A 129,698-nucleotide genomic window follows, 5' to 3' on the forward strand; every position below is an offset into this window, starting at 1 on the left:
ACGGGCGGTCGGCCGAGAGTGCCTACCCAGCTCGCGGCGTCGGACGGCGGACGAGCTCAATAGATCGGGCTACGTCCGTTCGCCTCGCTCGCCCACGAGCCGGGATCCTCGGGAAGCCGACCCCCAATCGGAAAAAAACCAAGACCGCCCGAGCGGGGACCTACCGTGGCTTCAAAGCGGACAAGGAGCGGCGGCGGATCGTGGGTTTTACTTCGGAAGTGGCAGTCAACGCCCCGTTTATAGGCCAAGGAGGCCGATCGACGGAGGTGGTCCGGCTGCCGGTCCTCGGCGCGCCGACCGGCCTCCCCCTCGGCTGAACCGGTGTCCTATCTCGGCATTGAAGGCGGGCACTGAAGGCGTCCGCCCAGACGTCCCCTTCGTCCGGGTTTCTCGCCACATCTTGTGCTGCTCCATTTGGCGGCATTAATGACGCCTGCTAAGCCGCCCCCTCCATCGCCGGCTACTCTACTTTGCTCTGTTAGATCGTCCTCGCACGCGTGAGGTGCAGAGGAGGGAAGAGGAAGGAGGGAAGATGGAGGGGAAGAGAGGCCGAGCCGGGCCGGGCCGAGCCGGGGGGAAGCTGGGGCGACCTGGGCCTGGGCCCTCGGGGGTGGAGGGAGAAGGAGAAGAGGGGCTGGGCGAAAAGGCCCAGCCCCCTGGGCCCCCTTTTCTTTTTGAATTTTTTTATTATATTTATCCGAAATGCAGTAATATAAAAAAATAAAATTTAGTTGATGCAAATAATATTAATGCCTATGTGATGTGATGTGATGGAAATATTCTTGGGTAGGGCCAAATTTGGTCCCTAATTTTCTATGCACTTAAATCTTAAATATTTAGTCAAAATTTAGATGTTAACATATCTCAATTTATATTCTAGCTTGAGTAGGAAGTTTAATAGTCAATGTGCCGCTCGAGTCAAGTTTTGTCGTCAGTGCTCAAGACTCGAAGAAAAAACTTGTTTTCTTTCTAAACAAAACTCTCCCTTTCTGCCTAGACGAAGCAGTAAAGCTAAAGAGTGTATACGTTAAGAAAAGGAAAGTGTGTAGAAAATCTTTATTATAAATGAAATGTTTCCCTTTTCCCTTTTCACAATCTTTTTATTTTAATTGCAGGAGTGGAGAAAACCACATAAGATCTAATGTAATCTTCCGCAATCGAGTCATTTAATCTTATTTACATTTTTAAGAGATAATCCCAAAATTATTTCATCAGGGCTATGATTGTTTCTTTGTCACTATACTGATGGTTTAATGAGCATGAACGAAGGTATTTATAGTTTTGATTGGCCAATTTCAGGCACCGGATCATCGTTTAGTCTCTTAAATGGTCCGTGGTGTCAATCTGTCCATACATATATATTTCAATTGAAAAGAAAGATAGGTTGGTTTTAATTGTGAAATTGATTGAGCAATCCAATTTTAAAAAAAAATTAAGTGTTTTTTCCCTCCAACGTCATCTTTCTGTACTCTCGGAACATACCTGACTTATCATTTGATATGAGAGTTCCTTGTTGACTTGTCATTTTGTAGAAGATGAAACGATTTGAAAAGAGAAACATACACTCATGGATAAATCATTTCATGAACTCATTATCTGGATTGTTGGTGCAGGCTCGGTTGTGCTTCAATGTCTTCTATTGTAGTCACTTCACTGGCTTCCGTTATCTCAACTCCGGAACTTCCCAAGACCAAACGATTCAATCCTAAACTCTTTTTGGCGGAACCTTCTTAGTTTTTAGAGAAAAACCAGGCTTAATTTTTGCAAAATTTTGAAGCAGTTTGTTTCATCAAAGCGATGAAACCTTGAGATACTTTCTTCTGCAAGTCTAAAACCTTACTCCAGACAGATCCTTCACTTGAATCCGTCCGGTTGGACTCCTCCGGTGAGTTCGGCTCCTTTCTATTATCAATCATCACCAAAATCGAGGTCACGATCTCTTTTTCTTCCTCTTCATCCGATACGTACTTCTCCAAATGGCTCTTAATCTTACGTATTTTGTTCTGCTTGTCCACTTGCTTCTTATTCAAATGCATCTTAATTTCATCGAGACAAATATAAAGAATAGGGCATCTTCAATTCCATGATTTGAACTCAGAGAGAAAAAGAAACTGCCAAATCTTGAGTGCATAATAGGTAGTAACTTCAACTAACCTGTGATTTTATAATCGCGTAGAGTGGTAATATTCTGGTGCTGCACACAGTCTGGATGATCACTCTGAGGGCCAAAAAATACCACGGAAGAAGCCAAATTGATGGTTAGGCCTCAACACACAGATTATAGAGCAATGATAGAATTGACATGAGCAATAAGCCATACCCCATTACTATTCGGGGGACAACAAAACCAACCTTTCCCATAATGCACGAGTGAAAACCATACTGGAACTGCATACAGATGCAATGGTGCGTTAGTTGGCATTTTCCCGATATGCAACAGACATTGCTTAACATTGTAAATGATGATGACGATATGAGTTATTGTGCTCGCCATTATAAAGAAGAAGAAAGCAAGCTCCAAAGAGTTCACAAACAGCAGGAAGTGAAGCAGGTCGCCGATCAATTTTGCCTTAGCAAACCAGAAATAGTCTTCTGAAAATTTAAAGGCCAAGTGCCCTTCACTATTTTCGCTACACTCGTCTTTGTCTTGTTTATGCTTTTTGGCAACTTCTTTTGCGAGTTGCATTATCATTCTCTCCAATTTGATGCCAATAATGACCATAAGCTGCGCAGAATTAGCGAGCACGCCTAATTAGATACAAAAATAGGCTCATCTTCTTCTTTTTTTCCATCAAGATTCACTTGGAATTGCAAAGGAGAGTTTTTATCACTACTTACAGTAAATGGAATGAAAGATATCCAAAAGTGCGCATTCCATCTTGCAAGAAATGCACAACGAAATGGATTGCTACAACGAAGTCTTTCTTGTCAGAGGCAAATAAAAAGAGAGATATACAATCGAGCTTAATCGGGAATAATAGGGATTTTATTCGGTAAGTCGAACTTTGATTACGGAAAAACGTCACTGCTTTTCTGCTAACACTCAGAAGACACCAGTTTGACATGCACATTTCTGGTTTCCAGTAGGAAGACTCGCTGTCCAATGTGTTCATTTGATTTATAATACAGTAACATTATGATCCAAAACAATATTTTCAGCCACTAATAATGATTTGCTAATCCTTAATGGAAATTTCCTTGTACTAGAAAAACACTGTTTCACGCAATTCATTTTTCCTTTAATTCCTTAATGATATATCACAAAGCGCGTTGGGCTAATTTTAGGCATCGTAAGAATCAATCATTTTAGTACCAAAATGTTTATTTACCTAAGTCACCGCTATGGGGGGCCTTGGCGGTTGTTGTAGGCGATAGTGCCTTCAAATTGCCAAAGGCCTTTTATAGTAATTTGGGCCCTTATTTAATTGTTAGTTTGGACTTAATCCCATGAATAGCTACTGAGTGGCCTAGGGCTTTCTCGACCCCTAGGGTTTTTCTTGCGCCGCCTATATATAGTCTCTTTTTCTTATAATTGAGAGTTGACATGGAGAGGTAGAGGTGTTAATTGTAGTGAAATCCTCTACCAAATGTAGTCTAGTTTAAGAATGAATTAGAATAAACCTTGTGCCTCGATTTCTCTTTCTTGCCTTTACTCTCTATTTCGTTGTGTTTGTGCACTTAATCTTAACATTTGGTATTAAAGTAAGGTTTGAGGTTAGGTTTTTTGGTGAAGAGAGACCTGAAAAATTGAATCTTAGGAAGATGTTAGTTGGTCAATCACAAATTGAAGTAGAGAAGTTCAAAAGAAAGGGTTTTAAGTTATGAAAATTGAAGATAGAGGCCTTGCTCGTGAACAGAGATTTGTGGCATGTGATAAAAGATGATAAACCCGAGGAGAATCCCAAGGAGAAGTCGAAAGAGTTTATGTTCACTTAATAGGAATGAATTAGCAGCGTTCAGAAGGTGAGAAACCTAATCTGGCTATGTCTTGCTACAATGTCCTCATGAGTGTGACCTCTAAGAGGACGGCAAAGGATCTCTAGACGAAGCTAGGAAGCTTGTGAATAGGCTATTTCTGTAGAACCAAGTGCACGACCTTTAAGTGGGTGAAGGTGATTTTTTTTTTCTGCACACTTACCCAAATTTAATACTATTTGTAGGCAACTCGCATCTATTTGGATGATGAAGATAAAGCACGTACATTACTGTGTTCACTTTCGAATTCATGAGAACATATAATTATTTCGATTGGCACTAGTGTTAGTGAACTATCTTATGAGAGCGTCATAGTTGCTTTATCATATGAGTAAGTGAGGGGAGTAGGTTTCGATAGTGCAATGAATGAAGGCTTTTTCATAAGAGGAAGGAATAGTGACCGATCCAAACCTCGATTTGGTAATAGGATTAAGTCTAAAGGAAGATCTAAAAGTTGAGATAGATCAGAAATAAAGTGTTGAAAGTGCAAAAAGGCTAGACACTTAAAGAAGGAATGCATAAGCAAAAGTGTAGGTTTAGAGAAGCAAGATAAGCCACCATCCTCTAGTACAAAGAAGGATAATGACAGCAGCATGGAGACATGTATCTCATTCGCAACTCATTTCAAGGAAACAGTTGTGCATGGATAACCGATACCGGAGCATTTTTTTACATGACACCTCATAGAGATTAATTCTATTGTAATGAGCAACATAAGAGAGGTACGGTGCAAATGGAAGATGACACGATGCTTGATATTGTTGGTCGCAGATTGGTGAAGCTAAAGATGAATATGGGACAATAAAAAATCTTCTAGATGTGATGCACGTTCTTGGTCATACTAGAAATCTTCTTTTGGTGGGAATTATGGTAGATGCTAACAATACTTTTATCAGTGACAAATATTCATGTAAGCTAACTCATGGATCTATAGTGATCACTAGAAGCAAATGGTATGGAAAACTGTGGAAGCTACTAAGAAGCACAATGATTAGTTGTGAGAGTTAAATCTCAAAGTAGATGGAAGAAGATCCTTCAATGCTATAGCATATGAGGTTGGGCCATATTGATGAAAAAGGACTGGTGACCCTTACCGCAAAGAAGATGATGGATAGAATCTCAAATTGTTCTGTGGGTTTCGAATTTTGTTAACATTGTCAAACATAGAAATAGAATCGAGTATTTTTTAAATCCATAGGAGGGAGAGCAGAAGGGATTTGGATTTGACCCATACTGACATCATTGGTTCTATACTTGTAGCATTGATTGAAAAATCAATATACTATGTTTCTTTTACTGATGATTTTTCTAGATATATGTGGATATATATCCTATAGAGGAAAGATGATGTGTTTGAAGAGTTTCATGATTTCAAAACTATAGTGGAAAATCAGTTTGATAAGAAAATCAAAGTTTTGCAAACTAACAACAGAGGAGAATTTTGTTTAGTGAATTTTGATCAATTATGTGTGATCAATGACATTGCAAGGCAAAAGACAATGCCCTATTCACCTCAGTAGAATGGGGTGGCAGAAAGGCTTAATTGGTCTCCCATGAAAAAGCAAGGAGTATGTTAAGTGATGTAGGCGTAGTGGTTGAATTTTGAGCAGAAGATGTGGCTACCACGTGCTATATGAAGAGTAGGTCTCCCACATTAGCTTTGAAGAGTCAAACAACATATGAGACACTATTTGGGAAGTAGCTAGACATATCCCATGTTAGAGTGTGTAGCTATGAAGCGTATGTACACATCTCAAAGCAAAAGACGAACAAGCTTGAGAGCAAGTCGGAGAAATGCATCTTCACCGAATACAAGGGTAGTGTTAAAGGGTATAAGTTGTAGATTCCTAATACTTAAATATATCACACTTATAGCAAGGATGTAGTGTTCAGAGAATCAAGCTTCTAAAAAACCACAAACAGTGGAGTTAGATATTGCTTTGAAGAAAGAAATAGAGGCCACATAAGCTGAAACAAAAATTCAAATTATGAAATTGATGAGCCTAACAAGGTAGATGACACAGTAGATTACAAAATTGAGTTTGAAGCTGAAGCACCACTAGAACCAATCTTAAGAAGCTCTACACAACTAAAAAGACCACTTGAGAGGTATACTTTATTTAGCAATAATGAGACTTGTGTTGAGACTGTTACAAGTAATGATCCAACTACTGCCAAGGAAGCAAGAAGCGCAAAGATGCTAAAAAGTGGGAAAAAAGCCATGAAATATGAGATGGACTTATTGGATAAAAACATAATAGTGGAGTTTGGTAAAACTACCTACATAGTGCAAGGCAATTGGTTCCAAGTGGGTGTTCAAAAAGAAGACGTATAAAACTGGAGAGATAGAATAGTAAAAGGCTCATTCAGTTATGAAAGGATACTCGCAAACAAAGGGAGTCGATTATGATGGGGTTTTTTCTGCCATTGTTAAATTGAATTTCATAAGACTTGTATCATCCGTAGTAGCTGTATATAATCTAGAAGTCGAGTAGCTTGATGTGAAGACAGTTTTCCTCCATAGTTATATGAAACAACCAACAAGGTTTTTGGTCATAGGAATAGAAGATTTTTTTTACAAACTGAACAAGTTATTATTTGGCTTGAAGCAATCTCCAATAATGTGGTACCAGAAGCTTGACTCGTATGTCCTAAAGTTGGCTTTATTTGTTGTGATACTAATCATTGTGTCTATGTGAAAAGGTTAGGTGATGGTTTTGTTATATTAACCTTGTATAATGATGATATGCTACTAGTTGGGAACATTTTGAGAATGATCGGTACTGTGAAATGACTGTTAACAAAATAATTTGAGATTAAAGATCTAGGCCCAACAAACTTTATCTTGAGCATGCAGATAAAAAGGAAACGTGAAAATGGGAAAAGAAATATGGTAGAAGTATGTTAAAGAAGTTCAACCTGGTAGACTATAAACCAATGAAGACCCCCATGTCCACAAGTTCCAATTTATCAATGCTCTAGTGTCCTAAGACTGCAGATGAAGGCAAAGAGATGGCAATAGTCCAATATGCAAGCATAATTGGGAGCTTGATATATGCCATGGGGATGTACCTATCCAAATATTGCTCTAGTAGTGGGAGTATGGAGCAAATGTATGTTAAATCCGAGGGAAAAACATTAGATTGCAGTAAAGTGGGTGCTTTGTTATCTTCGTGATACATATAACTTTGAGCTATGTTATGAAGGCATGAAAAGCTCAAAAAGACAGCAAGTGTTAGAACTAAAGTGATTTGTGGATGCTGATTGGGAATGTAACATTGATAACAAGAGGGCAACCAATGAATACATGGTTTTCATTCAGCGGAGCTGTGAGTTAAAAGGGCAAGAGGCAAAGTGCAGTTGCTTTATCTACTACTGAGGCAGAGTATATGGCCATCACTCATGCTACTAAGGAAGTGATTTGGCTATGTAGATTGAGTAAAAAGCTTGGTTTTACACAATAAGTGAAAATTGGGTGTGATAGCCAAAGTGTTATATTCTTGGCTAAGAATCGTGGATTTCATGCAAGAACAAAGTGCATCAACATATAATATCATTTAATCGAGAGAAAGTGGGACAAAATGTTATAGTGCTGGAGAAAGTTGACATATTGGTGAATGGTGCATTTTTTTTTTCCAAGGCAGTGAGTGCATAAAAGTTTGAATGGTCACGCTTATGAAATATTGTCGAAGTTAATGGATCTTGCAGTTCGTGTTTAATAAGAGAGGAAGAAATTAGCAAAGAAATAAACAAGAAACACTAGAATATCTTACCCGTGGGGAGAGTTGATTGCAAATAAATCCACTATGAATCTGAAAAGTGTATAGTTTATAATCGCTCAACTAATCAAGCATTTCCTAACTCTAGTTACATCTAAAGTAAAACCCATAAGTGTGATCTCACGATTACTCATGGAAAACTCATCACAAAACTTATAGATAGAAGAACCCTAACACTCAACTTGTTCGCTATGGTGGGTAATAAGAATTTCATTTTTATATGTTCTTATGTGAGTTGCCCACTCAAACTAGAAAACTAACTCAAACTACGAATTCAACTTCAATGTGGAAAGTATTTCGGTAGTTTCTTGCTTGTTTGGACATCACACTACAAGTCCAATTTGAATTTGTAAATACTATTTAGATCATGTTTTCTTTATGAGCTCAAACTTGAGACATAATTTAAGAGTAACAAATCTTGAAATAGTTACAAAGCAAAATAAGTATGCATATATGCGCTTACCGGCTACATTCACAAGCAAATAAATCACAGGGAATAACCACGAGTACCATCTGCAATAATGATAAAACTTCAAATTAGTATGCCCGAAGAAGTACTAAATATTCTTTGATATTTTAAGTATTATTTTCGTGAAAATGTTGTATTGTATTGCTTTTCATGATTTAGTACTGTCAGAGAACAATTGGTTGATATGATAACATTTTTGACCGAAAATGAGGCGAAATAATTAACATATATAATAGCCTCTTTAGATTAGGATGAGTAATTTGACAAAGTCGAATGAAATAGTTCTTTCTTGTAAAGGAAAAAGGAAAATCTTCCTTTCTCTTAGCTCATCCTTTTCTTTTCCTCTTATTGCACACCAAGGGCACACAAGGCAATGTTTATATTCTTTTGCTCTCCGAAATAGAGAAAAACATAAATTTGTTTGATAACGTCAATTAATTTTTTTATTCCGCATAATAGAATAGTGGTCACTAAATAGATTTGGGATAGAAGTAACAAGTACCAAAAAAAAAAAAAAAAAATAGCTTCTTCTTCTCGAAAACAATTTCTAGAAATAAGTTATTTTTTCCTTTTTTTTTAAATTTTCTTTTTGTTCCTCACCTCTCGCAGTGGCGACAAGAAAGAAAAAAGAAAAAAAATCTTAAAAAATTAAAATAAATTCTGCATTACAAAAAATCCGTGAACCATAACAAACATATTTCTATTTTTTTCTATTTCTTTCTATTTCGAGAATAGAAATTTTGTGTAGTTACTAAACACGTTCTTTTGTTCAAAAATTATTTTAAGAAATAGAAATAAATAAAAAAACTATTTCTAAAAGAAAATTATTTTCAAAAAATATAAATATTATCAAGCACATCCCAAACCTGCTCAAATAGCTTTGTATGAAGGGGTATTGTGTTACCTTATAGCCATCATTTTCTCAAAATCCTTTTGCAAAGTCCTCGTTATGTACTTTTGAAAATCTTTTTCTGGATTCTTGGGATGACGTGCCTGTGGACACGGCAGAAATGACAAATAAATTAACCATTTCAAGACATATTATATTACGAGGATCCAAATAAAATTTCAGCATAAGAACGTCCTCTACGTACCTCGATGAAGTTCGCACGAAGAGCAATGTACTCACGCTCGGTCAAAGAAGTAAACGATTTCTGCAGAGTCGACACGAGCTGAAGAGGAAAATGCAAGACCATGTTGGGCCTCTCGTCAAACAATTCTTCCTTCCAGGTAAATCATAAATATCGCATTCCATAACAATTGTAGAAAATATATTGCTCATTCCACATTTCCAAATATCATGTGGAAGAATAATTGTGACCCACGTGATATTATTAATAATTTAATAATTATTTAAATGCTAAAAATTTATTGGCTATGAGATGTAACTTTTATAAAGATAGAATGTATTTAATAGAATGCACCTATTAATAACCTATATAAAAGAGTCTGGTTTTTTCTCCACCCAATACAATAAATTGTATTCTATCCTTCATCAGATAAAATACTTTAAGACTAAAGTGGATTAAGGAAGAGATATCAAATTTCTTTATTTCTCCTATTTCTGCAACAATCATTTTTTTTTTTCACAGTTATTGTTATGGATAAGGTATATTTTCATCCTTCTTGTTGTGAATAAATAATGAGGATCGAAGATTATTTAACTTAGAATTTCCACATAAAGAATTACATTATTGCTTACACCTTAACTTGATATGTTTAAACATACTACGTCCGCGAACAAAGATTCGAAAAGAGAAAATCATAAAAATCCATATAACTAACGTTGAAGTTTAGTATGATCCAGTGAAATTATAATGCGGAACAATTTGAAGATTGCACGATTTAGTTAAGGTTGTAAGGATATGCTTGAATACACAAGAACCTCCAAACTCTCTCATTTTGCAGTCGTGGGGTGCTTCAAGATACTCAATGACTTACCAGATACCTGAACGAGCCAAGTGGGCTTTTATAACCTTCCATAATCTCTGTGAATACTGCAGATATAAATAGAATAGAAATACCTCAATCAAATTAGGAAATTCTTTGGGAGACTGTACGAGAATTTTGAGCAGAGCGAGATCGCTCATCTTCTCCTCCCTTTTAGCACATTGCTTGAGGAGGATGAAGTCGACGACATTACCTTCTCGCCCTCGCTGTTTACTTCTGATCCCTCTATCATATATCTCCAAACGCCTCCATTGGATTATCTAACATCATGCAGATGAAAATAACGTCACTAAATTGATATAAGAGATAGCCCCAATTTTTTTTTACTGATTTTTCTAATTCGGACTAGTTTTACTTTTCACTCATGACTTTTTGTAAAAATTGGGACACTCACTAACAAAAGTACTCGAGGCACTTGAAAATTTTTGAAAGATCAAACAATGTACACGTGCAATCACATATAAATATGTTCGTGTTTTTTCAGAACTTCAGCACATTTTTTTTTTTGGGCAATATTGGAGGGAATGTAGTAACAGAAAGTCACAGAAAAATATAGTTGAAGTGATAAGGATGTCGTAGCACACCATAGATAGTACTTTCAGCACACAGAGGACCACGTGAAAGGTAGCTAGCACAAATATGAAAATGTCCAGCTGATGTAGTGCTTCAACAGACAACAATGCCACCTTCCCCTGTAAAATAGAAAAAGAAAAGAAACAGTTGCACCAAATATTCGCTTCATACCACTTCAACACTGAACACGGAGAAAATTGTTTTAAAAGTTTTAAATCTATTGCACTTTTGCCAATTCATACATAAAACTTTTCAATTTTACTAATCGAGTCTTAAACCTTTCATTTTTTACCAATTAAGTCATCTAGCCAATTTTTACTGGAAATTGTTGATACGAACGACCGGTGCTAATGATCTTACCCAAAAAAAAAAAAAAAAAATGACCGGTGCTAATGTAGAATTTTTAAAAATAATTTTTTAATAATGTTTTTTGAAATTTTTATGATTTTTTCTTCTTCTTTTTTTTTATCCTCTTTGACTTTTTTTTTTTTTTTTTTTTTCAGTGTTTGGACTTAAGACAACAAGGGTTGTTGCTTGACCCTTGCTGGCTCTAAGCGAGGGCCACCAACTCACTCGAGGCCGACGAGGGCCACTAAGCCCTCACTTAGCCAAATATGGTGAGGGGGTCGTGGCCCTCCTTTAGAGCCGGTGAGGGTCGGCCGGCCCTCCCCTGTAGCCAGCAGCCTCGCCAGCCCTAACTCCAATCGAAAAAAAAATGCCATAAAAATTTCAAAATATTATTTAAAATTAAAATATCTATGACTGAATTAGTAAAAGTGTCTGTCGTGCCACATAGGACGGTCAGCGTCTACGCTAGCAAGTTCCAGCTAATGGACTCAATTGGTAAAATTAAAATAGCTATGACTAAATTAGTAAAAGTGCAATAGTTTTAGAATTTTTTTGACAAATTTTCCCCGAGATGTACATAGAGTTGTATAGATAGTTAGTGTAAAAAATGATTAGTCAATTCTTAATCATTCACAAAACACTATTGAACTTATTTAATATCTGTTTGCAGTTTATCATATAATTGTGTTTATCGATCTTTTAAACTTGCATTTGTTTTTGTAAGATCTCTATAATTATAGAAGAAGAAGCAGCAGCTGTGGTAAAGTTACTTTTTTACTGCAGTAATCTGTGGTATGAGAAGCCACGGAGTGGAGGCGGCGTCCTCGTGTTGCATCGGAAGCAAAGGAACTAGTGTTGAAATTGGCGACAACGAAAGAAGAGTTGGGCTTCTTGCAAGGAAGCAAGATGTTGTCAAGTCGCTCCGATATGCAAATCTTCCCTATTCCAGTTTGGAACACCGTCAAGAGAAGCGATATGAGACCCAGTAGCATCAACTCTGCCATTGTTGAAGTAACCGGGAAAACCCAAAATAAAAAATAAAAATAATAATAATAATAAAGAAGAGATCATTCATGTGCGTGCACATTAGTATTTTGAAATAGTGAGATAAAGGAAAAAAAAAAACAAAAACAAAGAGAGATCCCTCACCATCTTTCATCTTCCGTGAGCCACCGACGAGCGGCCACCATTCGCGATCCTTCAAACGCTGCATTCGACAAGGAAACTTGTGTTAAAAAATTGCTGGCATCGCAATTGACATGCGCGAGTTAGACTTAGGAGAGGTCCGTACTCTCGGACCTTAGGAAGCAAGAGTAATCACCTGGCCGGCGCAGCGAATGAATCTATCAACAGCGATAGAAATGAACAATATGCTGAAGCACACTAGAGCCACCACCCACGTCGGCGTGTACTCTAAAGAATTCTCGTCTACTCCCGCAACCGCCATTCTCTCTCTCTCTCTCTCTCTCTCTCTCTCTCTCTCTCTCTCGTGTATGCTCGTGTTTATTATGCCTCTCATTTGAATTCTCATAGGTATGTTTTATTAGAATTTGCGGCTGCAATCGAATAATATCGAGTTTCCACCTCTATAATTTCCAACTGCAATTATTGAAAGGATGACATCAGAAATTCCCGTAAAGGCATAAAACTACACTAGCAGAATTAAAGTATTTAAGACTTAATTGACATCCATAAGTAAGTTTAGGACTGTTTGGGTAATTATCCTATATATTTTCTTAATGAAATGATCCCTTGCTTGTTTATCAAAAAGTTCTCATTCCAAAAGCCAAGAAAATAAAAGAAATGAACGAAGACAATTAAGGTATCTTATGCATCGAAATGCAGAAGAAAAGTATTTCATGCATGGATGATGCTTATTGCTTTGTGTCGGGTTAATGTTTAATCATCAAATCGGTACTATTTAAGTCTATTTGCACATCCATCTATGAAACTTTACTATGCACAATTAGTTTAGTGAAGTGTTTCGTGATACCGCATTTTACAAGACACTTGATATTATTGATGAATATGAAATTATCTAGCAACTAAAATGAGTGTGCTTGTATCGGATAAGTAGGTTATCCTCCATATCTAGAAAAGTCATTTTTTAAAAACTTAAAATTGAGAAAAGCAGTTACCCAGATTTGTAAATATTAATGGGTTACATCCATATGAAGGAGGTAATTACGCCAGTTGCATCTCGTCACCCTGTCAAGTATTAAGAAAATTGACTAATTAATGGTTCAAATTTATAATTATATAGAAGTTACTCTCTTTATATATCCAATGAATTTACATCAATTCAAGATAGATCAACCTAGTCAAAGAATTCAATAATTCTGCAAAATGCCAAATAAATATTCAAGTTGAGAATTAACAAAATCATTGAACACTTGACAAATTTGCTTAATAGTTACTTCTGTAAAGATACAGCGGAATCATATCCAAACCCGAGTGTCTCTCACTGGGAATAATATAAGGACTGTGCTCACCCTTTTATAGGACTCTTATACGATGCTACATAATTAATACACACAAATAGGGTAGTTTGCACACATTCATAGTAGTATATTGATCCAAAAAATAAAAAATCCATGTTATCTAACAAAAAATAATATATTTGCTAAAGAGTGGGCCGGAATTGTCTAATCAGATTAGTCATGATATATTATATAAGGGTTAATTCCTCGCTTGCAAAACCATATAAAAAAATTGATTCGAATCATAGAACACAAGGATTAATTTGACCAAAATTAAATTTAAGACCATATTGAACATTGATTAAAGTTACAGAACTAAATGTTGGTATTGTCTCTTCCTTTTATTAATAATAGAACTTTAAAACTAGTTTTTTAAACCAAGTTGTGAACAATATGATACATCTTTATTGAATATTTAAACATTACTCACTTATTCAAGTAGCTAATCAAAGTTTGCTGCGTCATTTCTCCTATAAATCAGTGTATCATTTTTTTGTTCAATTTTGTAAACTGGCATTACATTGATAGACTGAGTCCTTTTCTTCTAGGCAAAAAACCAAAAACATATCTTACTATTTATCCAATGATTACTTATGATCTCTATTTAGGCAGGTACCATTCACATGCCTTTAAGCAAAACCCTACATTAGAAAGACTAAATTGTCCCTCCTTGCACACTCATTTTAGCATATTTCTAAGGATTTGGGTGGTTTGGGGTTTAGGTCTGAATATTTTTGGATGGGTGAGTACTTAGGATTTGGGCTTGGATTTTCGTTATTTAAGGAACGCAAGGAAAATTGACATGAAAGCACAAAGTGGCCTTCGAAGGTTTACTTAACTAGGTGTTTAGTATATTCTAATGTAGATGTGTATAATTGGTAAATGGGTAAAATAAAAGGTGTGATTTTCATATTCATCCATTTTTTTTCAACTCGAACAGTAGATAATGTTCCTCTTTCACGTTGTCTTCTTACAAAGACCCCATAAAATGTTCTTAACTTGCACATGACTCGTGAATTGCTTTTTCTCCTTTCAATTTTTGCTACAATTTGTAAGTCACGTTGGAGCGATACTTGTATAAATTGAGTGCACGTGAGCCTAGTCAATCTCAGCCATAGAATCATGTGGGCCTCATTTGAAACCATAGGCTCATAAACACCCAAATCATCCAAAAACTTTTCATCACATCAATTGGCTATATTATGTGTTGACAGCTAAATTTTTGCTAGTAAACTATTATTGCATTTCGTAAGAAAATTGGGAATTGAATTTGTGGATATGATATAATTTGACCATATATATATATAGGCATAATCTTGCATTCACATTCTTTATTGCATTATCGGCATTTAGACATTAGGCACATCTTTCTATTACGTGACCTGACCCGGAGTTTTTCATGAATTTAAACAAGAGTTTTTATGAAGGTTTTGGATAATGGCCTAACATCTGGGCGAAGAGATGACCGATAATGGTCTCATGAATTATTTCATTGGCATCGAAGTGAAGCAAAGTGCCAATAGGATTTTTATTTCCCAAAAAGATTATATAAAAAATATCCTTGAAAAACTCAACATGAAGAATTGTACATCGATCAATACACCAATGGAGTATGGAACTAAGCTTTCAAAGTTTGATGATGGTGTCGATGTTGATTCAATATATTATAGAAGCTTGATTGGGAGTTTGAGATATTATAGCCTTGTAATCATTCTTGTAAAAGTAAAATAAACGAAAAGTCTAATTATCTCATTATCTTCTTTGTATGAGTTGCGACTATTTCACCTTCATTTTCTCCCATTAGTCTCCTTTCTGGTTTCGAAAAGGGAGACTCGCTGTCAAATCCGTTCATATGATTTTCTAATGCAGTAACATTAAGATACAAAACACTATCTTCAGTGTCACTAATAATGATTTGCCCATCCTTAATGGCAATTTTTCTTGTATTAGAAAAACAGTTTTTTTTTTTTTTTTAAGGAAAACATTGTTCAAGAAATTTCTTTTTCCTTTTCCTCAATGCGTATTAGGCTAGTAACAATCAATCATTTTTGTATTAGACTGTTTATTTACCAAAATGACTGTTGTTGACACCTAAATTTTGGTGACCCTTTTAATTATTAATTGCATTAAAAAAATTAGGGATTAATTTTAACCCTTAAAAAAATATTAGTTAATTAATTTTAGATGCATTTATTTTAATTTGCATTTACATTGGGCCGGTGACAATTAGGTTCAGATTGATGGTTCAGAATATTAATTTGGTGAATTGGACTAAGCCCACGAATGGAGTAAATTGGCCCAAGCTCGTATCCTCGAAAAGATTTTATGAATTGATTTATGCGAGATTTCAAATTTTAGAATAATCCTCTTGCAATCCTAAATCATATCAAAAGCAAATATTGCATTTGAAAAAAGGAATTTTCGTGAATACGAATTTGAAAAAATTAAAACCCTAACCGTGGCTTATAAATAAATTAACTGCGTAAGGTTTGAGGAGGAGGCCACACACATTGAATATCCGGCCGATGGGGAGTCTCTTCTTCCTTTTGTTCCTAAGGCCTCATTTGGTTTTTTTGGGGGGTGCCTCATTTGGTTTTTTTTTTTGGGGGGGGGGGTGGTTTCCTTTGGTGAAAAAAAAAAAAAAAAAAAAAAAGAGAACAGAAAAAGTGAAAAGTGAGGAAAAGCGTGCGGAGAAGCATAGGGAAAGAGAGAGAGAGAGAGAGAGAGTGCAGGGAAAAGTCAAAAAAAAAGGGGGAGAAAAGAGAAAGTGACGTGAGAGGGGACAGAGAGAGAAAGTAACGTGAGAGGAGACAGGAGGAGAGAGAAAGAAATTAAAAAAAAAAAAGAAAAAAGGAAGAAGAACTGTTCTTCTTCCCCGGTGGGCTCGACCGCTGCCCGCGCTCGCTGCCCTCCGGACGCCGCCACCTCGCCCCACCGACGCCGCCCGGAACCGAAGCCCACCGCGACCGCCGTCCATTGCCCACTGCCGCAGCAACGACGCCCTTGCCGCCTTGCTACCGTCGCTCCCTCGCCCGCAAGCTCGTGCTGTAGCTGCTGTCCAGAGGCCAAGATTTGCTCACCGCCGTGCTCCACTTGTTCCCGTTCGCCATTGCCGCCCCGATCTCACATTGCCGCCATACCAGCGCTGCTGTCACTCCAGATCCAGACGCCCGAGCGCCAGTGCCCCTCGCCGTGCCTCCTTCGCGAGCAACCTGCTCGCTGCCGCCCGAACCGCCCCCTGACGAACCCACTCCAGTCGCAGCGCTCGTCTCCTCACGACGACCCCGGTGCCTTCCGGCGAGCCATCTCCACCAGTCGCTGCTGCAGATCCGGTGGTCTGCCCGACGCCAACAACGCCGAGACGTCCCCCTTCGTCGATGCCCGAGCGCCGGTTGCTTCGCCCGTGCCGTCCCTGTCCCGTCTGACCCGCGATCAACGATGCCTTCCCTTCGCCGGAGCTACCCCTGCCTGACAGTTGCTGTAGGTGACTTGCCACGAGCAATCCGTGCTTGGGAAGGGAAAAGGAAAACAGAAAAACGAAAAGAAAAAAGGAAAATCAATTAGGTAGTTTTTCTTTTTTATTTACTTATTTTATCTTTTTATGTTGGTTTCATTTATTTACTTTTTTTTTCTTTAGTAGGATTATTCCTAAATATATGATTGATGTTCCAACATGAAAGTGCCCTCAAGTGAGGGATTGATAATCCGATTTTCACGCCCAAAATCCGACTCGCAATCCCTTATAAAAATCAACAATCCGATCTCAAGCCCGAGATTTGATTCGCGATTTAATTTTAAAATTGGTCAATCCGATCTCATGCGCGAGATATGGTTCGCCAATTTTTGGATATCAATATTATCTTGTTTGATTTGATGTCGTGTGTCTGGATCAATTTTATTTTCATAAGAGAAAAATAAAATAAAAAATTCAAATTAGGGTTAAGTATGTTTTAGAATATTCTTAGTCTTAGGGTTAAAATCGCAATCTGATTTCGAATTTTTAAATAAAAAAATCAAAAAAAGAAAAATCTGAATAAGAATAAGTTTGTTTTTGTTATCTTGCATGTTAGGATTGCAATCTTATTATGAATTTTTAAATAAAAATATCCAAAAGAAAGTGCATTCATTTAGGTTGTTAGTTTTTTATTTGAATTGCATGTTTAATTATGTGTTAGTTTTAATTTCGAATTTCTTAAAGAAAAACACAAAAAAGATCATTGTGCATATTAGATTAGAATTGCACGTTTCATTTTAAATTTAGATCATCTTTTTAGATAAATTGCATTTTAAATTTAGATAATGTCTTAGTTTAAATTAGGATTTAATATGACTTAATCCCTAGTTTAAATTAGATAGAATCTTAATCTAGCTAGATCATTTCAAATTTCATAAAATTTGTCTTAGGATAAATTAGTTGCAATTTTTAGGATAGATTGCATTTTTAAAATAAAAAATGTCATTTGCATGTCATATAGATCTAGGTTCATGAAATGCATGTCATTTTAGTGATTATTGTTAGGTTCATTTCTAATTAGAAATTGTCCATCATTAGATTAGGTCATTTGATGAATGTTGCGTGACATATAGTTTGCATATTAAATTATATGTCGCATGTCATTTTAGTTGAAATAATTTTGTACGTCATTGCATTACATTGCACGTCATTAGAATTAAGTCACTTTGGTTAATTTAGATTGCATATTTAACAATTGCATGTTCATTAATAGATCATAGAATTTTTATTCATATGTTTAGGACATGTTGCCATGTCATATCATTTCATATTAGATTAAAAGCATTGCATTGTATATGGATTATAGTCTCGTTTAATAAGTGAAAACAAAAATAAATAAATTGCTTGTTAATTAGAAACCATATCTAGGGTTGTTGATGTGAATTTTAATTTAACAATGCAGATGATTTCGTTGCTTTGAGATAAGTTCTACATTATTTAATTGTTTTCTTGAATGTTAAATTAATGGTTTGCGCACCTGCATGAACACCTCACATGTTAGGGAAATAAATTTAAAATCAATCCAAATTGCTTGCCAAACATTTTTCAAAAATAAAAAGAAAGGTACTGAAAGGGCGTTAGAGAAATCTAACGTAACCAAGTCTCCGTACCTTTAGTCTCTGGTTCGTAGGAGTAAAATAAATCTTCCGTTGCTTTACTAAAGTTTTTAATCGACCCATCAAAAATAGATTAGTGACGACTTTTAGTTAAAATTCAATTGCATGTTAACAATTCAAACCTAAGTCGTGAATTGGTATGGGCTTGGGAGAGCTCGAGTTAAATCTAGGCTTAACAATCCATTAGTCAAACCCTAGGTGGTCCAAACCCTGAAAATTTTGGTCGCGACAACTGTAGATGGAATGTTGGTATGAAGGATTGCGGATCTGAAAGTCCTATAAATTGCAGGTAAAATAGCATGTATCATCAAATTATTTTGACAGGAGAACTATAGTCAAATGAAAAAGTTGTCTTCCTTGACTTTTCTCCGATCATATCCTTTAGATTTTTTTTTTTTTAATTTAAAAGTTTATTAGCCAACAAAAATAAAGGATAAGAAGTAAGAGCAAGGCTACCTTAGGATGAAACCGATTCAAATTATTCATGAGTATCTCTAGCCCGGCTTTGTGATACTCTTGATTAACTCGTTCAGTTTCAAGCTCGAGCTCGAGTTAACATTACTAAACATGATTAAGTTCAAATTCAACTAAACTCAAGCTCAAGTTCATGTACCACTTTATTGTGACTAAGTTGAATACGTAAATTACTTGAGTATCTTGTCGCAACCTCCCTTTAGGCAGCCCTTACGTGCGGGTGTGTGTAGAGGCTAATGGTTAGCTAAGCGTTAAGTTTAGCATGAGCTCTCCCAAACCCACTAATTCACCACTTGTTATTCGAGTTTTTAACCCGCAAGTCAATTTCATTTATGAGGCATCACTAATCGATTTGAGGTAAATCGATTAGGAACTCAAGTAAAATATTGGCATAAATGTTTTAGTCTTGTGCAACTAAAGAAATTAGAATCGATAACTTGATTACACTAGTTAATCAAGTAATGCTTTTTTGGTATCTAATCTTGTTTGAATTCTAAGATTTTTTTTTGGATTTTTCATGTATTAAAAAAGATACTAAAAAAACATTTTAGGCCGTTCCCTAATTTCAGAAATTTTCAAAGGATTTTTCAATCATTTTTAAGAGAAAAATGCTCAAAATCAATTTTAAGCCTTTACTTGAAAAAGAGAATTTTTTTCGATTTTTTAATTAAAAATATCTAAAATAATAATAATATGCTAAACTGACCCGGGTCGGCCAGACCCGTGCGCTGGGCCGATTTGGGTCTTGCCTGACTGACCCGGGTCTCACGCGAGCCCCCTTTGTTTTAAACATTTCTCCCTCTCTCCCTCTCTTTTTGTCTTTTTCTTTATTTTGTCCTCCTACCCCCGGCCCACGGATGGGAACGAAGGTCCACAAACATGTCAAATGATCAACAAGCGCTCAGAACCAAACCAAAATCACAGGAAATCCATACAAGCTTGGTTCGGGCATTTTAGCGAACACATGGAGGGGCGTCGGCTAAAGGGAAGCTTTAGACTTGCTCGGCATTGAATTCGGACCAAAATCAACAACAACAGACCAGCAAAACTTGACTTCAACACGGAGACGATTCGTTTGCGTCCAATATAAATATGAGAGTCAGCAAGCTTCGGCCATAAGTGAAGGACACAAACGGACGCCTAACTCGAGCATTTCAGCAAACAATTAATATTCGCAAACCATGGAGTGAAAAAGGGGGACCACCGAGCCCGAGCTCGAGCCGGACAACGGCTGCCCAGCCCGGTGAGCCCAAAACAGAGCATGGCCATGAAGAAAAAGGGCGGTCGGCCGAGAATGCCTACCCAGCTCGCGGCGTCGGACGGCGGACGAGCTCAATAGATCGGGCTACGTCCGTTCGCCTTGCTCGCCCACGAGGCGGGATCCTCGGGAAGCCGACCCCGAATCGGAAAAAACCAAGACCACCCGAGCGGGGACCTACCGTGGCTTCAAAGCGGAAAAGGAGCGGCGAAAAGGCCCAGCCCCGTGGGCCCCCTTTTCTTTTTGAATTTTTTATAATATATTTATCCGAAATGCAGTAATAAAAAAATAAAATTTAGTTGATGTAGATAATATTAATGCCTATATGATGTGATGTGATGGAAATATTCTTGGGTAGGGCCAAATTTGGTCCTTAATTTTCTATACACTTAAATCCTAGATATTTAGTCAAAATTTAGGTGTTAACATATCTTAATTTATATTTTAGCTTGAGTAGGAAATTTAATAGTCGATGTGCCGCTCGAGTCAAGTTTTGTTCTTTCTAAACAAAACTCTCCCTTTCTGCTTGGACGAAGCAGTAAAGCTAAAGAGTGTAGAAAATCTTTATAATAAACGAAATGTTTCCCTTTTCCCTTTTCACAATCTTTTTATTTTAATTGCAGGAGTGGAGAAAACCACGTAAAATCTAATGTAATCTTCCACAATTCAGTCATTTGATCTTATTTACATTTTTAAGAGATAATCCCAAAACTATTTCCTCAGAGCTATGATTGTTTCTTTGTCATTATGCTGATGGTTAAATGAGCATGAACGAAGGTATTAACACTTTTGATTGGCCAATTACAGACACCGGATCATCGTTTAGTCTCTTAAATGGTCCGTGGTGTCAATCTATCCATACATATATATTTCAATTGAAAAGATAAATAGGTTGGTTTTAATTGTGAAATTGATAGAGCAATCCAATTAATTAAAAAAAAAATAAGTGTTTTTTCCCTCCAATGTCAAGCTTTCTGTACTCTCAGAACATACTTGACTTATCATTCGATATGAGAGTTCCTTGTTGACTTGTGATTTTGTAGAAGATGAAACGATTTGAAAAGATAAACATACACTCATGGATAAATCAATTCATGAACTCATTATCTGGATTGTTGGTGCAGGCTTGGTTGTGCTTCAATGTCTTCTATTGTGGTTGAAGAAAATAGGAGGATTCAAGAAAACAACGATTCAAAGATAAATTTCTCGGAAGAAGAATGTTCTTCACTGAAAGCCATAATACACTATGTTATTCTACTAAGAAGATAATTAGATTTCCTATTCTATATTCTGAAAGAAGATAATTAGATTTCCTATTCTATATTCCGAATATCTAATCTGACAGATTGACCGAAATCAAATCATATCTACCACTCTAATTTAATATTTCAATAGTAGAATCAAATCATACTCTAATCTAATCTTCCCATAGTTTACCAATAATATTATCAATCTTATCAATAGTCACTTCACTGGCTTCCGTTATCTCAACTCCGGAACTTCCCAAAGACCAAACGATTCAATCCCAAACTCTTTCTGGCAGAACCTTCTGAGTTTTTAGAGAAAAACCAGGCTTAATTTTTGCGAAATTTTGAAACAATTTGTTTCATCAAAGCGATGAAACCTTGGGACACTTTCTTCTGCGAGTCCGAGACCTTACTCTTGACAGATCCTTCCCTCGAATCTGTCGAGGCCAGTTCAATATCTGGGGACTTCTCCGGTGAGTTCGGCTCCTTTCTATTATCAATCAACTCCGAAATCCAGGTCACGATCTCTTTTTCTTCCTCTTCATCCGATGCGTACTTCTCCAAATGCCTCCTAATCTTACGTATTTTCTTCTGCTTGTCCGATTGCTTCTTCTCCAAATGCATCTTAATTTCATCGAGACAAATATGAAGAATAGGGCATCTTCAATTCCGTGATTTGAACTCAAAGAGAGCAAAGGGAAACTGCCAAATCTTGAGTGCATAATAGGTAGTAAGTTCAACTAACCTGTGATTGTATAATCGCGTGCAGTGGTAATATTCTGGAGCTGCACACAATCTGGACGATCACTCTGAGAGCGCAATAAATACCACAGAAGCCAAATTGATGGTTAGGCCTCAACGCACGGACTATAAAGCAATGATATAATAGACATGAGCAATAGGCCATACCCCATTACTATTCGGGGGACAACAAAACCAACCTTTCCCACAATGCAGGAGTGAAAACCATACTGGAACTGCATAGAGATGCAATAGCGTGTTGGCATTTTCCCGATATGCAAGAGACATTGCTTAACATTATAAATGATGATGACGATATGAGTTATTTGCGCTCACCATTATAAAGAAGAAGAAAGCAAGCTCCAAAGAGTTCACAAACAGCACGATGTGAAGCAGCCTGCCGACCATTTTTAGCCCAGCGAACCAGAAATCGTCTTCTGAAAATTTAAAAACCAAGTCCTTTGCACTATTTTCGCTAGACTTGTCTTCGTCGTGTTTATGCTTTTTGGCAACTTCTTTTGCGAGTTTCATTATCATTCTCTCCAATTTGATGCTGATAATGACCATAAGCTGCGCAGAATTAGCGAGCACGCCTAATTAGATACAAAAAAAGGCTCATCTGTTTTTTCCCCATCAAGATTCACTTGGAATTGCAAGACATAATGACTCAAAGGAGAGTTTTTATCACTACTTACAGTAAATGGAATGAAAGATACCCAAAAATGCGCATTCCATCCTGCAAGAAATGCATAAAGAAATGGATTGCCACAATGAAGTCTTTCTTGTCAAAGGCAAATAAAGAAAGAGATATACAATTGAGCTTAATCAGGATTAATAGGGATTTTATTCGGTAAGTTGAACTTTGATTGCGGAAAAACGTCACTGCTTTTCTGCTGACACTCAGACGAAACCAGTTTGATATGCATATTTCTGGTTTCCAGTAGGAAGACTCGCTGTCGATTGTGTTCATATCATTTATATACACCAATATTAAGATCCAAAGCAATATTTTCAATTTCACTAATAATGATTTGCTCATCCTTAATGGCAATTTTCCTTGCATTAGATAAACACTGTTTCACGCAGTTCACTTTTCGTGCACCTAATCCTAATAAACCCTAGTTGTTTTACCAAACATTTGCTCTATAATAGTTGCTCTTATGAAATGATGTCGAAGCTAATGAATCTTGCAATCTGTGTTTAATGAGAGAGGAAGAAACTAGCAAAGAAATCAACAAGAAACACTATAATATCTAACCCATGGGGAGAGGTAATTACAAAGAAATGCACTATGAATCTGAAAAGCATGGAGTTTAAAATTGCTAAACTAATCAAGTGTTTCCTAACTCTAGTTACATCTAAAGTAAAACCTATAAGTAGACCCATCAAACGGGTGGATCGGGTCGGGTCGGGTTTGGGTCAGTTTATAAATGGTCCAACCCAAATTGGCCCATTTAACATGTTTATGGCCCATTTATTGTAATGCAACATTTTTTACCGATATCCAACCCAACCTATACTCGACCCATACTTGACCCATATAACTAAACTTAAGAAAGCTTATTTCTTTATATATATTTTAAAAAAATAGTATTGCTAAAATAGTTTTATACAACACAAATTTAATGGACAATTTTTATAATTTTAAAAATAATTATTTAAAAAAATCAAATTTTAAATTATTTAAAAAAATTAAAATTAAAATTAAAATTATTTTTTAAGAATATAATTTTTCCTTTTCTTTTCTTTTTCTCTTTTATTTATTTTATTATTATTATTTTTTTGTTCTTCTTCTTCTTTGGCTAGCCGCTAGCCACGACATAGTCAGCGCTCGGCCACAAGCGAGCCTAAAGCTTGCCAAAGATCGGACAAGCTCAAGCTCGTTGGATCGGCGAGCCTTGAGCTCTCCCCTCGCCGGATCTAGCGTGGCTCAAGCCTCACTTGACACCGGCGAGTTCGAGTCTCGCCAAATTGACGAGGTTCAAGCCTCACCAAACGTCGGCAAGGCCTTCGCCTCGATAGATCCAACAAGCTCGAGGCTTGCCTGGCCGTGCCAACCATCACCATGTCGGCCACTGGAAGGAGGAAGAAGAAAGAAAAAAATTTAAAAAAAATTCTAAATTCAGTTTTTATAATATATATATATATATATATATATATATATATTTTTAAGTCAAAGAGGGAAAAGAGAGATTGTAAGGTTTTGGTTGAAAATGGGTTCTAAATCCAACCCACTTAAGACCCGCTTAAGACCCACCTAAAACTCACATATCTTAAGTCTTTAATTGCTAAATTTATGTAACTACTTTTTGTCAAAAAATAATTGACCCATATATGACCAATTTATGATTTAAATGGGTTATATATGGGTCTAAGACTCATTTTGCCACCTCTACCCATAAGTGTGATCTCATAATTACTCATTGAGAACTCATTAGAAAACTTATAGAGAGAAAAACCCTAACACTCAACTTGTTTGTTAAAGTGGGTTATAAGAATTTCGTTTTTATATGTTCTTACATGACTTGTTCACTCAAACTAGAAAACTAATTCTAAGTACGAATTCAACTCCAATGTGGAAAGTAATTTCAGTAATTTCTCGCTTGTTTGAATATCATACCACAAGTCCAATTTGGATGGGTAAGTACTATTTGGATAATTTTTCCTTCATGGACACAAACGTGAAACATAATTTAAGAGTAACAAATTTAGAAATAGATATAAAGAATAATAAGTATGCATATATGTGCTTACCGGCTACATTCACGAGTAAATAAATCACAGCGCATAACCACAAGTACCATCTGCGATAATGGTAAAAGTGCAAATCAGTATGTCTGAAGAAGTGCTAAATATTCTCTCCTATTTTAAGTATTATTTCCATGGAAAAGTCATATTGTATAGTTTTTTCATGAATTTAATACTGTCAGAGAACGATTGATTGATCTGATAACATTTTCAGCCAAAAATAGGGCAAATTAATTAACTTATGCAATAGGACCTTTAGATGAGGATGAGTAATTTGACATGTTCGAGTGAAATAGTTATTTCTTGTAAAGGAAAAAGGAAAATCTTCCTTTCTCTTAGCTCATCCTTTTCTTTTCCATTTATTGCTCATCAAGCCTACTTAAATAGCTTCGTATGAGGGGGTATCGTTTTACCTGATTCCCATCATTTTCTCAAAATCCTTTTGCAAAGTCCTCATTATGTACTTCTGAAAATCTTTCCCTGGTTCCTTGGGATTTCGTGCCTGTGGACACGACAGAATTGACAAGTAAATTAACCATTTCAAGGCAAACTATATTACAACGAAGACCAAAACTAAATTTCAGCTGAAGGATGTCCTCTACGTACCGCGATGAAGTTCTGACGAAGAGCGATGTACTCATGCTCGGTCAAAGAAGTAAACGTCTTCTGCAGGATCGACACGAGCTGAAGAGGAAAATGCAAGACAACGTCGGGCCTCTCGTCAAACATCTCTTCCTTCCAGGTAAATCATAAATATCGCATTCCACAACAATTGCAGAAAATTTATTGCTCATTCCACATTTCTAAACACCCTTCACAGGAATAATTGCAACCCACATGATATTATTAATTAATAATTTAATAATTATTAAAATGCTAAAAACTTATTAGTCATGAGAAGGTACAACTCTTATGAAAAGGTACAACTCTTATGAAAAGATGTTACTTTTATGAAGATAGAATGTACTTTGATGAAGTACACTTATTGATAGCCTATATTAAAAGTATGGTCCTCTCTCCACCCTACACAACGAGAGGTTGTATTCTATCCGTAATAAATTAAAGAAGAGAAATTGAATTTCTTCATTTATCTTATTTTTGCAATAATCATTTTTTTTAAAGTTATCATTATGGTTAAAGGTACTTCATCAAAGTATGTTTAAATATATCTAACGTTGAAGTGTAGAATGATCCAATGAAATTATAATGCGGAACATTTTGAAAATTGTATGATAGTTAAGGTCGCAAAGATATGCTCGATTTCGCAAGAGCCTCCAAACTCTCCCGTTTTGCGGTGGCGGGGAGCTTCAAGAGATTCAATGACTTACCATATATCTGAACGAGCCAAGTGGGTTTTTATAACGTTCCAGAATTTTTGTGAGTACTGCGGATAAAAACATAATAGAAACACCTCAATCAAATTAAGAACTTCCTTTGGAGACTGTACAAGAATTTTGAGGAGTGAGATCACTCATCTTCTCCTCCCTTTAACCATATTTGCTGGAGGAGGATGAATTCAACAATGTTACCATTTTGGATGTCATCTTTTTTGCTCCATTCGTCGTATATCTCCAGCATGCTCCATTGAATTATCTAACAGCATGGAAGGACGAAAATAACTAACGTTAAAAAATTGATGCAAGAGAAACCTCTAATTTTTTTAGTGATTTTTCTAATCTGGACAAATTTTACTTTCCAATTATAACCTTTTGTAAATATTGGAAAACTCGCAAAAATAAATACTCAAACACTCGAAGCCTTTTGAAATATCAACCAATGTACAATTGGAATCACATACAAATTCCTTCGTGTTCTTTCGGAACTTAAATCCGATATATGTTTCTACAATATTGGAGGGAAAGTCGCAAGCATAAATAATAGAAAGTAACAGAAAGATGGAGTTGAAGTGACAAGGATGTCGTAGCGCACCATAGATAGTACTTTAGGGCGCGTTTGGTAACGTTTCGTTTAAAAATTGTTTCGGGAACGAAATAGAAAAAGTATTTCTGTTCCGGGAACAATTTTTGAACAAAAATACGCGTTTGGTAAACTTGTTCCGGGAATAAAAATAAACAGAAACATGTTTGGTAAATTTGGATAATTTTTTTATTTCTTTTATTTTTTTCTATTTTTTTCTATTTTTTCCTTTTTTTTCTTTTTTCTTTTTCATTTTTTCTTTTTTCTTCTTTTGGCCGGTCGCCGGCCAAGGCCTTGGCCGGCGACCGGCCGGCGAGGGCCGAGCTCGCCAGCGGCGGGCGAGGCACGGCCTCGCCGGGCCACCGCGGGCGAGGCCGAGGCTCGCCGCCGCCGGGCGAGCTCGGCCTCGCCGGCCGGGCGAGCTCGAGGCCGGATCGGGCGAGATCGAGCTCGCCTGGCCGGCGCGAGGTCGGCCTCGCCTTGATCCGGCGAGGCCGAGCTCGCCGGCGGCGGGCGAGGCGCGGCCTCGCCGGCCACCGCGGGCGAGGCCGAGGCTCGCCGGCCGCCGGGCGAGCTCGGCCTCGCCGGATCTCGGGCGAGATCGAGCTCGCCGGCCGGCGGCGCGAGGTCGGCTCGCCGGGGACGGCGAGCGTCGGCCTCGCCGTCGTCGGCCTCGCCGGGGCCGGCGAGCCTCGCCGTGGCGGGCGAGGCCGCCGGCCCTCGTCGGGGTCGGCCGCCGGCCATGGCCAAGGCCGGCGACCGGCCAAAAGAAAGAAGAACAAAAAATAAGAGAAAAAGAAAAAGAAAAAAAGTGTTTCGATTTGTGTTCTTAAACAAGAAACAAGTTTTTTTGTTTCTTTTTCTGTTTCTTTTGTGTTCTGGGAACAAAAGAACAAAAAGGAACAAACGCACACAAACGCGTTTTGTTCCTTTTGTTCCCAGTGAACAAAAGAACAGAAATTTCTGTTCCTGGGAACAGAAACATTTCCAACCATGCAGGCCCTTAAGCACACAGAGGATCACGTGAAAGGTAGCTAGCACAAAGATGAAAACGTCCAGCTGGTGGACTGCTTCAACAGGCAGCAATGCCACCTTCCCCTGAAAAGAAAAGAAAAGAAAACAGTCGCACCAAATATTCACTTCGTACCAATTCGCTGTAGTCAAGCAGCAGCAGCAACAGGTCTGGTAAAGTTACTTTTTGGCTACAGTAATCTGCGGTATGAGAAGCCATGGCGAGGAGATGGCGTCCTTGTGTTGCACTGGAAGCGGAGGAACTAGTAATGAAATTGGCGACGGCAGAAGAAGAGTCGGGCTTCTTGCAAGGCAGCAAGACGTTGTTGAGTCGCTTTGATATGCAAATCTTCGCTATTCTAGGTTGGAACACCGTCAGGAGAAGCGATATGACACCAAATAGCATCAATTCTTCCATTTTCATCGTAACCCAAACAGGCAAAAAAATAAAACAGAAGAAGAAGAAGAAGAAGAAAAAGAGAGAATTTATGTGCATGCGCATTAGTATTGTGAAATAGTCACAAAAAAGAAAAAAAAAAAAAGCACCAAAGAGAGAGATCCCTCACCATCTTTGATCTTCCTTGAGCCGCCGACAAGCGGCCACCATTTGCTTTCCTCCAAATACTGCATGGGAACTCGAGTTAAAGAATTGCCGGCATCGTAATTGACATGCTTAGGAGAGGTCCGTACTCTCGGACCTTAGGAAGCAAGAGTAGTCACCTGGCCGGCGCAGCGAATGAATCTATCAACAACGATAGAAATGAACAATATGCTGAAGCAAACTAGAGCCACCACCCACGTCGGCGTGTACTCTAAAGAATTCTCGTCTACTCCCGCAACCGCCATTCTCTCTCTCTCTCTCTCTCTCTCTCTCTATTATGCCTCTCCTTTGAATTCTCATATGGTATGTTTTCGTGCACTCGTATATATAGAATGATGCACCGACGGAAATGTTCACACACGCGGCAACGATTTCTTTTTTGTTTTATTAGACTAGACACAAGCTGCTCAAGTCGAGCAATCTCGAGTTTCCAAAAGATGGGCCAGAACAAAAATTCACGCAGCACTTGAGGAATGAGCATTATGATGTTTAGGACTATATTAGAATTTGCAGCGGCAATTGAAGAATATCGAGTTTCCACGTCTATAATTTCCGATTGCAATCAGTCGAAAGGATGACATCAAAAATTCCTGCAAAAGCATAAAACTACATTGGCAGAATTAAAGTATTCAGGACCTAATTGGCATCCAAGACTATTTGGGTAATCATCCTATATATGTTCATATTGAAATGATCCCTTGCTTGTTTATCAAAAAGTTTTATTCCAAAAGCCAAGAAAGCAAAAGAATTGTGAACCAATTATTCTACTAACGAAGACAACTAAGGTATCTTATGCATTGAAAGATAGAAGAAAAGTATCTCATGCATGGATGATGTTTATTGCTTTGTGTCGGGTTAATGTTTTATCATCAAATTGATACTATCTTAAGTCTGTTTGCACATCCATCTATGAAACTTTAGTATGCTGAAATGTTTGGTGATACCATAGTTTTCAAGGCACTATGTTATTGATGAATATGATATTATCTAGCAAGTCAAATTAGCGTGCTCGTATAGGATAAGTAGGTTATCCTCCATATCTAGAAAAGTCATTTTTCAGAAAACTTAAATTGAGAACCCCAATTTAGCCAAATTTGTAATTATGTATGGGTTACATCCATACGAAGGAGGTAATCACGCTAGTTGCATCTCCTCAGCCTATCAAGCATTAAAAAAATTGACTAATTAATGGTTCAAATTTATAATTATATATGGGTTACTCTCTTTATATATCCAATGACTTCACGTCAATCCAAGATAGATCAACCTTGTCAAAGAATTCAATAGTTCTGCAAAATGCCAAATAAATATTTAAGTTGAGAATTAACAAAATCATTCAATACTTGACAAATTTGCTTAATAGTTACTTTTGTAAAGATACAACGGAATCATATCCAAACCCGAGTGTTTCTCACTTGGAATAATCTAAGGACTGTTCTCGCCATTTTATAAAAGGACCCTTATATGATGCTATATAATTAATACACACTAATAGGGTAGTTTGCACGCATTCATAATAGTATATTGATCCGAAAAATAAAAAAATCCATGTTATCTAAAAAAAAAAAATTATATGTTTGCTAAAGAGTGGGCCGGAATTGTTTAATCAGATTTGTCATAATTTATTATATAAGGATTAATTCCTCGCTTGCAAAACCATATAAAAAGAATTATTCGAATCATAGAACACAAGGCTTAATTTGACCAATATTAAATTTAAGACCAAATTGAACATTGATTAAGAGGTACAGAACTATATGTTGGTATTGTCTCTTCTTTTTATTAATAATAGAAATTTAAAACTAGTTTTTTAAACCAAGCTGTGAACAATGTGATACATCTTTATTGAATATTTAAACATTACTCACTTATTCAAGTAGCTAATCAAAGTTTGTTGCGTCATTTCTCCTATAAATCAGTGTGTCATTTTGTTGTTCAATTTTGTAAAGCGGGCATTACATTGATATTAGATTGAGTCCTTTTCTTCTGTGTGTCGCAACCTACCCCTTGGGGAAGATAATAGGTTAAGGGGTATTGCTTGCCTATGACCCATGATCAGACATGAACTCTTCTAAGCCTATATTTATAAGAATTTTATAATAAAGAGTCGCCATTAACTTATTGGGGTTGGCTAGAAACCAAAACTTTATACGCAACTAGAGAATTTATGATCGGGGACTTGATTACACTAATTAACTATTTAGTGCCCTTTTGGTATCTAATTTTATTCATTTTAGAAAGAAATTTTGTCAAGCGGTTTGAATTAATTTTAGACCAATCCACTAACATGCGATGTGATCATATGAGTACGCAATAATTATAATAACAGTTAGTAGCCATGAAAAACGTTTAAATAAATTGCGTGGGAAAGCAAATATTTAACATTAAGGAAAAGATAAATACTAATATTAACTAGACTAAAGGGATCAAAACAACAAAAGCATGCAAATAAGAGCAATTGTCTTTGAAGACAATTGAAACCCTAAAGTGGAGCCCTAAAGGCTTACTCAATATTTTTAGCACACTTTAAATTTAAGAAAATTCCATTTTTCAAGAAAATAGCTCAGAAAATTTGTTTTTAAAAATTTTCAAATGAAATTTTGAATTTTCTGACATTTTTTTAATTTTTTAATTTTTCTAATTTTTATTTGTTATTTTTTGAAAAAAATAGAATTTTCAATATTTTCTAAAATTTTTTGAATTTTTTATTTTCTCTGAAAGTTCTTGAATTTTCGGAAATTTTTTTGAATTTTATTATTTTTCTAAAATTTTGTAATTATTTTGAAAATTTTTAAATATATATTTAATATTTAATATTATATTCGGGAAAAGGGGGTCCCGACTGAAAAAAGAATAATTTTAATTTTATTAAATTTTTTTAATGATTTTCGTTATTTTTTTTATTCTCCACCATTTTGTCTTCTTCCCTATTTTGTCTTTTCCACTGTACCTTTTCTCCGCACTCCTCCTTCCCGAAGCAAATTTTCGCTGTCTTTTTCCATATTTTGTTTTACTTTTTACTTTTTCTGTACTTTTCTTTTTCTTTTGTTTTTTCTTATATTTTTTATTTGTCTCTTCCCCTGTGGTCTTCTTCTCTCCGACGCCTCCTTGCACGTCTTCCCCCCAAAACTTCATCCAGACAGCAACACCGGCATAGCAACCAGCGACCCTTCCACCGCCGAACCACCACTGTCTATCGGTTATCTACCCCGACCGGCGATGACCACCGTCGGCCATGAACTCCGGCGGCCAACCAATTTCGGCCACAAAAATTCCCCCGGCTCAAGAATACACGATTGCTCCACGAAAATCGCATGAAATTGCAATGGAAAAATAAAAAGACGGGCACGGTCCGACGTATATAAGAGCAAGCACGAATCAAACCAAGTTTCAAACCAGGTTGCTTCTCGGTTCTCTCTGGGACATTTCGTCAAACACATGAGGTGCGTTAATTTATCACTACTTACAGTCAACGGAATGAAAGATATCCAAAAGTACGCATGCCATCCTGCAAAAGTATAAAAAAAACTTGTCAAGACATAAATTGAAATATGATATGAGAGCTTCATGAAGGAATTTTTGCTCACCAAGATCTGCTACTGGAAAATCTTTGGTTAATGAACATTTGGAACAATATGTGTTGACCTTTCATCATCCTTCTTATGATGAATTATTTTCAGATGTCACTTTTTATTTAGAGATGTCACTTTTCAGATGTTCTGGGGAGAGGAAGAAAGCGGTGAGCGACTGAACCCCGATGACCACCATGCCTTCGCCGAAGTCGATAGACTGCGGACGTTCCCCCCTCTTTCCTCTCGCCGAGCCTTGGTAGGTTCCGATCTCGAGTCTTCGCCGGCTTTAGATTTGTCCGAGTTTGGGGATTGGTTTCCCGAGGATCCCGGCTCGGAGACGAGCGAGGCGGACGAACGTTGCCCGATCTATCGAGCTCGTCCAACGTCCGACGCTGCAAGCCGGGTAGGGACCCCCTAGCTGACCTTTCATTTTTTTGCGCCCTGTCCGGTCTCGCCTGATTGGGTTGCCGTTGCCCGGTTCGAGCGAATCTCCCGACCCTGTTCGTGTGTATAGGCTGCAATTTTTAGATGTTACTCGTCCACTGCCACGAATTCCGGCGTGAGCTCGGATCGGTCGGGCCGATCCCTTCCTCCTTTTGCCTTTGCGTCTTAGGTGCTCGACAGAATGCCCGAGCGTGTTGCGTTTTCTTTCTCTCGGGAATAGTCCGTTCTGGGTGTTGGTTGGCCTCTCGACCGGCAACGTTGGGGTTGACGAGAGCTGTCGCTGCCGTGGCTGACCCCAGGAGAGATAGTTTATTCCCCTCCTCGCGTCCGGGGAGCAGAGACCGCGGCCGCCGTGAGGGCGGCAAGGAAACGTCGAGGGCAGGAGCGGTGGTGATGGGAAACCTCCGTCTGAGTTGGCCGAACCGACGCCGACAAGGGAACACGGCTAAGTCGAGGCGACAAGCGGCGCCGCCGTCTCGGCCGACCAAATCGTGAAAAAACAGAGGCCGGCGAGAGGTCGAGAGGGAGTCGAGGAAGGAGAGGCGCTCGGGTTGCATAAGGAAAAAGAAAAGTAGAATAATAAATAAATAAATAAAAGGATAAAAAGATTTTTTAAAAAAAAAAGTTGCTCTATTCTCTAGTCTGACGGCGCGCAGGATGGGAAAGAAGAGAGAAGTGAGCAAAAAGACAAAAAGAGAGAAAAGACAAAAGAGAGAGAGAGAGAGAGAGAGGGATAGAATAGTTTAAAATGGGGGAAGTCGCGCGGCCTGGCAAAGCCAACCTGGGTCGGTTCTGACCCGGTTGTTTATATATAATAATATATATTTTTAATTTAAAAAACATTTTAATAATAAAAATTCAAAAAATATTTTTCATTCCAAAAAATATAAGAAAAACATAGAAATAGTCTTTGAATTTTTTAAAATGTGTGAAAATACCCAACAGAAAATCCAAAAAAAAAAAAAAAAATCTTTTAAGTTCTTGGGAGCAAATATTGACTTATTCTAATCACGTCTTTATGATGCATGGATTTTTAATTTCTTAATCTAGTTAGGAATTTCCCTAAAATTTGTGATTGGTATAAAATGCTGTATAAATATTTTACTTGATGTTTAAACAAAAATTAGGTGTCGAAATAGCATCAGTGATTAACTATTGCAATCAAGTCCTCGATTCTAGTTTTTCTGATTGTGCAGAAATGAGTATTTCTCTCGATATTTCACTTAGGTTTCTAATCGATCCACCACAAAATGATTAGTAGCAGCTCCTATTTGAAATTGACTTTTATGTTAAAATTTTTAACTATAAGTCATAAATTGGTGGACTTGGGAGAGCCCAGACTAAGCCCAATACTTAGTCGAGCCATTAGCCTCCGTACATGCTCGTGCATATGTGGGCATCGAAAAGGGAGGTCACAATAGCGTGAATGTATATTATTAAAAAAAAATCAGACGTACAAAATCATTATAGGTCCTGCTAAGGCTCCATTGTCTCTTGACAGGCTATATGTGTTTTGATTTTGGCTTTGGGAATGCGTCTATGTCTCTTATTTAAGCATGTTGGTGTTTGATGGCTGCTTCCAGTCTGGAACATTTCTCACAATGTTTTAGTTTAACTGCAGAAGTGGAGAAAGATCATGTAAGATCTAATGAATCTTCAGCAATCCAGTCATTGGTCTTATTTATCTTTTTAGGCGATAATCCTGAAACATTGCCTCCTAAATATGATTGTTTCTGTGTCATCATGGTCTAATTTACCTTTTTAATGGGCATGAACGAAGGTATTTACAGTGTTGGATTGACCAATTTGAGACGCTGGATCATCGTTTAGTCTCATAACAGGTCCTTTTGCCTGTCTCTTTCATTCTAGAAAGTGACATCTATACATGTCCTATTGAGTAGAAAATGCAATATTGCCAAGAAAGACAGGTGGGTCTTCCTGTTGAAATTGATCGAGCGTGGCGACTACTGGAACAAATCTGAAGTGTTTTTCCCATCCAACTTCAGCTGTCCATACACTGGGAAAATACCTGACCTTTCTTACTGTGTAGCTTCAGTTCTTTTGCCTACTGTAACTAGAGAATTATATGGAGTGAGAGTTCCTTATTTACTCGCATTTGCCTAAGATAGCTATGCAACCTGTGATAGTTACATTTCGTCCAGATAATAGTAGTTGCCTAGAGACAGAAGAATTAACTCGCGATTCCATGGATAAATCAACCCATGATCTCATTTATTTAAAACGTCGGTGTAGGCTTGGTTGTCAATTCTGTGCTTCGATATCCCCTGCTCCACTCCGTCCAGCCAGTTCAGTATTTGTGGACTCCTCCGGTGAGTTTGGCTGCTCTCTTCGGTTCTTTCTATGATCGATCAACTCTGAAATCCAGGTCGGGATCTGCATCTCTTCCTCTTCGTCCATCTGCTTCTCCTTCAACTGCGTCTTAATTTCATCGAGTTCATCGAGACGCTTTTTTACATGTTCGTTAGACAGGTACTCCTCCAAATAAATCTTAATCTCACGTATTTTGTTGTGTTTGTCCAATTGCTGCTGCTGCTCCAAACGCATCTGAATTTCATCGAGACAAATAAAAAGAATCTGGCATCTTCAGTTCCATGATTTGAACCCAAATCTTGAGTGCATAATAGGTTGTAAGTTCAACTCACCTGTGATGTCATAATTGCATACAGTGGTAATATTCTGGACATGCACACGATCTGCAAGCACCCTCTGAGAGCGTGACGGATGCAATTGATCGTCAGGCCCAAAAGTCATTGATCATGTACAGCACTCAGATTATAGAACAATGATATAATTTACATCAGCAATAGGTCTTACCCCATTACTATTCTTGAAACAACAAAGCCAACTTTTTCCATGATGCAGGAGTGAAAACCATATTGGATCTGCATCGAGATACCACAGCACAATGTTTGGAATTTCGCCATGTAAATGATAATGTAGTTGATAACTTGAGTTATTCAGGCTCACCAACATAAAGAAGAAGAAAGCAAGCTCCAGAGAGTTCAGAAATAGCATGATGTGAATCAGGATGTCGATGAAACGAAAGCAGCAATAATTGTTTGTAATTTTATAAACCGTCCCCTTTGCACCATTTTCGCTAGATGCATTTTCGTTTTTTCTATGGTTTTCGGCGACCCATTTTATGAGTTGCGATATCATAAACTCCAATCTGAGGCCAACTATGAGCAAAATCTGCGCAGAATTAAGGAGAATGTCTAGTTAGATAAAATAATAGACTCAACTTCTTTCTTTCTTTCTTTCTTTTCAATCGAGATTCATTTGGAATTTACAAGACATAATGACTTTAAAGGCGAGTTTTTATTAGTTCTTACTGTAAATGGGATGAAAGATATCCAAAAGTACGCATTCCATCCTGCAGGAAATGTACCAAGAAATGGATTGGAACAATGATGAATTTCTTGTCAAAGGCAAATAAAAAAAGAGAGATTTCTTGTCTTTCTTGACGCGGGTGAGGTCCACGACCCCGTCAAAACTTGGGTGAGGGCCGCGTCAGCCTCGCCCTAATAGGTCAGGGCCGTCCCTCGCCCAGCTCTCTCCAGCCATTGCATGAGATCAGCCACCGGCAAAAAGGAAAGAAAAACCTACTCAAACTATGAATCCAATTTCACGTATTTAGAAGTTTCTTCTTTGTTCGGGCATCATATATTGGATCATGTTCTTTTCATGGGCCAAAACTCGAGACATAATTTAAGAGTAACAAATTTTGAAATTGTTGCAATGCCAAATAGGTATGCATATACGTGCTTACCGGCTACATTCATGAGCATATAAATCACTGTGAGAAACCACGAGTACCAGCTGTGATATTGGTAAAAATGCAAATCAGTATGCCTGAAGAAGAGCTAAACATCGATGCATATTTATATCTTCTATAACATCCTGTGTCGAGCAGAGTGGGGCGAGTAAAAGCCGCAACTCGTTATGTCATCCTAGCAAACTGAAATTGTTCTTTCTTGTAAACGAGAAGAGGAAAATTAATCTTTTCTGTTTCATCCTAGCAAACTGAAATAACCTAATTAAATAGTTTTGCATAAAGGGGTATCGGTTTACCTGATTTCAATCATTTTCTCAAATTCCTTTTCCAAAATCCAAAGTATGTACTTCTGAAAATCTTTCCCTGCATCTTTCGGATCACGTGCCTGTGGACACAACAGAAATGCGAGATAATTTAACCATTTCAAAGGCAAATTATATCACAACGAGGAGCGAAACTAAAAAAATTGAGCAATAAGAATATGTGCTGGACGTACCGCGATGAAGTTCAGACGAAGAGCGATGTACTCCTCTTTGGTCAAAGAATAAATCGATTTCTCCATATTAGACACGACCTGTAGAGGAAAATGCAAGACAATGTTGGGCCTCCTAACTTAGGTATATGATATATCTAAACATGCTGTGTTCAGAACAGAGATGGATAATAGAAAAAAACAAAAGAGAGAAAATCATGTAAAATAAATAAATGACTAACGTAGAAGTTTGGTAAGAAGATGCATGATATAATTAGGGTCAGCAAAAAGATCTACTCAATTTTGCAAAAAGCCTCTAAACTCTCGTTTTGTAATCGTGGGGAGTTTCAAGAGACCGATGAAATTACACTGAGGAACGTTTTGAAGATTGCACGATATAATTAGGGTCAGTAAAGATCTACTCAATTTTGCAAAAAGCCTCTAAACTCTCGTTTTGTAATCGTGGGGAGTTTCAAGAGACTCAATGACTTACCATATAACTGAAGAATCGGGATGGCTTTTTCTTACGTTCCAGAATCTTTGCAAGTTCTGCAGATAATACACAGAATATAAATACCTCAATCAAATTAGAAAATTCTTTTGGAGACTGTAGGAGAATTTCGAGCAGAGTCTCCTCCCTTTTATCACACTGCTTGAGGAGGATGAATTCGAGGAAATTACCTTCTCGCTGTTTCTGTTTATCAGCACTTCCGATCTCTTTATCATATGTCTCCAAACGCCCCCACTGGATTCTCTAACATCATGCGGACGAAAATAACCTTACGAAATTGATTCAAGAGATATCTCTGATTTTTTACTGATTTTTCTAATTCGGACGAGTTTTACTTTTCCCTCGTGACTATTTGTAAAAAAAATTAGAAAATTCGCTAACAGAAACTCTCGAGGCAGTTGAAAATGTTCAAAATATCAAACAATGTACACGTGCAATCACATATAAAAATGTTCATGTTTTCAAAACTTCGGTACGGTACGGTACTTTTTTTTTTTAGCCGCCCGGGGGGGGGCGATATTGGAGGGAAGGTCAGTAACTGAAGTAACAGAAAGTAACATAAAGATATAGTTGAAGTGACAAGGATGTCGTAGCACACCATAAATAGTACTCTAAGCACACAGATGACCACGTGAAAGGTGGCTAGCACAAAGATGAAAATGTCCAGCTGATGGACTGCTTCAACAGGCAACAATGCCACCTTCCCCTGTAAAAAGAAAAAGGAAAGGAAACAGTTGTACTAAATATTCGTTTCGTACCAATTCGCTGTAGTCTTCAGATCTCTCTTAACACTGGATATGTGCAAAGACTTGCATAGACAAATGGTGTAATGAATGATGTGGTCGACTCTTAATCAGTTACAAAACACTATTGAACTAATTTAATTCCCGTTTGCAGTTTCATATAATTTTGTATATCAATCTCTTAAACTTACCTTTGTATTTTTAAGAGGAGGAGCAGAAGAAGAAGAAGAAGAAGAAGAAGAAGAAGCTCTAGTAAAGTTACTTTTTTACTGCAGTAATCTATAGTATCAGAAGCCACAGCGAGGAGGCGGCGTCCTCGTGTTGCACTAGAGGCGAAGGAACTAGTATTGAAATTGGCGACGGCAGAAGAAGAGTTGGGCTTCTTGCAAGGAAGCAAGATGTTGTCGAGTCGCTCCGGTATGCAAATCTTCCTTATAGTAGTTTGGAACACCGTCAAGAGAAGCGATATGAGACCCAATAGCATTAACTCTGCCATTGTCATCGTAACCCAGAAAACCAAAAAAAATAAAGAAAGAAAGAAAGAAAGAAGAAGAGAGAATTCATGCGAATACACATCAGTATTATGAAATAGTCCAAAAAAGAAAAAGAAAAAGAAAAAACCAAAGAGAGGTCACCATCCTTGATCTTCCGTGAGCCGCCAACGAGCGGCCACCATTTGCTCTTCTTCTTCTTCAAATACTGCATTCGACAAGGAAACTTGAGTTAAAGAATTGGCGGCATCGCAATTGACATGCCCGAGTTACAGTTAGGAGAGGTCCGTACTACTCGGACCTTAGGAAGCACGAGTAATCACCTGGCCGGCACAATGAAAGAGTTCCTCAACAGTGATAGAAATGAACACTATGCCGAAGCACACTACAGCCACCACCCACGTCGGCGTGTACTCCAACGAATTCTCGTCTACTTCCGTAACCGCCATTCTCTCTCTCTCTCTCTCGCTTCCCCGTGTATGCGTGTGTTTATTATGCCTCTCCTTCGAATTCTCATCGCACATATATATAGAATGATCCATCAACGAAAATGTTCACACACATGATGTTCACCCGCACGTGGACGATTTCCTTGTTGTTCAACGAGACAAAACACAAGCGAACCCACGAGGAACATGACTTGCTTTGCCGATGCCTAAAAAAAACTACATTTCTCAAGTAAACATCCGGTGGAGTGGGTTTAGCCTTGCTAAACGCCAATAGTCAATGTTACTTTAGGAATGTGAGGACATAGTTTAAACTTCATAGTGGAAACTAATGCCTATTCCACCAATTACACGAATTGATATTTAACTGTGATTGTCCGAGGAGGAGAGAATAGAGTAAATGGAAAATGAAAACGTGGCCTAATAAATTGAAGCTACTCAAGTTGAGCAATATCAGGTTTCCAAAAGAAGGGCGAGAACAAAAATTCGCCCTACACTTGAGGAATGAGCATTATGATGTTTAGCACTATATTAAAATTTGCGGGGACAATTGAATAATATTCAGTTTCTATGTTTGTAATTTTCGGCAGCAATTGGCCAAAAGGACTATATTGGAATTTCCCGTAAGCATTAAATATTTAGAACTTAATTGACATCCATAAATAAGTTTAGGACTGATTGACTAATAATCCTATATATGTTCATATTGAAATGATCCCTTGCTTGTTTATCAAAAGAAAGTATTTATTCCAAAAGCCAAAAACAAAAAAACAAAAAAACAAAACAAAACAATTGTGAATTGATTATTCTGCTAACAAATACAACTAAGGTATCTCATACATTGAATGGCAAAAGAAAAGTATCTCATGCATGGATGATGCTTATTGTTTTGTGTTGAGTTAATGTTTCACGGTCAAATCAGTAATATCTTAATGTTTTATTTTCAGAATAAAATATTTTCCAAATCATTTATTTTTCACAAAATAAATAGAGCCAGTAGTTTTTTCCCACATAATCTTTGCTCAAAATATTGATAATAGAAAATGTATCCATGTGGTTAATTAGGTTTCAGTGGTCAGGAGTGTGTTGCATTAACTTTAATGTCCGTTTGTTTTGTAGAAAATTCACATTTTGAAAAATATTCTTAAAAATAATTAGTTATATTGCTTGGAAAAATTTGCTAACAAAAATATATTCATTACCAACAATAATTAATACTGACATACTTTCGTGGGCGATAAAAATATTTATCGTTCATTCATTATGAGCAATATAAACAATCGTTTTTAGGAAAATATTTTCTAAAACTTGAATTTTCTACGAAACAGATAGACCTTTAGTTTCTGAACTTTTCCTACGGTGAAATTATAGGTAAATATCAAGCAGTTGACCATTTTTTGATAAGAATTTCAATAAGTCAACTTTTGTAGCTTTTTTTTTCATACAAACAAAAACACCGTAAAGAAAATATCACCCAAATATCTTTATATACTCTCCTCAATCTAAGGAACAGATATTACAAAGATTCACTCTAAGTAGACCAAAATCGTCATAGCCATCGAAAGTGCGGGATCCAGATTTTGGTCTACCTAGATCGAATCCATCTTAATAATTTTCTCACTAGCCTTCAACTCAAGGGTGACTAAAATCACTTGTGTGAAGTTATCTTCGCATTGATAGCATCCGCTAGAATTATTCCCAAAAAAATAATTACTAGCTGTCCATTTTTACGGCCTAAAGAATGACTTGCTATCGACTTCTGGAATCTCTGTGACCGCGTCGTTTTTCAGAAAGCAAGAGCTGATGTCAGCCTTTGTCTCAATGCATGATGCACGCAGGGGACAAGCTTGTTAGCTGGAACGCGAGAACGGTGAGAGAAGGAAAAGCAAAATCTGGAAGGAGGACTTCATCTCTTTATGAACGAATCGGAAGCCATTACTTTTCCTTTCCCTTTCCCTTGTTTGATCCCCGAGTTCGATGCTTATCAATTTATTTTTCTATTAGTATGAGGAATTCAAGCTTTACTTGACTAGTCCTAAATAAATTATTGAAACTGTCTCGTATGAGTATGATGAAACCTCTTTCTGGCATGAACAGTAGGAGTTGTTCATAGTCCCTTATGAATCCGGGGTCTTCCATCTATATTTTAGTAATCGATTTAAGAAGAGAGAGCCAGATAAAGCCAAACAAGATCGGCCAAGCTTGTCAGCTGGATCATGAGGAGGACTTCTTCTCTTTATGAATGAATCGGAAGCCATTGTGTTTCCTTTCCCTTGCGCGAGGGGTCATTATCGCCCTTCCTTCTTTTGAGATTCAAAGCTCTTCTTTAAGGAGAGTTCGATTCATAATTAAGTTTGAGCCCTAATTTTGATGCTTATCAATTTCTATTTCTATTAGTACGAGGAATCCAAGCTTTTGACTCGACTAGTCCTTAATAAACTATTAAAATTCTCTGGTACAAGGATGTTGAAACCTCTTTCCATATCGAATGTTGAGTGGGAAGCAACAAGTCAAGCAAGCATCGAGTGGCAAGCAGCAAGCGGCACATATGATCCAAAGTGAGCGAGGCGAGTGTTGAGTGGTGAGCGAAGTAGTTATTTCTTTCGATTTTGGCAAATTGAAGACTAAGAGGACAAATAAGACAAAAGAAAACGAATACTAAAGAATGATGCCATAAGGAATTGTTTATGCCTTTTTGGACGCCGTGAGAACTCATTACAAAAACATTTTTTTCCTTCATAAATCATGACCATTAACATTGTAAAAAATATTAAAAATCTAAATTATCAAAGAATAATATAAAATTACTTGAACTCCTCACTAAAGAACTATTTAATGTCGTTGATGCTATTTATTTTAAGATTTTCTATATAAATATAGTGAGGGCTAACTTGGATTGGACCGATTCGGAACTTTCACGACTGAAAATCGACCTGTATAGTGCTGGTCCAGGAATTCTATGATCAATGACGGACTCAGTTTTCCTAGGAACCAGACTAGGACCGGTAGGGTTGGGCCAGTCCAGGATCAATCCAAGGTTGACCTTGGACCGATGCTCACTCCTACACCCCATGACTCGTAGAGGTCTTCCTAGCACAAACGCACGCTTCCTTCTCCATTGTGGCAAACAAACGGCCATGAGCCAGCTAGCCTCCGACCCTCGCTCAACTGTACAACCATCCGCCAACCTTGTGCACCAAGCCAACACTGTTGGCCACATCCGACCCCCGCTTTCGTCATCGCCTGCTGCAACACACACGATATGCACAGAAACCGCGTGCTACTCCACGGATGGGAACAAAGGTCCACAAACATGTCAAATGATCAACAAGCGCTCAGAACCAACCAAAATCACAGGAAATCCATACAAGCTTGGTTCGGGCATTTTAGCAAACACATGGAGGGGCGCCGGCTAAAGGGAAGCTTTAGACTTGCTCCGGCATTGAATTCGGACCAAAATCAACAACAACGGACCAGCAAAACTTGACTTCAAGACGGGGACGATTCGTTTACGCCCAATATAAATATGAGAGTCAGCAAGCTTCGGCCATAAGCGAAGGACACAAACGGACGCCTAACTCGAGCATTTCAGCAAACAAACAATATTCGCAAACCAAGGAGTGAAAAACGGGGACCACCGAGGCCGAGCTCTAACATGCTAAGCCCCGAGACCACAGTACGTACACAAATAAAGCAGGAAACTCGCACGAACCGGACAATGGCGTCCCGGTCCGGCGAGCCCAAAACAGAGCATGGCCGTGAAGAAAAAGGGTGGTCGGCCGAGAGTGCCTACCCAGGTCGCGGCGTCCGACGGTGGACGAGCTCAATGGATCAGGCTACGTCCGTTCGCTACGCTCGCCCACGAGCCGGGATCCTCTGGAAGCCGACCCCGAATCGGAAAAAACCAAGACCGCCCGAGCGGGGACCTACCGTGGCTTCAAAGCGGACAAGGAGCGGCGGCGGATCGTCGGTTTTCGTTCGGAAGTGGCAGCCAACGGCCGCCCTCTCAGTTGCGTTCTCTCTCTTTCACAGCGGGATCTCTCTCAGATATCGCTTACTCTCTCGGGCTTCTTGGATGTCTCTCCGAAGAATACCCCTCAGATCTCTCTCTTCGTATGTGTTTTTCCTTGGCTCGCGAACGCCCCATTTATAGGCCAAGGAGGCCGATCGACGGCCGCGGTCCGGCTGCCGGTCCTTGGCGCGCCGACCGGCCTCCCCCTCGGCTGAACCGGTGTCCTATCTCGGCATTGAAGGCGGCCACTGAAGGCGTCCCCCCAGACGTCCCCTCCGTCCGGCTTTCTCGCCAGCTATGATTGTTTCTTTGTCATTATACTGATGGTTTAATGAGCATGAACGAAGGTATTCACAGTTTTGATTGGCCAATTTCAGACACCGGATCTTCGTTTAGCCTCTTAAATGGTCCGTGGTGTCAATCTGTCCATACGTATATATTTCAACTGAAAAGAAAGATAGGTGGGTTTTAATGGAGAAATTGATCGAGCAATCCAATTAATAAAAAAAAAAAATTAAGTGTGTTTTTCCCTCCGATGTCAGCTTTCTGTACTCTCGGAACATACCTGACTTATCATTGACTTGTGATTTTGTAGAAGATGAAATGATTTGAAAAGAGAAACATACTATCATGGATAAATCAATTCATGAACTCATTTATTTGGATTGTGGGTGCAGGCTTGGTTGTGCTTCAATGTCTTCTATTGTAGTCACTTCACCGGCTTCCGTTATCTCAACTCCGGAACTTCCCAAGACCAAACGATTCAATCCCAAACTCTTTCTGGTGGAACCTTCTGAGTTTTTAGAGAAAAATCAGGCTTAATTTTTGCGAAATTTTGAAACAATTTGTTTCATCAAAGCGGTGAAACCTCGAGATACTTTCTTCCGCGAGCCTGAGACCTCACTCCAGACAGATCCTTCACTTGAATCCATCCGGGCCAGTTCAATATTTGAGGACTCCTCCGGTGAGTTTGGCTCATTTCTATTATCAATCATCACCAAAATCGAGTTCATGATCTCCATTTCTTCCTCTTCATCCGATAGGTACTTCTCCAAATGCCTCTTGATCTCATGTATTTTGTTCCGCTTGTCCGATTGCTTCTTCTTCAAATGCATCTTAATTTCATCGAGACAAATATAAAGAATAGACTTCAATTCCATGATTTGAACTCAGAGAGAAAACGAAAACTGCCAAATCTTGAGTGCATAATAGGTAGTACGTTCAACTAACCTGTGATTGTATAACCGCGTGCAGTGGTAATATTCTGGAGCTGCACACAATCTGGACGATCACTCTAAGAACACAATAAATACCACAGAGGCCAAATTGATGGTTAGGCCTCAACGCACGGATTATAGAGCAATGATATAATTGACATGAGCAATAGGCCATACCCCATTACCATTCGGGGGACAACAAAACCAACCTTTCCCACAATGCAGGAGTGAAAACCATACTGGAACTGCATAGAGATGCAATAGCGTGTTAGTTGGCATTTTCCCGATATGCAAGAGACATTGCTTAACATTGTAAATGATGATGATGATATAAGTCATTTGTGCTCACCATTATAAAGAAGAAGAAAGCAAGCTCCAAAGAGTTCACAAACAGCACGATATGAAGCAGGTTGCCGACCAATGTTAGGCCAGCGAACCAGAAATCGTCTTCTGAAAATTTATAAACCAAGTCCTTTTCTCTATTTTCACTAGACTTGTTTATGTCTTGTGTATGCTTTTTGGCAACTTCTTTTGCGAGTTGCATTATCATTCTCTCCAATTTGATGCTGATAATGAACATAAGCTGCGCAGAATTAGCGAGTGCGCCAAATTAGAAACAAAAATAGGCTCATCTTTTTTCTTTTTCTTTTTTTTCCCATCAGGATTCACTTGGAATTGCAAGCCATAATGACTCAAAGGAGAGTTTTTATCACTACTTACAGTAAATGGAATGAAAGATATCCAAAAGTGCGCATTCCATCCTGCAAGAAATGCATAAAGAAATGGATTGCTACAATGAAGTCTTTCTTGTCAAAGGCGAATAAAGAGAGAGATATACAATCGAGCTTAATCAGGATTAATGGGGATTTTATTCTGTAAGTTGAACTTTGATTGCGGAAAAACATCACTGCTTTTCCGCTTACACTCAGACGAAACCAGTTTGACATGCATTATTCTGGTTTCCAGTAGGAAGACCCGCTGTCGACTGTGTTCATATGATTTATAATATAGTAATATTAAGATCCAAAACAAAATTTTCTGTCAATAATAATGATTTGCTCATCCTTAATGGCAATTTTCCTTGTATTAGATAAACATTGTTTCACACAGTTCATTTTTCATGCACCTAATCCTAATAAACCATAGTTGTTTTACCAAACATCTTTTGCTCTATAATAGTTACCATTATGAAATGATGTCAAAGCTAACGAATCTTGCAGTCTGTGTTTAATAAGATAGGAAGAGATTAGCAAAGAAATCAACAAGAGACACTAGAATATCTAACCTATGGGGAGAGTTAATTGCAATAAAATCCACTATGAATCCGAAAAGTATGGTTTTTACAATCACTCAACTAATCAAGTGTTTCTTAAACTCTAGTTACATCTAAAGTAAAACCTCTACGTGTGATCTCACAATTACTCATTGAGAACTCATTAGAAAACTTATAGAGAGAAAAACCCTAACACTCAACTTGTTTGCTAAAGTGGGTAAATAAGAATTTGTTTTTATACGTTCTTACGTGACATGCTCACTCAATTATATGTTCTTACGTGACTTGCTCACTCAAACTAGAAAAGTAACTCATAGTATGAGTTCAACTCCGATGTGGAAAGTATTTCAATAGTTTCTTGCTAGTTTGAATATCATACCACAAGTCCAATTTGGATGTGTAAATACTATGTGGATCATGTTTCCTTCATGAGCTCAAACACGAGACATAATTTAAGAGTACAAATTTAAAAGTATTTATAAAGTAGAATAAGTATGCATATATGTGCTTACCGGCTACATTCACAAGCAAATAAATCACAGCGCATAACCAAAAGTACCATCTGCGATAATGATAAAAGTGTAAGTCAGTATGCCTGAAGAAGTGCTAAATATTCTCTCATAGTTTAAGTATTATTTCTGTGAAAAAGTCATATTGTATAGTTCTTCATGAATTTAGTACTGCCGAAGAACGATCGGTTGATCCAATAACATTTTCGGCCAAAAATGGGGCGAATTAATTAACATCTGTAATAGGGCCTTTAGATGAGGATCAGTGATTTGACATATTCGAATGAAATAGTTCTTTCTTGTAAAGGAAAAAGGAAAATCTTCCTTCGTCTTAGCTCACCCTTTTCTTTTCAACTTATTGCTCACCAAGCCTACTCAAATAGCCTTGTATGAAGGGGTATCGTTTTACCTGATTCTCATCATTTTCTCAAAATCCTTTTGCAAAGTCCTCATTATGTACTTCTGAAAATCTTTCCCTGGATTCTCGGGATGACGTGCCTGTGGACACGACAGAAATGAGAAGTAAATTAATCATTTCAAGGCAAATTATATTACAACGCGGACCAAAACTAAATTTCAGCAGAAGAATGTCCTGTCCGTACCGCGATGAAGTTCTGGCGAAGAGCGACGTATTCACGCTCGCTCAAAGAAGTAAACGTTTTCTGCATAGTCGACACGAGCTGAAGAGGAAAATGCAAGACAATGTTGGGCCTCTCGTCAAACAACTCTTCCTTCCAGGTAAAACGTAAATATCGCATTCCATAACAATTATAGATAATATAGTGCTCATTCCACGTTTCTGAACACCCGCAGGAAGAATAATTATGATCCACGTGATATTAATAATTAAAAACTTAATAATTATTGAAATGCTAAAAACTTATTGGTTATGAGAAGGTGCAACTCTCAATAAAAGATGCGACTCTTATGATAATAGAATGTATTTTGATAAAATGCATGTATTGATAGTCTGTATAAACAATCCTGTCCTCTCTCCACCCAACACAACAAAAGGTTGCATTCTATTTTTCATCAGATAAAATACTTTAAAACAAAAGTGGATTGACGAAGACAAATCGAATTTCTTCATTTCTCCTATTTTTGTAGCAATCATTTTTTCAAAGTTATTATTGTGAATAAAGGTATACCTTCATCTCTCTTGTCATGAATAAATCATGAAAATTAAAGATTATTTAATCTAGAATCTCTGCATAAATAATTACATTATTGCTTACTCTTTGAATTGATATCCGTGAGCAAAGACGGATAGTTAAAATATTTGAAAAGAGAAAAATCATAAAAATCTATATAACTAACCTGAAGTTTAGTATGATCCAAGGAAATTATAATGCAGAACATTTTGAAAATTTTATGATAGTTAAGTTCACAAAGATATGCTCGATTTCGCAAGAGCCTGCAAACTGTCACTTTTTGCAGTCGCGGGAAGCTTCAAGAGACTCAACAACTTACCAAAGATCTGAACGGGCGAAGTGGGTTTTCATAATGTTCCAGAATATCCATGAGTGCTGCAGATAATACACAGAATAGAAATACCTCAATCGAATTAGAAAATTCTTTTGGAGACTGTACAAGAATTTTGAGGGAGTGGGATCACGAGGGAGTGAGATCACTCATCTTCTCCTCCCTTTTACTATATTGCTAGAGGAGGATAAATTCAAACACGTTACCAGTTTGGATGTCATCTTTTTCGCTCCATTTGTCATATATCTCCAGCATGCTCCATTGAAATATCTAACAACATGGAAGGACGAAAATAACTAACTTTAAAAAATTGATCCAAGAGATACCTCTAATTTTTTTTTTTTAGTGATTTTTCTAATCTGGTCAAATTTTATTTTTCATGTTTTTATGTGTAAATATGTGAATATCATTAATCAGATGAGGTACAAAAACTTAAGAGAATCCCCTGACATTTCAAAAAGACTAATTATGTGAGAAGATGGAGGAAGGAAGCCTCTATACTTTTCATTTTTAACTTTTTTTAAAAGTTGGAAAACTCGTAGAAAGAAATACTCAAACACTTGAAGCTTTTTGAAATACCAACCAATGTAGAAGCGGAATCACATACAAATTCTTTCATGTTTTTTCGAAACTTAAATACCATATATTGTTCTACACTATAGGAGGGAAAGTCGTAAGCAGAAGTAATAGAAAGCAAAAGAAAGATAGAGCAGAAGTGACAAGGATGTCGTAGCACACCATAGATAGTACTTTGAGCACACAGAGGACCACGTGAAAGGCAGCTAGCACAAAGATGAAAACGTCCAGCTGATGGACCGCTTCAACAGACAACAATGCCACCTTCCCCTGTTAAAGAGAGAGAGAGAGAGAGAGAGAGAGAAGAAAACACTGGAGATGTGCAATGACTTGTATAGATAATAAGTGTAATAAATGATGTGGTCGATTCTTAATCAGTCACAGAACACCATTTAATTTCTGTTTGCGGATTATCATATAATTTTGTATATCAATCTTTTAAACTTGCCTTTGTATTTTTAATAGAAGAAGAAGAAGAAGAAGAAGCAGCTGTGGCAAAGTTACTTTTTGACTGCAGTAATCTGTCGTATCATAAGCCATGGGGAGGAGGCGGCGTCCCCATGTTGCACTAGAAGTGAAGGAACTAGTAGTGACATTGGCGACGGCGGAAGAAGAGTTGGGCTTCTTGCAAGGAAGCAAGATGTTGTTGAGTCGCTCTGAAATGCAAATCTTCCCTATTCTAGTTTGGAACACCGTCAAGAGAAGCGATATGAGACCCAGTAGCATCAACTCTGCCATTGTCGTCATAACCCAAAAAATCAATAAATAAATAAATAAATAAGAAGAGAGAATTCGTGCGCATGCACATTAGTATTATGAAATAGTCCAAAAAAGAAAAAGAAAAAACCAAAGAGAGGTCACCATCTTTGATCTTCCGTGAGCCGCCAACGAGCGGCCACCATTCGCTTTTCTTCTTCAAATGCTACATTCGACAAGGAAACTTGAATTAAAGAATTGGCGGCATCGCAATTGACATGCCCGAGTTATGCTTAGAAGAGGTCCGTACTCTCGGACCCTAGGAAGCAAGAATAACCACCTGGCCGGCGCGACGAAGGGATCTATCAACAACGACAGAAATGGACACTATGCTGAAGCACACTACAGCCACCACCCACGTCGGCGTGTATTCCAAAGAATTCTCGTCTACTTCCGTAACCGCCATTTCTCTCTCTCTCTCTCTCTCTCTCTCTCTCTCTTCCCCCTTCTCTTCCCCGTGTATGTTTGTGTTTATTATGCCTCTCCTTCGATTCTCATATGGCATGTCTTCGCGCCCACATATATATAGAACGATGCACCAACGAAGATGTTCACACACATGATGATCACACACACGTCGACGATTACCTTCTTTCGTTTATTAGACAAAAGCCAAGCGAACCTATGAGGAACATGACTTGCTTTTCCGATGTCTTAAAAAAACTATAATCCTCAGATAAAGTCATCTGGTGGAGTGAGTTTTGCCTCGCTAGACGCCAATAGTCAATTTTATTTTAGGAATGTGAGGAACTAGTTTATACTTTATAGTGGAAACTGATGCCTATGCCACCAATTACACGAATTGATATTTAACTGTGATTGTCCGAGAAAGAGAGAATAGACTAAATGGAACATGAAAACGTGGCCTAATAAATTGAAGCTGCTCAAGTTGAGCAATATCGAGTTTCCAAAAGATGGGCGAGAGCAAAAATTCGCACTACACTTGAGGAATGAGCATTATGATGTCAAGCACATAATGGAATTTGCAGGGCCAATTGAATAATATCGAGTTTCTACATCCGTAATTTCTAGTGGCAATTGGCTAAAATGACTATATTGAAATTTCCCGCAAAGGCATTAAACTACCTTGGCAAAATTAAAGTGTTTAGAACTTAATTAACATCCATAAATAAGTTTAGGACTAATTGGGTAATAATCCTATATATGTTCCTATTGAAATGATCCCTTGCTTTTTTATCACAATAAAGTATTTATTCCAAAGGGCCAAAAAGGTAAAAGAATTGTGAATTGATTATTCCGCTAACAAACACAATTAAGGTATCTCATGCATTGAATGGCAGAAGAAAAGTATCTCATGCATGAATGATGCTTATTGCTTTGTGTTGAGTTAATGTTTTATTGTCAAATTGGTACTATCTTAATTATGTTTGTACATCCATCTATGAAACTTTAGTATCCCCAATTAATTTAGTGAAATGTTTGGTGATACCACATCTTACAATGCACTTTATATTATTGATGAAGATGATATTATCTAGCAAGTCAAATTAATTTGTGCTTGTATAGGATAAGTAGGTTATCCTCCATATTTAGAAAAGCCAATCTTAAAAACACTTGAAATTGAGAATGCCGGATAAGCCAAATTGGTAATTATGTATGGGTTATGTCCATACAAAGGAGGTAATTACGCTAGTTGCGTCTCCTCACCCTATCAACTATTAAAAATTTGACTAATAAATGGTTCAAATCTATAATTATTTATAGGTTACTTTCTTTATATATCTAGTGATTTCACATCAATCCAAGATAGATCAACGTAGTCAAAGAATTCAATAGTTCTACAAAATGCCAAATAAATATTCAAGTTGAGAATTAACAAAATCATTCACCACAAATTGGCTTAATAGTTACTTTTGTAAAGATACGACGGAGTCATATCCAAACCCAAGTGTTTCTCACTTGGAGTAATCTAAGAACCATGCTCACCATTTTATACGTGGAGTCTCATACGATGCTATATAATTTATACACATGAATAGGGTAGTTTGCATGCATTCATAATGTGACATCTCAAAATTTCAATCCTGTTTTCTACTGAATAAATCCGTCATTTCATTAACGCGCCTATATGGTTGTTCTCAAAGCTGATCACTCTCGAGATAATTAAACTATTTGGGGAAGTTATTAAAGACTTTAAGGCAAATAGACTTGAGAATTCGACCAGGAATCAGCTATTCGACCATACTCATCTTTAGACACCATTACGGCATAGTTAAAAATCAATTTGAGATCAAAGATATGTCTATACAACTGAGATATGTGGCTAATCGTGGGCCACTAAATTGAAAAATTCCCATCGGCCGACCCTAGACTGATTCTTTTGTCGTTTTGGTACCCTGTGTTCGTATTTGAATCCTTGAGATTTTCACGACAACCAAGAGTCGCCAATGTGTCAAGTGAGTTCATTATGGCTCAAAGAAGATCGACCACGGGTCATTTACACTAAAAATCTCTAAAAACTACCTGGTAGCCTAGGTCATACTAACAACGCGTTTAAGTGGAAATTAACCGTGTATTTAAGTCTAATTTTAGAAATTGAAAATTCTGTCACTCACAATAAATTCTAGGAGCATCGACTCAGTCTTTGAAGATTTTTCTAAGACCCGATACTTTTTGGGAAAAAGTCGGCATAGGATCGTTTTTGTTCAGAAAAAGGTCGGGATCGTTTTTTATCATGCAATTGGGATGCAAGATGGATCAATTGGTGAAGAAAAATACCAATTTGATAATTGAGGTGCCGATTGAATTTATTGAGGCCGAATTAGGTTGAATCAAGAAAGATCAAGTGTCCAATTGAAGCCAAGGTTATTGAAATTCATAGCTTCCCCCCTTGCCTAGCCAAAGTGGACAATTTCAAAGGTTGTGGGTGGGCATTGGTGGCTCAAGGAGAGCCAAGGAACCATACTTGGCCATGGATGGTCAAAGGCGACAAGGAATTGGAAAAACTTGGCCATGGTGGCCCCCTCTTGCCCTCTTCTTGCTCCTCAAGCCAACCGGCTAGCCATCCTCTCTCCTCCCAGCTTGTTCAACCACCAATAGATCAGAGGAAGCGCCGGAGCAATCCCTCGCATTGGAGCAGTCCCTCACGCCATCGCACTCAGCCGCCTTCACCGGAATGCTGCCCTTTCGTTCGCGCGAATGCCGTGCACGTCCGCCAGCTGTTGCCCCTTTCGCCGTCGTTCCAACTTGTCCATCAATCCAACAGGCTATTTTGCAGCCCAACAGGCCGCCATGAGCCCTTCTAATCACCGTGAGTCCATGTTGTTGGCCATTCAGCCTCACGTTGCCTTCACCAGCCTTGCTTACTTTGTTCAGCCTTTGTTCTCATTATTTGCAGCCAAGAACAAAGGAGGAACCATAGGGGTTTCTAGCAAATTCTAGGCCCGTTTTGAGGTAATCCCGAGCCTCAATTGCTAGGCCCGCCTTAAGGAAAGTTGAGCCCCGCGACGACCTTGTCGTTTTGCACCGAACCGCTCGTTAAACAGGTGAGTTTAGCTCACTAATCCTCTATTAGTCAGTTAATTATGCTTAGGGGTTGTGTGACATCCCGATTTTTCTCAATTTTATTTTCAGTCAATTGAGTCGGGCAATTCATCCGTGCATGTAGTTCGTCTCTTAGAGTTGGCCACTCACGAGGGAACTAGTTTATTGAGTGAAGTAATTAAGGAATTTTACCGCGTCGACTTGGGGACCGATCACCCTCGGGTTGGATGCAAGAAAATTTCCCCAAAAGCTACTAAATGGATTAGGCGAGCTGAAATCGCACCGGATTGAATTCAACCGTAAAAATTGGGATTGAACTTAGAAGTTGGAAGCCGGTCATGTCACATACCTTATTAGGATCATTGGATTAATTTATGGATTTTAATTTAGACTCAATTAGAAGAGAATTGATGGAAATTGAGATAATTAAATGTGCAAGAACTTGGACCCCGGCGGAAAATGAATTGGACCTATTGGAAGATGTTGTGAAGATTTGAGTTAGTGGAGAGTGACATCAGCAGGTGATGTCATGGTGGAGGCCAAAATTAAGGAGAGCTTGACAAGTGTCACAAGCCAATTGGCTCACCAAAAGTGGGGGTGTCCCATCCACTTCATCTTCAACCTCTAGCACCTTGGGAAGGGAAATTCGAAAATTGAGGGGGAGAGAGAGAGAGAATCCGGCGAGAGAGTTGCAGCTGGTCCGTCCGCCCCTTCGTCGCGTCTCCGCCGCCGCCGTCTCGCCCGCCGTCGCACGCCGTCGCCGTTCGCCGCTCGTTCGCGTGTGAGGCCCCGGGTGCGAGCTCGTCGCGTCTCCGTCGCCGCCGTCTCCTCGCCCGAGCTGCTGGTAGCCGACCTCCGAAGCTTCCCTCGCCGCCGACCGTTCGCTCAAGTCCCCGCCGGTTGTTGCACAAGCTGTCGCCGGTTCTCCTCCGCCGTTCTCCGCTCGTTCGTCGCCGTTCGTCGCCTTTCAAGCCCGGTTAGTTGCTGGAAAGAAAACCAGCAAGATCTAGCATCTTCCGAGCTCGTTTTGGTTCCCTTCTAGTGCTCATTTGGTCTTGATCCGTGTAGGTTTGTCGTCGGCGTCGTCGTGCTCTTCGCCGAAACCCGTCGGAAAGCGATTCCGGTGAGTTTACCTCACTAATCCGCGATTAGCGAGATAATGATGCCCTAAGTATGTTTAGCTTAAGTTGATTGAGATTAGGTGGATAGATTGGCTTAATTAGTTGTGGATTATATTAAGGTGATTATTTAAGGTAAATGATGTTTAGTTTAATGGTTAAGTATATTTATTTTTAAAATAAACCTTGATGTGACTTAAAGGAGTTTATTTATGATTTAAATAAATGCCTCGAAATTGTTGGATTATTTAATAATATATCTTATTCGAAATTCATTAAAATATTATTTTATAAAAAAAAAAACTCGAAAATTTATTTTGACCCTAGTTGCTCAGAATTTCGTGCCGATCGTTCTTTGTGCTAGTAGAATTTGAAATTGATGATTGGTTGTGATGAATTGAGTGTGATTGTGATTTATAGGGATTCCTTATGAAATCCTAAGTGTAGAAATTGATGGGAGATTGGCTGTGAAATACCACATATTAGAGGTCGTGCCCAAAGAGGCCGTGATAAACCACCTTGGAAAGGTCGTGCCCGATGAGGCCGTGAAAAACCACCTACAAGAGGTCGTGCCCGATGAGGCCGTGAAATACCACCTATTAGAGGTCGTGCCTGAGAGGCCGTGATAAACCACCGTGAAAGGTCGTGCCTGCAGAGAGGCCGTGATAAACCACCTATGAAAGGTCGTGCCCAGAGGCCGTGATAAACCACCTATTAGAGGTCGTGCCCGATGAGGCCGTGATATGCCACCTATTAGAGGTCGCGCCCAATGGGGCCGTGAATTGCCACTGTTAAAGGTCGCGCCGAGTGGGGCCGTGATGCCACTGATTCAAATTTGCCGAGTAGGGCCGTAGTTGAGAGCAATGATTGATTTGCTAGAATGACATGTAATCGGCCGAGTCGATTGATCGCTGAGACGATCCAAGTGGTTGAATGGTTTGATAATGTGATGGTGCCATGGTTGTTTGGTTATCATAATGGCACGTGGTTGAATTATATAAATTGTGCTAACATGCAGATGAGGGCTAAGCCGAGGTAAGTTTTCTATGTGTTGTGGCTAAGCTACTTCGGGGCGTATTTACTTTCTAATAGGGGTTTAGGAGGGTGAACTTGCTGAGACAAAGTCTCATCCCGGTTTGGGGAAAATATTACAGACCGTAGATGGCGGTATCTCGGAGATGGATGGCATGCCGACGGAGGTGGACCAGATGATAGAGAGTGCTCTTGACCCTTTTTGATGCACATAAACCCTGACCCATTTTTGGTGCATAGTCTCTGGATCCCGTTGATGTTTGTAAACCTTGTAATGATGATGATGTTTGAAAGTATGTTGTTTGATTTTGAGTTGATGTTCCTGCTGTCCTATCCCGTATGCTTTTGTAAGGGGTTTCTTAGTACGTTCCGCTTGCGCATAAAAAAAAGATTAAATTGGGGTCGGCGACACTACCTGGGAATGTCGCATTTCCATGACCATGGCGGGTTGTTCACGTGTCTCGGGGTTCGGGGCGTGACAGGTTGATTAGATTTAATTAAGTGCAATTATGTGGATAGATTAGAGTAGAGAAATTGGATGAGTGCCTTATCAATGCAAGTTAGGCAAATGGTTAGTGACATTAGCTAGTAGACTCATGTTATTATTTATTGAACGAACCTTAGAATTTTTCCAGGTCCATTTTGGCTTCCAATTAGGCATTACGGGACTAAATTGGATTTATTGCATTCATTTAATAATTTTTGTAATTATTTATTTATTTATTTATTTTCCGAAAATTAGGCTAGGATAGTCGACGACCTGAATTTTATGTTGATCATGATGATGTGATATGTTTATTTGTTTGAGCCTTAATTCATGCTGAATTGATTTAATGGTAATTTTAGGATTTTATTCCTAAATTAATTAATTATGGTAATTAATTGGAAAATCACTGGACATCGGTTTACAGCACCAAAAATATGTTACGGGCTGTTGAAACTAGTGTAATATTTGAAAAGTGAAATTATGATATTTTGACTAAGGCCGACCGTGTACGCATACACGGCTATTTTATCAAGAATGATAAAAAGATGAAGTTGATTATATGATTGGGAAGGTATACTATATCAGCCTATGGGTGATATATCAGCTTAGTAGAGAGCAGTATACCGATATACTATATTAGCCTACGGGAGATATGTCAGCTTAGCAGAGAGCAGTATACTTTATCAGCTTAAATTGAGCATTGTTAGTATACTATATCAACCTATAGACGATATGGCAGCTTAGTAGAGAACAATATACCCGAACATCTCAGAAGCGAGCTATACTACTTATCTATCAGCTTAGTAGTGAGCAGTCCTATCATAGCGGATTTTATAGATAGTATGAGATGAGCCGACCAAGAAAAGATCGTGGTGACATGTAATCGACTAGGTCGATTGATCAATGATTTGATCCGATATTATGAATTGATGTGATTTGGGATATCTATAAACAGTATTGATTTGCAGGATGAAACTGAGATCAAGGTAAGTTCTTTAACTTGTGTGGTGCATAGGCAGCCCTTAAGGTGTATTGGCTTACTAATTGGTTTTAGTGGGGTAGAACTTGCTAAGACGTAGTCTCACCCCGTTGTGGGACAACATTTCAGATCCCTAGATGGCAATACGTACACAAATAAAGTAGGAAACTCGCATGAGTCGGACAACGGCTGCTGAGTCCAGCGCCCAAAACAAAGCATGGCCATGAAGAAAAAGGGCGATCGGCCGAGAGTGCCTACCCAGCTCACAGCGTCAGACTGCAGACGAGCTCAATAGATTGGGCTACGTCCGTTCGCCTCGCTCGCCCACGAGCCGGGATCCTCATGAAGCCGACCCCGAATCGGAAAAAACTAAGACCGCCTGAGCAGGGACCTACCGTTCAAAGCGGACAAGGAGTGGCGGAGGATCGTCGGTTTTGGTTCGGAAGTGGCAGCCAACAACGGCCCTCTCAATTGCGTTCTCTCTCTTTCACAGCGGGATCTCTCTCAGATCTCGCTTAGTCTCTCGGCCTCTCTCACCAAATCTCGATTCCTCTCCCCTCTACCTTGCTCACAGATCTCTCCCGGGCTTCTTGGATGTCTCTCCGAAGAAAACCCCTCAGATCTCTCTCTCCGTATGTGTTTTTCCTTGGCTCGCGAACGCCCCATTTATAGGCCAAGGAGGCTGATCAACGGAGGTGGTCCAGCTACCGATCCTCAGCGCGCCGACTGGCCTCCCCCTCGGCTAAACCGGTGTCCTATCTCAGCATTGAAGGCGGTCACTAAAGGAGTTCGCCCAGACGTCCCCGCTGTCCGAGTTTCTCGCCAAATCTTGTGCTGCTCCATTTGGTGGCATTAATGACGCCTGCTAACCCGCCCCCTCCATCGCCGACTACTCTACTTTGCTCTAGTAGATCGTCCTCACACGCGTGAGGTGTAGAGGAGGGAAGAGGAAGGAGGGAAGAAGGAGGGGAAGAGAGGCCCAGCCCTCGTGGGCCCCTTTTCTTTTTGAATTTTTTTTTATATATATTTATCCAAAATGCAGTAATATAAAAAAAATAAAATTTAGTTGATGCAAATAATATTAATGTCTATATGATGTGATGTGATGGAAAAAAATTTGGCTAGCGCCAAATTTGGTCCCTAATTTTCTATGCATTTAAATTCAAGATATTTAATCAAAATTTAAGTTTCAACATATCTCAATTTATATTCTAGCTTGAGTAGGAAATTTAATAGTCGATGTGCCGCTCGAGTCAAGTTTCGTCGTCGAAGAAAAAACTGTTTTATTTCTAAACAAAACTCTCCCTTTTTGCCTGGACGAAGCAGTAAAGCTAAAGAGTGTATATGTTAAGAAAAGGAAAGTGTGTAGAAAATCTTTATTATAAATGAAATGTTTCCCTTTTCCCTTTTCACAATCTTTTTATTTTAATTGCAGGAGAGGAGAAAACCACGTAAAATCTAATGTACTTCCGCAATCGAGTCATTTGATCTTATTTACATTTTAAGAGATAATCCCAAAACTATTTCCTCAGAGCTATGATTGTTTCTTTGTCATTATACAGATGGTTTGATGAGCATGAACGAAGGTATTAACAGTTTTGATTGGCTAATTTCAGATACCGGATCATTGTTTAGTCTCTTGAATGGTCCGTGGTGTCAATCTGTCCATACATATATATTTCAATTGAAAAGAAAGATAGGTTGGTTTTAATTGTGAAATTGATCGAGCAATCCAATTAATAAAAAAAATATAAGTGTTTTTTCCCTCCAATGTCAGCTTTCTGTACTCTCGGAACATACCTGACTTATCATTTGATATGAGAGTTCCTTGTTGACTTATGATTTTGTAGAAGATGAAACGAGTTGAAAAGAGAAACATACACTCATGGATAAATCAATTCATGAACTCATTATCTGGATTGTTGGTGCAGGCTTGGTTGTGCTTCAATGTCTTCTATTGTAGTCACTTCACTGGCTTCCGTTATCTCAACTCCGGAACTTCCTAGGACCAAACGATTCAATCCCAAACTCTTTCTGGCGGAACCTTCTGAGTTTTTAGAGAAAAACCAGGCTTAATTTTTGCGAAATTTTGAAACAATTTGTTTCATCAAAGCGATGAAACCTCGAGATACTTTCTTCTGCAAGTCTAAGACCTTACTCCAGACAGATCCTTCACTTGAATCCGTCCGGGCCAGTTCAATATTTGTGGACTCCTCCGGTGAGTCCGGCTCCTTTCTATTATCAATCATCACCAAAATCGAGGTCACGATCTCTTTTTCTTCCTCTTCATCCGATGCGTACTTCTCCAAATGCCTCCTAATCTTACGTATTTTCTTCTGCTTGTCCGATTGCTTCTTCTCCAAATGCATCTTAATTTCATCGAGACAAATATAAAGAATAGGGCATCTTCAATTCCGTGATTTGAACTCCAAGAGAGAAAAGGAAAACTGCCAAATCTTGAGTGCGTAATAGGCAGTAAGTTCAACTAACCTGTGATTGTATAATCGCGTGCAGTGGTAATATTCTGGAGCTGCACACAATCTGGACGATCACTCTGAGAGCGCAATAAATACCACAGAAGCCAAATTGAAGGTTAGGCCTCAACGCACGGATTATAGAGTAATGATATAATAGACATGAGCAATAGGCCATACCCCATTACTATTCGGGGGACAACAAAACCAACCTTTCCCACAATGCAGGAGTGAAAACCATACTGGAACTGCATAGAGATGCAATAGCGTGTTACTTGGCATTTTCCCGATATGCAAGAGACATTGCTTAACATTATAAATGATGATGACGGTATGAGTTATTTGCGCTCACCATTATAAAGAAGAAGAAAGCAAGCTCCAAAGAGTTCACAAACAGCACGATGTGAAGCAGCCTGCCGACCATTTTTAGCCCAGCGAACCAGAAATCGTCTTCTGAAAATTAATAAACCAAGTCCTTTGCACTATTTTCGCTAGACTTGTCTTTGTCGTGTTTATGCTTTTTGGCAACTTCTTTTGCGAGTTGCATTATCATTCTCTCCAATTTGATGCTGATAATGACCATAAGCTGCGCAGAATTAGCGAGCACGCCTAATTAGATACAAAAAAAGGCTCATCTGTTTTTTTCCCCATCAAGATTCACTTGGAATTGCAAGACATAATGACTCAAAGGAGAGTTTTTATCACTACTTACAGTAAATGGAATGAAAGATATCCAAAAGTGCGCATTCCATCCTGTAAGAAATGCATTAAGAAATGGATTGCCACAATGAAGTCTATCTTGTCAAAGGCAAATAAAGAAAGAGATATACAATCGAGCTTAATCAGGATTAATAGGGATTTTATTCAGTAAGTTGAACTTTGATTGCGGAAAAATGTCACTGCTTTTCTGCTAACACTCAGATGAAACCAGTTTGATATGCATATTTCTGGTTTCCAGTAGGAAGACTCGCTGACGATTGTGTTCATATTATTTATAATACACTAATATTAAGATCCAAAGCAATATTTTCAATTTCACTATAATGATTTGCTCATCCTTAATGGCAATTTTCCTTGCATTAGATAAACACTGTTTCACGCAGTTCACTTTTCGTGCACCTAATCCTAATAAACCATAGTTGTTTTACCAAACATTTGCTCTATAATAGTTGCTCTTATTAAATGATGTCGAAGCTAATGGATCTTGCGGTGTTTAATGAGAGTGGAAGAAACTAGCAAAGAAATCAACAAGAAACGCTAGAATATGTAACCCATGGGGAGAGTTAATTGCAAAGAAATCCACTATGAATCCGAAAAGTATGGAGTTTAAAATCACTCAACTAATCAAGTGTTTCCTAACTCTAGTTATGTCTAAAGTAAAACCCATAAGTAGACCCGTCAAACGGGTTGGTCAGGTCGGGTTTGGGTCGGGTCATAAATGGTTTGACCAAAATCGACTCATTTAACCCTTTATGACCAATTTATTGCATTGCAAATTTTTTTACCCATACCCAATTTGACCTATACTCAGCCCATATTTGATCAATTTAACTAAACTTAAGAAAACTTATTTCTTATATATATTTGAAAAAATGGTATTGCTAAAATAGTTTTATACAACACAAATTTAATGAACAATTTTTATAATTTTAAAAATAATTATTTAAAAAAATCGAATTTTAAATTATTTTTAAAAAATTAAAATTAAAATTAAAAATATTTTTTAAGAATATAATTTTTCTTTTTCTTTTAAGAATATTTTTTCTTTTCTTTTTCTTTTTTGTTGTTCTTCTTCTTTGGCTAGCCGTTGGCCACGACGACGCCGACGCCCGGCCACAAGCGAGCCTAAAGCTTGCCGACGTCGGACAAGCTCGAGCTCGCCCCTCGCCGGATCTAGCGTGGCTCGAGCCTCACTTGACGCCAGCGAGTTCGAGTCTCGCCAAATCGGCGAGGTTCGAGCCTCGCCAAAACGTTGGCGAGGCCTTCGCCTCAATAGATCCAACAAGCTCGAGGCTTGCCTGGCCGGTCGCCGACCATCGCCGTGTCGGCCATTAGAAGGAAGAAGAAGAAAGAAAAAAAAAAAAAAAAAAAAGGAAAGAAAATTAAAAAAAAAAAATTCTAAATTAATTTTTATAATATATATATATATATATATATTATAAAAATAAGAGGGAAAAGAGAGATTGTGAGGTTTTGGTTGAAAATGGGTTCTAAATCCAACTCACTTAAGACCCGCTTAAGACCCACCTAAAACTCACATATCTTAAGTCTTTAATTGTTAAATTTATTTAACTACTTTTTGTCAAAAAATAAGTGACCCATATATGACCCATTTATGATTTAAATGGGTAATATATGGGTCTAAGACTCATTTTGTCACCTCTACCCATAAGTGTGATCTCATAATTACTCATTGAGAACTCATTTAGAAAACTTATAGAGAGAAAAACCCTAGCACTCAGCTTGTTTGTTAAAGTGGGTTATAAGAATTTCGTTTTTATATGTTATTACATGACTTGTTCACTCAAACTAGAAAACTAATTCAAAGTACGAATTCAACTCCAATGTGGAAAGTAATTTTGGTAATTTCTCGCTTGTTTGAATATCATACCACAAGTCCAATTTGGATGTGTAAGTACTATTTGGATCATGTTTCCTTCATGGACTCAAACGTGAAACATAATTTAAGAGTAACAAATTTAGAAATAGATATAAAGAATAATAAGTATGCATATATGTGCTTACCGGCTACATTCACGAGAAAATAAATCACGGCGCATAACCACAAGTATCATTTGCGATAATGATAAAAGTGCAAATTAGTATGCCTGAAGAAGTGCTTAATATTCTCTCATATTTTAAGTATCATTTCCATGAAAAAGTCATATTGTATAGTTTTTTCATGAATTTAATATTGTCAGAGAACGATTGGTTGATCCGATAACATTTTCAGCCAAAAATAGGGCAAATTAATTAACATATGCAATAGGACCTTTAGATGAGGATGAGTAATATGACATGTTCGAGTGAAATAGTTCTTCCTTCCTCTTAGCTCATCCTTTTCTTTTCCATTTATTGCTCATCAAGCCTACTTAAATAGCTTCGTATGAGGGGGTATCGTTTTACCTGATTCCCATCATTTTCTCAAAATCCTTTTGCAAAGTCCTCATTATGTACTTCTGAAAATCTTTCCCTGGTTCCTTGGGATTTCGTGCCTGTGGACACGACAGAATTGACAAGTAAATTAACCATCTCAAGGCAAATTATATTACAACGAGGACCAAAACTAAATTTCAGCTGAAGGATGTCCTCTACGTACCGCGATGAAGTTCTGACGAAGAGCGATGTACTCATGCTCGGTCAAAGAAGTGAACGTCTTCTGCAGAATCGACACGAGCTGAAGAGGAAAATGCAAGACAACGTCGGGCCTCTCGTCAAACATCTCTTCCTTCCAGGTAAATCATAAATATCGCATTCCATAACAATTGTAGAAAATGTATTGTTCATTCCACATTTCTAAACACCCTTCACAAGAATAATTGTAACCCACATGATATTATTAATTAATAATTTAATAATTATTAAAATGCTAAAAACTTATTAGTCATGAGAAGGTGCAACTCTTATGAAAAGGTACAACTCTTATGAAAAGATAGAATGTACATTGATGAAGTACACTTATTGATAGCCTATATTAAAAGTATGGTCCTCTCTCCACCCTACACAACGAGATGTTGTACTCTATCCGTAGTGAATTAAAGAAGAGAAATTGAATTTCTTCATTTATCCTATTTTTGCAATAATCATTTTTTTAAAGTATCATTATGGATAAAGGTACTTCATCAAAGTATGTTTAAATATATCTAACGTTGAAATGTAGTATGATCCAATGAAATTATAATGCGGAACATTTTGAAAATTGTATGATAGTTAAGGTTGCAAAGATATGCTCAATTTTGCAAGAGCCTCCAAACTCTCCCGTTTTGCAGTCGCAGAGAGCTTCAAGAGATTCAATGACTTACCATATATCTGAATGAGCCAAGTGGGTTATTATAACGTTCCTGAATTTTTGTGAGTACTGCGGATAAAAACAGAATAGAAACACCTCAATCAAATTAGGAACTTCCTTTGGAGACTGTACAAGAATTTTGAGGAGTGAGATCACTCATCTTCTCCTCCCTTTTACCATATTTGCTGGAGGAGGATGAATTCAACAATGTTACCATTTTGGATGTCATCTTTTTGGCTCCATTCGTCGTATATCTCCAGCATGCTCCATTGAATTATCTAACAGCATGGAAGGACGAAAATAACTAACGTTAAAAAATTGATCCAAGAGAAACCTCTATTTTTTTTAGTGATTTTTCTAATCTGGACAAATTTTACTTTTCAAATATAACTTTTTGTAAATATTGGATAACTCGCAAAAAGAAATACTCAAACACTCGAAGCCTTTTGAAATATCAACCAATGTACAATTGGAATCACATACAAATTCCTTCATGTTCTTTCGAAACTTAAATCTGATATATATTCTACGATATTGGAGGGAAAGTCGCAAGCATAAATAATAGAAAGTAACAGAAAGATGGAGTTGAAGTGACAAGGATGTCGTAGCACACCATAGATAATACTTTGAGCACACAGAGGATCACGTGAAAGGTAGCTAGCACAAAGATGAAAACGTCCAGCTGGTGGACTGCTTCAACAGACAGCAATGCCACCATCCCCTGAAAAGAAAACAAAAGAAAACAGTCGCACCTAATATTCGCTTCGTACCAATTCGCTGTAGTCAAGCAGCAGCAGCAACAGCTCTGGTAAAGTTACTTTTTGGCTACAGTAATCTGTGGTATCAGAAGCCACGGCGAGGAGGTGGCGTCCTCGTGTTGCACTGGAAGCGGAGGAACCAGTAATGAAATTGGCGATGGCAGAAGAAGAGTCGGGCTTCTTGCAAGGCAGCAAGACGTTGTCGAGTCGCTCCGATATGCAAATCTTCGCTATTCTAGTTTGGAACACCGTCAAGAGAAGCGATATGACACCCAATAGCATCAATTCTTCCATTTTCATCGGAACCCAAACAGGCAAAAAAAAAAAAAAAAAAAAAAAAGAAGAAGAAGAAGAAGAGAGAATTTATGTGCATGCGCATTAGTATTGCGAAATAGTAAAAAAAAAAAAAAAAAAAAGGCACCAAAGAGAGAAATCCCTCACCATCTTTGATCTTCCTTGAGCCGCCGACAAGCGGCCACCATTTGCTATCCTCCAAATACTGCATTCGACAAGGAAACTCGAGTTAAAGAATTGCCGGCATCGTAATTGACATGCCCGAGTTAGACTTCGGAGAGGTCCGTACTCTCGGACCTTAGGAAGCAAGAGTAATCACCTGGCCGGCGCAGCGAATGAATCTATCAACAACGATAGAAATGAACAATATGCTGAAGCACACTACAGCCACCACCCACGTCGGCGTATACTCTAACGAATTCTCGTCTACTCCCGCAACCGCCATTCTCTGTCTGTCTGTCTGTTCTGTCTGTCTCTCTCTCTCTGTCTCTCTGTCTCTGTCTCTCTCTCTCTCTCTCTATTATGCCTCTCCTTTGAATTCTCATATGGTATGTTTTCGTGCACTCGTATATATAGAATGATGCACCGACGGAAATGTTCACACACACGGCGACGATTTCTTTTTTGTTTTATTAGACTGAACACAAGCTGCTCAAGTCGAGCAATCTCGAGTTTCCAAAAGATGGGCCAGAACAAAAATTCATGCAGCACTTGAGGAATAAGCATTATGATGTTTAGGACTATATTAGGATTTGCAGCGGCAATTGAAGAATATTGAGTTTCCACGTCTATAATTTCCGATTGCAATCAGTCGAAAGGACGACATAAAAATTCCTGCAAAAGCATAAAATACATTGGCAGAAATAAAGTAATCAGGACCTAATTGGCATCCAAGACAGTTTGGGTAATCATCCTATATATGTACATATTGAAATGATCCCTTGCTTGTTTATCAAAAAGTTTTATTCCAAAAGCCAAGAAAGCAAAAGAATTGTGAACCAATTATTCTACTAACGAAGACAACTAAGGTATCTTATGCATTGAAAGATAGAAGAAAAGCATCTCATGCATGGATGATGCTTATTGCTTTGTGTCGGGTTAATGTTTTATCGTCAAATTGATACTATCTTAAGTCTGTTTGCACATCCATCTATGAAACTTTAGTACGCTGAAATGTTTGGTGATTCCATAGTTTATAAGGCACTTGTTGTTATTGATGAATATGATATTATCTAGCAAGTCAAATTAGCATGCTTGTATAGGATAAGTAGGTTATCCTCCATATCTAAAAAAGTCATTTTTTAGAAAACTTAAATTGAGAACCCCAATTAAGCCAAATTTGTAATTATATATGGGTTACATCCATACGAAGGAGGTAATCACGCTAGTTGCGTCTCCTCACCCTATCGAGCATTAAAAAAATTGACTAATTAATGGTTCAAATTTATAATTATATATGGGCTACTCTCTTTATATATCCAATAAATTCACGTCAATCCAAGATAGATCAACCTAGTCAAAGAATTCAACAGTTCTGCAAAATGCCAAATAAATATTTAAGTTGAGAATTAACAGAATCATTCAATACTTGACAAATTTGCTTAATAGTTACTTTTGTAACGATACAACGGAATCATATCCAAACCCGAGTGTTTCTCACTTGGAATAATCTAAGGACTGTGCTCGCCATTTTATAAAAGGACTCTTATACGATGCTATATAATTAATACACACGAATAGGGTAGTTTGCACGCATTCATAATAGTATATTGATCCAAAAAATAAAAAATCCATGTTATCTAAAAAAATATATATATGTTTGCTAAAGAGTGGGCTGGAATTGTCTAATCAGATTAGTCATAATTTATTATATAAGGATTAATTCCTCGCTTGCAAAACCATATAAAAAAAATTGATTCGAATCATAGAACACAAGGATTAATTTGACCAATATTAAATTTAAGACCAGATTGAACATTGATTAAGATGTACATAACTAAATGTTGGTATTGTCTCTTCTTTTTATTAATAATAGAAATTTAAAACTATTTTTTAAACCGAGCTGCTATGAACAATGTGATACATCTTTATTGAATATTTAAACATACTTATTCAAGTAGCTAATCAAAGTTTATTGCTTCATTTCTCCTATAAATCAGTGTGTCATTTTGTTGTTCAATTTTGTAAAGCAGGCATTACATTGATATTAGACGAGTCCTTTTCTTCTGGGTGTCGCGAGTATTGCCTAAAAGATATGCTTATGACCGATGATCAGGCACAACCTCTTTCAAGCTTATACCTCGCGCAACATTGAGATATTTTTAATAATTTTATAATAAGGAGTCGTCACTAAGCTATTAGGATCAACTAGAAACCAAATGAGATATAGGAGTGTATCTCACTTCATATGCAATCAGGGAATTCAGGATCGGAGACTTGATTACACTAATTAACTAATTAGTGTTATTTCGATACCTAATTTTGTTCATTTTAAAAAGAAACTTTGTCAAGCAGTTTGAATTAATTTTAGACTAATCCACTAATAGGCGATTAGCAGCTAAGGAAAGCGTTTAAATAAATTGCATGGGAAAGCAAATATTTAATATTAAGGAAAAGATAAATACTAATCTTAACTAGACTAAAGGGATCAAAACAACAAAAACATGCAAACAAGAGTAATTGTCTTTGAAGACAATTGAAACCCTAAGATAGAGCCCTAAAGGCTTACTTAATATTTTTAGCACACTTTAAGGTTAAGAAACTTCCATTTTTCAAGAAAATGGCTCAGAAAGTTTGTTTTTAAAATTTTTCAAATGAAATTTTGAATTTTCTGACATTTTTTAATTTTTTAATTTTTCTAATTTTTTAATTTTTAATTTTTGAAAAAAAGGAATTTTCAATATTTTCTAAAAAATTTTGAATTTTTTATTTTCTCTGAAAGTTCTAGAATTTTCAGAAATTTTTTTGAATTTTTATCATTTTTCGAAATTTTTTAATTTTTTTTTTTGAAAATTTTTAAATATATAACTAATATTTAATATTATGTTCGGGAAAAGGGGTCCCGACTGAAAGAAATAATAATTTAACTTTTTGAAATTTTTAATGATTTTTGTAATTTGTTTTATTCTCCACTATTTTGTCTTCTTCCCTATTTTGTCTTTTCCACTGCACCTTTTCTCCGCACTCCTCCTTGCCGAAGCAAATTTTCGCTTTCTTTTTCCATATTTTATTTTACTTTTTACTTCTTCTGTACTTTTCTTTTCTTTTTGTTTTTTCTTTTATTTTTTATTTGTCTCTTCCCCTGCGGTCTTCTTTTTCCCGACGCCTCCTTGCACGTCTTCCCCCCGAAACTTCACCTAGACAGCAACACCGGCATAGAGCAACCAGCGACCCTTTCACCGCCGAACCACCACTGTCTACCGGTTATCTATCCCGACTGGCGATGACCACCGTCGGCCACGAACTCCGGCAGCCAAACCATTTTCGGGTACAAAAATCTCCTCAGCTCAAGAATACTCGATTCCTCTACGAAAATCGCATGAAATTGCAATGGAAACATAAAAGACAGGCTCGGAGCAAGCACGAATCAAATCAAGTTTCAACCTGGGTTGCTTCTCGGTTCTCTCTGGGACATTTTGTCAAACATATGAGGTGCGCTACTATAACGAGATGTTTTTGGCTCAACCGAAGCTCGAACCATAACGGGATCTTCGACACGCGACAAACAAGACATCGAAAACAAAAAGTAAGGCGATGCAGGCTGGAGCTCGCGCGAACCGGACGGCCACGAGCTCTGGCCTGGTGTATCCGAGAAAGAGAGCACACACAAAGGCCGAGGGGACTTACCGGGTTCGAGTGGGGCGCTGTGGCGGATGGCGACTAGCGGGCTGGCCTCCGGCAACGACGAGCAATTCAGGAAACGACCAGCAACGAAGAGCAGCAACGTCACTTGTGTAGTAACGAAGAGCAGCCAGAATCGTCGCTAATGGAGCATACGTTTCTTTTCTGCCAAAGCAAGACCGGCATGAGGGCCTGAGGAAGAGAAGAAAGAGAGAGGGGCCGGGCTTGGGGAGAAAAATGAGGCTGGGCTTGGGCCCAGGTGAAAAAAAGATCCAGAGGAGAGGAGAACAGAAAATGACCGGGCCTAGCCCGGTCCGCTCTCTCTCTCTCTCTCTCTCTCTAAATATAATTTTCGATTTTTTTAAATTATTATTATTATTTTAAAATTTTAGATTTAATAATTAGTGATAGTTATGTAAAAATGCACGCATAATGAATTTTAATGAAAACATACACAATACATTTTAATGAAAGTTATTTACTTTACTCTTTACTTCTCTTTTTTTTTAGCAACTAATTTCTAATTTTGTATGCGATTAAGTCATAAATAAAATGATAAAATTTAGGTGTTAGCACTAGCCAAAAAACCAAAAACATATCTTACTATTTATCCAATGACTACTTACAATCTCTATTTTGGCAGACAACATTCACATGCCTTTAAGCAAAACCCTACATTAGAAAGACTAAATTGTCCCTCCTTGCACACTCATTTTAGCATATTTCTAAGGATTTGGGTGGTTTGGGGTTTAGGTCTGAATATTTTGGATGGGTAAGTATTTAGGATTTGGACTTGGATTTTCGTTTTTTTAGGAACGCAAGGAAAATTGACATGAAAGTACAAAGTGGTCTTCAAAAGTTTACTTAACTAGGTGTTTAGTATATTCTAATGTAGATGTGTATAATTGATATGGGTAAAAGAAAAGGTGTGATTTTCATATTCATCAATTTTTTTCAACTTGGACAGTAGATAATGTTCCTCTTTTATGTTGTCTTCTTACAAAGACCCCATAAAATGTTAACTTGCACATGACTCTTGAGTTGCTTTTTTCTTCTTTCAATTTTTGCTACAATTTGTAAGTCACGTTGGAGCGATACTTGTATAAATTGAGTGCACGTGAGCCTAGTCAATCTCAGCCGTAGAATCACGTGGGCCTCATTTGAATCCATAGGCTCATAAACACCCAAATCATTCAAAAACTTTTCATCATGTCAATGTGCTATATTATGTGTCGATAGCTAAATTTTAGCTAGTAAACTATTATTGCATTTCGTAAGAAAATTGGGAATTGAATTTGTGGATACCATATAATTTGACCCTAAATATATATAGACATGGCATAATCTTGCATTCACATTCTTTATTGCATTTTCGGCATTTAGACATTGGGCACATCTTTCTATTATGTGACCTGACCTGAAGTTTTTCATGAATTTAAACAAGAGTTTTTATGAAGGTTTTGGATAATGGCCTAACATCCGGGCGAAGCCTAAGCCCATTCGGTCACTTTAGGTCGATCCCACAAGCCCGACCTCCTTCTCCGTCTCTCCGAATTCATCCTTGCCATACCCTCCTTGTTGATCGAAATGGCCCCGGTTAAGGCCATTTCCTGCAATACAATCGTGAAAGAAAAACTGAGGGAGATAATAACAGTGGGGGAACGTTCAGTCGGTGCTGGCAAGAACAGAGAAAGCCGAAGAGTATTCTAGAAGAAAAATAAAACAGAGAGAGCAGAATGTTGAGAGAAGCAAAGGGATAGCAGGGCATGGGCGCTGAACAGAGGAGAGAGGTAGAGCCTTGGTGCAGAAAGAAGCAGAGATAGAGAGAAAGAGAAGAAAGTGGTGCAGTTCGGAGATACAAAGGAGAGATGACAATCGGCCAAGGGGAATGGGATATCCTCGGTCACAGGAAGCTACCGAAAATAAAAGAGCAAAAGCAGAGAGGACGAGCTCCGGGGGCAGAGCACGCGCACACGCATAGCAGAGAACTCATGGCACAGATAGCAACCTCTCCGAATTCTTGAGCAAACTACGAGAGAACTGGGCAGCACATGCGAGCCAGAAGATAGAAAAGCCGAAGGGGAATTGAGACTTTGGGAGGAAAAAGGGATTGGTGCATTCGATTCGAGGAGGATTTGGAATTTTTTAGCAACCACTCTAGAGCAGCAACCGGCTTTCCAGATTTTATCTTCGAGCTAATTGCTTGTGCTAGGTAAAATATCGGTTCGTTCCTTCAAATCATTGTTTCAAAGCGTCACTCGTCCTTCCATGTTATGTAGATCGAACACTATCTCTTGTTGATGAGTTTTCGCACGAGGAGATCGAAAACTTCCTTCAAATGACGGCTATTACAGTACTGAGCGACCACTAAACAGGGGCTGGTCTGCGACCGAGACGCAGCTTGGTCCGTGAGTGAGACGTGCCCTGGTCTGCCTTCTAGTATGCCCTGGTTTGCCGCTAGGATTGTGTGATCGAGATTGAAAACGGGTCGGGCCTCGGGTCTGGTCGGATCTCTGGTCAGGTTGTCGGTTGGCCAACTACCGCCGACAGTGACGTCATCGATGACATCATCCGGCGATTACCAACCGTTGGATGATGTCATCCGTGACGTCAGCACGCGTTGGTTCGCCAACGCACGCATAACGCTCACGCTATGGCTTTCCCAGTGCTTTGAGCGCATGTGGGCGCGTCGACCTCATCTAGCGGCGCTTGATCCGCTGTTGGACTCATCTTGATGAGTACTTTCATCCTGAATATTTAAAAATTGATTTTGGTCGGAAAAATATTTCAAAAATTAGCCAAAAACGTACAGGTATACGCGACCCCGAACCCGTTCTTTGCTTCGGTTCATTTTCGACGATTCAGATAGCAATTTCGACCAATAGACATCCAAACATTGTAAATTTTATACTCTTGATCTTGATATCAAATGGTAAACAAGAAAATTCAATGAAAAATAAGGCGGAAATCATAATCGGGCTCTGATACCAATGTTGGAATTCAAGTAGGTCGAAGACGACTTACCTCTTATCCAATAGGCAAACAACAATTAACCCCGGAATGAACGTTGAATTGCGGATGAATCATGAACAAAATTACCTTACGTTGCTCTGAATGCAATCACGAGGAACGCACCCGATTTCCACAGCGTAAATGCCGATTGTTCTTGTAAAGGAGAAGTGTAACGCTTCCTTTTCTTTTGATGGAAATTGGACAAGATAAGGAGAGAATTTTGAGCGTATGTTTTGCCAACCGTGCCAACAGTTTTTTTCTGGAGTCTTTTATATGACTCCATCACACCCCTTCAAATGGTGTCTTTCCATTGTAGCGTATGAAGGTGAAATGATGCGTTCTCATCGCACCCCATCATGGACGTACTAATTCAGTACAATAGTATGAGTACTCCGTCGTTTGGGAAAAATTTGGAGGCTTGCCGGCAGAGTTTGCTCCCTCAATGCACGGTTTGGTATCAACATACGAAATAGAAACAACATGCTATGAGCACTCATAAAGACCACTGAGTCTCCGAAAGAAAGTAGGGACTAATTCCACTTAAGTTGAAGTCTGCCAATGAGTAATGGGGAGGGATGGGCAATTACCCTCTTGTAGACCATCAACTATTGTTATGTCACCTCTAAAGTTAACTTTGTCGCCATAAAAGTTGTAATAGATTGACTTCACATAATATCTACCAGCATGTACATAGAAAACAATGCGGTTATTTTCACAAGTGAGCTCATATTTAGAATGGCCGCAGTTTTGGGATTGCCTTTCAACCGAGAAAGATAATTTATATTAGAAATCTCACCATAAGAGGAAGTGGCACATAAATAATTCTTCTTCATACCACAACTTGTCCCTAATAGTAGAACGTGCAAGATGAACAGAAACACATGATACAAATATATGGAGCCAAGAGAATTAATCATTTCTCCACTGCTCGATGCAAGAATGGAGGTTTTAGCTTTGGTAATTGTGGTGAAGGCTCCCCTCTGACGGACTGTATATGATCAAAAGATCAGTTGCGGGTCATCTGTCATTGAAATTTCCAAATCAACAAGACAAAGTCGAGTCAAGAAAAGTAACTTGTAGGGACCAATCAAAGGTTCCATCAGTGGAAATTACGCGGAGATCATTGTACATGCAACCAAGCTCACATAACACGGTGGTAAATTAATTTATGGATAGCTTTCACATTGATTAGGAAGGAAGCAAAAATCAACAAGATGCACCACATGAACTTCTGGATCCTTCCTCGTGACTTCACTCATGAAATCTTGGCTGATAGATTTTGATTTATTCAAAGTTGTAGTAACAACTTCATTGCCACTTCTAAGTATTTTTCTATATACAGAATCATTTATTCTTCACCTAACTTGTGCTTGAAATTTTTTATGATTATTTGAATATCTGAGTAAGAGTATGTTATAGGCAAAAGGTTGTTATGAGCTTATAGAAATTCTATGATGTTGCCGTCCATTACTAGATGTCTTTTCATGCATTTATAGATTAAGATTATGAACACGCATGGAGCTTAGAGTATGAATGTTGTTGCGCTACAACGAGCTGCAAAGAGTATTCCAAATAGATTAGCATATATGAAACATCTGTTTGTGTCGCTCGTATTGCAATAAAAAGTACTGCATATCATTTGCTATCCATTCAATCCGATGTTAGACATGACTGTAATTGCAATGAAGAACTGCATATAATCTGCTATCCATTTCAGAATATATTGCACTTTGACTTACTATGAAGTAGCATATAAATGTCCTTCAAACTGAATTCGACCAAGTGCAATCTTAACTTGGTATGACATTAGGAAATTGGCTAGATTACGATTAAAGTGATTAATCGAAAGTGATATGAACATCATAGCGTCAAGTGAATAAAATTAAAGTTCAGTGAGAATGGCGGACAGTCTCAATTGTCTATTTTCTCGCATGTTTCCCATCCTGTAGAAACTCGTAAAGAAAGAAAGATAGTGATTTCGTTAAAATGTGATTTATTGGATTAGTTAGAATTTTCATAGAGTGAACCCAGGGAATACGTTCTCCAAACACCAAACATAGTAAGAAAGGACTAAACAATTCAATTGTGCAAAAGGAAGAAAACAGGTTTATGAGTGGAGGGAGTGTACAACAAAAGCCAAATATCTTCATAGGAAGATTGTCGAGAGGTAGCCAAGTCTAAGTCTATTAATATATTCAGTTAAACCTACATTCATTTAAAAACTTAATTCTAGTATCTTCTTGTTTTCAGAGTTCAAAATTAAACTATTCGGTATTGATCATGTCTAACCTTGTTATTTACTCATCATTTTCCTCTATCAACAAGCATATTAATAATTTAATACACAATTATTGTAAAATAGTCATAAAAAATACAGTGTTAGTAATGGTAACCTTTATTCCCCATTCAAATCCCTTATCATGATGATCTCTACTTTTGGTGGCTAATTCCAACTTGCCTTCTATAATTTCATGGTTGTCTCGTCAATCCCTTGTTAGTTCTTTGCTTAGTCAACACCGCATACTTAGGTATCTTGTCTTTATCCGATCCAAGTTCCACCTGTGCAAAATGCGACGTGCGTGACATTACATGCTCAATTTTAATTAAACCCGTAATTAATTAAAACATAGTGATCAAGGAAAGGAGTCGCTCTTCTTCTTCATATGTGACATGCGGCTCATCATCAACTGCCATTTAACCATCTTTGTAGGAGTTTGTTTAATAAGAGATCATAAGAAATCGATTTCACATAATATTAATCAGCATATAGATGTAAGACAGATTTGTTGCAAGCGAAAAAAAGTAGTATATGTGGCCGGCGAAGGTTTTATTATATTAGAGGGAATTATGTAGAAATTGTTGTACTTGCAGTCAAGCTAACATAACGTGATGGCAGATTAGCTTATGGATTGCTTTCATATTAATTGGAAAAGAAACTTCTATGCTGTTTCTAGATTTGACGTATTATGGTAATTATACCCAAAATTGAATAAAAGTCCTTTTGAGTGATGGCATCTGATGTTCTATTTTATTTCAAGTCCAATATTTCATAAGCATCTCTTCGTTAAATTGTAAAAACGAAAAGGAAAAAGATATTAATATTGATGATACTAACATTTTGTTCATAAAGTTTTAAATAATGATTTTTTTTAACCCATCCCTTCCCTGCATCGAGATGTCCGGCAAAGCTGGTATGACGGTCAAACGTCATCATCACCAAAACTAGTCGCAATCCAAAATTTGGCATTTCTCTTTGTTCGTAATATCTTGTTCGATACCAGTTCATTTTTTTTTTCACATGTTATTCATCTTGTACATCAACTATTCAAAAGTCTCGTCTAACCTTGTCCCTTTTTACTTATCATTTTTCTCCGTGGATAACCATCTCGACAACTCAATATACCAATATTGCACAGTGGTCGTGCAATACCTACCTTAGCTAATTGTTAAAATGTCGCCGTATTCAAATAAATCACCTATCCTGATCAACACTCTGGGCTCATTCCACTCGGGCCCCTATAATCTCATGATTATCTTAGTCAACCCCTAAAAATTTAAATTGTCTTACTCAACATCCTCCACTTCTGATCACACAAAATGCTCATTCCATTCATCGAAAAGGAAGAATAGTGGGCCTATTATGTTTTTCCTCTAAGACATGTTCGAAGTTGTAGATTGCTTGAGGAGGTGGCTGTTGGCGAGGTGGGTGATCAGGCGGGGATCCAAGGGTCGGGGTGAGAGGTTTGGGTGGGAAGGAGACGCGAAGAAAAACGTACTATGTTATGCGAGGAAGATTCACATTAAACGAAAATAGAATCAATGCCATACGACACTTTAATGTCCTTCAAAATATGGCCATGGGGAGTCTACTAGAAAATACTAGTACTATATAAAAATCATGTAACGACTTCATAAATTACATAGTGAATTGTGATATATGTTAACAGTGACATTTTTATCTTGCATCTAGTTTTTGCAAGAGGGGAACAATCAAACAATACCTGACTTTATAAACTCATTGTGATGCTGAAACTGGTAGTTGTTAGAAATTATTGGAGTACTTGACGAAGATGAGACTGTTTCAAGTTCTATCTCATCATCAACATCATCAATCAGTGTCTCCATTGGATACAAAAGCGGTTTTGGAGGCAATTGTAATTTGTCCATATCTCCTTCAAGCATATCTAGGACTCTCTTCATCGATGGCCTATCGTTAGGGCTCAATTGTATACACCATAGAGCAACGATTATCATCTTCCTTGTTGTTTCTTTTTCCTCTTTCAGGACACCTACCGTTCCAACCTCATTTTCTTTGCCAAGTTGATCATAAACCCACAAAGGGAAGTAAACTTGACTTGAATGTTCTGCATGTGCATTTAGGTTTCTCCTTCTACCGGCCATTTCCATCAACATCATCCCAAAACTATAAACATCAGCTTTATAAGAAATGCCACCAATATCCTTATAGAATAGCTCGGGTGCCATATATCCCAAGGTTCCTCTTGCTGTAGTCAATGATACTATGCTATGATCAGTGGGATAAAGTTTTGCAAGTCCAAAGTCAGAAACTTTCGGAGTGAAACTTCGGTCTAAAAGAATGTTGTGAGGCTTGATGTCAAAGTGTAAAATTTGCATGTCACATCCCCGATGAAGATACTCTATTCCTCTAGCTATGCCAAGAGAGATCTCATACATTTTCTTATAATCAAGAGAATTATCACCATCCTTATAGGAAATGTGTTTATCCAAAGATCCATTCGGCATGAAATCATAGACAAGAGCTTGTTTGGAGTAATCAAAACAAAAACCAACAAGTTGCACCACATTAATGTGGTGGATCCTTCCAATTGTGGCCACTTCGCTTATAAAATCTTGGCCGTCAGATTTTGATTTCAAAATCTTAATCGCAACTTCATTGCCACTTCTAAGTATTCCTTTATACACGGAACCATATCCCCCTTCACCTAGCTTGTGTTTGAATTTTTTGTGATCTTCTTAATATCTGAGTAAGAATACCTTACGGGCAAAAAATTGTTGTGAGCTCGTAAGAATTCTTCAATGTTTGGGTCGATCGCTTGATGCCTTCTCATCCACCTATAGATTAGAAGTATCAACACACACGGAGCTCCAAATATGAATTTTGCTGCCAAGAAGTGGGCTGCACAAAAATTTGGCCATTTATTAGCGTAGTGTAATAAAACTTTAACACATACACTTTTTTGCTGCTTGATATCTTCATAAGTGAAAAGGATTAGTCATACCGAAGACAAAGCCGAAGTTTGAAGCTGCATCTCGCGCAACAACACCTATGATACTCCATGTAGGATTGGCTGTAAAAAGCAAGAGAATTCATTTGAGATTACTGTTAATAATTAATTAGTATTAATAACAATCAGTGAATAAGTAAATCTATCATTACTAGTAACAAGGGAAAAGTACCAAAAAAGTCATAAACCTATTGCATTAATACATATTCAGTCTTAAACCTTTAAATGGACCGATTTAGTCCTAAACATTTTCAAGTTTCACCAATTAAGTTCATCAAGTAAATTTAATAAAAAAATTTTAACATGGAAATCGACCATCCTACGTGACATGATTGGTATAACGTTGACATTTTTTAATAATTTTTTAGAATTTTTTAGAATTTCTTTCTTTCTTTTTTCTTTTTCTTCCATGGCTTGTGGAAAAAGAAAGAAAAAAAAAGAAAGAAAGGAAAGATAAAAGAAAAATTATAAAAAATATAAAAAAAAAAATTCACAGCAATGCTGGCAATGTTATGTAAGATAGCCGACGTCCACGTTAGCAATTTTCGGCATAAATTGGTAGGATAAACTCAATTGACAAATTATGAAAAAAATTTAGAACTCAATTTGTCTAATTTAATGATTTAAAACTGAATAAGTATAAATGCAATAGGCTTAGGGCTTTCTTGGTATTTTTCCCACAATAATAATTCACCTTAAGCAATATCCCAAGTCAAAGATAAATTCATACAACGACTTTTATTCATTTAAAGTTGCAAGTGAAGAATTCTAGAGTTGAGGAAGGGTGAATAAGTTTCACTTTAGTAGATAGCACTCCGTGTCAACTTTGTTTTATTCGCTCATGGAACCCTAGATGTATCACATTATTCATGAATTCATAACTCACGCGCAGTACCAATTTACAAACATCACCCAATATGCGGGCAACTAATTCATCCACGCAATAGTAACCGCCGGGCACGGGATACGAGTTACTATCAAATCAGACATTTTCCCCCAAACAAATGTAATGGAATAGAGTCCAGAAAAGCTTTATGGTTGTAAAATAAAAAGGAGCAATACACAACAATCTACTAAAAAATCTCACCACTTTACTTAAGTGACGTGGCAATTGTTCTATTCACGAAATACAATATCCAATTGAAACATGTCACATCTGTCAGTAAATTTTGACAACATCCCTTAGTAGTGAGGATGATGAAGAAGAAAGAAAGGAAAGCTTCAGGGAAAGTCAGCTTACAGGAGAAATCGTAATAGGGACTGCACCACTCCCGTCCGATTCTTCGGTATCTCAAACCTAGGAAGCAAAATGGATATCTTCTTCCTGGATTAAATTGTGGCATATAGAATAGATTGACTCCTTTGGCCATCATGTTGTGGAGGTCCTTGTATGGTAAGCTCACACGATTATACCGATCCCCTTCCCTCCCCCAGGTATCACTTGATGCTAATGCCGTCATGGTTATGGTGCAAGAGTCCTTGATGTCCGTTACATAAGGTAGTTTTGCAGCATATGAGTAACCCTTCATTTGGGAAATATTGGGAGACGTGTCGGCAGAATATGATCCCTCAATGCATGGTTTCGTCTCGACATACGAAGTAGAATTAACAGATTGTAGGCACTTCAAAAAGGCTACTACCGGGGATATAAAACTATTTCTATATATATCATGTATATCATCATACATATGATATTTATCATAAAAACTGAAGTTGGAGGGCGCCAATGAGTAATGAGGAAAGGATGAGCAATTACCCTTTTGCAATCCATCATCAACTACCGTGATTTTACCGGAGAAGAAATCTTTGTCATCATAACGATCATAAGAGATCGACTTCACATAATATCGTCCGGCATACAAATATAAAACGGTGCGATTATTTTCACAAACTAGCTCATACTTAGAGAGGCCACAACCTCTCGGATCGCCTTTTAAACGAAATGGATAGCTTACGTTACGAACCTCGCCGCAAGATGAAGCAGCACACAACTGATTCTTCTTCGCACCGCAACTAGTCCCTAGAAGTAAAACATGCAATATGAGCATATATACATGGTACATCAATACGGAGCCGAGAGAATTACTCATCTCTCCACTGTTTAACGCAGGAATGGAAGTTTTAGCTTGGTAATCGTGGTGGAGGCTCAATAAAGGAATGGTACATATAATAGAATAGATCAGTTGGGGGCCATCGGTCAATAATGTCCAAGTCAACCAGTAACACAAAGTCAAGTCAAGAAAAGCAACTTGCGTGGAGGACCACGCATTAGTTAGGAAGGAAACATCTCTGCAGTTTCTAGTGAAAATGAAGCATCCGTGTAGGAGTCGTCCCTTGAGAAGCCCAAGTCAAGCAATGACAAGAGCCATTCAAAGTGAAGAAAGTGGAGCTTTCGTTGTCATGGAACGTCTGTGGCCCAAGGGAGAAATAATTGCTTGCACGATGCGGCAAGTGAATTAATAGCATATCAACTGGTGATTATGTGAATTTCATTATGAGGTCCATATCCTGGTCTTCATCCATATGGCCTGCAGATTATATAATATCTTTTTTTGTTCGATTTGATCTTTGCAATTAAGCTTTTGGTATTTTAAGAGTAATTACAAGGGTCATGTTTTCCTCTCACTTGTTATAGATAAAGCCAAATATTTGTTTTTAGGGGCTTTTTTGTCTTTTCTATTAGATTTCCTTTTAAGTTAAAAGTGGTACCTATATATTAGCGATGGCAAAACCCTAGCCGTCAAGACGCTGAAAAGGAAATAGAGAGGCAAGAAAAAGAGAGAAGAAAAAGTGAGTTTTTCTTGATGAGAGTTCTCAATCTCTTTGTGCCATGATCATGAGATAAGATCATCATTGTATTCCAACTTTTTCTGAAGTCTAGTGTTCGCAGAGTGCCTCTGTGCGGAGACGTAGCCTAGGTTTGGGTGAACTTTGATAACAAATTTTTTGGCGTGTTCATCTGATTCTGCTATTTTATTACTATATTCTGTCTGGTGAATTGTTTGCGAGCGTTATTTTTCTGGAATTGACGTGCGATTTCGTAACAACTGGTATCAGAGCCTGGGTTGGCTAATCGAAAACATCGAGGGTTTTCGGTGACGTTCGATTGAAAGCAAACAGGATGGCAGAAGATAAAATCAGAATCGATAAGTTCAATGGAGAGGATTTCGGATGGTGGAAACTACAAATAGAGGATTATCTTTATCAGAAAGATCTCTATGCACCACTTGAGGATTGGAAATCCGAGATGGCGGAAGTGGATCCGACAGTAGAAGCTGGATGGAAAATTCTTGATCGAAAGGCGTTAGGTGCGATTCGTCTAGGGTTGACGAAAAAGACAGGATACCACATCGCGAAAGCAAAAACTGCAAAAGAAGCCATGGATAAGAATATTTTTGAGAAGCCATCCACATCAAATCAGGTCACGGGTCAATTGGAATCCGCAGGTATAAATTTAGATATGAAGCTTCAAGCTTTATTATTTTTATGTTCTCTTCCAGAAAGCTACAATACCATAGTGCAGGGAATTTCGAGCACCATGAATGATGATTTAACTCTTGATGATGCTGTGAGTAGTATCATGGATGAAGAGATGCGAAGGAAAGTCTCAGGTGGAGATAATTTTTCTGCATCTACATCTTCAACGGCACTTGCAAAGTGGAGAACCGTGGAAGAAGTAAAAATAGAGGAAATTTCAGCGGTCGTGGCAGATCACAATCAAGGGGTAAGAGACAGGTTGCAAAAAGATGAGTGTTGGTTTTGTCACAAAACCGGACACCGGAGGTTTCAGTGTGAAGCCTACAAAAAGAAGCAACAAGATGAGAATCAATGTGCTAATGTAGTTAGCGATAAATCTTTGCTAGATAACTTGTGTTTGTCAGGGTTTGACTTGACAACGAGATAAATGGTTTATTGATTCTAGCGCTTCTTTTCATTGCACCTCGCAAAGAGACATACTTGATGATTATGCTAGTGGAGATTTTGGACAAGTGGTTGTGGGAAACGACCACATGTGTCCAATTGTTGGAAAAGGAACCGTGACTGTGAACATCTCAGGTGGAGGACGTCTAGTTTTGCGTGAAACTAGGCATATTCCGGAATTAGAGAAAAATCCGATTTCAACTAGTAAACTTGACCAAGAAGGTTTGGTAATAACCTTTGGCTGCGAAGAGTGGAAGATAACCTCAGGGGTAAGAGTAGTAGCAAAGGGAAAGCGTATAGGTACACTTTACCTTCTCCAAGGAGACAATATCAGTGATATGGTTGCAACTACAATGGCTACAAGTAATTTATCTACTCTTTGGCATTATCGTTTGGGACATCTTGGTGAAAAATGTGTAAAGTAGTTACACTCGAGAAAATTACTCCCAGGTTTGCAAAAAGTTGAGTTAGATTTTTGTGAGAGTTGCATTTATGGAAAACAGAAGGCTGTTAGTTTTCAATTGAATGGGCGACAAAATAAAGGCCAGAAGCTAGAGTTGGTTTGTACTGATGTATGGGGACCTGCTTAGGAACTCTCTTATGGTGGTAAGAGATATTTTGTCACATTCATTGATGATGCAATAAGAAAGACTTGGGTCTATGCTCTTAAAGAAAAATCAGAAGTATTCGGGATGTTCAGGATGTGGAAGACCATGGTAGAAAAAGAAATAGGTTATCGATTAAAGCTTTGAAATCGATAATGGTGGTGAATACACAAGTAAAGAATTTGCAGTTTATTTGAGCCGAGAAGGCATACACGGGCTAAAGACTGTTCCTAGAACTCCTCAAGAGAACGGTGTAGCTGAAAGAATGAACATGACTATTTTAGAATGTGCGAGATGCATGAGCCTACACGCGAGTCTCCCGCTACACTTATGGGCTGCCACAGTTGATGCAGCTGTTTATCTCATCAACAGAAGTCCATCTAGTGCGTTGGATAGAGAAATACCACAAGAGCAGTGGTAAGGTAAGAAGATTAATTATTCACATCTAAAGGTGTTTGGTTGTATTGCATATGCTTTGATTGACAGGAGGATAGAAAAAGCTTGATGCTAAGTCCCAGTGCGTTTTTATCGGATACGGTGGCGACGAGTATGGCTATAGACTTTGAGATTATGAGAATAACAAAGTCATCCGCAGTCGCAATGTGGTATTCCATGAAGAAAAGATGTACAAGAATCGTCAGACAGAGACAGAGCATGAGAAGGTAGTACAACTAGAGTATGTTGAATTAGACATAATGCCCGTGAAGATGTTTCCAGTAGATCAAAGTTCACCTGAAAGAGAGGTTCAAGATGAGCCTATTATCAGTGAAGAGGTAGTTCAAGAAGAACGCAGTGATTCGGAGCAAACGAATGACCCTAAAGTACCTGTCTTGAGAAGGTCTACACGTGTGAGAAAGCCAAAGGTAATTTTTGATCCATCAGCTAATACTGTTCTGAGCCATGTCTTATACATGGCATTCGGGGGGAACCGGAGACTTACGATGAGGCAAAGGCGGACACGTCTCACTTGCGGTGGGAGTGTGCTATGAAAGACGAGATGAGCTTGTTATTTCAGAACAAAACTTGGGAGTTGACCAAGTTGCCCACAGGTAAAAAAGCTTTATTAAACAAATGGGTGTATAGGGTTAAGAATGAAGCATATGGTAGTATTAGATACAAGGCGAGACTTGTAGTCAAGGGTTTTTCTCAAAAAGAAGGGATCGACTACTCCGAGATATTTTCACCTGTAGTGAAAATGACATCAATTAGAGTTCGCTAAGTATAGTTGCAATGGAGGATCTTCATCTTGAGTAGTTAGACGTAAAACAGCGTTTTTACATGGTGACTTAGATGAAGAATTATACATGGCACAACCTAAGGGTTTTGAAGTCAAAGGTAAGGAGCACATGGTATGTCGCTTGAAAAAAAGCTTGTATGGCTTGAAACAAGATCCGCGGCAATGATACTTAAAATTTGATGATTTCATGCAAGAAAAAGGATTTGCACACTGTGAGTCTGATCATTGTGTTTATTTTCGCAAATATGATGATGGTGACATTGTGTATCTATCTTTATATGTGGATGACATGCTGGTAGCTAGTTCCAATATGAGGAGAATCGTAGAAGTGAAGAAGATGTTATCATCATAGTTTGCTATGAAAGACTTGGGAGAGGCCAAGAATATTTTAGACATGAAAATCATCAGGGACAGGAAAAATAAGAAATTACGGTTGTCGCAGGAAGACTATGTGAACAAGGTGTTAAAGAGATTTAACATGGACAAGGCAAAACCGGTTGCAACTCCTCTAGCGAGCCACTTCAAACTTTCCAAGGATATGTGTCCAAGCACTCAGGCTTTGAAAGATGAGATGGCGGTAGTTCCATATGCATCAGCAGTAGGGAGTTTGATGTATGCCATGGTGAGCACGAGACCAGACATTGCACAAGCAGTGGGAGTTGTGAGTCGATATATGCAGAACCCAGGTAGAGAGCATTGGAATGTAGTTAAATGTATATTGAGATATCTAGCAGATACTTCCAATTACTCACTTTGTTATGGTGGTACATCTCTAGAGTTGTAAGGTTATGTAGATGCAGATCATTCGGGTGATCGAGATAGTGGTAAAAGTACCACTGGATATATCTTTACAATTGCAGGTACAGCAGTGAGTTGGGTATCTCAACTACAAAAAGTAGTGGCTTTATCGACAACAGAGACAGAATATGTAGCGATTACAGAAGCCTCCAAGGAAATCATGTGGTTACAAGATTATATGGAGGAGTTACATTGAAAAAGCCAGTCGAAGACACTTTGTGGAGTGATATTCAAAGTGCAGTGCACTTAGCAAAGAATGCAGCTTATCACTCAAGGACTAGACATATCAAGAAGCGTTATCACTTTATCAGGTCAGTATTGAAAGATAATGAATTAAAGCTACACAAGATTGATGGCTCAAAGAATCCAGCTGACATGTTGACCAAGGTAGTAGACAGAGAGAAGCATATTTTCTGTACTACTACTATTGGTATTACTCCATGTTGATTGATGAGAAGTATCGCAGAGGCACAAGTTTTTCAACTACTATTTTTTGAAGAAGATGGATGCAAAGTTGCTTGGTGCTTTGGTATATTTGTCTTCAAGTGGGAGATTGTTATAGATAAAGCCAAATATTTTTTTTAGGGGCTTTTTTTTTGTCTTTTCTATTAGATTTCCTTTTAGGTTAAAAGTGGTACCTATATATTAGCGATGGCAAAACCCTAGCCGTCAAGACGCTGAAAAAGGAAATAGAGAGGCAAGAAAAAGAGAGAAGAAAAAGTGAGTTTTCTTGATGAGAGTTCTCAATCTCTTTGTGCCCTGATCTTGAGAGAATATCGTCGTTGTATTCCAACTTTTTCCGAAGTCTAGTGGATTCGCAGAGTGCCTCTGCGCGGAGACGTAGCCCAGGTTTGGGTGAACTTCGATAACAAATTTTCTAGCGTGTTCATCTGATTCTGCTCTTTTATTACTATATTCTATCTGGTGAATTGTTTGCGAGCGTTATTTTTCTAGAATCGACGTGCGATTTCGTAACATCACTATCTTTCTAATTATTGGGTTTCAAATATAGATATCACTCATGTGCTAGTGATGTCCATAATTTATAACGTACAATTTAGAAAGGTGAAAGGAGGATGCTTGCTTTGGAAGCAAATATAAATCTAATTATAATCATAAATGTATGCCGAATATTGAAATACACATAAAAATCAAAATAGACGGCTGAAATTAGAGTACTAGAAATTTTATTTATGAAGTACGCATTTTTTTTTCGAAAAGCCCCAGCAACGTCACAGCTAGAGAAGATGGATATTTGTTCCTCGTATGACACATGCATTTCCCGCTTCAAGGAAACTCTCATTAGAGAAATTGAGTTCTCTTCTTTCCCTAGGTAACATGCGGTCAATATTGTATACAGAGTAAAGTCTCATCATTGCTATGTGATGGGAATGTTTTGTTTATCTTCTATTCCGTCGATCCTCCAAATTTCATTTACGAATAAACATGAGAAATGACCTTGTTCCTGACAAAAGCATGATTAGTGGGTGTTCTAGATTTGCTTAAAGTACAATTAAGATCTAAAATTTACAAAAATCACAATTAAATTCTAAAAATTTTCAAATTAGTGTGATTGACGACTTATGTTAGCTCCATCAAATTTGGGTGGCAGAAAATATTGGCGAGGTATTTCTTTTTACATTTCGAGGACACCTGGGTGTGACATAAAAAAAAAAAACCAAAACTTAAAAAGAAACAAAAAAGCCAAAACTTAATGGGAAAAAAAGAGAGAATGTCCTTAGGATGAAGCGATGCATGCCGATTTTTTTTTTAAATCTAAACATGCCGATTACTCAGCATGGCATTGCTAGTTATCGCTTCCAATAGAACAAGAATGAGTGGCAACAGTTGGATGCATATTCATGGAGCTGAGAGCATTGATCAGGTCTTTTTTTTGTCTTTGGCATAGAGAAACTGGTAAAGAATTGCTGAGTATGTGTGGAGAATGCACAATATAAAAAGATTTTCAGAAAATAAAGATATGACGGTCCCTTTTTGACTGGAGACTTGGGAGCCGCCTTGTCCTATATAGAAATGACCAAGTCAGTCAACGCAACAAAGGTGCGGAAGGCAAGAAATTAAGGGAGGTGGACCTCAACTGAAGATCTCAATTGAGAAAACTCAAAAGATCTCAATTCACATATGATCTTTCTTTGACCTGTTACATCCACATTTCTTCCCCCCTCTCCACGGGATTGTTGGGTACGCATTCCATCAACGGACAAATCCAACTCTCTCCCTCTTTCCACATCACTTCCTTCTTCACCCCACGAATCTTCCTTCTTATTTTCTTCTTCATTTTTTTTTCCTTCTCCCTTCGTTCTTCTCCGTCTTCTTTCTTCACAGCGCGAGTCATGATGATCATATGCAAACCACCATCACCAAGCCGCGTGCATCCGTCATGCCTAGCGTCGCTGCTGTCTAATGCAAAAGGTATAAAATATCAGAAAATCAACGACAAACAATTTAAAAAAAAAAAAATCAGGGACTCACATGTTTTAGTCCAAATGTCAAAACCAACTCCGCGAGAATAGCTGGGCGCCAAAGAACCCGCTATGAATCTAGAGAACACATAATTTATAATCATTAAGTCGCTCAAGTGTTTCACGATTGTAAGCAAAACACGCAATTTTATCTCATAAGCTCTAACTCAGAATACTCAAAGAGAAAACTCTAACACTCCTCCGGTTTTCTCTAGTGTGAAAATTTGTATATTCTTATGTAACTTGCCAACTCAAACTGTGAAACCTTACTTTCTTCTTTTTTTTTTTTTTTTTTATGTCTTTAATCCAAGATCAGCCATCACCAAAAGTTGGGGCACCACTAAATTTGCTTAGAGATAAGATCCTAGTCATATAGAATACGACCTACGCTACTGAAATTTATACAAGCTCAAATTCGAGACATTATTGAATAATTCTTTGCTTAGTTCAACTTTGTAGCCATGTCATAATACTCATCATTCAAGGCGACCCTCCCAACAATCCAACGAGCGGTCAACTATCATAGATGTCTATCAAGTTCAAGCTGAACTCATACTTGTTTAGAGGAATAACTCGGTCCACATGTCCGATTCACCTTGGCAAAAGCTTCTTCACAGTCACAACTTCTCGACATGTTATTTTTTACGCAGCAATGTCGATCCCCAATGTGCTCAATTCTATAATGATATCTTCAACTTCCACAAAACACCACACAACCTGATGTCCCATGCCAACATCATCGACCAAATCATTCGACCATATCGCCGCTTCAGCTCCTTTCATTGTCAGCGTATTTTTTGCCTCAATCATGGGCGAAATTGTTGTATCTCTTAATGAAATCTTCCAATAAACAAAGGCATAATTACTTAGAAATCGACCATTTTTCAATCCATACGCAATTCAGGTAAGCAAACCCAGTTATTCTGAATTGCATGCTCTGAAACATACCCCAACGTCTGTCTTCTCCAACAAAACTAAGAGGATGCACTTAACAGCATCATGATGTATACCTAAATTAATCGTATCTATTCTCCTGACTACACGTGATAGATCAAGCTTAGTATTATCCATAATAAAACTAAGACAACCAATAATACTAGCATTTGAAGCATAGTACAATGCTCCACCTCCATCTAAGTACATAGTGACAATGTAGATAATTTATGTAATGCAACAAGTAGGGTCTCAATTGCATGTTAAGTGCCTCAATGCTTTCCTAACGTAACTCCTTCGAGTCATGCACAACATTATGATTGTCTTCGCTCTCTACATCTCCATATCTGAAGTTGTTTGTATTACATCAAATTATCTATTTTAATATATGCACATGAGCCTACTCAATCTTAGACATTGAATCACGTGAGCCTCATTTGGGGTCCAAATAACTCATCAACAAATGCAATGGGCTCATAAACACCGAATCATCCAAAAACTTTTCATCATGTTGATGTGTTATATTGTGCGTCAGCAGCTAAATTTTTTCTAGTAAACTATTCATGCATTTCATAAGAAAATTGGGAATTGAATTTGTCAATACGATCTAATTTGACCCTAAAAAAAAATATCGACATTGCATAATCTTGCATTCGCATTCTTTATTGCATTTTCGGCATTTAGAGATTAGGCACATTTTTCTAGAATGGCATCTCCGTATCGAACATGGACTTATGGCGAGATCGCGAATATCTTGTGAACAGGCCTATTAGGTGACCTGACCCAGAGCTTTTCATGAATTTAAACAAGAGTTTTTTTATGAAGGTTTTGGATAAGGCCCTAACATCCGGGCGAAGCCTAAGCCCATTCTGTCACTTTAGGTCGATCCCACAAGCCCGACCTCCTTGTCCATCTCTCAGAATTCATCCTTACTATTCCCTCCCCGTTGATCGAAATGGCCCTAGTTTAGGCCACTTTCAGCAAGACAATCGTGAAAGAAAAACTGAGGGAGACAATAACAAAGTGGGAACGTTCAGTCGGTGCTGGCAAGAACAGGGAAAAACGAAGAGTATTCGGTATTTGTACAGGTGAGGATAAGCCAATAGAATAAAAAAGAAAACAGAGAAAGAGCAGAAGGTTGAGAGAAGCAAAGAGATAGCAGGGCATGGACGCTGAACAGAGGAGGTAAGTAGAGCCTTGGTGTAGAAAGAGGCAGAGATAGAGAGAAAGAGAAGAAAGCGGTGCAGTTCGGAGATACAAAGGAGAGATGACAATCGGCCAAGGGGAGAGATATCCTCGGTCACAGGAAGCTACCGAAAATAAAAGAGCAAAAACAGAGAGGACGAGCTCCGGAGGCAGAGTACACGCACATGCATAGCAGATAACTCATGGCACAGACATCAACCTCTCGCACAGGATTCCTGACCAAACTACGAGAGAATTCTGGGCACACTGAGCAGTATATGCGAGCCAGAAGATAGAAAAGCCGAAGGGGAATAAAGACATGGAGAGGAAAAAAGGATTGGTGCATCCGATTCGAGGAGGATTCGGAATTCTTTAGCAACCACTCTAGAGCAGCAACCGGCTTTCCAGATTTTATCTTCGAACTAATTGCTTGTGCTAGGTAAAATATCGTTTCAGTCCTTGAAATTATTGGTTCAAAGCGTCACTTGTGTCCTTCCATCTTATGTAGATCGAACACTATTTCTTGTTGATGAGTTTTTGCACGAGAAGATCGTAAACTTCCTTCAAACGACGGCTATCACGGTACTGAGCGACGACTAAACGGGGCCTGGTTTGCGACCGAGACGCAGCTTGGTCCGTGATCGAGACGTGCCCTGGTCCGCCTTCTAGTACGCCCTGGTTTGCCGCAAGGATTGTGTGATCGAGACTGAAAATGGACCAGAAGACAGAATCTCAGCACTATTCGTTGTAAACATTATGACTATCACTAAATTGCTGTGTAATATGCGCTTAAGTCGCCCACTTTTATTGTTCTGGCCATAATACGGACTTTTTCTAGTATCGAGTAACTGGTGACTTTATTTTCCAGGTTAACAAAATTATCAACATTTTTATAGTTTGCACATTACAATCTTTAAATCGACTTACCTATCTCTATTTGCATAGTTGAAATTACCAACGTAAATTGAAGTGATTCACCAATTTTTTTTTAAAATTAAATTATTAACTATTTTTGGGTTATAAACTTCATTTAAGGTACTAACCCCGACGTTTAAATTTTTATTTTTTATTTTAATTTACCAACTTTTTTATAGGGTCAACAAGCCTTATTTGCGTTTGTTTTTAACCCCGTACATTTACGAACTCTCACCAACTTTTCTCCAAAATTACCATATAATATGCAGTAATCAAGTCTCATTGAGTTACTAGTTGACACTAATTTGTTTTTTCCTTTGCTTTGCCAACTTTCTTGTCGTTTACAAACTTTTATTTGCAATTGTTCACCACACCTTAAATTTACTGACTATTTTTAGATATAACCAACATCATTTAGAGTGACTTATTAAGTTTTCTGTGATTAAATTACCAACTTAATTTAGATACCAGCTCTAAATTGAATTATTTGTCAAAATAATTTTTTTGTAGTACCAAGTTTTCTTCTTTTACCCACTTTTCTTATCGCTTACCGACTTTTGTTTACCTTTCTTAATTGCACCTTAAATTTTAATAACTCTTATATGATATTACTAATCGAATTTTAAGTGATTTACCAATTTTCTCAAATTAAGCTATCAATAAGTTTTGGGTTACCACAGATTTAGCTCAGTTTCCATTTTTTTTTGGTTCTTTCTAATTTACCAATTTTTCCATTGATTTATTTGACCAGGAAAAATTTGTAAATCACTCGGAAAAAATTAATCAAATGTATGAATGCAAATTTAGTCTAAAATATATTCTTAAATTATTATGCAAAACTACAATGTAGTCTTTCAAGTAATTTTTTTCCTAGAAATCGCTTATGTGGCTGTTCGATCATCACTAGTCGTTCTACATGGCACAATAACAGCGATTTCTGGAAAAATTGATCGAAACGACTATATTGGAATCTTGTGTATAGATTCAGGATTAGATTAACAATAGTGCGGTAGGGTTAAAGACTAATTTAACAATTCTTCTCTCAAATTAAAGGTTGATAATGCATTGCTAAGAAAAGTATACAAAAGGTGGTAAAAGACAAATAGAATTTTTTATATTTTTTTTGTGAAAACTAAGAAAATAAGTTGGAAAAAAAAGAGTAAAATGTTGGTAACTAACTCAAATAAGAGTTACAAACCAAAAAACAAGAACCCAACTAAGAATTGGTAACGAAAGACTATTTAGCTACTTAATCCTAAAAAAGGGTTAGTAAGCAAGCTAAAAGTGACATCTCAATAGTCAAGTTTGTAAAATTTTAAAAAAGAAAACAATAAACCTATTGGTAAGAAACTCAAATGAGAGTAGATAAACCAAAATCAATTGTCAACTTAATCGGAGAAAGATTGTAATAACACAAAAAGGGTTGGTAATTTCCTAATATGTGGTAAATTTACAGTGTTAATAAGAATGATTGAGACTCTTATTTAAAATCACCGCAAAACCCATCTCTTTTTAGTGAAATTGAGATCCAATATTGGTAAAAGATATTTTGTCAATTGGGACACTTTCCAGCGAAACGATATCGTATGTGCTGTGTCTTGTCATTTGGGCGAAAGAGCGCTAATATAGGCATGAGACTGAGGCTTTCTCGGAATCATACTTTTGTAATTTAGATCGCAAGAATATATTAATCCATCCATGCTAGGAAATTAAGATATCCCTCTCTTCTATTCACATGTGACCGAAATTTTTATGATAGATAACCTTATTACTTCCCAAATTGACCTAAGGATAAACTTCCTAGTTTGGAGCACCCATAACACATGGGGATTTTCGGCCACTATAGGGATTATGGCCTTGACCGAATTTCTACTTCATGTGTGCTAAGTCCTGGAAAATCAATTAAGTTTGGGGCTTCCCTCTTTAAACCCATGCATCACTCAAGGCTAAATCCAACGCAATTTATGACTGGACCGACTTAGATACAATCTATGAGGACCTATAATTATTAAATGAAAATGCAAACCATTTTCATGATATTTTTGTTTAGGGGTCAAGGTCGACTCCTACTTTTCTCACATGGTAAATAATTAAATTATGATAACCAGAATTTAGGGGCTTAACAACTTTTATTTGTACTCTTTTGACAAAGTTTTGCTATTGGATACTTGAATATATGCAACTATATATTATTCCGTGTATATCTTATCTTTGGTAGTTTTGCTTGTATTTTGAAGTTTGATTTTTATAAAAGTTTTCATGATTGCCATGTCTATGTGTATGCATCAAATGTACATCAATGTGAAAATAGTTGATATGGTGTACGTAAGTAGATAAGAAAGTGAAACCGTAGTATCATTATGAAAGGAAACACTTTGATCTCTAGCGAAACTATACACGTTGTGGTTGATCCTCCAGCAACCCAAGGCATGCAAATTGGCTACTGGCCAATAGGCATGCGGCTCTGCTGGTAAAGGGATTGCAAGGGTGGGGCCAGAGAATACTGGGTTTAGGATTTGATCCCTGTGAGCACCGCACACATATGTACATAGAATAGAGGAGTGGGACAAAAAAAAAGAAAATTGACTATTGTTGTTAAATTAACATAATTGTTTTTTTTTCTGTTTAAATCCAATTTTTTAGTGAGAAATCACATTTTTACCTCCACTGTCCTCAAGGATGATTGTCCGAAGAGACTTGCTCTCGTCATGTGTACATATAGAGTAATACCAAAGGAAAAAAAAGATGAAAACACGTTTGGACGAAATCCATTTCAGCTCTCAATTCCACTTCACCACCTTTCATCTGCTCGGTTGTTCCCGCTGACCTATGTCTGGAACCATTTTCAGCGGATTCATTTGTGGCCACCCTCTTTGATTTCCATCCCTCATAACAGTTCCAAATCTGGGTCACAATCCACATGTCTTCCTCTTCGCCCGAGTGGTTCTTGCCCGGATGAATCTTAGTTTTATCTCGACACTAAACCAAAAAAAGGGTTTGCATATCGAGTCCAATCATTAGTATACAATATTAAACTCTGGCTTATCACAACTCATAAGCATGTCGTAGGTTTGTCATACCTGCGATTTCATAATTGCATATAGGGGTAGCGTTCTGTAGATGCACATGAACTGGACAAAGGCTCTGTGCAAAACATGCCAAGAAAGTCAATTTGATTGACATAGGCATTCGTATAATCGATCTAATATGGCACACAGGGACAATCGAAGGATAAGGATATGAGCAATCAGTAGCCTTACCCGATTACTATTCTTGAGACAGCAAAACCAGCCTTTCCCATGATGCAGGAGTGAAAATTATATTGGAACTGCATAGAGATATGAGAAAGCATTATATAGTTGGAATTGCCCCAGTACGGCAATAAACTTAGATTAATACCAATGATGATAAGCTGAGTATTAATGCTTACCAATACAAAAAAGAAGAATATAAGCTCTAGGGAGTTCTGAAATAGCACGATGTGAATCAAGTGGAGGACGAATCGATGCCTACGGAACCAGAAATAATGACTTGGAAATTTGACAGCCAACTCCTTTTCGCTTTTTTCACTACAAGAACCGTCTTCTGCTGAATGCTTTTTGGCGACCTTTTCTGCAAGTCGTGTTATCATGTGCTCCAGTATGGTGCCGGCAATAGGCAAAAGCTGCACAGAAGCTAGAAACCTAGTTAGATGTGGAGTCTTTTTATTTTCATTAGAGAAATAAACATATCTTTTGGAAATTTATAGTATGACACGTCTTGTTATTTAGATTGAAATGTTTCTTAGGGACACTCAGGGCGCGTTTGCTAACCATTATGTTCCCAAAAATAATTTCTTATTATAAATTATTCTTTTTTATTTTGTTTTCTGGAACAATTTCTGAGTAAAAGAACGTGTTTGGACATTACACAAAATTTCTAATTCTAGAATAGAAAAAGAACATAAATGCATTTGGTAATTACATAAAATTTATATTCCAATTATTTTTCAATTATTTTTTTATATGAGTGTAAATTTGATATTGAATTCTCATGGACCACTCACCAATATAATTGTCTTCTTATGAGTGAAGAAATCATATTATATTTTATTATATTTTTGATTTCAAAAGAATTCAAATTTAGAATTCTCTTCCATTCTAAAATTCTATCAAATCATAGAAATTATATTGATTAATTATAGTTATACTAAGTAATAAAAATATTAACTAATCAATTTTTTATTAAATAGTAAATAATAAACTATAGTATAAACTATAAATATAAATACTAAATAATAAATTAAATACAAAATTAAATATGTATTCTATATATAGCAAAATTTCAATTCCTACTTCAAATCATTTTTTAATTATTTTTTATTTCTATTTTCTTCTTTTATGTTTTTTTCCTTTCTTTCTCCCCTTCTTCTCTTCTTCTTCTTCTTCTTCTTCTTCTTTTCAAGGTGGCCGGTTTCCGGCCTTGGGATGACCGGCGACCGGTCAAACGAGAGCTTGCAACCTCAATGGACCGTTGATGACCCTCAACGAGGCTGTGCCTTGTTGGCCAAGCCTCCCCAGGCTAGGCGAGGCTCAATCGAGCCTTAACTAGGCAAGTGGCCTCACCCAAATTTGGCGAGGTTGAGCCCCGCCAATGCCTAGGCGAGCTCGGCCCCGCCAAATCTAGGCGACGTCGAGCCTTGCCCGGCTAGGCGAGGCTCGCTGGTGGCTAGGCGAGTTCCCCGGGCCTCACCGGACCTCACCCTAGCCCGACAAGCTCGCTAGTAACCGATGGCGGACAGCAAGGGGCAACAAAGAGCACTTGAAGAACAAGAGAACTTGAAGAACAAGAGAGAGGGAAGAAGAACAAGAAGAAATTAGAGGAAAAAAATAGGTTGATTTGATTCTAAAATTGTTCCCAGCAATAAAGAATCAATTTTTTTCTACTTCCCAATTTTGTTCCAAATCTACTTCTGGGAACAAAAAAATATAAATTTGTTCTCGAGAACAAAAATTTTACCAAACGCATTTTTGTTCCAAATCTACTTTCGGGAGCAAAAGAAAAAAACAAACATTGTACAACCCCTCAGTCTTTGGAATGAATTCTAGGATGAGCAAATTGCCATATCTTCAAGGGCCAACAAACATAATCACCCGCAATTTATCACTACTTACAGTCAACGGAATGAAAGATATCCAAAAGTACGCATGCCATCCTGCAAAAGTATAAAAAAAACCTGTCAAGACATAAATGGAAATATGATATGAGAGCTTCATGAAGGAATTTTTGCTCCCCAAGATCTGCCACTGGGAAATCTTTGGTTAATAGACATTTGGAACAAAATGTGTTGACCTTCATCATCCTTCCTATGATGAATAATTTTCGGATGTCACTTTTTATTTAGAGATGGTTGTAGTGTCTAATCAATTTCATTTGTTACCGGACCATTAAATTTCATATGCAATCTCTCTGGTCAATCGATTGGCAGTTTGTCCTCATGCTAACAAGTTCGCCGGGTTCTATGCGCTACATGATAGTAAGGGAATATCACTTCATGGACCAGAAAATATCAATTTCAGCGTGATTCGATAAGTGAATATTATAACTATCATCAACAATATAATGCTGCGTAACATGTGTCTGAGTCACTCACCGGCCACATTCACCAGCAAAAAGATCACTGCGAATATCCACAAGTACCAACTGCAATGACCAAAAACAGAAACCAACAAGCCAAGAGCTCAGCACTTTCTGTTTCTTTTGATAAGCCATAGTGCACTTTCTGTTTACTACTGCTTTAATTATTTTCACTCTCTTTGATTGAACAAATGGTGCTTAATTACGGGAAGAGGTTGGAGATTAGAAGTGACAATTTTTTCCACCGCGTTCCAAAGGGCAAGCAAACTAAAATAGCAGATTTCTATTGTTCCGTGCCAAAGATACCGGTGTTTTTTTTATTCCCCATTGTCCATAAACTATTGATAAAAAAAAAAAATGATCGCTGACTGTTGTTTTAAGTAACTTGCTAGTAATTTACCAACATTTCTTATAGTTTAGAATTTACCAATCCTTGTACTAATTTACCTACTTTTATCAGTATATCTTATGGATGTTTCAAATATACTAACTCTCATATGAAATCACCACCCCAAATTAAAGTGAATTACACGCACAGATTTAATTATTTTTTCATTTACTTGCTTTTCTATTGAGTCATCCACTGTTGCGTTGGTTTGCAACCCATATATTTATTAACTTTTGCTAGAAATTACCGATGTAAATTTATGTAACTCACCCACTTTTTTTTCTAATTAATGCTCTGTTCGTTTCACGGAAAATAACTTCCAGAAAAATGTTTTCCGAATTTTCCGGTGTTCGTTTCACGGAAAATCAACTACTCAAGGAAAATATTTTCCATCAATGGAAAAAACTACCTTCAAAGATAAGGAAAATGTTTTCCACTTTTGAAAAGTGGAAAACATTTTCCATAACTTCTTCTACCTTATATCTTTTTACTAACACATTTTTGTTTTGTTTTTATGTTTTCTTTTCTTTCTTTCCTTTTCATCTTTCTTCCTTAGCTTGGGCGTGGCCGCCCCGACGGCGACCGGCGACCGGCAACCGGCGAACGGCCGTGGCCGCGAGCCAGCTCAAGCTCCGCCCTAGGCCGGCGAGACTCCGCCTAGCCCAATCTGTGGAAGCTGAGCTCGCATGAGCCCGGCGAGCTCGGGCCTCACCGGCTTGGGGTGAAGCTCTAGCCTCACCCGATTCGGCGAGCTAAGCGGGGCTCGGGCCTCACCCGAGCTCGTTAGAGGTTTGGTGAGTTGCGAGCTCGCCGTATATGGCGGTGGAGCTCGGGCTCGCCTGGATCGGGAGCCCGAGCTCCGCTGCCGATTCAGCGAGCTCGCGGCTCGCCGAGCCCGACGAACCTCCGGTGAGCTCGAGCGAGATCGCCCGAGCCTCGAGCTCGCCGGATCTCGGCGACCGGATCTTGGTCGGCCACCAGGGCGTCGGCCATCGTCGGGCGTGTGGCGATGGAGGAAGGAGGAAGGAGGAGGAAGAAGGAGGAGGAAGGAGGAAGGAGAAGGAAAGAAAAGGAAAAAATAATAAATAATAAAATTTTTGATTTTTAAAATATAAATAATAAAATTTTTGATTTTTTAAAATATAAATAATTAAAATTTTATTTTTAAAAAATATAAAAAATAAAACTAATGAACGGTGGAAAATAATAAAAATTGTATTTTTAAAAATGCAAATATTTTTGGTCGATTAAAAATATTAAAATTCAATTTTTTGATAATTTTTCATAAATAATTAAATTAGTTAACGAACGGTAGAAAATATTTTCCATTCAAAATTTAAGTTTTAGCCGAACACCGGAAAATATAACCATTTTCCTAGAAAATGACTTCTGGAAAAATATTTTCCGGAGATGGTCAATTTTCCGCGAAACGAACGGACCCTAAGTTAACACATACTATTGGCTTGCCAACTCTTAGTAAGTTACTTGCCAAGTCTATTTTTCTTTTGATTACAAATATTTTTAATATTTTACCATCTTTTATTTACCTTTCTTAACTACAACTTGGACTTATCAATTCTTATATAAATTTACTGACTTAACTTTTAGTGTTCACTAATTTTCTCAATCTAGGTTTTCAACTAGGTTGGGGTTCCCAGGAATTTGAGTAAGTTTTTAATATTTATTTGGTTCTTTTTAATTTACTAACTTTTCAATTGGGTTATTTAACTGGGGAAAAGAATTGATAAATAACTCAAATGAAATGTTGATAATTTCATATAATAGTTGAATTTGTAGGCATTTTTAAGAAAGGTAAAGTTGTTCCAAAGATAAAATATTTTTCTTTTTCATAAATAAGAGAAGTTAATAAGTTGAAAAAAAAAGTTTGGTAACGTAAGACTAACAGCTAACCTAGTCATTACATTAAAAAAAAAATTGTTGTTAAGCAGTATAACTGAAATTGATAACTCAATGGTAAAGTTTGTAAAATTTGGAAAAAAAAAAAAACAAATTTCTTTTGATCAAGAAAAAAAAATCGCATGCTGGTAGGTAACTCAAATAAGAGTTGATAAACCCAAATTAATTGTCAACTCATAATAGTTGATAATCACACTAAAATAGTTCACTGTTTGTTATAATAGATGGTAAATCTAAGACGTTAATAAGAAAAGTAAATAAAAGTTGGTAACTAGAAAAAAGAATAAACTATCCTCAATATCGTCACTAGCCTCAATATTGTCACTATCATAATAACTTAATCAGAGAAAAGTTGTTAGTCACTTTGATTAAGGTTGGTAGTTTCTAAAAGGATTTGGTAAATTGTAAAATAAGCAAGGCCAATAAATGTAACTACTCAATAGAAAAGCTGATAACTTAATAACGTAAACAAATAAACGTTGGTAAGAAACCTAAATGGAGTCGGCAACCCAAAATTATTCGGGACTTAATCTTAGAAAAGTTGGTAAGTGACACAAATAAAAAAAAAGTTGGTACACCCTAGAAGAAGTTTTTGTTTGGTTGGAGATGAGAGAAGTTAGTTATTTGATTAAAACTAAATATCGGTAACAAATCCAAGCAAGAGTTGACAAAACCATAGTTTGGTAATTACTCTAATTAAGGTTGGTAATTTCTGAAAATAATAGTAAATTTAACGAATCGGTAAGCAAGACAATTAAAAGTTGGTAATCAGTACAATTAAGATTCGCATTTCAATAGTTGGTAAATTTAACTGGGTTGTAACTAAGGCTAATAACCGGTAGCAACTCAATAGAGAAGTTGCTAAATATAAGAAAATAAATAATTGCAAGATTGTAAGCAACTCAAATGAGAGATGGTAAATAAAAAATAGTTGCTAGACTAATGAAGAAAAGTTGGTAAATCACATAAATAAATAAATAAAATTGGTAAATTCATATAAGAGCTGATAATTCAAGAAGTTTGTAAGAAAGACGAAAAATGTTGGTAAAAAGATTTATAAATCAAAAAAGCCAAATAAATGTTGGTAAGTAACTTGAAACTAGTTGATAATTTAATAAAAAAACAATTGGTAAGTTACCAAAAAGTATTAATAAATTCATAAAAGTTGGTAATTTGTAAACTATTAAAATGAGTTAATAATTTTATAAAAGTATCAGTGCATTACCAACAAGTTACCCAAAAATTAGGAAATAGTATTTCTTTTTAACCAAAAGATTTTTTACGCTTATCAACTCTTTCATAAACCCATGGACACGAAGAAAAAAATCCGTTTTTCGGGACCAGATTAGGAAGATAATAGCAAGAGTGTCCAATGAATTAGATTTCTTCTTGTCAATATAGTAAGATACCTCCTTTCCCCTTGTCCATCATTTTCTATTCCATTATTTGCTCGTCAAGATATATTTTCCAAAATCAAAAGAACGCTTAGATAGCTAGAGAGGGGAACTAATCAGTAATTACCTGATTCCAACAATTTTCTCAAAATCCTTTCTCACGACATCGATTATGTAGTTCTGAAATTCTTCTTTCGGCCGATGCAAATCGCATGCCTGTGGAGAAGACTGAGAATCTTCCCTCGTCTTATCGATATCTTGTGCCTGTAGAGAAGACATAAGTTTTGCGCAAGCCGTTTCGTAAAAATAGGGCATGAGACGAGTTACAAGTTTGTAGAAGAATGGCATACCATGAAATTCAAACGAAGCGCGAGATACTCAAACTTGGTCACAGAAGGATAAAACTGCTTGAAAAACGAACACTGCAACATACCAAAATGTATAAAGAGAAATCTATAGCTCGACATGAACTTCTTCAATGAAGAGTGTTGTCGCATTATATATCAAGAGACTCGTAGAGACTTTTACCATCCAACCAAGCCCTTTCGATTTTTTTCCTAAGTCAGCGAGACAGCCTCGGTCTTTCTCTAGTAATTCTGCACCTACAAACGATATAGATGACCACTTCAATCAGATTCGCAAGAAACGCAGACCCTTCATACCAGAAATTCGCGAAGTAAATAAGTCTAGTGTGAGGGTCTTCGCTTACCTTGTTGCGGTTTGTGATAGTCAGCATCATTGGCCAATGTGTTCCATTGATGTATCTAATGAACACAGCAACATGGAAGGCGAGCGTCACGGAATTGGTCCAATAAACATAAGTAGAGATTTAGAATGTAGTATGCAAGCCATACCTTTTCGTATCCAAGCACTATCTTGACCACACATAGAATCACGTGGGAGGTAGCTAGCACAAATATGAAGATGTCCAGGTCATGGAGTGCTTCAGCAGTCAGCAGTGGTACCTTCCCCTGGAAAAATAAAAGTTGCACCAGAAATATCCATCATAAGATATATATTATGTTGGAATTTTGTTTGTTAAAACAAAATTGGTGCTTTTTACTTTGTCCCACATAGAAAAGGTGGGAGCATTTCCTTTTGTAGTTAAAGGAGTGATTAGGTGGGGGTGGACCCCACCATACCTGCGTACGGGTGCGTGAATAATTGCGCGATTTTGGCGCGATTAGCACTTTGCGTGCGCGGTTTAATTAGCATTAATCCCTTGCTATTTTTTTTATTTTTTATTTTAGTTCAAAGGTTGCCTTTTAATTTGAGAATTCCGGAAATGAAATATAAATGAAAATTCGAAATTCTATTTAAAAAAAAAAATTATTATTAAAAAAAAATTATTCGAATTTTGTTTGTCTTTTCAAGACAACCTTTGGAAAATTACCTATTCGGTTTTAACTTTCCCGAAGGATTGCAATTGTTCGTTTTTCGACTTCTTCCGAAGAGTTGCATTCGTTTATCCGAACAATTTTCTAAAGACGTGTTTGTTCGCAATTTTCACTAAGGGTTGCAAGACTATTTCATATATATACTTGTCATTTTTCGGAAAGAAAAGTGTGGTTATTTTTCGAGTCTTCTTTCTGAAAAACTACAGCCAATTGTTCGATTGTTTCTTAGAGAGACCCTGGAGAAATACTAGAATTGCTATTTAGTATTCTCATCCGAGACTTTGTTGTATCCTGGAGGATTTTTGCTGGTGACCATTAGCAACGTTGTGGGGCAAATAAATCCTTAAAGAAAGTGATATCACGCCTTAAAGTCTGAGTTGTTTTACTCGATCCGATTTCATTGTTCAACCCATTTCGAAGCTATATTTCCAACATATTATATCTGTTTCTTGTATAATCTTCGGAACAGTCTCTCATAAGCCTGGAGATGTGCAGAGACTTGATTATGTCGATTTATTTAAAGATACGTCGGACTATTGATGGATGTTTGAAATACATGATCCGATTATTTAGTATGTTCAATTTATAGTGCAATACCCTATTTCATAAACAGATCAGTAAACTGGCATTTATATCTCCAGCATTACTTAATATCATCTCCATCCTCAGGGGAAGGACAGTACACAAAAAAGAGCGTTAATGAAGAAAGAGCTTCAAGGGGGCGGGGCGGGAACATAAAATCACCTTTTCAGCGCAGAAATCAGTTGAAGGAGAAGTCTCGGCGAGGAGGTGGCGTCCTCGCATTTCACTGGACCGAAAGAAATTAGTGAAAAGGGCTGTGGTGGAAGAAGAGTCGTGCTTCTTGCAAGGAAGCCACCCGTTGGCAAGCCTCTCCGGTATGCAAATCTTCTCTATTCTAGTTTGGAACACCGCCAGGAGCAGCGATATGAACCCCAGCAGCATCAACTCTGTGCCCCCACCAACAACGTTAATGTCAAATCCATATGCACATCCGTAAGAATTCGGCGTTGTCAAAGGAAGGGGACAAAAATGGATCCTTCACCTTCTTTGATCTTTCGAAAGGCACCAACAAGCGTCTTCCATTCGGACTTGTTTAAAAGCTGCATCAATTCGACGGTAAACTCAATGTTAAGTTACGCAAGCATTCTTTGATATCAAAAGGAGTATTGGAGCTTAGTCTTCAAGAAGGTGATACGAGCGAAAAAAGACGGTCACCTGGCCAACACACTGTAGGAATTTATCGACGGCAAGAGAAATCAGGACTATACTGAAGCAAACTAGAGCCACCACCCACGACGGCCTGAACTCCAGCGTCTTCCCCTCTACTCCACTATACGCCATTCTCTCTTTCTCTCTCTCTCTCTCTCTCTCTCTCTCTCTCTCTCTCTCTCTCTGCGCGCTTTTGATGTGGCCCCCTCCCTGCCCTCACACGCCCATATATAGGATGACATTGACGAGTAAATGTGCACGCATGTGCTACTCTCATTTGTTAAATAGAATAGCAGTGGACAAGAACATGGCAATAAAGAACTTGAAAATCGCTCTTCCAATGCCCCAAACAACACCTCCTCCCGTTGACTCCAGTTAATCACTAAAAAGCGGGGGAAATTTGTTATGCATACTTCAATGGGACGGAGACGAGGCAGCTCATGCAAAATTGATCTAACCTAGGCCTCTGACACGAGAATGTACAAGTTCGAGCTCGCATTCATAGTAATCTATGCAGCCTTGTTCTTGTTTTTCTATCGTTGTGATCATCAGATTTTGGTATTCTAGGTGTAATTTGGAGTTCTTGTTCCTATTTGAAACGGACGTAGCTGTTGAAGACTTTACGGAACGCAGTCCTAAAGGCAGGCTCGAATTGAAAATTTGCGCAATTTTCGATGAGCTCAGTTGTAATGTTCGATCTAGAAAGAGTCATGAGGCCTGCAATACCAAATGGAAATGTTGGTTCAGAATGCAATGTTTCGGCCAAATCAAGACATACATTTGAGGTCGTTTTTTGCCTCAAAATCCATCTTTTTGACATGATTCGGGTGAATTTCTAATTTTATTGTGTTTAATCGCATATTATCCTGCCTTTTGCTATACCAAATAGGATTCTTTAAGATTGCCTAAGTAATTGTGCAAACTTGCGTGTTATCTGTTTTCACTGGCTCACTATTCCTAGCTAGTCAACGAGGTTTGTGGTGATTTTTTTAGCTAACAATTTACCATAATCTTTTCAGGATTCTAGATTGCTTATAACCTTTTTTTTATAACTAAAAAAAATAATCAGCCAGCTATGAGGATTAACAATCATCTTTTCTTCTTTCCCCTGCACTGCTTACAATTTTATTGACTCCATGTTTAAACTAGGTCCTCACATTCCTAAAGTAATATTGACTATTGGCGTTTAGCAAGGCAAAACTCACTCCACCGGATGTTTATCTGAGAATTATAGTTTTTTTTTTAGGCATCGGCAAAGCAATATCGAGTTTCCAAAAGATGGGCGAGAGCAAAAATTCGCACTGCACGTGAGGAATGAGCAATATGATGTCAAGCACATACTGGAATTTGCGGGGGCAATTGAATAATATAGAGTTTCTAAGTCTGTAATTTCTAGAGGCAATTGGCTAAAATGACTATATTGGAATTTCCTGCAAAGGCATTAAACTACCTTGGCAAAATTAAAGTGTTTAGAACTTAATTAACATCCATAAATAAGTTTAGGACTGATTGGGTAATAATCCTATATATGTTCCTATTGTTTTGATCCCTTGCTTTTTTATCACAAGAAAGTATTTATTCCAAACAGCCAAAAAGGTAAAAGAATTGTGAATCGATTATTCCGCTAACAAACACAATTAAGGTATCTCATGTATTGAATGACAGAAGAAAAGTATCTCATGCATGAATGATGCTTATTGTTTGAATCGAGTTAATGTTTTATTGTCAAATCGGTACTATCTTAATTGTGTTTGTACATCCATCTATGAAACTTTAGTATCCCCAATTAATTTAGTGAAATGTTTGGTGATACCACATCGTACAAGGCACTTGATATTATTGATGAATATGATATTATCCAGCAAGTCAAATTAGTGTACTTGTATAGGATAAGTAGGTTATCCTCCATATTTAGAAAAGCCAGTCTTAAAAACACTTAAAATTGAGAATCCCGTATAAGCCAAATTGGTAATTATGTATGGGTTACGTCCATACAAAGGAGGTAATTACGCTAGTTGCGTCTCCTCACCCTATCAACTATTAAAAATTTGACTAATAAATGGTTCAAATCTATAATTATATATAGGTTACTTTATTTATATATCTAGTGATTTTACATCAATCCAAGATAGATCAACCTAGTCAAAGAATTCAATAGTTCTACAAAATGCCAAATAAATATTCAAGTTGAGAATTAACAAAATTATTCACCACAAATTGGCTTAATAGTTACTTTTGTAAAGGTACAACAGTCATATCCAAACCCAAGTGTTTCTCACTTGGAGTAATCTAAGAACTGTGCTCACCATTTTATAGGTGGAGTCTCATACGATGCTATACAATTAATACACGTGAATAGGGTAGTTTGCATGCATTCATAATACTATATTGATCCGAAGAGTCAAAAATCCATGTTATCTAACAAAATTATATATTTGCTAAAGAATGGACTGTTACTCACTTGTTCAAGTAGCTAATCAAAGTTTGTTGCGTCATTTCTTCTATAAATCAGTCTATCATTTTGTTGTTCAATTTTGTAAAGCGGGGATTACATTGAAATTAGACTAAGTCCTTTTCTTCTGGGGAAAATACCAAAGACATATCTTACTATTTATATAATGACTGCTTACAACTTCTATTCACGCAAATACCATTCACACACCTTTAAGCAAAACCCTATATTAGAAATACTAAATTACCCTTCCTTGCAAACTCGTTTTAGCATATTTAAAGGATTTGGGTGCTTTGGTTTCTAGTTGGTTTTGAATATTTTGGATGAGTGTGAGTGTTTAGGATTTGAGCTTGGATTTTTTATTTTTTTTTTTTTTTTGTGCGGAGAAAATGAAATTTTTGTAGATAGGAACACAGGAAAAAATGATCTGAAAGTACAAAGTGGTCTTCAAAGGTAAAACTCAACTAGGTGTTTAGTATATTCTAATGTGGATGTGTATAAGTGGTCGATCGGTAAAAGAAAAGGTGTGATTTTTTTTTTCAACTTGGACTGTAGATAATGTTCCTCTTTTCTATCGTTTTCTTACAAAGACCACATGAAATGTTCTTAACTTGCAAAAGACTCGTGGGTGCTTTTTATTTTTTTCAGTTTTTCGGTCACGTTGGAGCGATGCTTGCACAGATTGAGTGCACATGAGCCTAGTCAATCTCAAGGAAAAAGACCAAAAAAATCATAAACATATTGCATTGGTACCAATTCAATTCTCAACATTTCAATTGGACTAATTTAGTCCTAAATATTTTCGTATGGTATCAATTCAATCCATTCGACAATTTAGGTCGAAAATCTATTACTTGGACGTCAGCGATCTTATGTGGCCAACGCTAACATGGACAATTTAAAATGATATTTTACTAATTTTTCAAATTTTCGATTTTTTAAATTTTTTTTCCTTTCTTTGGACTATGGCCGGTATCGGCCATTGCTAGCAACCGGCCACGGATGGGGACCAATGAGGGCATCGTGGCCCTCATCAAATTTGGCGAGGGCGAGACCCTTGTGGCCTAGGCAAAGGCAGCCCTCGCCAAATCAAGCAAGGGCTCAACCCTTGCGTCATGGGTGAGGGTCGCCCTCGCAACCTAGGTAAGGGCGGTCCCCTCTAAACTCGGCGAGGGCAGCGAGAGTCGAGCCCTCGCAGAGGCCGCAAGGGCAACCCTTGATAGAACCGGCGAAGGTCAAGCCCTTGCCCCAATATTGAGGGCATTGGCAAGGGTGACCCTCGCCTGTGGCTGAGCTGGCCATGGCTAGTACCTACCACGATCTAAAGAAAGGAAAAGAAAAGGAAAAAAAAAAAAGTAAAAGCAATTGAAAAATTAGTAAAAAATTATTTTAAAATATCAACGTTAGCGCTAGCAATAGTAATGCCACGTAGGATTGCAAGCGTCCACGTCACTGATTTATAACCTAAATTAGTCCAATTAAAATGTCTATAACTAAATTAATATTCATACAATAAATGTAAGACTTGTTGGGTACTTTTCCCATCAATCTTAGCCATTGAATCACGTGGCTCTCATTTGGGTTCCAAATAACTCAACAATAGAGGCAATAGGCTCATAAACACCTGAATCATCCAAAAACTTTTCGTCACGTTGATGTGCTAAATTGTGTGTTAATCGCTAATTTTTTGCTAGTAAACTATATTCATGCATTTCGTAAGAAAATTGGGAATTGAATTTGTCCACACGATATAATTTGGCCCTAAAAAAAGAAACCGACATGGCATAATCTTACATTCGCATTCTTTACTGCATTTTCGGCATTTAGAAATTAGGCACATTTTTCTAGAATGGCATCTCCGTTAGGGCGAGATCGTGAATATCTTGTGAACAGGCCTATTGCGTGACCTGACCTAGAGTTTTTCATGAATTTAGAGTTCTTCCGAAGGTCTTGGATAAGGCCCTAACATCCAGGCGGAGCCTAAGCCCATTCGGTTACTTTAGGTCGATCCCACAAGCCCGACCTCCTTCTCCATCTCTCAGAATTCATCCTTACAATTCCCTCCTTGTTGATAGAAATGGCCCTAGTTTAGGCCACTTTCAGCAAGACAATCATGAAAGAAAAACAGAGGGAGATAATAACAAAGTGGGAACGTTCAGTCGGTGCTGGCAAGAACAGAGAAAAACGAAGAGTATTCGGTATTTGTGCAGGTGAGGATAAGCCAATAGAAGAAAAAGAAAACAGAGAAAGAGCAGAAGGTTGAGTGAAGCAAAGAGATAGCAGGAAATAGGCGCTGAACAGAGGAAAGAGGTAGAGCCTTGGTGCAGAAAGAGGCAGAGATAGAAAGAGAAGAGAGCGGTGCAGTTCGGAGATACAAAGGAGAGATGACAATCGGCCAAGGGGAATGGTATATCCTTGGTCACGGAGGCTACCGAAAATAAAAGAGCAAAAGCAGAGAGAACGAGCTCCAGGGGCAGAGCACGCGCACACGCATGGCAGAGAACTCACGGCACAGTCAGCAACCTCTCGCAAAGAATTCTTGAGCAAACTACGAGAGAATTCTGGGCACACTGGCCAGTACATGCGAGCCAGAAGATAGAAAAGCCGAAGGGGAATTAAAGACTTTGAGAGGAAAAAGGGATTGGTGCATTTGATTCGAGGAGGATTTGCAATTTTTAGCAACCACTCTAGAGCTGCAACCGGCTTTCCAGATTTTATCTTAGAAGTAATTTCTTGTGCTAGGTAAAATATCGTTTTGTTCCTTCAAATCATTGGTTCAAAGCGTCACTCGTGTCCTTTCATCTTACGTAGATCGAACACCATCTCTTGTTGATGAGTTTTCGCACGAGGAGATCGAAAACTTCCTTCAAATGACGGCTATCACTGTACTGAGTGACGACTAAACAGGGGCTGGTTTGCGACCGAGACGCGGCTTGGTCCGTGATTGAGACGTGCCCCGGTCCGCCTTCTAGTACGCCCTGGTTTGCCGCTAGGATTGCGTGATCGAGACTGAAAATGGACCAGAAGACAGAATCTCAGCACTACTCGTTGTAAACATTATGACTTTTACTAAAATGCTGTGCAATATGCGCTGAAGTTGCCCACTTTTATTGTTCTGGCCATAATACGGACTTTTTCTAGTATCGAGTAACTGGTGACTTTATTTTCCAGGTTAACAAAATTATCGACATTTTTATAGTTTGCACGTTAACAATCTTTAAATCGACTTACCTATCTCTATTTGCATAGTTGAAATTACCAACATAAATTGAAGTGATTCACCAATTTTTTAAAATTAAATTATTAACTATTTTTGGGTTATAAACTTCATTTAAGGTACTAAACCCGACGTTTAAATTTTTATTTTATTTTAATTTAAGAAATTTTTATAGAGTCAACAAGCCTTATTTGTGTTTGTTTGTAACCCCGCACATTTACGAACTCTCGCCAACTTTTCTCCAAAATTACCATATAGGATGCAGTTATCAAGTCTCATTGAGTTACTTGTTGACAGTAATTTGTTTTGTCCTTTGCTTTGCCAGCTTTCCTGTCGTTTACAAACTTTTATTTGCAATTCTTCACAACAACTTAAATTTACTGACTATTTTTTAGATATAACCAACATCATTTAGAGTGACTTATTAAGTTTTCTGTGATTAAGGAAAAAAAAAGAGAAAAAAAAAAGAAAAATATTCAAAAATATTAAAATATTATTAAAAGTTGTCAACGTCAATGTCGATCAAGCCACGTCAGCCGACCGGCGTTCAATCAGCAAAATCCAGCCAAAATTGGCCAGAAATGACTGAATTGGCACAGCGTAAAAAGGTTTAGGACTAAATTAGTACCAAAAAAAGATTTAGGACTAAATTGGCACAAAGACAAAATGTTTAACATTTTTTTGGCACTTTTCCCATTATTATGCAAAAATCCAATGTAGTCTTTCAGGTAATTTTTTCCTAGAAATTGCTTATGTGGTAGTCCAGTCATCACTAGTCATTCTACATGAGACAATATCAGCGATTTCTGGAAAAAATTGACCGGAACGACTATATTGGAATCTTGTGTAGAGATTTAGGATTAGATTAACAGTAGTGTAGTAGGGTTTAAGACTAATTTAACAATTTTTCTCTCAAATTAAAGGTTGATAATGCATCGGTAATAAAAGTATATAAAAGGTGGTAAAAGACAAATAGATTTTTTTTATATTTTTTGTCAAAACTAAGAAAATAAGTTGGAAAAAAAGAGAGTAAAATGTTGGTAACTAACTCAAATAACAGTTACAAACCAGAAAACAAAAACCCAACTAAGAATTGGTAACGAAAGGCTATTTAGCAACTTAATCCTAAAAAAGGGTCAGTAAAAGCAAGCTAAAAGTGACATCTCAATAGTAAAGTTAGTAAAATTTTAAAAAATAAAACAATAAACCTATTGGTAAGAAACTCAAATGAGCGTAGATAAACCAAAACCAATTGTCAACTTAATCGGAGAAACATTGTAATAACACAAAAAGGGTTGGTGATTTCCTAATAGGTGGGAAATTTACAGTGTTAATAAGAATGATTGAGACTCCTATTCAGAATCACCGGAAAACCCATCTCCTTTTAGTGAAACTGAGATCCAATATTGGCAAAAGATATTTTGCCAATTGGGACAATTTCCAGCGAAACAATATCGTATGTGTTGTGTCTTGTCATGAGACTGAGGCTTTCTCGGAATCATACTTTCGTAATTTAGATCGCAAGAATATATTAATCCATCGATGCTAGGAAATTAAGATATCCCTCTCTTCTATTCACATGTGACTGAAATTTTTATGATATATAACCTTATTACTTCCCAAATTGACCTAAGGATAAACTTCTTAGTTTGGAGCACCCATAACACATGGGGATTTTCGGCCACTATAGGGATTATGGCCTTGACCGAATTTCTACTTCATGTGGGCTAAGTCCTGGAAAATCAATTAAGTTTGGGGCTTCCCTCTTTAAACCCATGCAGCACTCAAGGCGAAATCCAACGCAATTTATGACTGGACCGACTTAGATACAATCTATGAGGACCTATAATTATTAAATGAAAATGCAAACCATTTTCATGATATTTTTGTTTAGGGATCAAAGTTGAATCCTACTTTTCTCATGCGGTTAAATTATGATAACCAAAATTTAGGGGCTCAACAACTTTTATTTGTACTCTTTTGACAAAGTTTTACTATTGGATACTTGAATATATGCAACTATATATTATTCCGTGTATATCTTATCTTTGGTAGTTTTGCTTGTATTTTGAAGTTTGATTTTTATAAAAGTTTTCATGATTGCCATGTCGATGTGTATGCATCAAATGTACATCAATGTGAAAATAGTTGATATGGTGTACATAAGTAGATAAGAAAGTGAAACCGTGGTATCATTACGAAAGGAAACACTTTGATCTCTAGCGAAAATATACACGTTGTGGTTGATCCTCTAGCAACCCAAGGCATGCAAATTGGCTACTGGCCAATAGGCATGCGGCTCTGCTGGTAAAGGGATTGCAAGGGTGGGGCCAGAGAATACTAGGTTTAGGATTTGATCCCTGTGAGCACCGCACACATATGCACATAGAATAGAGGAGTGGGACAAAAAAAAAAAAAAATTTGACTATTGTTGTTAAATTAACATAATTTTTTTCTCTTTAAATCAATTTTTTTAGTGAGAAATCACATTTTTACCTCCACTGTCATCACTCAAATCGTCCAAATCAGAGTAGCCTCAAAGATGATGACCAAAATAGTTAAGCAGTATGAATTGAGATAAAAAAGGATGATTGTCCGAAGAGACTTGCTCTCGTCATGTGTACATGTAGCGTAATGCCAACGGAAAAAATAGAAGGAAACATGTTTGGACTAAATCCATTTCAGCTCTCAATTGTTTTTCGCCTCTGATGTACATTCTCGGATTGCTGGCGCTTCGATGTCTGCTTTGGTCTCTAATTCCACTTCACCACCTTTCATCTGCTCGGTTGTTCCTGCAGACCTATGTCTGGAACCATTTTCGGCGCATTCATTTGTGGCCACCCTCTTTGATTTCCTTCCATTATACCAGTTCCAAATCTGGGTCACAATCCACATGTCTTCCTCTTCGCTGGAGTGGTTCTTGCCCGAATGAATATCTCGACACTGAACCGAAAAAAGGGTTTGCATATCGATTCCAATCATTAGTATACAAATTTAAACTCTGGCTTATCACAACTCATAAGCATGTCGTAGGTTTGTCATACCTGTGACTTCATAATTGCGTATAGGGGTAGCGTTCTGTAGATGCACATGAACTGGACAAAGGCTCTGTGCAAAACATGCTACGAAAGTCAATTTGATTGACGTAGGCGTTCGTATAATCGATCTAATATGGCACATAGGGATAATCGAAGGATAAGGATATGAGCAATCAGTAGCCTTACCCGATTACTATTCTTGAGACAGCAAAACCAGCCCTTCCCATGATGCAGGAGTGAAAATCATATTGGAACTGCATAGAGATACGAGAAAGCAATATATAGTTGGAATTGCCCCAGTATGGCAAGACTTAGCTTAATACCAACGATGATAATCTGAGGCATATTGAGGCTCACCAATACAAAAAAGAAGAAGATAAGCTCTAGGGAGTTCTGAAATAGCACGATGTGAATCAAGTGGAGGACGAATTGATGCTTACGGAACCAGAAATAACCCCTTCGAAATTTGACAACCTCCTTTTCGCTCTTTTTTTGGGCGACCTCTTCTGCAAGTCGTGTTATCATACGCTCCAGTATGGTGCCGGCAATGAGCAAAAGCTGCGCGGAAGCGAGAAACCTAGTTAGATGTGGAGTCTTTTTATTTCCACTGGGGAAATAAACATATCTTTTCAGAAATTTACAATATGACACGTCTTGTTATTTAGATTGAAATGTTTCTTAAGGACACTCAGTCTCTGGAATGAATTCCAGGATGAGAAAAATGCCATATCTTCAAGGGCCAGCAAATATAATCACCCGTAATATATCACTACTTACAGTCAACGGAATGAAAGATATCCAAAAGTACGCATGCCATCCTGCAAAAGTATAAAAAAACTTGTCAAGACATAAATGGAGATATGATATGAGAGCTTCATGAAGGAATTTTTGCTCACCAAGATCTGCTACTGGAAAATCTTTGGTTAATAGACATTTGGAACAAAATGTGTTGACCTTCATCATCCTTCTAATGATGAATTATTTTCAGTTGTCACTTTTTATTTAGAGATGGTTGTAGTGTCTAATCAATTTCATTTGTTACCGGACCATTAAATTTCAAATGCAATCTCTCTGGTCAATCGATTGGCATTTGTCCTCATGCTAACAAGTTCGCCAGGTTCTATGCGCTACATGATAGTAAGGGAATATCACTTCGTGGACCAGAAAATATCAATTTCAGCGTAATTCGATAAGTGAATATTATAACTTTCATCAACAATATAATGCTGCGTAACATGTGCCTGAGTCACTCACCTGCCACATTCACCAGCAGAAAGATCACTGCAAATATCCACAAGTACCAACTGCAATGACCAAAAACAGAAACCAACAAGCCAAGAGCTCAGCACTTTCTGTTTCTTGTGATAAGCCATAGTGCACTTTCTGTTTACTACTGCTTTAATTCTTCACTCTCTTTGATTTAACAAATGGTTAGTGTCAATAAATAAATAAAAAAAGACCCCTGACTTTTGTTTTAAGTAACTTGCTAATAATTTACCAACATTTCTTATAGTTTGGGATTTACCAATCCTTGTACTAATTTACCTACTTTTACAAATGTTTCGAATATACTAACTCTCATATGATTACCACCCCAAATTAAAGTGAATTACTCACACACATTTAATTATTTTTTTTCATTTACTAGCTTTTCTATTTAGCCATCCACTATTGCGTTGGTTTGCAACCCATATATTTATTAACTTTTGCTAGAAATTGCCAATGTAAATTTATGTAACTCACCAACTTTTTTCTAATTAAGTTAACGCATAGTATTGGCTTGCCAACTCTCAATAAGTTACTTGCCGAGTCCATTTTTCTTTTGATTACCAATATTTATAATATTTTACCATCTTTTATTTACCTTTATTAACTACAACTTGGACTTATCAATTCTTATATGAATTTACTGACTTAATTTTTTTTTTGGTAAAATGTAATAGGTATATAGACTTTTGCACAAAAAGCTATACAGAAGTACAACAAAGGGAATTTTCTCACACTTAGAAGGACAGAAAATCCAAATGAGTGGAAGGGGGCCAGGGCCAAGGGGAGAAAAAAAGGGGGAGGGGGGGAAGAGCTGCAAGAGAGATACATTGCAGATAAAAGCAGCAGCAAAAAAGGCCAAGACAACGGCCAAGGGCAAAGAGCACACAACATTGTGGCTCGCACAAGGAAAAGACACAAAGAGGAGAAGAATAGGAGAGACACCAAGATGGGAACCCAATCCGCAACATCAGGATAGATTCGAGAGAGATCTATCAGAAGTATCAACCAGAATACCGAGATGGGGCAATGTAGCAAAGGATAGCTTCATAGGTTGGGGTTCCCATGAATTTGTGTAAGTTTTTAATATTTATTTGGTTCTTTTTAATTTACCAACTTTTTCAATTGGGTTATTTAACTAGGGAAAAGAATTGATAAATAACTCAAATGAAATGTTGATAATGTCATATAATAGTTGAATTTATAGGCATTTTTAAGAAAGGTAAAGTTGATCGAAAGATAAAATATTTTTCTTTTTCATAAATAAGATAAGTTAATAAGTTGAAAAAAAATTGGGTAACACAAGACTAACAGCTAACCTAGTCATTAGAAAAAAATGTCGTTAAGCAGTATAACTGAAAGTGATAACTCAATAGTAAAGTTTGTAAAATTTGGAAAAAATAAAAAGAATCAACATGTTGGTAAGTAACTCAAATAAGAGTTGATAAACCAAAATTAATTGGCAACTCATAATGGAGAATAATCACAGAAAAACAGTTCATTGTTTGTTATAATAGATGGTAAATCTAAGACGTTAATAAATAAAGTCAATAAAATTTGGTAATTCGAAATAGAATAAACTATCCTCAATATCGTCACTATCATAGTAACTTAATCAAAGAAATTTGCTAATCACTTTGATTAAGGTTGGTAGTTTCTAAAAGTATTTGGTAAATTTTAAAATAAGCAAGGCCAATAAATGTAACAACTCAATAGAAAAGCTGATAACTTAATAACAAGAACAAATAAACGTTAGTAAAAAACCTAAATGGAGTTGACGGCCCAAAATTATTCGGCACTTAATCATAGAAAAGTTGGTAAGTGACACAAATAAAAATTGGTAATGTCACATAATAGTTGGTATTTAAGCCATTGGAAAAAAGGTAAATCACCAAAAGTTGGTACACCCTAGAAGAAGTTTTTGTTTGGGTGGAGATGAAAGAAGTTAGTTGTTTGATTTAAACTAAATAAACATTGGTAACTAATCCAAGCAAGAGTTCACAAAACCATAGTTTTTAAATTAATGAACAAATTTGGTAATCACTCTAATTAAAATTGGTAATTTCTGAAAATAATAGTAAATTTAAAGAATTGGTAAGAAAGATAATTAAAAGTTAGTAACAGTACAATTAAGATTCGTATTTCAATAGTTGGTAAATTTAACTGGATTGTAACTAACGCTAATAACAGGTAGCAACTCAATAGAGAAGTTGCTAAATTTAAGAAAATAAATAATTGCAAAATCGTAAGCAACTCAGATGAGAGATGATAAATCAAAAATAGTTGGTAGGCTAATAAAAAAAAATTGGTAAATTCATATAAGAGCTGATAATTCAAGAAGTTTGTAAGAAAGACGAAAAAGGTTGGTAAAAAGATTTATAAATAAAAAAAAAGCCAACTAAACGTTGGTAAGTAACTCGAAACTAGTTGATAATTTAATCAAAAAAGAATTAGTAAGTTACCAAAAAATGTTAATAAATTCATAAAAGAGTTGGCAAATTTGAAACATTAATAAGAAAGGCAAAACTAAAGACTGTAAAAGATAAGAAAAGTGGGTAATTTGTAAACTATTAAAAATAATAAAAAATAATAAAAAATAATAATAATAATAATAATAAAATGAGTTAATAATTTCATAAAAGTATCAGTGAAATACCTACAAGTTACCCAAAAATTAGGAAATAGTATTTCTTTTTTACCAAAAGATTTTTTACACTTATCAACTCTATCATAAATCCGTGGACACGAAAAAAAAATCCGTTTTTCGGGACCAGATTAGAAAGAGAATAGCAAAAGTGTCCAATGAAATAGATTTCTTTCTTGTCAATCTAGTTAGATATCTCCTTTCTCCTTTTCCATCATTTTCTATTCCATTATTTGCTTGTCGAGTTATATTTTCCAAAATCAAAAGAACGCTTAGATAGCTAGAGAGGGGAACTAATCAGTAATTACCCGATTCCAACAATTTTCTCAAAATCCTTTCTCACGACATCGATTATGGAGTTCTGAAATTCTTCCTTCGGCTGATGCGAATCGCGTGCCTGTGGAGAAGACTGAAAATCTTCCCTCGGCTTATCGACATCGCGTGCCTGTAGAGAAGACGTAAGTTTTGCGTAAGCCGTTTCACAGAAATAGGGCATAAGACGAGTTACACGTTTGCAGAAGAATGGCATACCATGAAATTCAAACGAAGCGCGAGATACTCGAATTTGGTCACAGAAGGATAAAACTGCTTGAAAAACGAACACTGCAACATACCAAAATGTATAAAGAGAAATCTATAGCTCGACATGAACTTCTTCAATGAAGAGTATTGTTGCATTATATATCAAGAGACTCGTAGAGACTATTACCATCCAGCCAAGCCCTTTCGATTTTTTTCCTAGGTTAGCGAGACAACCTCGGTCTTTCTGCTCCTCTAGTAATTCTGCAGCTCCAAACGATATAGATATGACCACTTCAATCAGATTCGCAAGAAACGGAGATGGTTCATACCAGAAATTCGCGAAGTAAATAGGTCTAGTGTGAGGGTCTTCGCTTACCTTGTTGCAGTTTGTGATAGTCATCATGATTGGCCAATTTGTTCCATTGATGTATCTAATGAACACAGCAACGTGGAAGGCGGGCGTCATGGAATTGGTCCGATAAACGTTGGTAGAGATATGGAATGTAGTATGCAAGCCATACCTTTTCGTATCCAAGCACTATCTTGATCACACATAGAATCACGTGGAAGGTACCTAGCACAAATATGAAGATGTCCAAGTGATGGAGAGCTTCAGCCGTCAGCAATGGCACCTTCCCCTAGAAAAGTAGAAGTTGCACCAGAAATATCTATCATAAGATATAAATTATATCTCTTTCTCGTATAATCTTCGGATCACTGTCTCATAAGCCCGAAGATGTGCAGAGACTTGATTATGTCGATTTATTTAAAGATACATCGGACTATTGATGGATCTTTGAAATACATAATCCGATTATTTAGTATGTTCAATTTACAGTGCAATGTCCTATTTCATAAACAGATCAGTAAACTGGCATTTATGTCTCTGGCAGTACTTAATATCATCTCCATCGTCAGGGTAAGGACAATACATAAAAAAGAGCGTTAATGAAGACAGAGCTTCAAGGGGGCGGGGCGGGGACATAAAATCACCTTTTCAGCGCAGAAATCAGTTGAAGGAGAAGTCTCGACGAGGAGGCGGCGTCCTCGCGTTTCACTGGACCGAAAGAAATTAGTGAAAAGGGCTGTGGTGGAAGAAGATTCGAGCTTCTTGCAAGGAAGCCACACGTTGGCAAGCCTCTCCGGTATGCAGATCTTCTCTATTCTAGTTTGGAACACCGCCAGGAGCAGCGATATGAACCCCAGCAGCATCAACTCTGCGCCCCCACCAACAACGTTAATGTCAAATTCATATGCGTATCCGTAAGAATTCGGCGTTGTCAAAGGAAGGGGACAAAAATAGATCCTTCACCTTCTTTGATCTTTCGAAAGGCACCGACAAGCGTCTTCCATTCAGACTTGTTTAAAAGCTGCATCAATTCGACGGTAAACTCAATGTTAAGTTACGCAAGCAATCTTTGATATGGTATTGGAGCTTAGTCTTTAAGAAGGTGATACGAGCGAAAAAAGACGGACACCTGGCCAACACACTGTAGGAATTTATCGACAGCAAGAGAAATCAGGACTATACTGAAGCAAACTAGAGCCACCACCCACGACGGCGTAAACTCCAGCGTCTTCCCCTCTACTCCGCTATACGCCATTCTCTCTCTCTCTCTCTCTCTCTCTCTGTGCGCGTTTTTTATGTGCCCGCCTCCCCGTCCTCACACACCCATATATAGGATGACATTGACGTGTAAATGTGTGCGCATGTGGTACACTCATTTGTTAAATAGAATACCAGCGGACAAGAACATGGCAATAAAGAACTTGAAAATCGCTCTTCCAATGCCCCAAACAACACCTCCTCCCGTTGACTCTGGTTGATCACTAGAAAGCGGGGAAATTTTGTAATGCATACTTTACTGGGACGGGAACGAGGCAGCTCATGCAAAATTGATTTAACCTAGGCCTCTGACACGAGAATGTGCAACTTAAGCTCGCATTCATAGTCATCTATGCAGCCTTGTTCTTGTTCCTCTATTGTTGCGATCATCAGATTTTGGTATTCTAGGTGTAATTTGGAGTTCTTGTTCCTATTTGGAACGGATGTAACTGTTGAAGAGTTTATGGAACGCAGTCCAAAAGGCGGGCTCGAATTGAAAACTCAATTCGACAATATTTCGATGAGCCGAGTTGTAATGTTCGATCTGGATAGAGCCATGGGGCCTGCAATACCAAATGGAAATGTTTGGCTCAGAATGCAATGTTTCGGCCAAATCAAGACATATATCTGAGGTCGTTTTTGGCCTCAAAATCTATCTTTTTGACATGATTCGGGTGGTTTTCTAATTTTGTAGTGTTTAATTGCATATTATCCTGCCTTTTGCTATGACAAATAGGATTTCTTTAAGATTTCTTAAGTAATTGTGCCAACTTGCGGGTTATCTATTTTCACTGGCTCACTGTTCCAGGATTTCTAGCCTATGACGCACTGACATGTTCTAGGAACTTCCATGTTGTGTTGGACACTCCGACACATTTAGATGCATTTTAACACGCGGTCAACATGTGTCAGATTCCAACATGTGATCAACTTTTCTCAACATGTTCCGAAACACATGTCTGGAATTGCAAGAGGCGTGGGTTTTCAAGGCGAGTCTGCAAGTGTGAAGGACATTGAAGAAGGCGATGGAAAGAAGGTGAGGGCAAGGGAGTGGAGGCGAAGCTGCAACTGCAAAGGAGGGAGGGTCAAAGGCGAGTGATTACAATAAGGCGATCAAAAGGAAGAGGTTGTGGGAGGAGGAGGAGGTAGCTGCTAGGGTTTTAGCAAGAAGAAGAGTAGAAAAATGAAATTAAGAAGGGGGGGGAGAACAAGGGAGAGGAATGTGGGACGGAGGTAAAATAAATGGGCGGTAGGACTTTTTACCCGGGGGATGGGGGAGAACGAGGGAGAGGAATGTGGGACGGAGGTAAAATAAATTGGCGGTAGGACTTTTTACCCGGGGGAGGGGGAGGGGAGAGGGGGAGAATTGGCGGTAGGATTTGAATTTTACCCGGGGAGGGGGAGAACGAGGGAGAGGAATGTGGGACGGAGGTAAAATAAATTGGCGGTAGGACTTTTTACCCGGGGGAGGGGGAGAACGAGGGAGAGGAATGTGGGACGGAGGTAAAATAAATGGGCGGCAGGACTTTTTGGGTTCGGAAAATAAAAGCATTGAAACAAGTTTTTACGGGGGAGGGGTGGGGGTTGGGAGGTTGGTCAAAAAAATAAATAAATGGGACTAAAAGGTGATTTTAAAAAATAAAAGCATTGAAGTTAGTAAATAAAAGGTAATAATAAATTTTGCTCATTGTAGAATATTATAAGTCTATTTAAATAAATTCATTCTAATCTCTTGTTAGTTATTAATTTCATCAATAATTTTTGTTAAAGTTAGTTTTTTATTATTTATTTATTTATTTGTGAATTTGAATCAAATTAATTAAAAAATAAAATATTCATTTAATATATAATGTGCCCCAATGTGTCAAAATTCTTTATTTTTGAAAAATAATGTGTCGGTGTGTCGTATCGCGTGTTACGTGTCGATACTACTTAGTTCAACGAGGTTTATGGTGATTTTTTTAGCTAACAATTTACCATAATCTTTTCGGGATTCTAGATTGCTTATAACCTTTTTTTTATAACTAAAAAGAAAAAATCAGCCGACTGCGAGAATTAACAATTATCTTTTCTTGTTTCCCCTGCACTACCTACAATTTTGATTGCCTCCATGTTTTTCGCGCTCTCACATAAACAGAGGATTAAAAAAAAGACCCGGATGGAAAGACTTAAGACACTGCTTACAATTTTTATTGCCTCCATGTTTTTTCGCGCTCTCACATAAACAGAGGATTAAAAAAAAGACCCGGATGGAAAGACTTAAGACACTGCTTACAATTTTTATTGCCTCCATGTTTTTTCGCGCTCTCACATAAACAGAGGATTAAAAAAAGACCCGGATGGAAAGACTTAAGACACTGCTTACAATTTTTATTGCCTCCATGTTTTTCGTGCTATCACCTAAACAGAGGATTAAAAAAAGACCCGGATGGAAAGACTTAAGACATATACAAGTTATAATTGAACCCTCAACCAGGTATGTTCATCATTTAAAAGTTATCTTATTATTTATTTTCTTTAGAAAAAATGTTTGACTATGTCAATTTCACGCTTAGGTCACTCATTCGAACTCTTTGCTCATATGTATTAAATGACGATTGGCGGGGCATTGATGAATTCGTAGTTTATCAATACGAGGTGAAGGGTTTCATGTAATAATTAAAAGGGGAAAAGTGCCAAAACAGTCCTAAACCTTTTTCATTGTGCCGATTTAGTGCCGATTTGGTCCTAAACCTTTTTAAAAAGTGCCGATTCAGTCCTTTCCGGCCAATTTGGCCGGATTTTGCTGACTGGACGCCGGATTTTGCTGACTGGACGCCGGCCGGCTGACGTGGACAACTTTTACTAATATTTTAATATTTTTGAATTTTTTTATTTTTATTTTTATTTTTATTTTTATTTTTTTATTTTTTTATTCTGTTCTTCTTCCTCCAGCCGGTCGCCGGACCTCGGCGACCGGCCGAGGCGACGGCCGGCGAGGTCGAGGTCGACCTCGCCGGCCACCTCGCCTAGTGGCCGCGGGGGCGACCTCACGCGGGGCGGCGAGGGCGAGCCTCGCCCACCCGCGCGAGGCCGCCCTCGAGGCCTCGAGGCTCGCCCTCGTCGGATCTGGCGAGGGTCGAGCCTCGCCCATGGCCGGCGAGGGCGAGCCCCGCCAGCTTGCCGGATCTGGCGAGTGAGGGGGTTTGAGCAGGGGGAGAGAGTCGGAGGGGGTAGACCGCCGGCCACCGCACCTGAGCCGCGGCCGCCGGCCTACGGCCGCGCTTGGTTTCAAGCGCCGAAGCTCCGGTAGGCCTCGGTCTTTTTTTGTGCCTTGCGTTGGTCGGACCAGGCCGGAGCTCGCGGTCTTCAAGGATTCGGTTCGAGATCTGAGGGCGTTCGATCTGGGCGGGACCTGAGAGAGAGAGAGAGAGAGATCGAGAAAGAAAGAGAGAGAGAGTTCTCTCCCGGCCAAGCCGAGGAAACCCTGGCCACGTGAGACCACCGCCGCAATGCTGCCGCCCGATGACGTCCACCGCTGCTCGCCGACTCGCCGCCATATCCGGCGAGCTGGCGCGGCTCGCCCTCGAGGCCCTTGCCGCCCAGCCGCCCCGCGCCAGCGGCAAGTTGGCCGGCGAGGTCGACCTCGACCTCGCCGGCGTCGCCTCGGGCCGATCGCCGAGGTCCGGCGACCGGATGGAGGAAGAAGAACAGAATAAAAAAATTAAAAAAAAAATTAAAAAATATTAAAATATTAGTAAAAGTTGTCCACGTCAGCCGGCCGGCGTCCAGTCAGCAAAATCCGGCGTCCAGTCAGCAAAATCCGGCCAAATTGGCCGGAAAGGACTGAATCGGCACTTTTTAAAAAGGTTTAGGACCAAATCGGCACCAAAAAAAGGTTTAGGACTAAATCGGCACAATGACAAAAGGTTTATGACTGTTTTGGCACTTTTCCCTAATTAAAAGTAATTAGATTGTGACCAATAAACAAAAATGAGAAAAAAAAAAAAAGGACTTCAGCTTCAAATAACGTTAGTTGGGGAATATTTGTATGGATTGCCAACATTATCGGTCAATGTTAAGGGGAAACAGAAAGACAGTCGGTCCATGTCAATTAGTCAATTTTTTTTGTTAATCCAACTGTCCAGTGAATTTCAGTGGGATAAAATAGAATGGTGGAAACAATTATCGATATTTAGCTGTAATTGTCCAAAGAGAAGGGAGTTGACTATGAGCATTGCCAAAAGGGTATTGAAACAGGAGGCAAAGTTAAGAGAATAGCATTGTGATGTATTTAGTAGTATTTCGAATGTGGTACAAAATTCTAGATTCAAATGATGTCCATGAATGCGGATAAATTGCTCCGTCATCGTTTACCCGATAACGGTCGATTCATGAGTGGTGAGTCATGAGTGGTGAGTGTGGGCACCAAGATTACTACGAGCTAAGGACCTCTTACTGCATAATTGATGCCACGCCACATTCAAGCTAAACTTGATCGAAAAGACGGATTTTAACACTTAGACCGCTCGGCGATTACCTTAATTGTTCCTGATACATGGTGGAAAGGAGTATGGGAACCGTTGTTTTATGGTAAAAGTCAATATGCATCATACAGCTTTTCTCCATGTTTTACGTGATTAATTTGATGTATTACGACATTTTGGTAATATTTCTTTCGTCTTAGGCTTCCTCTCAAATTTGATCGATATTAATCTCTTCTGTCGCACATTGGGTCCAATTTAATTACGTTATTTTACTCTTAAATTCATTGAATGATGTAATGCTTGCATCACGTTCAACGGTCAGATGGGCGTCAGCAAAACATTACTAGCATAAACAAATAATGAGAGGGGAGAAATAAAATAAATAAATAACAAACGCAGAATGCAATGCTTTTTTTATAAGCCGCTTCTATTGTCTTTATCCCCACAAATTCATTATTATCATCCACTGACTATTGAATCAACTTAGGGTCTCTAATCTTGCTATCACCAATTTTGTCCCAAAATATAGGAGTTTTACAAGTCCTGCCAAATAACGCTTCAAATGGCACCATCTTGATAGTCTACTAGTAGCTGTTGTTATAGACAAACTCAACCAGATGAAGCTACTCCTTCCAACCTCCCTTGAAATCCAACATGCAAGCTCGCAGCATATCCTCGAGCATCTACATAGTCCTTTTAGACTGGTCATTTATCTACAGATGATAGGCCGTGCTGTACTGCAGCTTTGTTCCTAAAGCAATTTGTAAACTTTTCAAAAAGGCTACCATAAATTTTGAGTCTTGATTTGATGTGATCATCATTGGCACTCCATGAAGACGAACTATCTATCGCACGTACAATTCAGCATATCTATCCAATGCAAAGTCCTTTCATACAATGACGAAGTGCGCAGACTTCATTAACCTGTCAACCACGACCCAGATGGAATCATTACCTCGCTGACTCCTCGGCAATTCCATCACAAAATCCATTGTAATATGTTCCCATTTTCACTCGGAAAGGTCGAGAGGTTGCAAAAGTCCACTAGGCTTGCAATGTTGTGCCTTCACTTGTTGGTACATCGACACTTGGCAACATGCTTGGCAATATCTGCCTTCATGTCGTTGGGTACGCAGAATCATCCTCGAAACTTCAATATTCCATCCTCAATGAATTGGAAATCAGCTTTCTTCTTTTCTGCATCCTCTTGCACAACTTTCTGGATTTTAGGGTCTATCAACTACAACTTCCTTCTTACCAAAGAAAAAAAAACTACAACTTCTTAATCTTCGATTACACTTTTGGTTCAATTCTGAGGGTAGCCTTGAGACCTGAAAGGTAGCTTACCTCAAATTTGAAATTCGAATTTCGAATTCCTTTGAGTAGAATCCAATCTTGAACCATCATTTGCGCGATTGACAACTTTCGACTCAGCACATCCGCAACCCTATTGGCTTTCCCATGATGATACAGGATGTCACAATCATAATCCTTTAGAAGTTCTGTCGCGACCAATTTTTTTCGGGTGTGCACCACCTAGGGTTTGGCTAATGGATTGTTAAGCTTAGACTTAACTCGGGCTCTCCCAAGCCCATACCAATCCGCGACTTTCGGTTCAAGTTCTTAACATGCAATTTTTTAATCAGGAGTCGCCACTAATCTATTTTTGATGGGTCGATTAGAAACCCAAGTAAAGTAATGGGAGATTTACTTTACTCCTATGAACCAGAGATTATGGGTACGGGGACTTGGTTACACTAGATTTCTCTAATACCCTTTCGGTACCATTCTTTTAATTTCAAAAATGTTTTTGCAGGCAACTTGAATTGATTTTAAGTCTATTTTCCTAACATGTAAGGTTATCATATGGGTGCGCAAACCACCAATTTAACATCCAAGAAAGCAATGAATAAATTGCAGGACTTACCTCATAGCAACGAAAGCATCTGCGTTGTTAGATCAGAATTCACATCAACAATCATAGATATGATTTCTAATTAACACGCAATTTCTTTTTTTCTTTTTTGTTTTCACTTAATTAATGAGAATCATGCTTTATGCAATGCATGTCACTAATTCAACATGAAATGATATGACATGGCAACATGACTTAGCTATATGACCTAAGCAATATGACATAAATAAGCATGTAGTCTATCCTAAAGCATGAGATGGATTTATTCTAAAAAATAATTTTTTTTTTGTATTTTCCATGAGATTCGAAATTAAAGAAATGCAACACTTAAATATGCAATCTAAATTAATCTAATAACCTAATTCTAATGACGGGCAATTTCTAATTAAATGCATCTAACAAAAATCACTAAATGACGTGCATTGTATGAAACTAATTCTATATGACGTACACATGATTTTTATTTTCCTAATAAGCATGCAATCTATTTAGGAGAAATTATCTAAACCAATAATATGCAATCTTAGTATGCAATGACGTGCAAAGAATGCCCTAATTCTACATGACATATGCATATGACATTTTTTATTAAAAAAATGCAATCTATCCTAGAAATTGCAACTAATTTATCCTAAGACAAATTTTATGAAATTTCAAATGATCTAGCTAAATTAAGATTCTATCTAATTTAAACTAGGGATTAAGTCATATTAAATCCTAATTTAAACTAAGACATTATCTAAATCTAAAATGCCATTTATCTTTAAAAAGATTATCTAAATTTAAAATGAAGCATGCAATTCTAATCTAATATGCACAATGATTTTTTATGGGTTTTTTTAATTAATTTCGAAATTAAAGTTTTCACATAATTAACATGCAATTCAAATAAAAAACTAACAACCTAAATGATTTCACCTTTTTTTATTTTTTATTTTATTTAAAAATTAATAATAAGATTGCAATCCTAAATATGCAAGATGACAACAAACCTAATCCTAATTAAGATTTTTTTGATTTTTTATTTTTACAAAAATAAGATTTGACTCAACCAACTTGACGATAACAAATCAAATAAAAGATAAGATTGATATCCAAAATTGGCGAACCATATCTCGCGCATGAGATCGGGTAGACCAATTTTAATTTTAAATCGCAAATCAAATCTCGGGCTTAAGATTAGATTGTCGATTTTTATAAGGGATTGCGAGTCCGATTTCGGGCACGAAAATCGGACTGTCAATCCCTAGCTTGATAGTGCTTGATAGACTATTTCATATTGGGATATCAATAATATATCAAGGAACAATTCCACTAAAACAGAATATTAAAAAAAAGGTAAAATAAAAGAAAAGAAAAACCACCTAATCAGATTTTATTTTTCTTTTTCTGTTTTTCTTCTTTTCCAGACACCGCTCGTGGATTTCCAAGGGGAACCGGCTAATCGGTTCGGCAAAGGAGGCTCCGGCCAAGGTGAACCAACGGTGGCAGCAAAACAGAAGCAGAGCTAGGGAAGCTCAGGTCCGGACGGCAGGGGCCGGAGTTGGGCGGATCAGCGTCGGTGCTCGGCGGCGTGGGCGCGGCAGGCTTAGGCGTTGTGGGTCGTTGTTGGCGGACGAGCGGAGCAGCGGCGGGTCGGATCGAGCGGCGCGGGTCCACCTGGCTTGCGACCTGGGTCGCTGATCAGAGGTCACGACGGTCGGATGGGCGTCAGAGCAGAGGGTTGTTCGGGTCAGTCAAGCTCGGATCGGCAGCAGCTTCGGTGTCGTCGTTCGGGCAGAGCTGCAGGAGACAGTGGCTGGCGATGTCGCGGGCGTTGGTGGTGAACTCGCGGGTGCAGAGACGCAGCGGCGTCAGTTGCTGCAAGGACGGAGTCGCGCTGGCTGAGGCGCGACGAGTGCCGGGCAGTCTGAGACCCGGTTGTTGCGGATCGAGCAGGACCAGCGTTGGGCTCTCGGAACAGCTACACGGGTGCGGTGAACGGTGGTAGTCGCTTGGTGAGGCGGAGTAGCTCCGGGTAGTCACAGATGGAGCAGCAACGCGGGGGCAGCAAACTTGGAGAGATGATGAACAGTAGGGGTCAAATCACTCCCTTTTTCTGCTTTTCCGCTTCTCCTCTGTCTCTTCCTGTCACTCTCCCTCTCTCACGGCAATGCTCTCTCTAACTTTTCCTTTTCCCTGCAGTTTGTCAGGAAAAAAGAAAAGAGAAGGAAACCCTCTTTTTGCTGAAGATGGACGAGGAAGAAAACCTTTCTCTATCTTTTTACTTGACCCTTTTTTTTTACCGAAGACAAGCCCCCCTCAAGTCATCGTACACGGTTGCTTTTATAGGGGGTAAGAGATAAGCTTTCAATTTCCCCTTCAAATCTACATCCGCGAAACATTTTCACCAACCGATCACTATTGATAAAGATTTAAGATTATGATGAATATTTTCTCGAAATCCAAATCTCGCAAAGATAAATCGCAATATTTTTTCACCCATGTGCTCTTATCCAAAATATTCATATCCCGGAAAAATTTCAAAACTTTTATTTTTCCCGAAATAATTAAAAAACATGGGCTTGGGCCAACCAACTCGCTTCGTGGGCTTAGTCCAACTAATTTGAACCCGATCACACTGGTCCAATAAATAAAATGCCAATAACAAAATAAAATGCAAATATAAATCTATATGCTATGCAATTAATAAAATTAACCCATAATTTCCTATGTAATAAATAAATAAACTAAATCGTCAAAATTTAGGTGTCAACAAGTTCCTTGCGATGACGCTGCCTCATGTTCAACTCTTTCTAAAAGAACAAATATTTGAGACTTTGATGGTCCATAAAAATCTAAAACCTTTCTATGCACAAATAATGTCTTTAAATCTTCAAGGCAAAGATAATCACTACCAACTTCAAGTCATACGTCGGATAGTTCAACTCATGAGGCCTCAGCTGATGGGATGTGCACGCCACTACTCTCCCATGTTGCATCAAGACGCAACCCAATCCTTTATATGATGCATCGCTGTAAATCTCATATCCTCCATTATCGGACGAAATCATCAATAAGGGTGTGGTAGTCGGCTTATGCTTAATCTCTTGAAAACTACGCTCACACTTATCCGTCCATTCAAACCTTTCATCCTTCTTTAGAAATCACGTCAAAGACTTGGCTATCACAGAAAATCTTTCCACAAATTGCTTATAATAACCGGCTAACCTCAAAAATTTCGAACCTCAATCACTATCTTTGGTCTCGACCAGTTCATAACAACTTCAATTTTAGTCGAGTCTACGAAGTCCCTTAACCTAAAATCACGTGACCCATGAAGGCTACACGAGTTAGCCAACACTCGCACTTACTAAACTTGGTGTATAGCTTTTGTTCTCACAAGGTCTGAAGTATTGTCCTTAAGTGCTGTTCATACTCCTCTGCACTCTTCAAATATACCAAAATATCATCAATGAATATGATCACGAACTAGTCTAGGTACTCCTTAAACACTCAATTCATTAAATCCATGAAAGTAGCTAGGGCATTGGTTAATCCAAACGGCATTACGATGAACTCATAGTGACCATAACGTGTACAAAATAACATCTTCTAAATATCCTCATTCTTAATTCCCAGCTAATGGTAACCTATCCTTAGGTCGATCTTGGAAAATACCGAAACTCCTTGCAACTAATCAAACAAGTCATTGACCTTGCCGGTTGTCACCTCTAGCCGGTCATTGAGGTCCGACAACCGACTAGAGGAAGGGGGAGGAGAAAGGAAAAAAGAAAAAGAAAACGAAAACGAAAAAAATAGATTAAAATTTTAGAATATTATTAAAAGTTGTCCACATCAGTGTCAATTGTGCCACGTTATCCGACCAGCATCCAGTCAGCAAAATCCGACTAAAATTAATCGGAAATGATTGAACTGTTTCAAATAAAAAGGTTTAAGACTAAATTAGTACCAAGTGAAAAGATTTATGAATAAATTATCACTAATAAAAGGTTTATGACTAAATTGGCACAAATGCAAAAGATTTATGACTTTATTTTTACACTTTTCCATAATATTGAGCCATCCAAAGGTGTACATGACTCGATCCTTGTTATACTGAGCAGGTTCGTATCGAAGGTTTTCGACATGGTTGACTACTATCATCTCTATCCCAAGTTCCTGGTGAAGGTTTTCGCATCAAATCAAAGAGCGAAGGATTAATTATGTAGAAGACATCACCCAAGGGCTCGAACAATCCCGGAGCTCTGGTTAGAGCCGTTTTCCAATTGCAATCTCGAGAAAGAGGTGATCATGGTTTTTTGCAAATAAGTCGCCTGTTGGAAATGCCTTTATTTGATGATGTTGAGCTACTATCTACTCTTAATATTTGAAGTCCTTTCATCAAATTACTGGATACTATGCTCAATGGACATAACCATTCACACGCAATTGTATGTGTACACATAGGAATACAATCTCTACTTTGCCCCAAAGTCTTCAAGCTTTATCCCTTTGCTCTCCCAATTACTTTCTTGAATATAATTTCCCACAATTAACAAATTTTGGACAGCAAAATAGGCCATCACTTCTCCCATCCGAATTTCACTTATTTTTCTGAATTGTCAGAAATCGATTTTTCTGAAAAATCCCAGACTCGATGGAATTTCCCTGAAAATGAGACAATGTCCTAAAAATAAATCGTGATACACTCAAACGTTTGATTCCCAAAATCGAATTCAATTTCGTGGTTAAAATCGACCGGACGCAATTTTAGTCCAATCCAACCTACCGGTTAGCTTTTAGAGATTTTACTGCGGTTATATCTCTTAACAGCTTTACTTAATAGGTTAGTTTTTTTTTTTGAACAGATACTTAATAGGTTAGTTAACTCGTAAGTAATCAACTCAGAGAAAAAGGACCATAGGCATGTTGGTGAAAAGCCCATTTCATTTTATCGAGACGAGGTCGAAAATTCAGGATGTCACAATGGAAGCGGGGGTTGCCGGCTTAAAGCGGGTCGAGGCGTGACAATGAGATAGTTTTCAAATTGGATTTTTTGTATTAGAGGATAACAGTTGAATGGTCAATATTGCTACAAACCCTATTGAGAGTATGTGGGTATGCGCACACTCAAGTTAAGATATCCTTATTGGTCGAGCCATCAACATTACGACTGAAGACTTAGCCAAGGGGTTGCCTTGTCACAAGGCGTTATGCATGATCGTTGTTAGACATTTGAGCACAAGTTTGATAAATGAAGTGAATCACTGACATGTGATTTACATTTGGTTAATTGAGTAGACCATTTACATGTGATTTGAAATTAATCGATAGAATGGACTAACAATGTATGGTTAAATGAGATTAATTAATAAATAGACCAATGACAGTTAATTTGTTATCGTGAATTAATATTGTTATTATTGGGGAGAACCTGGGTACAACAATCACCATGGCCAAACGCAATCCAGGATCAATTTCTCTCCCGAAGCTAAATCAACTAAAATTTATTTAACCCCCAGTAACAACCAGCAATATATAGCCTCACAAAATGCAAATATAACGCCGAAATGATAAGTAGACAAAGCAAATAACGACACCAAAGATTTAATATGGAAAACCCGATGCGAGAAAAACCACGGACCGCCTAAAAACATCCACTAATCACCAAGAATAGCAGGATACACAAAGTATTCTTCTCTAGTCACACACTAGAGTCTCAACATCAACATTACAATCATCTTCTTCTCACCACATAGGTAGACAAACAAGTTTAAAACAAGAAAACTTTAACCGCAACTGGAGAATTTGGAGACGGTTCTCGACGAACAAAAACCATCAACTCGCAGCCCTTGGTCTCACGAACAACATACTGAAATTTGAGCCGATTCCGACAATATTTGGCCTTCAAATCAAAGCCGCAAAGTTGCAACGCTCTTCCTCTCTTCTCTTTCTCCTTTGCTGCAGTTTTCTTTTCTCGTTTTTCTCTCTCCTCTCTTTGGACGCACACACCACACGACCCCAACTTCCACTTCTTTTATTCTTTTCTTTTCTTTTTGTTTTTTTTATGTAATGCTGGCTGGGCCCCACATGAAGGTGGACCCAGCCAACAAATCTCCCCCTCCACCTCATGTGGGAAGATTCGTCATGCCCGTTTTTCTTCTACAAGCATCAAGTTTCATCACGGGCAAGGCTTTGGTCATCATGTCGGACATATTGTTATTAGTATGAACTTTCTCAAGTAGGAAGAGCTTCTCTTCTAGCTTTTCTCGGATCCAATGATACTTCACATCAACATGCTTTGATCTTGAATGAAACACTGGATTCTTGCTAAGATGGATGGCACTCATGCTATCGCAATATAGAACAAACTTCTCTTGCTTCAAGCCCAACTCTTGTAGGAATTTTTGCATCCACAAAAGTTCTTTACCTCCTTCGGTAATAGCAATATACTCCGCTTCAGTTGTAGACAAAGCGGTACATTTTTGCAATCTCGATTGCCATGAAACAGCTCCCCCTGTAAAGATTATTATAAAACCTGATGTGGTGGATTTTTAGGAATCAACATCACTGGCATAGTCCGCATCCGAGAAGCCACTCAACTCAGGTTTTGCATTTCCATAGCACAAGCAAAGTGTAGAAGTGCCTCTAAGATATCTCAAAATCCATTTAACAACGGTCCAATGCTCCTTACCTGGATTAGAGAGAAATCTACTCACAACACCAACTGCATGAGCAATTTCCGGTCTTATACAAACCATGGCGTACATCAAACTACCCACAGCCGATGCATAAGGAATTTTCATCATCTCAACCTTCTCTTTCTCACTTGAATGACACTCATTACTACTCAACTTAAAATGGCCTGCAAGTGGAGTACTCACCGGTTTATAGGTGCTCATGTTGAATCTTTCAAGCACCTTCTCAATATACTTCTCTTGAGATAACCACAATTTCTTATTCTTCCTATCACGAGTAATTCTCATGCCTAAGATTTGCTTAGCCGGGCCTAAGTCTTTCATTGCAAAAGCTTTACTCAACTCATTTTTCAAACTCTTGATTTTCTTGGCATCATGCCCAACAATCAACATATCATCCACATAAAGTAGGAGGATAAGAAAATCATTATCTGAGAATCTTTTCATAAAAACACAAGAATCAGAATTTGTCTTACCGTATCCTTGTTCTTCCATGAATGACTCAAACTTCATATACCATTGCCTAGGCGCTTGCTTGAGACCATATAAGATTTTCCTCAATCTACATACAAGGTGCTCCTTGCCTTCAACTTCAAAACCCTCTGGTTGCTCCATATATATCTCCTCTTCTAGGTCTCCATGAAGAAAAGCCGTCTTTACATCAAGTTGTTCAATTTCTAAATTTAAATTGGCGGCCAACCCAAGAACAACTCGAATAGAAGACATCTTTACAACCGGTGAAAAAATCTCTTCAAAGTCTATGCCCTTATTTTGACGAAAGCCCTTCACAACAAGTCTAGCCTTGTATCGTGGTTGTAAACTATTTTCTTCCATCTTCAACTTATACACCCACTTATTTGTGAGTGTTCTCTTACCCTAAGGTAACCTCACCAATTCAAATGTGTGGTTCTCATGTAAGGATTTAAGCTCCTCTTGCATGGCTTCATGCCACTCATTCTTTCGTTCACATGATATAGCCTCTTCATAAGTTTCTGGCTCCCTTGCATCAGTGAGTAACACATACTCATGTGGCAAATATTTTTAAGAAGGCCTACGCTCTCTTTCAGATCTTCTAACTTGAGGTAGGATAGATTGCTCCTGCTCAGCTATTTCACCTGTATTAGCTGAAGAATCAACATTATGTGAGGACTCACCATCTTCATGACTTCCATGCACTTCTCCCCCATGATTTCTATCAACATTAGAAGGATTTTGGCTGAAACTAACTGAACGTTGAGCTGTATTCTTTGGTCTCTCCACCTTGTCAATGTCTTCAATAGTTTGATACCACAAAACACCACATCTCGGCTTCTAATGAATTTCTTTGCAACTAGATCCCATAACTTGTAGCCAAACTCTTAATGTCCATAACCTAAGAAGATACACTGTTTAGACTTGTCATCAAGCTTGGATCTTTCATCTCTAGGAACATGCACAAATGCCCGACAACCGAACACTTTTAGATGGCTGTAGGAAACATCTTTGCCACTCCAAACTCTTTGTGGAACATCCCCCTTAAGAGGAACTAATGAAGAAAGATTTATTAAGTCTACTGCTGTTCCCATCGCTTCACCCCAAAATGACTTAGGCAACTTCACATGAGAAAGCATACACCAAATCCCATCATTAATTGTTCGGTTCATTCTCTCTGCCACTCCGTTATGCTGTGGTGTTTTTGGAACAGTCTTCTCAAGCTTGATACCATAATCCCTGCAATAGTGTTCAAATGGGCCTCTATATTCACCACCGTTGTCAGCCCGAACACATTTCAACTTCTTCCTGGTTTCTCTTTCCACATTGACATGAAATTGCTTGAAAGCCTCAAGTATCTGATCTTTAGATTTCAAAGCAATAGCCCACACTTTTCTAGAACGGTCATCAATAAATGTCACAAAGTATAATGCACATCCAAGAGTTCTAGCATCCATGCAACAAACATCAATGTAAACTAAATCAAGTACATTTAGTTTCCTGTGTGGAGAAGAACTATGAAATGAGAATCTATCTTGCTTACCAGTCATACAATGAGTGCATTCCTTTAGATTTTTCTCCTTCAAAGGTAAAAGGTTATTTCTAGCAATAGTTTCAAGTCATTTCT

At 37.9% G+C, this 129,698-nt stretch overlaps 9 protein-coding genes and 1 pseudogene across 10 annotated transcripts; all 10 read right to left on the reverse strand.

The window, feature by feature from the left end:
* Positions 1 to 1,754: 1,754 nt before the first annotated feature.
* On the reverse strand, positions 1,755 to 9,419 carry LOC104452373 (MLO-like protein 1). Its single transcript, XM_039316067.1, has 8 exons — positions 9,318 to 9,419; positions 9,128 to 9,216; positions 8,214 to 8,267; positions 2,839 to 2,878; positions 2,492 to 2,725; positions 2,321 to 2,388; positions 2,155 to 2,218; positions 1,755 to 2,036 (listed from the first exon to the last, which is right to left on the reverse strand). Exons 1-8 carry the CDS (start codon positions 9,417 to 9,419, stop codon positions 1,755 to 1,757), a joined length of 933 nt encoding a protein of 310 aa, XP_039172001.1.
* Positions 9,420 to 10,152: 733 nt separating this feature from the next.
* LOC120294945 (MLO-like protein 15) lies at positions 10,153 to 12,541 on the reverse strand. Its single transcript, XM_039316069.1, has 6 exons — positions 12,416 to 12,541; positions 12,244 to 12,301; positions 11,865 to 12,091; positions 10,758 to 10,865; positions 10,367 to 10,433; positions 10,153 to 10,220 (listed from the first exon to the last, which is right to left on the reverse strand). Exons 1-6 carry the CDS (start codon positions 12,539 to 12,541, stop codon positions 10,153 to 10,155), a joined length of 654 nt encoding a protein of 217 aa, XP_039172003.1.
* Positions 12,542 to 16,725: 4,184 nt separating this feature from the next.
* On the reverse strand, positions 16,726 to 48,473 carry LOC104452362 (MLO-like protein 1). The gene is made up of 12 exons (XM_039316074.1): positions 48,408 to 48,473; positions 26,702 to 26,765; positions 26,501 to 26,556; positions 25,779 to 25,856; positions 25,586 to 25,674; positions 25,179 to 25,228; positions 23,120 to 23,160; positions 22,761 to 22,994; positions 22,593 to 22,660; positions 22,429 to 22,492; positions 22,061 to 22,307; positions 16,726 to 17,042 (listed from the first exon to the last, which is right to left on the reverse strand). The coding sequence occupies exons 1-12, from the start codon at positions 48,408 to 48,410 to the stop codon at positions 16,726 to 16,728; spliced, it is 1,311 nt and encodes a 436-aa protein (XP_039172008.1). The 5' UTR covers positions 48,411 to 48,473.
* Positions 28,099 to 29,531, reverse strand: LOC104430762 (MLO-like protein 15). 2 transcript variants are annotated; one of them, XR_005550237.1, is made up of 3 exons: positions 28,667 to 29,531; positions 28,285 to 28,511; positions 28,099 to 28,187 (listed from the first exon to the last, which is right to left on the reverse strand). XR_005550237.1 is itself a non-coding variant. In XM_039310596.1 (3 exons), exons 1-3 carry the CDS (start codon positions 28,944 to 28,946, stop codon positions 28,162 to 28,164), a joined length of 534 nt encoding a protein of 177 aa, XP_039166530.1. In that variant the 5' UTR covers positions 28,947 to 29,531; the 3' UTR covers positions 28,102 to 28,161. The 2 variants fall into 2 exon arrangements, 1 of the variants encoding a protein (XP_039166530.1); XM_039310596.1 differs by having other exon boundaries at positions 28,102 to 28,511; positions 28,667 to 28,724; positions 28,821 to 29,531.
* On the reverse strand, positions 34,885 to 35,439 carry LOC108958234. Its single transcript, XM_018870315.2, has 2 exons — positions 35,381 to 35,439; positions 34,885 to 35,282 (listed from the first exon to the last, which is right to left on the reverse strand). Exons 1-2 carry the CDS (start codon positions 35,420 to 35,422, stop codon positions 34,980 to 34,982), a joined length of 345 nt encoding a protein of 114 aa, XP_018725860.2. The 5' UTR covers positions 35,423 to 35,439; the 3' UTR covers positions 34,885 to 34,979.
* A 9,538-nt stretch (positions 48,474 to 58,011) lies between the features above and the next one.
* LOC120294655 (MLO-like protein 1) lies at positions 58,012 to 59,351 on the reverse strand. Its single transcript, XM_039315003.1, has 5 exons — positions 59,308 to 59,351; positions 58,948 to 59,181; positions 58,776 to 58,843; positions 58,612 to 58,675; positions 58,012 to 58,490 (listed from the first exon to the last, which is right to left on the reverse strand). Exons 2-5 carry the CDS (start codon positions 59,017 to 59,019, stop codon positions 58,194 to 58,196), a joined length of 501 nt encoding a protein of 166 aa, XP_039170937.1. The 5' UTR covers positions 59,020 to 59,181; positions 59,308 to 59,351; the 3' UTR covers positions 58,012 to 58,193.
* A 2,371-nt stretch (positions 59,352 to 61,722) lies between these two features.
* LOC120286398 (MLO-like protein 15) lies at positions 61,723 to 64,122 on the reverse strand. Its single transcript, XM_039315097.1, has 7 exons — positions 63,976 to 64,122; positions 63,804 to 63,861; positions 63,423 to 63,649; positions 63,218 to 63,325; positions 62,618 to 62,882; positions 61,915 to 61,992; positions 61,723 to 61,810 (listed from the first exon to the last, which is right to left on the reverse strand). Exons 1-5 carry the CDS (start codon positions 64,099 to 64,101, stop codon positions 62,778 to 62,780), a joined length of 624 nt encoding a protein of 207 aa, XP_039171031.1. The 5' UTR covers positions 64,102 to 64,122; the 3' UTR covers positions 61,723 to 61,810; positions 61,915 to 61,992; positions 62,618 to 62,777.
* Positions 64,123 to 74,396: 10,274 nt separating this feature from the next.
* On the reverse strand, positions 74,397 to 75,630 carry LOC104429750 (rust resistance kinase Lr10). The gene has a single exon (XM_039309174.1). The coding sequence runs from the start codon at positions 75,270 to 75,272 to the stop codon at positions 74,499 to 74,501; it is 774 nt and encodes a 257-aa protein (XP_039165108.1). The 5' UTR covers positions 75,273 to 75,630; the 3' UTR covers positions 74,397 to 74,498.
* An 11,823-nt stretch (positions 75,631 to 87,453) lies between these two features.
* Positions 87,454 to 99,930, reverse strand: LOC104429749 (annotated as a pseudogene).
* Positions 99,931 to 107,964: 8,034 nt separating this feature from the next.
* Positions 107,965 to 114,547, reverse strand: LOC104452341 (MLO-like protein 15). Its single transcript, XM_039309681.1, has 14 exons — positions 114,412 to 114,547; positions 114,246 to 114,303; positions 113,927 to 114,150; positions 113,455 to 113,571; positions 113,310 to 113,364; positions 113,121 to 113,194; positions 112,943 to 113,014; positions 112,720 to 112,856; positions 109,756 to 109,805; positions 109,279 to 109,319; positions 108,859 to 109,059; positions 108,688 to 108,755; positions 108,508 to 108,571; positions 107,965 to 108,406 (listed from the first exon to the last, which is right to left on the reverse strand). The coding sequence occupies exons 1-14, from the start codon at positions 114,535 to 114,537 to the stop codon at positions 108,152 to 108,154; spliced, it is 1,542 nt and encodes a 513-aa protein (XP_039165615.1). The 5' UTR covers positions 114,538 to 114,547; the 3' UTR covers positions 107,965 to 108,151.
* Positions 114,548 to 129,698: the final 15,151 nt, after the last annotated feature.

The sequence above is a fragment of the Eucalyptus grandis genome, chromosome 1 (assembly GCF_016545825.1).
Source record: "Eucalyptus grandis isolate ANBG69807.140 chromosome 1, ASM1654582v1, whole genome shotgun sequence".
NCBI lineage: Eukaryota > Viridiplantae > Streptophyta > Magnoliopsida > Myrtales > Myrtaceae > Eucalyptus > Eucalyptus grandis.

Coding starts and splice junctions, on each gene's coding strand:
- LOC104452373 (XM_039316067.1), bottom strand. CDS start 9,419: ATGGTCTTGCATTTTCCTCTTCAGCTCGTGTCGACTCTGCAGAAATCG. Junction 2,219..2,320: donor GTCCCCCGAATAGTAATGGG/GTATGGCTTATT, acceptor TTTGGCCCTCAG/AGTGATCATCCAGACTGTGT. Junction 2,037..2,154: donor ACGCGATTATAAAATCACAG/GTTAGTTGAAGT, acceptor GATGAAATTAAG/ATGCATTTGAATAAGAAGCA.
- LOC120294945 (XM_039316069.1), bottom strand. CDS start 12,541: ATGGCGGTTGCGGGAGTAGACGAGAATTCTTTAGAGTACACGCCGACG. Junction 12,092..12,243: donor CTCACGGAAGATGAAAGATG/GTGAGGGATCTC, acceptor CAACAATGGCAG/AGTTGATGCTACTGGGTCTC. Junction 10,221..10,366: donor TAAACAGCGAGGGCGAGAAG/GTAATGTCGTCG, acceptor TTATATCTGCAG/TATTCACAGAGATTATGGAA.
- LOC104430762 (XM_039310596.1), bottom strand. CDS start 28,946: ATGGCGGTTGCGGGAGTAGACGAGAATTCTTTAGAGTACACGCCGACG. Junction 28,725..28,820: donor TCATTCGCTGCGCCGGCCAG/GTGACTACTCTT, acceptor GTTCCCATGCAG/TATTTGGAGGAAAGCAAATG. Junction 28,512..28,666: donor CTCAAGGAAGATCAAAGATG/GTGAGGGATCTC, acceptor TGAAAATGGAAG/AATTGATGCTATTTGGTGTC.
- LOC108958234 (XM_018870315.2), bottom strand. CDS start 35,422: ATGTCCAGAATATTACCACTGTATGCAATTATGACATCACAG. Junction 35,283..35,380: donor ATGCAATTATGACATCACAG/GTGAGTTGAACT, acceptor GATGAAATTCAG/ATGCGTTTGGAGCAGCAGCA.
- LOC104452362 (XM_039316074.1), bottom strand. Junction 25,857..26,500: donor TTGGCTCGTTCAGATATATG/GTAAGTCATTGA, acceptor TTTCCTCTTCAG/CTCGTGTCGATCCTGCAGAA. Junction 25,229..25,585: donor GAGAAAATGATGGGAATCAG/GTAAAACGATAC, acceptor CCATTATCGCAG/ATGGTACTTGTGGTTATGCG.
- LOC120294655 (XM_039315003.1), bottom strand. CDS start 59,019: ATGGTCGGCAGGCTGCTTCACATCGTGCTGTTTGTGAACTCTTTGGAG. Junction 58,676..58,775: donor GTCCCCCGAATAGTAATGGG/GTATGGCCTATT, acceptor TTGCGCTCTCAG/AGTGATCGTCCAGATTGTGT. Junction 58,491..58,611: donor ACGCGATTATACAATCACAG/GTTAGTTGAACT, acceptor GATGAAATTAAG/ATGCATTTGGAGAAGAAGCA.
- LOC120286398 (XM_039315097.1), bottom strand. CDS start 64,101: ATGGCGGTTGCGGGAGTAGACGAGAATTCGTTAGAGTATACGCCGACG. Junction 63,326..63,422: donor CAGATTACTGTAGCCAAAAA/GTAACTTTACCA, acceptor TTTTCTTTTCAG/GGGATGGTGGCATTGCTGTC. Junction 62,883..63,217: donor TGCTCAAAGTATTATCTATG/GTGTGCTACGAC, acceptor CCATGCTGTTAG/ATAATTCAATGGAGCATGCT.
- LOC104429750 (XM_039309174.1), bottom strand. CDS start 75,272: ATGCCGAATGGATCTTTGGATAAACACATTTCCTATAAGGATGGTGAT.
- LOC104452341 (XM_039309681.1), bottom strand. CDS start 114,537: ATGGCGTATAGCGGAGTAGAGGGGAAGACGCTGGAGTTTACGCCGTCG. Junction 113,015..113,120: donor CGAAAGGGCTTGGCTGGATG/GTAATAGTCTCT, acceptor GGTATGTTGCAG/TGTTCGTTTTTCAAGCAGTT. Junction 109,060..109,278: donor TATCTTTCATTCCGTTGACT/GTAAGTAGTGAT, acceptor GCTTCCGCGCAG/CTTTTGCTCATTGCCGGCAC.